Source organism: Megalobrama amblycephala, linkage group LG16 (genome assembly GCF_018812025.1).
Source record: "Megalobrama amblycephala isolate DHTTF-2021 linkage group LG16, ASM1881202v1, whole genome shotgun sequence".
NCBI classification, from domain to species: domain Eukaryota; kingdom Metazoa; phylum Chordata; class Actinopteri; order Cypriniformes; family Xenocyprididae; genus Megalobrama; species Megalobrama amblycephala.
In genome coordinates this window covers 3016453-3117667 of record NC_063059.1, presented here as the reverse complement: position 1 = coordinate 3117667, position 101215 = coordinate 3016453, and the positions used below count along the sequence as shown (strand labels likewise).

The following is a 101215-nucleotide window of genomic DNA, read 5'->3' as shown; positions in this document are numbered from 1 at the left end:
TACCAAACTTTCATTTGAAAACCACATTTCTAGCATTTGTAAAACCCCATTCTTCCATCTTAAAAATATATCTAAACTATGACATATGCTCTCAATGAAGAATGCAGAACAGTTAGTTCATGCGTTTATGACCTCAAGGCTAGATTACTGTAACGCTCTACTGGGTGGTTATTCTGCTCGCTTGATAAATAAACTCCACCCTTAGATCATTCCCCGTGAAGGCCTCATCGATACGACAGCCAGTGGCACAGATCCTCAACAAACCGCCCCATACCAGTGTGATGAATCCGATATACAACTAGATGGAACTGGATTAAATATTTTGACTGTTGCGATCCCAATCTGACTTATGACCCATAACGCTGCCTCAATAATCAATAATCATGCACTGTTTGTTTGTTGTCCAGAGGAGAACTGACCCCCTGTTTCTCCCAAGGTTTTTTTCTCCATTCTGTCACCTGATGGAGTATGGGTTCCTTGCCGCTGTCGCCTCTGGCTTGCTTAGTTGGGGACACTTGATATTTAACAATATTATTGATCTGTCTGGATTGACACCATTGTATGAGAACTGAACTGAGCTGGACGATGACCTTACTGTTTTCTCCAGAGCTGCTGTATAGATAAATGAACTAAATTAATAACTAATCAAAAATGTTAATAACTAATAATAATAAATTAATAATTTTTTCATTGGAATGAATCAATACTGAACTTACTTAAAGGGTTAGTTCACCCAAAAATGAAAATACTGTCATTTATTACTCACCCTCATGTCGTTCCACACCCGTAAGACCTTCGTTAATCTTCAGAACACAAATTAAGATATTTTAGTTGAAATCCGATGGCTCAGTGAGGCCTCCATTGCCAGCAATGACATTTCCTCTCTCAAGATCCATTAATGTACTAAAAACATATTTAAATCAGTTCATGTGAGTACAGTGGTTCAATATTAATATTATAAAGTGACGAGAATATTTTTGGTGCACCAAAAAAACAAAATAATGACTTATTTAGTGATGGCCGATTTCAAGACACTGCTTCATGAAGATTCGGATTACAATGAATCAGTGTATGAAATCATGATTCAGATCGCGTGTCAAACTGCCAACGGCTGAAATCATGTGACTTTGGCGCTCCGAACAGCAGATTCGATACACTGATCCATTGTGCTCCGATGCTTCCTGAAGCAGTGTTTTGAAATCGGCCATCACTATATAAGTCGTTTTTTTTTTTGGGCGCACCAAAAATATTCTCGTCGTTTTATAATATTAATATTGAACCACTGTACTCACATGAACTGATTTAAATATGTTTTTAGTACATTAATGGATCTTGAGAGAGGAAAGGTCATTGTTGGCTATGGCAGGCCTCACTGAGCCATCGGATTTCATCAAAAATATCTTAATTTGTGTTCCAAAGATGAACGAAGGTCTTACGGGTGTGGAACAGCATGAGGGTGAGTAATAATGACATTATTTTCATTTTTGGGTGAACTAACTCTTTAAGCTGGACAATGACACTGTTTTCTTCTAGAGCTGCTGTGCAACCAAAATGATGTTCCTGTTTTTACTGTTAAGCTGCTTTAACACAATCTGCATTGTAAAAAGTGCTATATAAATAAAGGTGACTTGACGACATTTCATCAAATTATTGATTTTTATGTTAGTACAAAAGACACGTAATATAAAGTGGGTCCAATTTGTTTTATACAAAAGCAGGTAATACAGCAACTAGAAACTGAATAAACTAGTTGTACTGTTAAAAAAAAAATAAAGTAGATTAATTCATAGACAAAAAGAATATCACATATGGCATATCACATCTAAAAGTATGCATGCATATTAAATGTGTGTATGAATTAATAATGACCCTGAGTAATCATATGTAGATTTTATATAAATACTGCATTGGTGGGTGCATTTCATAAAAGCCAAAAGCATTTATTGTAAATTAATTTTTAATTAAATGGAATGCATTATGTATAAATATACTGCAGGAAAATGTAGTTGTTTGTTCTCTGACAGCAATATAAAAATACCTTTACATATGACATAAAAAAAAACCAAACACTGGTTTATAATATTTATTATAATAAAGTTTATAATATTCACTCAACAAACTTCTACTTAAAACTTTATTTAAGGAATACAGGGAGCAGTAGTTTAATAAAAACCTGAATGTTTTGTAGCAGTTTTTTATTTCATTTATTTATTTATTTATTTTTTACTCTTGATAAAACTTGAACACATGGGATAAGTACTGTTAAGTAACTGTTTGTCTTCATCTGTCATGTAAATTTCTGTTCAGCTGTCATCTATTTTTAAAATATTTTTATTAACCTTATTATTAAAATAATTATATAAAACTATGTTGTCAGTGCACTACAAATGAACTGTTTCTATGTCTTTATTTTGTCATTAAAACTGATAGAAACAGATCCTAAGTCAGGGAATGGCAATGTCGGTCCTGGAGTTTGGCTCTAACCCTAATCAAACATACCTGAACACGCTAATCATTGTCTTCAGCTTTACTAAGGCCAGAGATTGTCTTATTATTGGGAGATGAGAGGGAAAAAAGCGTTTACCATTGGAAAAAGCATAACGGCTAACTTGGATCAGGTGAGGCACCTCAGCCTATCATATAATGGCAGTGCTGTCCGTTTTATGACAGTCAGTTACAGTTTAGGTTACACACAGTTTCTTGTGGATTAGTGCATTCGTCTTGTGAATCTATATTTGGTGTTATAACTCTAATACACATACAGTAGGACTGCAATGTTTGTGGAATGTGCTTTACTGAACGGCAAAAAGAGCATTGACTGCTCTAATAGCTGCAGACTATGGTCACTACAGAGCGCATAAAACCACTTTTATTAGATTTGGATCCGTTCATTGAAAAGCAGCTTCATTGGGCATAGCAGTGATAGTCACTAAAAAAGTAATTGTAATTTAATTGTTAAAAACCTAAAAGCCATAGAAAAAACAAATTCATTTATTTAAATCTTTATATGTTGTTTACCTTCATTCATTAAAAAGCGTTATCATTATTGGGCATACACAGCAGTCATAAATCATTGCAATTCAAGTCTAATTCATTTGTTGAAACCTGGAAGCCATAGAATGAACACATTATTATTTTATTTTTTTCATTAAACAACAATATAATAGAATATTTATAATTAAATCATTAATTTTCTCTTTATCCATTAAAATACATTATATCAGCATCATAGTACATGACAGTCATAATCATTCAAGTCTTATTTTAACTGGTAAAACCTGAAAGCCAAAGAAAGAAAACATTAAAAGCTGTAAATAAATCCTACCTGTCGCAACATTCCCTACTCTGCCTTCTCTTAAAAATTAAATAATTTTTTATCAAGGTAAAATCTACATATAATTCCCAACGAAATAACTGTTTAGTGTAAAACATTTTGAAGACTAGTGAACAGGCTGTCGATTGCCTTCCAGTGACTTTGCTAAGGGAGGTGAGATTTTGTTTTAGGGTTGGAGCTAAACTCTGCAGGACAGCAGGACTGACATTGCCTATCCCTGTCCTAAGTCCTAATAGATTTCTAATCTTGTAATGCAGGCAAAACCTCACAGCAATGAAAGGGTTAAACTCTAAACCATGAAGAGTGTAAGTGAAACTCACACACATTACTTTAATTCCTCACCATGGCAACACCGTTCAAGATATCCAATACCCGTTCGCAATTTAGCATCTTCAATATATTGGCATCATGTTGAGAAAATTTGGTGTGAATAATATGAAGCCCTTTGGAGCAGTAGTTTCAGAGCTTGATTCAAAAAATACACATTCAAACAAAAATGGCTGACTTCCTGTTGGCCGGAGCTAATGACTGTAAATTAGAAAGTTGTCTGACTCGATGTGAACAATATATGTAGTGAGTTTGGTGACTGTAGGCAAAACTAACCCTCCACTTTAGTCAAAAGGTGGCGCTGCTGAGCCCCTCCACCATGCCCATTTCTACGGGTTTTTCTATGTCTACTGGCTGACAACTCTGATGTGAGTGTCGAGTTTCATGCAATCTGAATCATGCTAAGAGCCTCAAAAACACCCAAAAAGAATATTAAAGTTTGACGCGTTGCTACGACAACAGTATTCAAGATATCAAGAATGCTTTCACAGGTGTATATTTGCGGTGTCTTTACATTATTCAGACGAAGTCTGAAGCTAATTGTGTAAAAATAAGAGGGTGATTTCAAAGCATTTTGAAAGTGAAACACTTCTCGCTGCCAGTTATTGGCACTATAACTTTGACTCACAATAGTCACATCCCTCCTACAACGAACACACAGCTGAAGTTTCATCAAAATCAGTCAATGTATGCAGAAGTTATAACACAATTCCCTTTGTCGCCATACTTTTTGGCCATGGCAAAACCGTTTGAGATATCAAAAATCCGTTCACAATTTAGCATCCTCAATATCTTGTCTTTATGCTGACAGAGTTTGGTGGAGATCAGATGAATCCCCTAGGTGGAGTATATCAAATTCCAGAGCATGCGTTTTTCAAACAACCCATAATAGCCGACTTCCTGTTGGTCGGAGCTAATGACATAGAGCGCGAAAGTTCTTTGGCCCAATGAAGTCTATAAGTGTATGAAGTTTGGTTACTGTAGGTGAAAAAAGGTGCGCTACAGAGCCCCTCAAATACAACCACATAAAAAGGTGCGCAACAGAACCCCCCCCCCCCCCCATGTCAACATGTGCCCTGTCCCGACGATTCCTACCTGTGTGCAAAGTTTCAAGAGTTATTTTTAACATGTTAAGGGCCCAAATGTGCCCGAAAGTTTGAAGCTTTACCCTTAGGGCTTGGGCCCTATAGCTATAGAAAATTAGCAAGGAAACGAGAAAGCATCAGCACCTTTTTATATGAGTATTGAGAAGCACCCAAAGACTTCACAAGTTACTTTCAAAAGGTAGACATCAGTATTTATATGCTAAGTATAAACTTGTATCCCAGTACTTCTGTGATAATATGAATATTTGTAAACACAGACATAACAGCTCAAGACATCAAAAAATAAATTATACTAGCCACAATAACTTGCTATTTAAACTTTGTTAATTACTTATTATTCAGATTCAGATGTGCCTTTCAGCACTGCATAAAAGCCAAATTTCGAGAGTTTTTCACTTGACTGCAGATGAAACTGGTGTTTATTGTAGGTATTGGACAGCATTCATCTGTCTAGTCATTGGCTCTGAGTTTCTGGAACACAGCACCACCTCTTGATCAGCTCCTCTACCCCTTAGTTACAGCAGTCAACGTGAAGAGCATTTGACAATACTAGAACAGTTTGGGATAAATCATTGATAACACATGACCATCATGAACTCTTCAGTAATGGTGGTGATAGCCTTGATTTTTGTCAGGATTGGTTGCCACCCCTGGAATCTCTATTTTTGAGCTACTGTCAGCCCATGTGCACTCAACTTGCAAAATACCATATCCATCCTCTTGTCATTTGTCATTTGGAGCTACCACTAACAGTTTGGTGACCAAATATATTCATCCAAAGCCTCAGAAGCTTCTTGGCTATATTTCATAGCCTCTATGCTGGTTGAATTTGTATAGACCTAGGGGTGTTGTACATGAAGTAGACTTTTTATCCTACTCACACATAGGGATGTTATAAAATATAGATATGAAGTCCATTTAACTAAATATCAGGTTTGTTATTGAGAACCCAAGTGTTGAACTGAAAAACAGAAACAATTTGAAAAATTTAGGGAAATAGCTGACTGGTTGCATAATCCCAGGACTAACTCCAACCAGCAAGGCAAAGGCATAGAGATAAGTAATATCCAGGCATAGGTCAGAGCCAGGTAGTCAGACGAGGGAAACAGACAGGCTGGAGGGCAAACACAAGGGCAAAGTCAGAGCCAGGCAGGGGGAGGGTCAGAGCCAGATGGTCAGATCAAGGAAGCAGACAGCCGGTAGGACAACCACAAAGGAAAGTCAGAGCCTGTCCGTGTTTGGGAATGAACCAGCATGAAGGAAAACCTCGGGCAGGACAAGGCAAAGGACTGAAGCTAACACAGAACAAAAACATAACAAGACAGGGCAAGACACTACAACGATTAGAAAAACAACTGGCGGATGCACAAAAACCTCTGGAATATGACAAAGTAGCACAAGACTTAAAGCACAAAAGAATCCACACATAATAACTAGGGATGCACCAATATGCAGTGCTATTTTACATTTGTTTACTTTTATTTTTGTACCTGAAAACTATTAAACCTACCTAAAAAGCACTGTTTATTTCATATGTATCTTTGTTCTGTTGTCTTTATGTAGGCCTGCTGAATGATGAATGGATCCGATCCATGCTCATTAAAAATTATTTGATGATGCAGTAGTAAACCTGCTAGTATATTTTAATGCAGGTGTTTTTGAACTTTGCTTATTTAAAACATGATCAAAATACTATCTATTTTGATGACAAAATTTCAAATAAGAGAGGAAGTGACAAATATTGGTATCGGCCAATAATTGTTTGTTAATATCGGTATCGGTATCGGCCCCAAAAAATCATATCGGTGCATCCCTAATAATAACCTAGAATACTGTCTAACACTTGATGGCTGCTCTGTCAAGTCTTTGCCGTCAGTTAGGAACCTGGGTGTGCTATTTGATGCCAATCTTTCATTTGAATGCCACATTTCTAACAATTTTAAAGCCGAATTTTTCCATCTTAAAAATATATCTAAATTACAACACCATGTTTGTTCGTTTGTCTGGCCAGAGAAGAACTGGCCCCCGGACTGAGACTGGTTTCTTCCAAAGTTTTTGTCACCAGATGGAGTTTGGGTTCCTTGCCGAATAGCTGAATAATGACTGTTTACTATTGTATTTTTAGAGCTGCTTTACAAGAGAATTCAATTCTGTTTGATTCATTGAATCATTATTTTCCTGTTTATCACTGTAAAGCTGCTTTAAAACAATCTGTATTGTATAAAGCACTATTTAAAAAAGGTGACTTGTATTGACCAGTACAAACAGGAATGCTATAATAAAAACTGAAACATTATAATAAATTATTCTTTTGTTTTGTATTTGTGTGAGACATTGAAAATACTTAGAAATGTGTTTGTGTGTTTGAGGAGGAAGGGGACTGGACTAATGAAGAAAGCTGCCTCTTCAGGTATATATGCTGAAAACACACATGTGCAGGCCTGTGCTGTTAGCAAAGGGTCACCTGAAGACTCCAGGGCTGCTGAAGGTCACTGGAAGACAATGGGCCAAATGAGGGTCACCTGAAGACTCCAGGGCTGCTGAAGGTCACTGGAAGACACTAGGCCTAATGAGGGTCAACCGGAAGACTCCAGGGCTGGTGAAGGTCACTGGAAGACACTGGGCCAAATGAGGGTCACCTGAAGACTCCAGGACTGCTGAAGGTCACTGGAAGACACTGGGCCTGATGAAGGTCACTGGAAGACAATAGGCCTAATGAGGGTCACCTGAAGACTCTAGGACTGCTGAAGGTCACTGGAAGACAATAGGCCTAATGAGGGTCACCTGAAGACTCTAGGACTGCTGAAAGTCACTGGAAGACACTGGGCCTGGTGAAGGTCACTGGAAGACACTGGGCCAAATGAAGGTCACCTGAAGACTCCAGGACTGCTGAAGGTCACTGGAAGACACTGGGCCTGGTGAAGGTCACTGGAAGACACTGGGCCTAATGAGGGTCAACCGGAAGACTCCAGGGCTGGTGAGGGTCACTGGAAGACACTGGGCCTGATGAGGGTCACCTGAAGACTCCAGGACTGCTGAAGGTCACTGGAAGACACTGGGCCTGATGTGGGTCACCTGAAGACACCAGGGCTGGTGAAGGTCACTGGAAGACACTGGGCCTGATGAGGGTCACTGGAAGACACTAGGCCTAATGAGGGTCAAGCGGAAGACTCCAGGGCTGGTGAGGGTCATTGGAAGACACTGGGCCTGATGATGGTCACCTGAAGACACTAGGCCTAATGAGGGTCAACCGGAAGACTCCAGGGCTGGTGAGGGTCACTGGAAGACACTGGGCCAAATGAGGGTCACCTGAAGACTCCAGGACTGCTGAAGGTCACTGGAAGACACTGGGCCTGATGAGGGTCACTGGAAGACACTAGGCCTAATGAGGGTCAACCGGAAGACTCCAGGGCTGGTGAGGGTCACTGGAAGACACCAGGGCTGGTGAAGGTCACTGGAAGACACTGGGCCTGATGAGGGACACCTGAAGACTCCAGGACTGCCGAAGCTCACTGGAAGACACTGGGCCTGATGAGGGTCACTGGAAGACACTAGGCCTAATGAGGGTCACCTGAAGACACCAGGGCTGGTGAAGGTCACTGGAAGACACTGGGCCTGATGAGGGACACCTGAAGACTCCAGGACTGCCGAAGGTCACTGGAAGACACTGGGCCTGATGAGGGTCACTGGAAGACACTAGGCCTAATGAGGGTCACCTGAAGACACCAGGGCTGGTGAAGGTCACTGGAAGACACTGGGCCTGATGAGGGTCACCTGAAGACACCAGGGCTGGTGAAGGTCACTGGAAGACACTGGGCCTAATGAGGGACACCTGAAGACTCCAGGACTGCCGAAGGTCACTGGAAGACACTGGGCCTAATGAGGGACACCTGAAGACTCCAGGACTGCCGAAGGTCACTGGAAGACACTGGGCCTGATGAGGGTCACCTGAAGACACTAGGCCTAATGAGGGTCAAGCGGAAGACTCCAGGGCTGGTGAGGGTCACTGGAAGACACTGGGCCTGATGATGGTCACCTGAAGACACCAGGGCTGGTGAGGGTCACTGGAAGACACTGGGCCTGATGATGGTCACCTGAAGACACCAGGGCTGGTGAGGGTCACTGGAAGACACTGGGCCAGATGAGGGTCACCTGAAGATACCTGATACTGATTTTCTGGAGCTCAGCCATAGAAACTGTAATTGGTTTCTTACCAATCATTTCTCTTTTTAGAACATGTGTGACCAGCTCTGTTCAGTGAAGGATATTCATTTTCTCTTCTCCACAAAGTAATAGAAATATTTTTTATTATTTCATAATGCTTAAACATACTTAGTCACGAAAAAAACACATTAAAGCTACCCCATGACTTTATATCACTTTTTTTCTTCATAAACATAATTTTTTTTACATAAACAAATGGAAGAGACAAACTGTAACTCTAAACTCAAGTGTGTATTTCAGATGCTGTCGCATCCAACAACTTCATCATCTGCAGAGAGAAACTGCCACTCAAAATACACACATAATGATGGATGTAAAGACGTCACAGAAGATTGTTAATAACTGCTGTTAAAACTGCTGTCATTTTTGCTACAATTTGCCATGCAATAAAAATAAAAAAAAATAGAGGAAACAAGATACTATAAGACTAGGCTAGATTGAGGAGTAAAAAAACAATATTAATTAATAATATATAAAAAGGTACAAATGTACTAATATTAATGAAAATAAACAATTATTAAGAAGGTAATTTCTAACACCATTAAGGTCCTATATAACACTTCCAAAGCATGGTTCTTTGTGGAACCTTAGGGTTCTATTTAGCACCAAAAATAGTTCTGCTATTATTACAAGCCGAACCCTAATTTGGTTCTGTTTAGAACCATTTTTCTAAAGATTATTATTATTATATGAATGTGAACATATTGTTTCCTGATTAAGTTTGATGATGCAAGAAGCCACTTGCTGAGGACTTTACTAAATCATCGCTGAATTAGCTAATGAAGAGGAAAGACTGCTTTTCATAAGGTCTTGGCTGTGAACTGCTTTAGCATCTATGGTTACAAGAAGAATCTTTAACATCTGTTTACAAATATTATAGGTATAAAGTTTGTTAACCTATTTTTATGAGGATTTTTTAGCAGCCATTATTGACTGTTGTAGTCTTAATTCTATGTGTAGCCTATGACTATTTCACTAAACCATTTCACAATTGTAAAATAACCTGTAACGTAATATTTGTCAGTGGATTTTCAATAAAATGATCTTCAGTGGATTGCTTTGTTTTAGTTGCACTGAAGTTGTGCTCACAGCAGATTAGTCTTAGCCTGGTAATACCAGACTCTGCTACTTCACTTTGCTTCGTAGACAGAGTCTGGAATGGCATAATAGAGAAGTGTTTTCTCTCTCGCTAGGGGACGCTTGTCTGAAGTTTAAAATCATTGGTTACCCGTAAGCCAATCAGATACGTTTAGTTATGACGTATGTTATCCGCCTGTACAGCCGCATCGAAGCACAGACATCATGCATCGAACTCAAATCTATGATTGAACTTCCACTGTAAACCTGTTGTAAACACATGATGATGTGAGCGAAATACCGGAGTGAACATGGCTGTAAACGACTTTTGCAGATTATGCGAAGTTAATGCATCCCGAAGTTTGCATCCCGTGTCTCGTTTCCCATTTCCGCGGTTTTCGATTTCTCTCACCTACAATGTAAAACTCGGCGCTTAGCATCTACGTCACGGCTCTCAGCCCGCCCTCTGTTCGTTGATTGGCCCGGCTGTTTCCAGACCGGTGGCAAACACAAAGCTCTGACGCTGTATCAGACTGAGTACAGAAGCGAAATGAAATTGAGCGGAAGTAGGAAGTCTGACGTAGTCAGGCTAGATTAGTCTGTCTGTGGTTATCACTTTCTGAGGTGATGTGCAGCTTAGATGTTGTTATGTGTCAAAAGATCAATGCAAATTTGATTTCTCATGTCAATAACTTTACCATCATATAATTTTTGCCACAGTAGTTATAAACCCCGGCAAATATAACTGTAGTTGCTGTAGTGCTCCAAAGACAAACCTTTTGGAGGTGTGAAGCTCTTTGTTTTCATCCTACTCAGGCTATATGCCTTCAGCATTAGGAAAAAACTAATTTTGGATTTCCACAACAAATCTTGCATCAGTTGGTATGACCACAGAGATCACCATCATCAGTCATGAAGAGACTGAAGCAACTTCCCCAAGTAAACGGAGCTTTCCGAAACTCTGAATCAATTGAACCAATTGCTTCGCAAAAATGATTCACTGTTTCAAAGCGCTCAAAATACCACACGATGGCGACATCTGCTGGTCAAAACATGTAAATGCAACGAAATCTCAAACATGCAAACTGAAAACAGACAGACACATTAACAATTTATTTAATCATGACACCTTTCACAAACAAATTGCATTTTTTATTTATTTATTTTTTAAGTCCTCAGATGCCATTAAATATGAAGTTCCAGTATAATATGCATTTATTTTTTGCCTTCTTGTTTTGTTAGTTTTATGGAAGGCTTTACTAATCAGGTTAATAATAGACAATTAACTACTACTTTTCCTTTTTATTACACAAATATGCCAATGAAATGTCTACTACGTTATAAAACTGATCCTAAATCAGTTAAAAACACGATGTAGAGGGTTCATGGGTTGACTGAGATCGCCCCCTAACGCCAAACCATTGAAGTTATAGAAGAGAAAACAAACATGGCAGCCTCCTTGCTGGTGAGTTCAGCTGTCCTGCGTGCACACATTCAGTTTACTGATGAAATTGTTGTTGTTTTTCTCCCCATAACACACGATGAAGTTTACATTACGATCGGTTCATTTTATAGTCGAGCACAAGTCACGTGTGTGTAGTTCTATACTAGCAAAAAAAAAAAAAAAGTAGCAAAATGTATCATGTTATGCCATGCTAATATAATGTTTTGTTGTTGTTTTGTACCTTAAATGCTTGAATTTGATTGATTACAGCAAACATAATGCAGAATTACAATTTGGATTTATGCAGGCAGAATTAAAATTGCTCCAATCATGACTGTCATTTTCAGTACCAATTACCCATAAACATATTATGCAGCACCACATGTGGTATTTTCAGAAATATTAGATGCTGTTAATAATCAATGTTTGAAATGCCACGGTTAGAAATCAATTAATTTCATGTTCAAGATCATGAATTGAAAGAAGGCTGATTTTAACCCTTATAAATGTCATGGAGCATGAATATGATAATCATAAATAACCATTATATATCACAGTACCATGATAATGACATCTGATCTCTCATGCACGTGCCACAGTACTTCTGTGAGGGCTGACGGAGAAATGCAGGCTACAGTTTCACATATTCATAGTCTACATGTAGTATTATCATGTAGTAAAAGCTCTTTATGGCTCATGTATTGCCCACCCGTGTCTTTGTAAAGTCTCAATGCGTGAGGAGATGTTCAGCGCACACCTGTGCTGCTGCTGCTGTCAGGAGGGGTTTGAGTTCAGCTGCTCCTCCGTCCGTCTCCAGCAGGGTCTTACTGAAACTCAGTCACTACTTCTATGATGTGGAGAGCATTGTAGGTTGGAACGACTGGGCAAGGACAAAACTGGTCAGACGCAAGAACAAGTAAGTGCCAGTGTGTGTGCTCAGATGTGCTGTAAATGAAGACAGTAGTGGCTGTGAGAAGTGCCTGTTCTCTGTGTATTGTCATTTTTATTTATTTACTTGTTCATTTCTACTGAAATTTTGACTTTTTTTGCATTTTTCGTAGGTTCTTTGGTTATGCACAGCAGAAGTTTGGTGATAATATTGGAGCGGCCTATTATATTTTGACTCTCAGAGGGAGCTTCAGGTGAGATCAGTGATGGGACTAGGGTTGCAAACGGGCGGACAGTTTCCATGGGAACTTAAAGGGTTAGTTCACCCAAAAATGAAAATAATGTCATTAATTACTCACCCTCATGTCGTTCCACACCCGTAAGACCTTCGTTAATCTTCAGAACACAAATTAAGATATTTTAGTTGAAATCCAATGGCTCAGTGAGGCCTGCATCACCAGCAATGACATTTCCTCTCTCAAGATCCATTAATGTACTAAAAACATATTTAAATCAGTTCATATGAGTACAGTGGTTCAATATTAATATTATAAAGGGACGAGAATATTTTTGGTGCGCCAAAAAAACAAAATAACGTCTTATTTAGTGATGGTCGATTTCAAAACACTGCTTCAGGAAGCTTCAGAGCACAAATGAATCAGTGTATCGAATCATGATTCGGATCACGTGTCAAACTGCCAACGACTGAAATCACGTGACTTTGGCGCTCTGAACCGCTGATTTGATTCATAAAGCTTCATGAAGCAGTGTTTTGAAATCGGCCATCACTTTATAAGTCGTTATTTTGTTTTTTTGCCACACCAAAAATATTCTCGTGGCTTTATAATATTAATATTGAACCACTGTACTCACATGAACTGATTTAAATATGTTTTTAGTACATTAATGGATCTTGAGAGAGGAAATGTCATTGCTCCCTATGCAGGCCTCACTGAGCCATCGGATTTCAACTAAAATATCTTAATTTGTGTTCTGAAGATGAACGAAGGTCTTACGGGTGTGGAACGGCATGAGGGTGAGTAATAAATTACATTATTTTCATTTTTGGGTGAACTAACCCTTTAACAAAGGTTAATAAATACTGTAAGAATATATTACTCATTTTAAGTAAATGCATTAACTAATACTAACAAATGAGACCTTTTTGTAAAGTGTTACCCATAAAAATAAATCCTTTTAAGTAGTTTGGCTTAATATTTCATAATTATTTCTTAGAAAAAACAAACAAAACTGCTTAATTAATATTTGTCTGCCAAATGTGCACCAAAACCATGTGGTGCAACTAACATGCAGGAAATGATGTCATAGAGAGGACCTGCAGAATTTGTTATGGTCAATAATGATATAAAAGTTCTTTCAAAACAATATGAAACCAACCAAGAAGTACATTTATAAGAATTTTTTTTTGAGTGTATGTTTGGACACTTTTATATGTCATTCATTGTAAAACGTTTATGAATCCATCCAGCTTCTTGATTGGTTAAGAGCTGCCAGTAGACGTGCTCAAATGCTCTTCATCGCTCAACCTCTGTGTCTCTCTAGATTTGCCGGTCAGTCTGAATGGTTTCGTCCAGACTCGAGAGGAAGATTCAGCTTTGAGTTCATCAACACACCTGACGCACAGATTGAGGAAGTGGACCTGAGCGGCACCCTGATAAACCATAATGGACTCGACAACCTTAGTAATCAACTTTTGTTTTATATAAATATACAGTCGTTGCATGAAGCACCGTGCTTCTCCTGATGTCTAAACCTTCGATCAGTCGAGTATGAAGTCAAATTATGTTCTCGTCAATGTCGTTTAGTGACATCAAACACAACTTGACTTTAAGAGTTTGTGTATAAAACAGACGATATCATCCACTGGCGTGAACGCTAATATAGTTATCGTTCTTGGTGTGAATGGGCCTTAAGCCCTTCCATTCCTATCAATAAATGCTGTTTAAATCTGGGAGTTGTCATGATTGAATTTAATTTCATTGAATCAACAATATAGACATAGCCCTCCCTGAATCAAAACAACAAAACATATGATCCACATGAAGAATAATTGTCCACTGAAGCACATTGTTGTGGTGTATTTTGTTCTGTGGCTCACAAAATCATTGTCTCTTCTCAGTGAAGCAGAATAAACTCCAGACGCTCTCTCTGCGAGGATGTCCTGAAGTGGACGACTGGTTCCTTGCACGTCTTCACGTCTTTGGAGAAAGTCTGGTGGAGTTAGACGTGTCCCACTGCTGTTGTGTCACTGTAGGAGGTCTCGCTGCCTTACAAAACCTCAGGTGATTTAAACAGTCTTCAGGTGTGACTTAAATGATGGCCAGCCTGAAAACACTGAAGGTGTGATGGCACCTATTGTGTCCGTTGATGTTCTTCTTATTATTATTCTTCCACTCTGGCGTGAAAATTATGAAATTTGGCACACTGATAGAGGACAGTCCCAACATTAACTACAGCAAATTTGGCGTCTCTAGATCAAACTCTCTAGCGCCACCACTTGTCCAAAGTTTCACTCATGTTTACGCTAATAACTTTTGAACCATAATAACAATAACAAAATTATTTCCTCTGATTCCTCGGCTCAATATGATTCAATTGTGACGGCATTTTCCATTTTGAAACTTCCCGACAAATTTTCCTGCAAAAAAAAAAAATACTTTTTCAAACTCCTAGATGGTTGCTAAAATTTTCATGAAAATCAAATCAGATCATCTTCAGTCTGTGCTGGCAGAAAGTTACGTTTTTTTGATAAACCCAACCATTCTCGAATAACATGCAAACAAATTCAAAGAAGAGCATGCCAAATTGGACGCTAGGCTGTATCTCCACAACACAGTATTCAGACCAAACTTGTTATGTCATCACAAGCATGACCTGAGGCTACATGCTGCGTTTCGGCACAGCGCCTCCTACTGGTCTGGAGATAGCAAAAATGGCTATTTTTGCTTATAACTATAGATTCAGGGCAGCATTCTGAGTCGAATGATATCCAGTTTTACCATATCGGCCATTTTGCATTTTGTAACAAAATGCTGTATTTTTTTTATGCATTTGCGTATCAATAATAAACTCGGCATGGGTCATCAGCACAATGCCCTGAAGGAGTCTGAGAAGTTTTGAGACAACGCCACCTAGTGGTGAAATCAAATATTTATATTTACATAACTTTTGATGTGGTTGACTTATTGTCATTGGAGTCATCAACTTAAATTCCTGAATCCTTGCCGAGTCCAACGATACCAAACATGCAACGTTGGGGTTTAGCGTTAAAACAACGTTCGAATATCTTCGAAACCGTTTGTCCGATCAAGATGAAACCACCGTAGGGACTTCGGAAACATAGTTCGCTGGCTATGTGTTGAAGCCCAAATGCCAAAATTTTGATAGTAAGTGGCAAAAAATTGCAGTAAAAGTCGTGCATGGGTCATTTTTTTGTATTCATATCAGGGGTGTTTCCTCCGAGGAGGCAAGGGAGGCAGTGCCTCCTCAAAAAAAAAATAGGATGAGAAATTAATCCATATTACATATAAAACAACACAAATATTACAAATGATAACATTAAAAAGCACAAGTCACTCGTATTTCTTAAGGAACACTGCCCAACAGCGACACCCGCAGGTAAAGTTACAGCAGGAGTCATGCCTCCCTTTGCTTTCATAGAAAACAATAGAAAATCATCAGACCCCTGGCGTGCGGTGGGTTTTGTGGGGGTAATTGAGAATGAATGGGGGAAAGTCACATGAGAGGAGGCAATGTCTCCATCGCACTGATTGGATGTATTTGCTTATGATTGGTTTGTGCGATAAATCCCGCCTCTTGTTGACGTTCGCGTTCCGCACATGGATGTACTTGCTGATTGAAAAGTAAGTAAACAGATATGATTGGTTTGTGCTTGAAATGGATAAATCGGGGTTTTTAGTGCCGCTTGGTGAAATTAAAATACTCGTGTGTGTGACAGACGGTGTACGGAGCATGACGTGCGCGTTCAAGTTGACAATTAAAAAGAAAAACATCAATACACAAATAAAATATATTGTTTAAACATCACTTTTTTGGTGTTAAAAATTTACAAAAATTTTGAATATACAAATGAACAAACCGTGTTTTTGATGGTGTACACTTATAATAAGTGTTTATAGTGGGAAGACTGATTGACTGCGTGAAAGACTTACATAAGTAAATGTTCCTCCGCAGATCACTGTTTATTAAGTAGAGGGCCCAGAATCGCGGACAGCAGATATCTTTAGTTATTAGAAATTAGAAATGCTTAAAACACTAACTTGATGAGATTGACTTGATTTTGATAAATAGAACATTATATTGTCAATGTAAAATTAAAAATAGAATTGTATTTGGTTTCTTTTTTTCTTTTTTGATGTAATGTAAAGTAATGTTCATTTAACAAGGAAGATGTGTCAACTTTAAGAGTAATGCATGAATTTACATTTGATTCATAAAAAAAAAAAAAGTGCCTCCTCATTTCAGAACACCACTGACTCATGTCTATGTCTATAACTATTAAACGAAATGAGAGATTTTCACCAAATTTGACTATTATGGGCAACGCTGAAGACACATAAAAAAATGATTGCGTCTGTTGGTGGCGCTTTAACTAAACAAAATATTAAATTGCCACTAACTACAATAAAGTATATGAATTAAAATGCTATATTTAATGATTTAATTGCTTCTTTGTGCTTGGCTGCTTATGGCTACTTGCAGCTATATTTATAATTTTTGCTTTGTTTTCTTTCATTTTACAGTAGTCCAAAAGTTTGGAACCACTAAGATTTTTATGTTTTTAAAAGAAGTTTCGTCTGCTCACAAGCTACATTTATTTAATTAAAAATACAGTAAAAACAGATTGTGAAATATTATTACAATTTAAAATAACTGTTTTCTATTTAAATATATTTGAAAAGTAAATTCCTGTGATGCAAAGCTGAATTTTGCATCATTACTCCAGTCTTCAGTGTGATCCTTCAGAAATCATTCTAATATGCTGATTTCTGCTCAATCATTTAATTGTACAATTGTACAAAATATTTGGTACAATATTTTTTTTCAGGATTATTTGATGAATAGAAAGTTCAAAAGAACAGTGTTTTCTGAAACTATCTTTTGTAACATGTCTTTACTGCCACTTTTGATATTAATGCATCCTTGCTGAATAAAAGTATTCATTTCTTTAATTTCTTTTCAAAAAAATAAAAATATTCTTACTGACCCCAAACTTTTGAACGGTAGTGTATAATGTACAGAAGCTTTGTATGATAAATGCTGTTCTTTTGAACTTTCTATTCATCAAGGAATCCTGAAAAAAAAAGTACACAACTGTTTTCAACATGAAAATTTATGTTTCTGATGATTTAGAATACTTGACAAATTTTTACTTATTTATGGGCACAAGCTGAGGACACAAAAAAAAAAGTGGTGGTATTGTGTCTGTTGGTGGCGCTATTAATAAGACAAACAGTTATTTTAAATTGCCACTAACTACAATAAAGTCATATGAATTAAAATGCTATATTTTACTGATGATTTTAACTTAAATAAATGCTTAGCCTTTGTGCTTGAGCTGACTTAATGGCTGCTTAAAAACAGCTAAAAATCTTAGTGGTTCCAAACTTTTGCTTTGTTTTGTCGTATGTCCCAACAATCTTTAGGGCAACAAATAACCAAATCATACCTTGAATGTTTTTTAAAACCTCATTTTCTGTGTTGTTTGATTCCCCCCCAGAAAGCTACAGCGTCTGGACATTTCCGGACTTCCGCGGCTGCAGAGTCCAGGCCTGGTCCGGATTCTGTTGGAGGAAATGCTGCCGGACTGTCAGGTCACTGGAGCCGAATACGAGCAGGGCCTGATCCAGCCAGACAGCCAGGATGATAATGAAGCTTCCACAAGCTCTGGAGTCAAACATTTATAAACACTGCTGACAATAGAGGCTTATTATAGTGTATTATTGTGTCGTATGTTCTGTGTATTTATATATAACTGTTGTAAAATATATTGTACTTGATCATTGTTTTGAGACAGACACAATAAAGTTTTACGTGTAAATGTTGAGAACTTATTAAAACATATTCCATATATTTCTAGTTGCACTTTATTTTACAGTATGAGTAGTTTCAAAGTACTTACAGTGTATTTACCCACGAGGTAAAGTGTCTATTTATTACCCAGTAGTGTTATTACTACAGTAAGTACATACTTGCGAAACAGTACTGTAACATGGTAATACTATGGTACCATTGGGGGAAAAAAAAGGTGTCAAGTCTAATTAGTCAAGTGGAGTAAATCCTGTAATCCCTTTTATGGAGGTGTGAGGATAGAGCTAAGTGTTAAAGACTGAGGCACATGCAATGGAAAGGTGGATGAAGAAATCTCACCATAGGTAATGTTTTTCTTTAGTGTAAATGTTTAAACAATCTACTTTCTATCAAAAAAGAAAAATATTAGTCTTCACTGTTTTTAAATTAATTTATAAAGCCACTGTAAACTTTATCGTTACATATTATATTGTTATATATTATAATGCTATAATATTTTGTGCAGGCAATTAGCTTAATTCGTTGTAAATAAAAAAGCCTGTCCCTGACAAATATTCCGCCATGTTTCTCACTGACACGCCCTGAACTCGGACAGATCGGGGCTTTTAAAGAAAATTCCGAGTTTCCAACTCGTATTTACGACATTGTGGTGGCGTTTATGAGCGTTCAACTCGTAATTTACGATTTTTTGACGTGACTTTGAACGCACCCGGAAGATCTGATAAAAAACTGCAGCGAAATATTACATAGAAACATTGTAAATAATCTTAATTTTAACGAATAGCCGAACTGGGCGTGCATTGGAGGCCCGGAAGTGTCTCTAACTGTTCGGACACGGTAAATAAAATATTAAATAGCTATTACATTTCAAAGTTTCATAATGCCGGTGTAAATTATTTATGATCGACACTAGCGTTTATACGGGATTGTCATGCGACACCTGTTACTTTTCTCACCACTGCCAGGGAGGACCAATCACAGTCGTTTGTGATGACTGGATGCGTGTTTTAATTATATAGACATTAGAGGGTTGGATTGTCATTTGTATGTCAGATACCAATCCTTTACATCAATACATTTAAATGATTATACTTTTAGCGTATATGTTTCTCCAGAAAGATCAAATCCGGGCTGAGATGTAAGTGCAGTTCAACGGAGGATTGGGCGATCTGAGCCTCCTCGCGCCCCCTCGAGGAACAACCGTTAAACTTTACTGTATCAACATTAACATTAACTCACCGAGAGAAATATCAGCGACGCACACAAGCTTTGTCCCTTTAATAAAAACAGTGCTGTCATCTCTTAACTCTATGTGTTTTTGAGTTTTATAGTAGTGTTTGAAAGCGGATAGATGTCTGAAGGTAATCTAATGAATATGTCTCTGTATATTTGGGTGTAGTCAGATCCATTAGCCTTTAGCAATAGAGGAAGCTAGGAGTGTTTGGAAGTTTTTCGCTGTGTGTGTGATTAGTATTGGTTATTATGACAGATATATCAGTGTGATATGATTTATTGTGTCCTGCAGAGGTTTCTAAGAGGGCAGAAGAGGAGGCTGAGACACCAGATCTCGAGGTACAGATGTAAACATCACACGACACTCATGTACCATAGTAATACCATGTTATTTGAGCTTGTACAATGCTTTTTTTTTTTAACTTAGAGCTTGGAAATGACATGCTATTCTTTATCAAAATAACATGGTATTACCATTTGTGCCATTACTTTACCATGGTAGTGCTACATTATTATTGCTATAAATATTAACATTATTATTAGATTATATTTTTCAGTGGTTAAAGTAAAAATAGAATAATAAAAACATGTAATAATTAATTAAATGAATAAAAATGCTTGTTTTACACAATATTTTACATTAAAAAATCACTAAATATTTTAAAAATAGAAATTGAAAATTTAAAAGCTACCAATAGAATGTGAAACTGACACGAATCAAACTAATACTTCTGTTAATGAAGCAGGCTTATTTATCAACTGATGCCAATCATTTAAAAAAGAAGCCAAATTTCAACCGATATATCAGCCTTTTTCTGGTGATTTTTTTGCCCCACAAAACATGTATATATGGGCCGTTCTACGGAATTGGTTCAAAGTCAGAGTTGGAAATGTCTTGAAAGAAAACTGTCTTTTTCCAAACATTTTGTATGTATGTAAATTGTATAATATCCAAGCTACACATTTCTAGTAACTGTACAGTTAATTCTCATATTGTATTTTCAGAAAGTTTTGGAATATTTTTCCTCTCCCCAAATTTGTCACTACCAAAACATAACAATAAATAATTTAATAAGAAGAGTTACATTGAGATATTAAGATTTTGTTTACATCTACCTTCTATATATATAAATATATATTTGATATTTGGGTCAATGACGTGACCATTTTTTTTGTGTAATTATAGTTTTAGTTAAATTTAAAAGGGTAAAAATTGCAAAATAAATTAGCAAATTACTTACATACATTCTCTTTTTTGAGGACCAAGTCTAAAATTTCTGGTTTTAATCAATTTTGAGAGAATATTTGGGGATTGATTGCAAAATGTCAATGTGGTGTAACCGTAAAAACTTAGTACCAAATAATTGATCTTGTTTAAAAAAGGTGAAATTCTCAATAAAACACCATATTATCTAGTTTGGCATAATCTTACATTAGAACAATTTAATAGTAAATAAAAATAAATTTAACACCATTGTTCTGAATATTATAAATAATTTGGGGAATCATAGGAGTCAAGTCAAATTCCTGAAGTGTCAAGGTGGTGTAACCACCATTCAAGGAGCCATTTTGTTAATATTGTGCAAGAAAACCATGTGACAGGAAATTATATCACAAAGAGGGACCCCTGGTGACACTAAATGCTGCATGCAAAGGTTAGTAACTGTCTTTAAAATATGAGATATTTTGACATTTTTAGGGTATGGTTAGGTATTCTTAGGTATACATGTCAAATGGTATGACCCCATGAATACATTGATAATTCATCATTATTATAAAAATGTGTATTGACTTTAAAAATTACATTTGAAATATTTCCAACAAGGCCATGTGCTTACATAGGTGTCCATGATAAAACCTGTCAAATTTGATTTTAAATTGAAATGTCAAATGGTGTAACCGGTTACACCATTTGACTTCTATTACAAGCCTTTCTGTTAGGGGCAAATTTAGTCAAAATCACTAGTTTATATTGCTGATTAAAGATGTAATATAAACTAAACTACTATTTGGAACTATTTTCAAATGTTCAATGTTTTATTTTTTTGAGAAAGTGGTGCTTTATCCACAACTTTATTATTAAAGCTCTGTAATTCAGTAAAATAATATATAATTATGTTGCACAACATTAATGTTTAGAACATTAATGTTTAACATTGAAATGTTTAGCTTCAATATTTCTATTCCATTCACTTAAAAATGTAAGCAATATAAAATCATGGAGTGATTGCTAATGAAAGACAAGTGCGTCAAACGTATCGACAACAGCTTTTATTATGCCGCAGTCGCTGCTTCTGCTTCTTCAGGTCAAGCGTATGTGATGTAAAGCAGCTCTGTTTTAAAATATTACACACATTTGTGTGTTCAAATTTGTTATAATGCTACTCTGTGCGTTCGCTCGGCAGCTGCCATGATACACTTGTTGCACACTGCAGTCAACTAGATCCATATTAGGCATGGTAAAACATGGTACTCACAGTAAATCAAAAAAACAAGATTTAAACAATAAGACTAAACGTGTTTAGCTATATAATATGATTAGATTTCTGTCGACAAATGTATCCAAACAGTTGCTCATCTGTCTAATAAAACACATAATATATTAAAGCGTCTTTGGTGTTTCTGTGGTTTCGACAAAATAAAACCGGAAACCGAGATTAGCGCGGGTATCATGTCATTGATAGGCGACGCACGGACATGGCTCGTGTCCTGGTTATTATTTCTCTAGGTTTAAACATTCTTGGAAACATCTGGCATAATATAAGTACACAAGTCAACAAAATATATAAAATTGTCCAAGTGGTTTTTTGATATTTTAATCCAAAAGTCTTACATATTGTGCATTTAACCAAAGACTACAATTTACATCTATAAAATACAATTCATTAAATTTCTAAGATTTTATAATTAAAACGACATAACAGAGCCCCTCTTGCCCCAATAGATAAATCGATATAGTTTCAAGCAAGGAAACAGTGGCTCGAATTCTGATCCTGCTATCAGATATTTTTTTTTTAAGAAATCATCACTTTGATGATTTCTTGTTATCAGATATTGTTCCTTAAAGGGTTAGTTCACCCAAAAATGAAATTTCTGTCATTTATTACTCAATCTCATGTCGTTCCACACGTTAGACCTTCGTTCATCTTCAGAACACAAATTAAGGTATTTTTTGATGAAATCTGGGAGCTTTTTTTTTAATCTCCCATAGAAAGCAACAAAATTACCACATTCAAGGTCCAGAAAGGTTGTAGAGCCATTGTTAAAACAGTCAACGTGACTGCAGTGTTTCAACCTTAATGTTATGAAGAGATGAGAATCCTTTTTGTGCGCAAAAACAAAATGAAAATTATGACTTTATTCAACAATCTCTTCTCTTCCTGTCATTATCCTCACACAGGTGACAAAGTAACACAGTGAAGCCTTCCTTCTTTATGTCTGAATGCCAGCTCAGTATTGGCCAAAGCTGATCACGTGATCAGCACAGCGCATGCGTGTGAGACTGACGCAAGGCCCGGCCAATAATGAGCCGGTGTTCTGACGTAAAACCTGAAGTTTCTGCACTGTGTTTACCATGTCAACAGCATAGGAGAATGACAGGGAAGAGACAAAATAGTTTAATAAAGATGCTATTTTGTTTTGTTTTTGCACAAAAAATGTATTCTTGTCTCTTCATAATAAGGTTGAACCATTAAGATTAAGGTTGATCCTTTGCAGTCACGTCGACTGTTTTAACGATGTCTTTAGTACCTTTCTGGACCTTGAAAGGGGTAATTTCGTTGCTTTCTATGGGAGATAAAATGATCTTAATTTGTGTTCTGAAGATGAACGAAGGTCTTGTGGGTGTGAAATGACAAGAGGGTGAGTAATTAATAACAGAAATTTCATTTTTGGGTGAACTAACCCTTTAACTGTAAAATATATGAGACAAGATTTCACTGTTCATTACTATGATTATTTCTTGTTGTCAGATGTTGTTTTTCATCACTGAAACCACTTAACTTAACTTGCTGACTGTCATGCTTGATTTTCAGTGTCAATTTGTTCAACAAACAATGGCCTTTGGCTGTAGAAGTAACATGGTCAGGTGGTGTAACTGGTTTGTGTCAATTGGCGTAACTAGTATTTTTCATAAAAAATATAATTATTTACAGAAAAATTAATGTGGAATAAAATGTAATCATCTAGTTTAGTGTAATAACATGATTTTAAACAATTTTAAAATAATTTGTCAAAGATTATTTAGAAAACAAATGTGTTTTCAGCATGTGTCCCACCAAATATTGCAAAAACACGTTAAAATTTACATTTAGAGATAACTCTAATAAAATAATTTTTCATTTGATATTTTAAATTGAAGTATATATTTCTATAAGTGAGCTTACATGCCATCTATGTGGATAACATATTTAATATTTCTCATTCTTTGGCGGTTACACCATTTGACATTTTTAGGTACATTCATTCTTAACTTTAGTAAAAAATTGTGCAAATGTCATTTTTATCAACATAAAATCAACTTAGACACAATATATACATTTTAACGTACCTGATGCATGCTTTTAAAACAGGTTTTTAAAAGATTTTTTAATTTCTCATCTTGCCGCACCATATTTGTCACTGACCCATTTATTAAAAATGTTTTCATGGGTAAATCAATAACAATTGATTTGCATTTAAATTAATGTAATTTATGAGATTTGTTGTATTTTGAATCCAGTCTTTCTTTGTAAAAGGTGTAAAGTTTATCAAACTGATTTCAAAGTGAAGGATTTATTTGTTTGAATAAACATTGAACCAACCACTAGTGACGTTTGTTAAAGTTGCACACAGATTTTCAGACTTTTGAACACATTTAACTCAAAATGATGGACTCTGTCTATTGTGAAAGAGAGGCTGTGAGAGGAATATTTCCTGATCAGAAATGTAGAAGTGTGTTAAAATCAGTCTCAGACAGTGGACTCAAACACACACTGTTTCGGTAGTGACATGAACATGCAGGACACAAAGTTTCATGATTTAAAAATAAAATATAAAATAAATATTTTTTTACTTCACTTCTTTAAAAAAAAAAAATCAAATATATTTTTAAAAACAACAATGGAAAAAAATGCAAAAATTATTTCAATATCATTTTCACTAGTTGAAATTTAGAGGTTAGGGTTCAGGACAGACACCTCCCAATTGAAAGTACCCAATAAATGATGATTTTATATACATACTAAGCTAACTGATGTTAAATATTATTGTGGGATTCAATAGATGATAGAAGGATCTTAGTAAACATCTAAAACTGGAATACTTAAATGCTTTTTAAATGTGTTTTTGTTGTTGTGGGACAGCAGTTTGCACCAGTTCTGTAGAATGGACCATATAGGAGATGAACGTGTGAATAATATTTATTGAACATCCACCATCTGCAGTTCACCCTTTATTTTCGCTGCTAATATACTATAAAGACATTTTTTAGGAGTGAGTGTTGTTTTCTGTGATTGGGGTGGATTGGTCATCTCTGTAATTTGTTTGACTGTTTTCAGCAGGGTCAGTCTGACGACAGCAGCGACGAGGGCGACGCTTCAGGAGACACTGAGAGTATGTGTCAAGGAATTTCTCCTTTCAGTGCATTTAAAGAGCTCATGTGATCTTAGCTAAAGTCAGATATTTTTCAGTGGATTTCCTGCGCAGTCTCTTCTCACGGACTCTTGGCCTGAGTCCTGGAGACAAAGTCTTGGATGAGCTGACCCTGGATGGGGTCGCCCGCTACATCCTGAGTGGCAAATGTGAGTTGACTTCTCAGATGAAGGTGGTATTTTCGATTTGTGGCAATTGTTTCGTTGTTAAAATACCATTCAATATGTACAGTCAACTAGTAAGCCAGTTGAACAGTGTGTAAACAGTAGAAATATGGCTCTGTTTGAGTGGTTATTTCGAGTCGGTTGTTCAGTAAGTTAGATGTGTCTGTCTGTGTCAACAGGCAAGAACATTATCTGTATGGTTGGAGCTGGAATATCTACATGTAAGTAAATATTTTATCATAAAATGCATTTTTCTTAAATTAAGTGTAGTCTTTTTTTTTTTTTTTAAATAGATCATATCTTGATCCTATTTTTTAAAGTCCCCCTGTGATGAAAATCAAGATTTTAATGTTGTTTATATGTCTGTGTGGTGTTTTTAATGTGCTTTAAGACAAACCATGTGCAAATTCATCAGTCAACACCATTGCTTTGTATTTTCTCCTTAAAACTGCAGTGAAAAAAGTCTCAAAAACGCGGTTTGAAATCGCTGGTGTTTCTGACGTCACAAACTACCTTGTAACCAATCATGTCAACGTGCCAGCGAGCATTAGAATATCATTAACTGACCGATCTGAAGCAAGGGAGTCGTGTAACATTAGCAACACAATATTAGCTGTTTGATAACATAGTCAAGCAAAAGGCTAATCATAATAATTACTGTTATGTGTCCGATGCTGTAAAGAGCGATACCATTGTGAGCGTTTACCTCAGTAAGTTGACCGAGTGGATCTCTGAGCTGGCGTGAGCGAGTGGAGGCGGGGCTAATTTGCATATTCATTGATCCGAGTATATTAAATGAGGCAATGGTGTAGTTACATTCAAGCTATTTTAATGCATGAAGAATTTTTCACAGGAAAAAACATTTAAATATGTCATTTTGCTGATTAAAGATGAGTTTTAAGGAATAAAATTATTGACTACAGGGAGATTTTAAAGGTGCCCTAGAATCAAAAATTGAATTTATCTTGGCATAGTTGAATAACAAGAGTTCAGTACATGGAAAAGACATACAGTGAGTTTCAAACTCCATTGCTTCCTCCTTCTTATGTAAATCTAATTTGTTTAAAAGACCTCTGAAAAACAGGCGAATCTCAACATAACACCGACCATTCAGAATCAAATGTAAACATCCAAATAAATACTATACTCACATGATCCGACGCATACATGCAGCATGAATGACGAACATCTTGTAAAGATCCATTTGAGGGGTTATATTAGCTGTGTGAACTTTGTTTATGCACTGTATAACTGCACTTATATTCGAGAGCTCGGGGGCGGGGAGCGTGCGATTTAAAGGGGCCGCAGCCTGAATCGGTGCATAGTTAATGATGCCCCAAAATAGGCACTTAAAAAAATTAATTAAAAAAAATCTATGGGGTATTTTGAGCTGAAACTTCAGACACATTCAGGGGACACCTTAGACTTATATTACATCTTTTGAAAACTGGTTCTAGGGCACCTTTAAGATCTTTTATAATGAGAGTCCCTTTAAGTATAACTTCTGGCCAAGGTCATAATTTAGGATTTTAGACCATTTCCTCTCTCTGATTCTTAGAATTAAACAGGCTGTATATATATATATATATATATATATATATATATATATATATATATATATATATATATATATATATATATATATATATATATATATATATATATTATTATATTAACTACTGATAACATTTATTCCAAATTTCAAATAAAAATATTGTAATTTAGAGCATTTATTTGAGAAAATGATCATTGATCAAAATAACAAAAAAAGATGCCATACCTCAAATAAAGAAAACAAGTCAAGTCATCTTTATCAAAGACTATAGATTTAGAAAGACGGTTCACTACTATATTACTAATGAATGGGAGAAACTGCAACACGCAATATGGCAGATTAAGTCCTGCCTTTTAAGTAAAAGAGCCAATCGCTGATTGATAAAGTCATTGCGTCACTGCAGCTGCCGTTAGAAGCTCCATATGGCAATTTATTTGTTCAATAAACCTTTCTCACTCATTGTGACAACTAACCTCTGCCACTCCCACACCAGACACACGTCAAAGCAGCCGGAGCAAATTTTCTCTATTTATGTAAATGACGAGAAACACATGGGCAAGTGATGCATGTACGCAATTTCCTACAAAAACCATCCCGTCAGGTCAAAAATATAAACATTATAATAGGCTTACCGTAGTGAATCAGGGTAAGAGAAAAACATTGATTGATGATGAAAAAAAAAAAAAATTGCATAGTGCACCTTTAATTAACCTGTATTCTCTTCATAATGTAGCTGCTGGAATCCCAGATTTCCGCTCTCCTGGCACTGGTCTGTATGCCAATCTGCAGAAGTACAACCTGCCTTACCCAGAGGCCATCTTTCAGATCGACTATTTCAAGGTCTGCTGCAGTCTTACTCTTATTGTTTGTCATCTGAGAGGACACAAGTCACATTTGAACGTCTTTTTTTCCAGAAACATCCGGAGCCCTTCTTTGCTCTGGCCAGAGAGCTTTACCCAGGCCAGTTTAAGGTAGTTTATGAATCTTCTCTGACATACATGGGTTGTAAATGAAATCAAATCAATATACTCTTTTGTCTTGAATTGCTTTTTTTTCGTTGTTCAAAAACCAATGAAAACGTGCCTCAAAACACTTTACAGTAAGGTTTCATTTGTTATCATTAGTTAACATGAAATAACAATGAACAATAACATTTATTAATCTTAGTTAAAGGTCCCGTTTTTCGTGTTTTTTTGAAGCTTTGATTGTGTTTATAGTGTGCAATATAACATGTGTTCATGTTTCGCGTGTAAAAAAACACAGTATTTTTCACATAATTTACTTATCTGTATACCGCTGTTTCCACTGTCATAAAAACGGGCTGATGACTTCCTTGTTCTATGAAGTCCCTCCTTCAGAAATACGTAACGAGTTCTGATTGTGCCAGCGGTTCCTGTGTTGTGATTCGACAGCTCTGAGCGCTCCTTGCCCGGAAAGGTCACGCCTCTTACCATAACGTGGAGATGCACGCGCGCAGTGTTATTGTAAACATGTCTTTAATTTTACCCTATCAATTTGAGCCGGAATCAGACCCGGTGATTGGACTGCGGGATGAAAATAACAGCGTTTCGGCGACATGGCGACAAACACACTCTACAAACGCAACTCTTGTGTATTCCTGTGGGCGGAGGTTAGTCAAAAAACTGTTTTAGTGACGTCATTAAAGAAGGAAGTAGAGGGATGTAGTCCAAACTGGCCGTTCGATGTAGGCGACTTCTGTTAAATAAAATATCTCGCTTGGCATTGAACTTTGAGCTTTAAAATTTTACAGATTTTATTTATACTCTAACAACAACATTACACACTAACTAAAGTTTGAAACATGGGATCACGAAGAACGGGACCTTTAATTACTAATACATTACTGAAATCAAAAGTTGTATCTGTTAATATTAGTTAATGCACTATGAACTAACATGAACATGAACCTTTTTTTATAACAGATTAATAATTACTGTAAGGATATATTGCTCATTTTAAGTTAATGCACTAACTAATGTTAACAAATGAGACCTTATTGTAAAGTGTTACCAAAATCCATTGAGCCTTTAAATTTTAGACAGCAGTGTGGAAGAAGTATTTTTGTAATAGCATTCATTCATTTGCAAGCATAGAATAAACAAAATGGCGACAAATAATGTGTAATTTGAAAAAATGTTACTCCACATTTCATTATTTTTTATTTCACACATATTACATGGTCTTCTTTGTCATGTCATGAAGTCAAAAAGGCAGCACATGTATGATCACATCTACAGCAATGACCCATCTGATACTGTGATGAGTGTAGTTTTGACTGTTGTATGTGCTTCGGTTTCTCCAGCCCACAGTGTGTCACTATTTCATGAAGATGCTGAAGGACAAAGGCCTCCTGAGGCGCTGCTACTCTCAGGTAAGAGAGTGTTTGGCTGCATCCGATATCACATACTCTCTCATGAGGAGGTACTTATTTTGAATATTAGTATGTACTTTGTGAGCGCCATGTTGTCACAGTCATGTGACCTACTGCGTCATTTACATTGCTTCACTGCCATTCACAAATCCTCTCCCGTGGCCTCATGGGATAGTAAAGTGTCCAACGTATGCACACTTCAGAATCTCGCCGGAAGTAGCAAAGTCATCCGGGTACTTTTTGTAGACCTCTTTTGTCACATACTGTTTTTCGCCTACTATATAGTAGGGAAGTGTGCAATTTTGGACACAGCCTTTGTGATATTGTTTGTTTGTAATTTTATACTATTTTATACTAATTTTATATTATTTTTCATATTATACAATTATTGTTGCTTTTTTTTCCAGAATATTGATACTCTAGAGAGAGTTGCAGGTCTGGAAGGCGAGGACCTGATTGAAGCCCATGGTACATTTCACACGTCTCACTGCGTGAGCTGCTTCTGTCGTAAGGAGTACTCCATGGACTGGATGAAAAGTACAGTATTGAACACTGACATTTCTCTGTGGTTTCTGGTTTTGGTTTTAAATGAGATGTGGGAATGTAGTCCACTTCACTATTCATATTCCATGTTTCTGACTCACAGATAAAATTTTCTCTGAAGATATTCCAAAGTGTGATTCCTGTGGAAGCCTGGTAAAACCTGGTAAGAGCAACCATTTATAAGAACAATAATAATAATAATAGCTAGAGCTTTTTCTTTTTTGCATTAGCTATAGTTTTGAATTTGATTTGGATTTAAGACAGTTCACCCAAAAAATGATAATCCTGTCATCATTTATTCATTCTCATGTCGTTCCAAAGCTGTATGATTTTCTTTCATCCACTAAACACAAAAGATATATTTCAGAATCTCAGAGTTGCTCTTTAACATACAAATAAATTGAATAGGGAATGACACTAAATTTATGGCGTAAAAATGTTATAGAAATAGTCCATACAGGCTGTATGCTAATTAGGGCTATTTCTATAACATTTTTACGCCATAAACATTAAAACTAAGATTTTTAATGTTTTTAAAAGAAGTTTCGTCTGCTCACCAAGGCTACATTTATTTAATTAAAAATACAGTAAAAAACAGTAATATTGTGAAATATTATTACAATTTAAAATAACTGTGTACTATTTAATTATATTTGACAAAGTAATTTATTCCTGTGATGCAAAGCTGAATTTTCAGCATCGTTACTCCAGTCTTCAGTGTCACATGATCCTTCAGAAATCATTCTAATATGCTGATCTGCTGCTCAATAAACATTTATGATTATTTTCAATGTTGAAAACAGTTGTGTACTTTTTTTTTCAGGATTCCTTGATGAATAGAAAGTTCAAAAGAACAGCATTTATCTGAAATACAAAGCTTCTGTAGCATTATACACTACCGTTCAAAAGTTTGGGGTCAGTAAGAATTTTTATTTTTATTTTTTTGAAAAGAAATTAAAGAAATGAATACTTTTATTCAGCAAGGATGCATTAAATCAATCAAAAGTGGCAGTAAAGACATTTATAATGTTACAAAAGATTAGATTTCAGATAAACACTGTTCTTTTGAACTTTCTATTCATCAAATAATCCTGAAAAAAAATATTGTACACAAATATTTTGTACAATTGTACACATTAAATGTTTCTTGAGCAGCAGACCAGCATATTAGAATGATTTCTGAAGGATCATGTGACACTGAAGACTGGAGTAACGATGCTGAAAATTCAGCTTTGCATCACAGGAATAAATTACTTTGTGAAATATATTCAAATAGTACACAGTTATTTTAAATTGTAATAATATTTCACAATATTACTGTTTTTTACTGTATTTTTAATTAAATAAATGTAGCCTTGGTGAGCAGACGAAACTTCTTTTAAAAACATTAAAAATCTTAGTGGTTCCAAACTACATACATACACACACACACACAAACTATCGAGTTTATGGTCATTGAATGGCTTTCCTGAGGTAAATGTTACATTTTGTGTGATATATTTGTTTGCAAGTTTTATTGACTTCTTTCTGCGGTTAAAACTCCGATTAAGTGATTACAATAAAGATGGATTCATTTCAGTAAGTACTTTTTGATGTTCATTCATGTTTATTTCGCGCTGTAATAGAGAGGAATAGGTTCACATGCCGCTTGAACCGAGGTGTTACAGCGATCTGCCACACAACATTAAACAGCGTCACCACCACAAGTATTGTTTGAATTCCGTAGTAATATTGACTGAATTTAAAAGCTTAGACTTAGTTTTATATCAAAAGTAACCTGATCTGTCGGTGCGTTGCCGTTGTCTGTGTCCTCTTTGCTCTGCGATGCATCTTTTACTGTGTGAGAAAATGAACGTGTGGCGTGAGAACAGTGAGTTTGAATGAGAGTTGGTGGCCCTGCATGACAGTATTCTGTAGTTATGCTAAACGTTATGTTTGTTATGTTTATATGTTATGTTAATCTCCCACATTTCACGAGTTCGACTTCCTTTGCACTATGCTCTCCAAAGCGCTGACTTCTTTTATTGGATTGGATCCGGGAGGGCTGCATTACAGTATTGCGCTACAGCGCCCCACTGGTTACACCGCGTTATTGCAGGCCCTTCAAATATGAGATCAAGAGACTATTCGACAACAAAAATATTTGTCGACAATTTTTTATTGTCGACGTTGTCGATAATGTCGACTAATCGTTTCAGCCCTAATGCTAATTGATCCTTCGCAAAGACCCGCCCCCCTTAGTTACTGTTGCTTTGTCCGACAAGCCGTGGCGCTGTCACGCCACACACAGTGAAAAATACATCGCGGAGCAAAGAGGACACTGACAACACGTCGACAGACAAGACAGAGCAGGTAAATATGATATTAAACAAAGTCCCAGCTTTCAAACTGTGTAATTTTTTAAGAAATTCAAACAATAAAAACCTTTTTGTGGCTCTTTAATGTGTCGTGACAGATTGCTGTAGCGCATCAGCTCAAACGGCTCGTGAACCGATCATCTCTTCCTACTAGTTATTTATAGCATCAAATAAACATGAATGAACATCAGAAGGAATGTTGTTTCAAACACGGAAAGGAGTTAATATACACAATTTTTTGAGTTTAACTCCACTGAGGTTAATCTTCTAACTCCTGACTGCTTTGTCAGACAAAATGGCGGATTCGGCCTTCTGATTGGTTAGATCGCTTGTCAATCAACCTCCCGGTGAAAGGGTCAATTCCTAGTCTTGTGAAACCATACAAGCTTAGTGTGAGAAACAGTCCGATATTCATTCCATCTTTAAATTGCTTTCATTAGTGACTAGCCTCTCCTTATATTCTGATGGTTTTAGCCTCTTTGTGGATGTATTTCTTGTTCTTTTTTAGATATTGTGTTTTTTGGGGAGAATCTGCCTGCCCGATTCTTCACTTCCATGAAGATGGTGAGAATTCAGCTTATCTTTAAGGTCAAAGCCACTCATTGCACATGTTAGACTCTTACTGTCAATCCTCTGTGTACCACAGGACTTTCCTCGATGTGATCTTCTCATCATAATGGGCACATCCCTTCAGGTTCAGCCGTTCGCATCGCTAGTCAGTAGGTAAGCATGTCTCCACGTATCCCTTGAGCCCCACAAAATGTATGGATAATTGCTAGGGGTGTAACGCTACATGTATTCGTCCCAAACCGTACGGTATGGACGTCATGGTTCAGTTCATACATTCAGACAACGAATACAGTCAGTCACAGGCAATCCACACTCCAATCCAGAAGGGGGCGCCGCCGCAATGCAACACTGTTTGCTCTCCGCCACAACCGGAAAAAGAGCAGAAGAAGAACAGCGCATACGCAAATGACTTGAGCGCTTGAAAACAAAGTCCACTAGATTGAATGCGGCTTTCTGCGCTCATGGCCAGAGAAGAATACTTTGAGCACGAGGCATATATTATGCCCCCCCAGTATATAGCTAAGTAATTAAATTAATATAAATGTGCGATTAATCGACTAATGGCTTAAATGAACAGCTGCGTGTCGACTACAAACATCTTTAGTCAGGGGCAGCGCTGAACAACGCTCTGATCATTTGACAGGCCAGCCCTGTAATGTCACAAGAGTTTAAACCTTGGAAATTAAAACATTCAAGCGCAAGAAAACACAAAAGAGAACTCAATTAGTTACTTGGATGTGTTCGCACACATCCGAAGCACGCGCCCAGGAAGCTGTTTCTCAGACGGTGCTCAAATACTGAATTGAACTCTCCTTCACGTCTTCTTGTGCATGAACGGACAAATTCACAAAAAAGTAAAAAATGCCCGTATCGTTGAGTATGCTAGTAAACATAGTTGTTTATGGCTTAAGTGAATGCAAACAGTAGAGAAATATGTGCAGTATCAGTGTATTGGATCCGTGCATTCGGTCTTAAAGTGACAGCAGCCTAATATTCCTGCTGCTGTCTGTGTTTTTAATGTTAATCAAACAAAAAAAGACAAAGAAAAAAATCACTCACTGCTCTTGACTGAATAACTTTTGAAACTTTAATAAGGAATAAATTGTTTAATTTATACAGTGTAGACAATCCAGTGTTATCTTGCATTTGATTATTTTATTCAGTGTGTATACTTGCAGGGTTCCCACTCGTCCTGGAAAATTTTGAAAACCTGGAAAATTGATGACAAAGTTTCCAGTCCTGGAAAACACATGGAAAATTAGAGAAAATGAAAAATGTCCTGAAAAATCTTGTTGTTGTCCTTGAAAATTATAATTTTTTTAAAGTTCTTAGGTTTTTCTTTAGTTGAGAACAAAAAGTTTATTACTGGCCAAAAACAATTACCGTTAGTTGCAGAAAGTGTGATGTTCAGGAATGCTGAGTTTTGACGTAGTATTTTCAATGATGATGTTTAGTCTTGCCACTTGCAGCAGTTGGCTAATGCTATTAACTGCTCAAATGTATGCAGAAGAAGTTAATTAGTAAGCAGCTACCTAATTCAGTAATAATTTTGATGCAATATAAGGTCAATAAGAGATTGATTGTGCAGTGTAGCCAGCTTCATTGATTATAACAGGAGTTTTCACAACAGTGATTGACAGCTGCAGTGATTTAAAAAGGAAAATGTGTTTATAACCCATTCGCAATTTGAAAGATTTTCATGCTGCTAAGTTTACACACTGCAAAGTTTTGGGAATGACTAACTTATTTAAATGCAGGATTGAATCCAAAATTATATTGATTGACATGGTGATAACCAGCATTGGATGGGACAGAAATAACTAATAGACCTGCCACATATTCTATTACGTGTTATGGGTTTCTTTGTTGTTCATTGATTTTGTCTTTGACTAATATTTTTATTTTCAAATAGTTAAAAAAAACATTAAAATAGTTCCACTATTTTTTGCTATGATATGGACACTGGTAATGAGAACAATTTGTCATAATGTATGATTAAGAGCTCATAATAAAAACTGATTTTATAGTTAAGTTATGGACGTGTCTGCTGCTAAATAAAAAATTAAAAAGGTAATTGCAACTTTTTATCTCAAAATTCTAAAAAATTCTGAGCTTACATAATTGTGATATAAACTCGAAATTGCGAGGGAAAAGAAGTCAGAATAGTGAGATACAAAAAAGGTAATTGCGACTTTTTTTTTTAATTCTGTGGCGGAAACAAGCTTCCATAGTCATAATGTATGATTAAGAGCTCATATTAAAAACTGATTTTATATATTTAAGTCAGGGCAATAAACTGTACACCTTTTAAAGACTTAGAGAGCAATATATTACTTTAGGGCATGATCCTTGTCTTTTATTCCTGCCATAGTAAAATTGAAAATGTCCTGGAAAATGATCGCTGAAAAAGAATGGGAACCCTGTAACTTGTCTTTAATAATATATTAAATTTATATTAGTTAGGCTTGTAGTTTTAGCTGTGGTATCGAAATTGGAATAGAGGATTGTGAATTTTTCACTGGTCTCTAAAATGTTGGTATCATAACTGACTGTTTTTGCAAAAACAGTAAAAAATATTAATTGCTGGTAAATTTTCTTAAGTCACCGGCCATTGGCAGGTGTGGAAAAAAGTTAGTTTTAGGCCCTGACTATCAGTCTGCTCTTATAATCTAATCAGAATGATAGAGTGATTTACCCGACTAGAACTTGTTCACACTTTACCATGTGCTGATGATATGATTAGTCAAATTATGCTGGCCATTTTGTACCAGGGCCAAAAAACAGTAAAATTTGGGTTTTTATGATATTTATTTATATATATTGTGATTTTATATATATATATATATATATATATATATAGATTATACAAGTTATTTATTTTATTTTTTTGCTATTAAAGCTCTTTGCAATTATTTAAAATGCATTTTATGCAAATTATGTGAATCAACACCACAACAAACTAAAGCAGCAAACTTTGCGAAACATGTCATATGTCACTGCCTAAAACTTTTGGTCATGGCTGTACTGACACTGTCTGAAAATGAATAATGTTGGTTAATTTTATTTTCCCAAAAATAATATTGAATGATGCGAATGTTAGACTTCTGTGCTCTGACTTCATTGTCTCGTCTGCAGAGTGTCCAACAGCTGCCCTAGACTGCTCATCAATATGGAGAAAACCGGACAGGTCGGTAATTGCTCATCTAATTATGATAAACATTTGAATGAAACAGATTTGTTTTATGATTACATTTTTGCATTACATTACATTTCTCCGACAGTCGGAATTTGGCATGGGGTTATTCGCTTTTGGAGGAGGAATGGATTTTGACTCGGATAAAGCCTACAGGTGAGGCCTCCAAGTGTTTTCATGTTAAACAGCGTGCCTTCTTCAGGTCTGTTCACACAAAGATATTGAATTTAACCCTCTGGTGTTGTTTGGTCCTATTAGACTAAATGTGTTTTTTGTTTTGTTTTGTTTTTAATCGAAATTTGGTGACTTTTATGGTAGTTGCTATGTGACCACAAAAAAAATCTGTAGACTTGATTCGAAAAAGCTAAGTGGTCGTAAAAAAAAAAGAAAAGAGTCACACGTTTAGTTCATGATCAAAAATGGAAATGAATGGGAAATACACAAAAATACAGAGAATATTTTTGTGTACACAATCTACAAATCATCCATGATGTAGAAAAACGTGCACAGCAATGAAGGGGTGACACTCAAAAATAAACTGCAAAATAAACACATTACACCCCTCGAGACAGACACATATGAACTAGTGTGACTGTAACACAAAGGAAGTTTTTGCAAATGTGTGAAATAAAATTAACAGTTCAGCCACAATGCAGTAAAAACACAGATACCAAGGAAGGGGTTACACTATAAGACGTTGAAAGTACAAAACAGACACACACACTATCATACACAAATCAACTGGTGTGGCTGTAACAATCTGGTAACATTGAGCCAGAAGACTCAAGTAAGAGGTTGAAACTGAAATGACTAACCTCTGATAAAGCATTCCTATTCATTTTTGTTACATTTTTTGTTGAATTTTGATGTTATGTGTAACAAAATGTCTTTCTGTGTTCAGGTTTGACTGTAGTAAAATGAATGCAAAAAGTGACACTTCAAATCAAAAGTTCATACAAAGAAAATCTAAACCTTGACAAAAGCCCTATTCGGACGGGACTAGTTTCACAGGGGGACGTTAGAGAAATTTCTGTTTCACAGACGTACTTTGAGATTTTAATCCCGTCCGAATCTGCCATGTCTGTCTTTTTCTCACACGACCTCTGTAAAAATTCCAGAGCAAATTACCTACTGTTTTTCGTCAAACTCGGCGGTCCTCAGAGAAATCTAATCCCGTCCGGATGCGAATGTATGTGATTTCCGAAAATGTTTTTTCCAAAACGCTTTTTCTTGTGTGTTTTGGTCAACGTGAACTACCGTACAATCTCTCGCTATCGCGCCGGTATTCAAGTTTCTGCTTTTTGCGCACCGATAATGATGTAGATGTGTTTGGTACACTGAGAAAAATCAACAAGAAGAGCCAAATCACGTAAACTGTTAAGACTGGCTGTAATATCAGTTTCAGGTAAGAGTACTTTCATTTCTGCACTTAATTACATAACGTGTAAATTATATAAGTTAAAACTTTTTATTCCAGTGGGTTTATTATAAGAACCCAGTTCTATTAAATCATGATGATAAATGTAGCCTATGTTTAGTTCATATGACCATACGCAATCCACGCATTCTGAACACGTGATCTTCTGAAATGCCCACATGTAAAACACAGACACTCCTACCTCGGTAATAAACACGGAGATGTTAGTCCCGTCCGAACCCGTAAATAAAATCACAGACGTAGGTTGATAAGAATTGTTACTCAAACGTCGTTTGGAAAACTAGTCCCGTCCGAATAGGGCTAAAGAGTGTCTAAATATATATCCAAATTCACAACTTAATAAAAATAAGTATTTTTGTCTAAAAAATAATGGATTTAACCAGATCATACTCATTAATATTAATTTGGTAACACTTTACAATAAGGTTCATTAGTCAACATTAGTTAACTACATTAGTTAACATGAACTTATAATGAACTGCACTTATACAGCATTAATTAATCTTTGTTCATGTTAATTTCAACATTTACTAATACATTATCAAAATAATGTTGTATTTGTTAACAGCTAATGCTGGTTTTGTATTAATTAACATTAACAAAGATTAATTAATACAGTAACAAATGTATTGCTCATTGTTAGTTAATACATTAACTAATGTTAACAAATTAACCTTATTGTAAAGTGTTACCATTAATTTTGAATATAGACAAACCTTATATTACTGTAATTGTCTAGATTGCCAATATGTTTAATCTGCCCTATATTAAACCATTCCCTTTTTTGTTGTTGTTTTCTATTTAAAAGAAAAACAAAAACAGAACATGAATCTATCAATTTGACACTTAAGTGACATCAAAAACCACAAATCCCTCTAAGGCTATAAATGTCACAATCAGCTGTTTAGTTTTAATTCATTGTTTAGTAGAACAAATAAGCACATGATGTTTCTCTGTCTGTCATTCACTCATCAGTGCATTGACTGAGTGCTGTCTGACCCTGTACTTTTACTGAGTAGAAAAAGGGCCTAGTGACGCCTCTGGTACCGGCAACATGTGAGAAGTGAGGGTACGCTACAGCTTAAAATATAGAAGTGCCGGTTTGAGCTCTGTATGTAGAGCTATACAGGCATCTCATGGCTACTACAGCATGGCTTTACAGATGTTTTTCTTTTTTACTCCCACCAGATGGCATTAATCTGCCTTCAGAAATTGGATTTTAATGGCATTGTGTCTATTTCAACATGAAATACTGCTTTAATTGAAAAGTAATTAAAAATATTGGGGAAAAAATGATAATAATTAGTATCATGAAATTCTCTAAAAAAAATATTGAACAAAATATATTACATTAATTTTACTGAAAATAAAAAAAGTTACATTTCTGGTGTTCACGAACATGAACAACGCCAGTGTGACCCCCAAATGAACAATACCAGAGGGTTAAGTAGGTATAATATATGGTTCATGTCCCCATGATTTACTATTGATATGATAGGATATTGAACTTAGTTATGATATTTTATACATTTAGCTCTGTTAATGCAAATCATTTTCAAATGATTTATTATTCATTTAATTTTGGGGGGAAAAATCAACAATGTAGAATTAGCCATTGAAAATTGACCAGAAAATTTGTGAAATTCAGGAATAAATGGCATGTGACAAATGACTTATATGTATATCAGTACATCATTACTACTGAATATAGCAAAAACATAAAACGTCTCTAGTTTTTCCAAACGTTTAAAAAGGCAGGTTGTGTGTATAAGCATTTAGACACGTACAATTCAAGACTGAATTTCTTGATCGTTCGCAGAGACGTGGCTCACCTGAGCACCTGTGATGACGGCTGCATGGCTCTCGCCGAACTGCTGGGCTGGAAAGTAAATACAAGCATATTCACATGCAGATCTGACGTTTCATTTAAATCAGTAACTTTTTTCCCTTCTTAAACTATGCTTGTTGCATGAGATGTCACCCTTTTTGCTTTCAGGCAGAGCTGGAGGAGATGGTGAAGCGTGAACATGCTTTGATTGACAGCAAAGATGCCAAAAAGAAAGACAAGGAAGTCAATCAGAGCTCCAGAAGCACTGGGGCGGAGCCTGGGAAGACTGACAAGACAGAATAACCAATCAGAGCATGCAGAGGGTTCACATGTCAGCCCTAATAGATCAATGTAACTCTGGCCTTCTCGCATCTATCATGTTTTTCTGTTTCTCTGAGCTCTTGTGTCTGTAATAGCAATATAGATATGATACAGAAACACACAGAGCTGAGACAGGAACAGAGAGACGGATGGACAGCAAACACTTCAGCAGAATCCTGGAATTTTGAAACACAATTATGAAAAACATAATGCTTTAAATGTAATTTTTTAAAGTTGATAAGCTTGGCTTTATCACATAAGGTCTCGTTTAATCCTGCGAAAACAAATGTGTCTGAAACAACATGGCTGTTTGATGGCTTGAAAAGTTCCTTATGTGTGAAACACTGGAAAACATGTTGAGATCACATTTAACTCCACCTCATTTTTTTTATTCTACATAAAGAAAATGAAGCGTACTTTAAGGACCATGAAGATTTTTTTGCACTGTGACATTATTTTAATTTAAGCAATGAGTGTTACTTTTAACCCCTTTTAATATTGTTTTAAATTATCAAATAAAATTTAACTTAAATTACTTTGGCTTTATAGAATTTATAAAAATATACAAAAGTTGTACAACAAATGATAAATTCTTTACCATTTAAATGCAATTTTTTTTTTTTTTTTGCACTACAGTAACAAGAATTACATATCTTTGCATTATCAATCTGAGGTAAATTAACAAGTTTCATAATATTCATCACCATAGTTCTAATGATGGTGTGTGATTTTCTGTCTCTGACCTTGTTTTTTTGTGCAATCATTTAATAGCCTATAATGTTATATTTTAAAAGGGTTAATTAATCATATAATTAAAGAATCATATCTGCAGTATATTAACTATTCTAATACATTTTGCTGTTTTATTTTCTGTTGCTTATCTTTGGTTTGGAACGATAGCCACCCCCATGCTTCAGTTGTGTAAGAGGAAGTTGGCCCAGTCGTGTTTTACAACATTACTATGATATCTGATTGAGCCCTGAGCAACCTTGTATGAGGAAACAAGTTTTATATGTATGCATGTGGTGTAATGTTGTCAAACGGCATTAAAAATAATCCATAAATGGATAGTTATTGTCCTGGAAGCTAACTGGTCAATCATGCTAAAATACCTATATTAACAGCTATGACACAAAACATATGACTGCATAACACCCACAGGCCAACCTTATTTTATGTGTCATATCTTTTAGCGCAAAGATGACACCTTTTTAATTTGATTACTACTTGATGATTTGAAAAATTGTGTCCCAAGTTTGTAAGCAGTAAGCAATAATATTTTCATAATGGCACAACCTCTAATTCCTTAATGTTTAATAATCAAGAACATAACAGTGTTCCTGATTATTAAACAGTAAGGAATGATAATATTGTGATAAGCAATAATATATTCATGCACGGCCCCTCGTTCTTAATTGCTTAATAAGGTAACACTTTATTTTGATAATGCACTTTCAACAACCAGTCATTACAGTATTAGTAAACTGTCTCTACTTTATATCTAACATTTTTTGAACACAAATTTGCACATATATGTCAACTAGTGTGAGTCTTGTGAGTCCTCCTCCCTCATGGGTTCAGGGGTGTCCAAAGTCCAGTTCCTCTGCCTTTCTATTAAAATACATTATATGTAGCCCGCCACACATAATTCACTAATCATGCAGTTTCAGTGTCAACACAAGATGACGGCACTAGATTTTAGGACAGGTGTAGCAATAAACCATGAGTGAAACAAAGTTTGATAAATGGCACTGCCATTTCTGTTGCTTAGGTATGAGAATCATTAAACGTACCAAAAGCGAAACGAAACTGTGTGCAATTTATTAGCTCTGGTCAAAAGACAATGCAGCGCAGGCTCAGAATTGATGTGTTTTACTCGCGGACTGGTCTTCATCATGCGACCACTAAACAGTGCGCTGAGATCAAGTGAGAACTAAGCGTTCGAGTTTTGCTCAGAGGTCTCCAGTTCAAACACAAATATCTTAGTGATTTAAACTAGTTTAAAGGGATAGTAAAGTCAAGTCACCTTTATTTATATAGCACTTTTTACAATGTAGATTGTGTCAAAGCAGCTTTACATTGATAACTGGTGCATTATTTTGGCTGCACAGCAGCTCTTAAAGAATAGTGTCAGTGCAGGCAGATCAAAGCACTGTTGAATATCAAATGTCAAGTCAAATATCAAGTGTCCCCAACTAAGCAAGCCAAAGGCGACAGTGGCAAGCAACCCAAACTCCATGGATATGGATAGTTCACCCAAAAATGAAAATTCTGTCATCATTTACTCACCTTCAAGTTGTTCCAAACCCGTAAGAATTTCTTTGTTCTGTTGAACACAAAGGAAGATATTTTGAAGAATGTGAGAAACTGAACAGTTCTGGGGCACCATTGACTTCCATATAATTTTTTTTTCCCTACTATGGAAGTCAATGGTGCCTCAAGGCGGTCTGGTTACAAACTTTCTTCAAAATATCTTCCTTTGTGTTCAACAGAACAAAGAAATTTATACGAGTTTGGAACAACTTGAAGGTGAGTAAATGATGACAGAATTTTCATTTTTGGGTGAACTATCCATATCCATGGAGTTTGGGTTCCTTGCCGCTGTCGCCTTTGGCTTGCTTAGTTGGGGACACTTGATATTTGACTTGACATTTGATATTCAACAGTGCTTTGATCTGCCTGAATTGACACTATTCTTTAAGAGCTGCTGTGCTCTTAAAAAGTCAGATGAAACCAGCGCTGACATTCTCAACAACACTGACATGGAAATCAGGAGAAACATTGTGCCACAACAGTCCAGTTAGAATACTTTTCAATCCACAAATCAGAAACATTTATAATGGATTTACTGTAGTAACACTAAGTGTAATGGTATTGTGGCAAAAATGTATTGATATTCATATTAAATTTTTATATTATTATTAATGTAGGGTAGGCACGACGTCACCATCGGCCGGAGTGACTGTGGTTACACCCACTGAGTGGCCGCGAAAAAAACACATCTCTAACGGGAAAGAGCTGTGCGATTGACTGTACAGATAGATTTGACAAGAAATCTGAGGTTTTTACAGACTTGCCAAAAGCTACAGAAAGAGAAGCAAATGGATCGCTGCAATTCACAGAAACAATTTTGAAGTCAAATCATACCCTATATGTTGTATTGTTATATATTGTATTGACAACTCATTAATTAAATATTTATCATCTAATATTCTGCATAACTGGATGTTTTTAAATAAACACTGACAAAAACTATACAAGTTGTAGGGCTGCGATATGATGATGTATATAACATTAAGTGATCACATTACAACAACACTGCAAGGAGCTGGCGGTGATGATTTGGGCTGGAATATTGGGAAGTGAATTGGAAGGTCAATTTAGGGTCTCTGAGGGTGTAAAAATGACTTCTGCAGTTCACAACTGACCATTTTTTGCCGGAAAAAGATCCCACACTATCCCACACTGCAAAAACACCACAGCAAAAAAAAAAAAAAAAAAAATGTTGAAGATGTATTTCTACACCCACAGTAAATGTTCCTCTGGTTAGAGGTGGCTGAAGAGGTGGCTTTGGTTAGAGGTGTCATGCTTTTCATCTTCAGAAAGATCTTTCTTCCTGCCCATAGTGCATGAGATCTGTGACTTGCTTAACACTGAAACAACCTGTTTAAGTAGGGTTTCCATTGACCTACAGTATGTAGACCTGGCGAACTATTTAACAAACCTGTCTGAGACTGATACCAGTTATTGAAAAAGATATAAAACATGCAAACACTTTCTTTGAAAAACCAAAACCTGAATGTTTATTGTACTGAAATCCTACTGATATGTCACTTGCATAATAATTTGGAACACAGTGTATACTAAATGTGATGATAGACTAAATATAAAGCCATCCTAGATAGGCCTACCATAGAAACCATATTGCCAATTTAAATAAGAGTTTAATAACTCAGTAAGAATATTTAAATGTTACCCTTTAAGAATGAGGGTTTAACATTTTACAGCAGTTATTGAAATGAAAATTAATAAATAAATTTTTATTTAATTAGGACTGTGAAGTGATTAAAAGTTTTAATCTAATTAATTACATGATGTGGCGATTAATTAATCTATAATTAATCACAAATTGATTGCACATCAAATTTGACTAAAAGTCATTATTGTGTAAAGCATCAAATAGACATTACAAAAAGTTCCTTCCGCGAGAAATATTTTATTCGATTCAACATATAATTTATTACACATACTGGGTGAGTAAATGATTACTGAATTTTCATTTTTGGGTGAAATATACCTTTATTGTTTTGTTTTTTGTTTGTTTGTTTTTTTATTATTACAATGAAAATATAAAATTATTTTTAATGAAATTATACTCTAAATTACTAAAATAAAACTTCCAGTAGGTGGTGGTAAATGTCTTAATTATTGAAGTCATTGAGTTATTCTTTCATTCATTCATCAGATTCATTCAGGAGTGAAGTGAATGGCTCTCTTTATGAATGGTCCATTGAATCATTAGGCTTGTTGGACTTGACGCGGCGCTGCACAGACCGATCGGTGTATGACATCAAAGTACCGCAAGAGCAAATTAGAGAGCAGACGCTCCGTTTGTTTTTGAATCGCTCTTGTGGTATTTTAATGTCATACACCAATCGATCTGTGCAGTGCCGCTTCAAGTCCAACAAGCCTAACGGTTCACCTGATTCTTTTAAAACGCGGATTCAGAAATGAAATGTCTCTGTGTGTTGCTCAGAGACGAACAATTCTTCTTTGTATTTATAATTCCGTGGGCATGCTCCCCTGGAAGAAAATTTTGTACATTTTAAAGATAAATTCATTAATCTGTTGCACTGAGTTCAAAATTAAGAGCTCCAACCCATGTTCATTGTGCAAACTGAACAAAGAAAAAGTCTTGTACCTGAACTTTAAAGGGGACTCTATAGGACTTGTGCACTAGAGATGTGTGGATCAGCTCTAACATCACTCAAATCCATGAGATTGATGAGTTGTCATTACAATATTTAATAATACAATATATAGGGTATGATTTTACCTCAAAATTGTTTATTTGAATTGCAGCGATCCATTTGCTTCTCTTTCTGCAGCTTTCATCATTCTGTAAAAATATACCTCAGATTTCTTGTCAAATCTCTGTACAGTCAATCGCTCAGCTCTTTCCCATTTTAGATGTGTTTTTGTGTGTGGCATTCACACTGAAAATCAATGCTGCTCTCTTTTTTGCCACTCAGTGGGTGTAGCTGCAATCACTCCAGCCGACGATATCCCACATTTTTGACACAATACCATGTTTAGACTTAGTGTCAGTGTTGTTGAGAATGTCAGCACTGGTTTCATCTGACTTTAAATTAGTATATATATATATATATATATATATATATATATATATATATATATATATATATATATATATATATATATATATATATTTATTCAAGTTACAACTCCCTATATCACCCACTTTTTAACCCTCTGGGGTCTGAGGATTTTTGGGGCCCTGGAGAAGTTTTGACATGCCCTGACATTTGTGCTTTTTTCAGTTGTTCATAAACATATAAATGACAAAAGTGTCATTACACTATATTCAGCACAAAGTAGGCTACCATAATATGTGAGGAACATGTATGTACATGTTTGTGTTTTTGAAGGAATAACGTTTATGTGTGGTTATTGAAAAAACAAAAAAACTTAAGTCACTGAAATAAAGCCAAAAAATATATATTAAATCTGTGTTCACAAGACTTCTGGGTATTAGAGATTGTAGACTAGAGTTTTTGCTTCAGAATGATGTAAAAATTGTGCTGCCTACTCGTTCATGTAAAACAATATAGAGATTTAAATTTTGTAAGACACTTTTTGTCAAGAAACACAGTATGCATGGAGGCGTGAATCATCATGAATAATGGGTGATTCTCACCTGAGAAGAAAAAAGAATCGCATAATAATGACCTGAAATGACTTGCATAATAATGAGCTCTTTCAGTCAGGTAGGCTGTGAACATGTCTCAAGCTCATCATGGTGTATATCAAACATACAGAAAAAAACAGCATACTGTAAAAAATATTATTACAATTTAAAATAACAGTATTCTATTATATACTTTAAAATATAATGTATTTCTGTGTTGCAGAGTGTCTGAACAATTATGCTACCTCTATGGCATTTCATATAGCCTTTTAGCTTAAAAGCATGCACATTTGGAGAAAAATTGATGGATTCCCATATGTTTATGTCAATTTGCTATAACAGAGGAGTAATATTTATTCAATATTTATTGTCATCACTATGAACGCTGGATACTGTGTTTTCAATTCATACTTGCAGCCAGAGGGCGCTCTGTGCACCTTTAGTCCACAAATTAATTTAAAGAAGAATAACCATGTGACTCTCCAGGAACTAACAGAGGCTTCCAGATATCGCTATAACATCCAGATAAACACTTTTCAAGACAATAAATACATGATTGAGACGATGTATACATGTATTTAGCGATGGCTCCGTGGGCGTGGCCACATTAGCGGATAATGAGCTGAATCACGGACTTCTGACATGGCTCTCTTTTCATACAGATTACATAAACACAGATTTTTTGTTTTCGATTTGACTTACACGATTTAAAACCTGACATTTCAACGTTTTTTTAGACATAAGTCTAATTTTTGTGTCATTAGTATTCACTCAGTTACAGTTCATTTTCTGAGAACTATCAGATTGGAGTTCGTTCAGAGGGAGACGAGAGATCACGCATCATGTTAGTTTTCTTTATTTTGCAAAAGCAACAACATTTTGTTTTTACTCTGAGTTTACACAAATAAAAGAAGATATTTCACAGATTAAAATGGTGTATAGCTCTTAATTGTATGTGCAACATTGACAGAGTATTTTGAGTCTCTTTCACACTGGTAAGAAAAAAACGCGGTGGTACCGCCGACCCGAGGGAGTTAAGCAGAGAAAAGTGGGTGATATATGGAGTTGTAACTTGAAAGATACAGGATTAATTTGACAACACAACATAATTTGACAAATCAACATACCTGGGACTTTCTTGCAAGGAAGCCGCAGATGGAGATCTCTTGTTGACAGCCACACCTACTGGTCTGGAGAGTAGTTAGGACCTGGTCGATGATGGTGGTCCGCTTGCTCCCTCTGTCAACAGATGGTACTTTACAAATGGACGTGGGCTTGGGCCCACGCGGTTTCACTGTGTTGCATCCAATCATTGACTGCAGGGACATCTGATGGCCCTTTGGACCATGGGAAGAGTGGAGGTTGAAAGCTCAGTATGTATTTGAAGGGGTTGGTCTCAGTAGCAGGTTTGTACAGGGAATTCTGAGTGTATTCCATCCAAGGAAGGAAGTGACTCCAGTTCAGATGGCAACAGAGGAATTTTCCCAGATCTTGATTTAGGTGCTCAGTTTGTCCACTGGATTGAGGATGACACCCAAATATTAGGCTTACATTGACATTGAGCAATTTGAAGAATGTGGACCCTACTCAGGTAGTGAATTGGGGCCCTTTATCCGAAACAATGTCTTCTGGCAGCCCATAGAAGTGGAAGACAAACTGGAACAGACATTCTGTGCATTCTAAGGATGATTTGTGCTTGGGAAGGGGGATGACTCGATGGGCCTTGGACAAAATCCACTACATTATGAGACCAAGAACGACATGGATTAAGAAGAGTACGAAGGATTCCAGAGGGAAGTTGTCTGGAATATTTTGATGTGGAACAGTCATCGCAATTCCTAACATAGGTGGAAATGTCAGTGGCAAAGAAAAAGTGGTTCTGAACTAGCCTGCTTGTAGCTTGGATTCCTGGATGTCCAGAGCTGATTGAACAGTGAACCCATTGGGGAATTCTCTGGTGCAAAGGGCTGGGTACTGCCAACAGCTTCCAAGAGAAAACAAGTCTTGCGGGTGAACCATGACGTTGTGAGAGAACGGACCTGATGCCGGAATTAGAATCATCGACCTTGAGCACTAAGGACGGAGCAGGGTTAGGGTGGTGAAGAATGGGAGCACTTTTAAAATGTAGTTTGAGATTCTTGAAAACTTGACGAGTAGCTGGCATCCAAGACAACTTCTTACACCTGCCTGGAAGCAGACTGAACTAAAACTCCGGATGAAGCTTTTATAGAAGTTTACGAAGCCAAGGAAAAGCTACAATTCTTTGACTGATGCAGGCACTGGCCAGTCCAGGATGGCTGGTATCTTAGATTAATCCATGGCTACACCCCCAGAAGAGATGATCTAGCCCAGAAAGGAGATTCTGGTCTTGTAAAACTCACCACAGAGTCCCCCTTCCCACAGGACGAATTGGGCAGGCAGCCAGCCTGATTATCCACAGTAAAGGCACAGATGGGCTCTTATGTGTTGTGTATGCTCCTCAACCAACAGAGGAGACCAACCCACCTGCATGGGTTTGGGATCGCAGATGTCTGGGTTGCAAGTTATGAAGGCCTGCAGGTGTCTGGAAGGTCAACGTGCTCTGATCAAAATGTCCAACCAGATGGCTACATTAATGATCACTTTGAGAGATTTGCCTCAATGAGTTCATTTCAAATTTGATGCCTGCTACAGGTCTCAAAAAAGTTGGCATGGGGGCAACAAATGGCTGAAAAAGCAAGACATTTTGAAAAGATTCAGCTGGGAGAACATCTAGCAACTAATTAAGTTAATTGATATGAGGGGTGTAACATGATTAGCTATAAAAGGGATGTCTTAGAGAGGCAGTGTCTCTCAGAAGTAAAGATGGGCAGAGCTGTGAAAGAGTGCATAAAGAGATTGTGGAATACTTTAAAAACAATGTTCCTCAACGTCAAATTGCAAAGGCTTTGCAAATCTCATCATCTACAGTGCATAACATCATCAAAAGATTCAGAGAAACTGGAGAAATCTCTGGACAAGGCCGAAGACCTTTATTGGATGCCCGTGATCTTCGGGCCCTCAGACGACACTGCATCACTCATCGGCATGATTGTGTCAATGACATTACTAAATGGGCCTAGGAATACTTCTAGAAACCATTGTCAGTAAACACAATCCGCCGTGCCATCTGCAGATGCCAACTAAAGCGCTATCATGCAAAAAGGAAGCCACATGGTCCAGAAGCGTCGTCATGTCCTATGGGCCAAGGCTCATTTAAAATGGACTGTTTCAAAGTGAAAAAGTGTTCTATGGTCAGACGAGTCCAAATTTGACATTCTTGTTGGAAATCACAGACGGAACAATATCTTATTATCATTTTCGCATAAGTATTTCCATAGATAGTTTTATCACACTGTACATATTGCATGATATGTTTACAGTGTGACTAAACCGTCTCTGGTTAAAACAACATTTGTGCTCATTAATACGGCAGATTTATTATTGACAGCATGTAGTTTCACGTTTTTAAGATGTTTGTCTGACTGCTGAAGATAGGATGTTATCTCATAAATTTGTTAAACATTTTAAAATTATTAGGGCTTAAAGTCAACTGGTTTTAGAGTAAACTTTGAGTTTGACCTTATTGTAGGTTAATATGTCCTCATTTATTATAAGAGGAAATTCAAAGAGGAAGATGGGTAACTGTCTACTCTTAAGCTCAATTACTAGCAGAACTTATGCTCATCATAAAAGGAAACGGGTTTATTTTTTGACATGTAACTGCTGGCTAGACTAAAATGGAACTGATCTGATCTACATGGTACAGTAACACTCATTCAGCTATAATCATTTTGCTGTATCTGACTTTCACTTGTAAGTTTTTCACTGTGAGGTTTACCACAGTCATGAATGTAGGTGGAGCTTTATGGTGTGAGAGACACAAAGAGCATCATCAAGAGTTCTGTCACACTTGTCAAAGCTGATACTGATCTTTAGAGTGACAGAAATCGAACATTTATATGTCACAGACCAAAAGTGAATCACACTGTAGGTGACGTGACTAAGTGCAGGAAAGATTAGTAATGTGGAGTCTTGGTTACTCCACGCGCAAGCTTGCAGTGGGTGGAGGTGTTTGGAGCAGCTTTCAGAGATGTTCAGTCTTTTCTTCAGGTAGGAGGACATTTTGAAGACACCACATGTGAGTTCAGCAAAGATTTTTGTTTGCATCATGTTACTCTTTATTGCATATTTCTCAACTTATTCTTGCGACATGGGACAAAACAGGGTACAGAAGTGAAAAGTTTATGTACTGTAGTCTACCAAGAAATTATGTTCAGAATTATTTACTGTTGCTTACACTTTCGGGAGCAATCACATGCTTCTTCCATTTTCGATAGAAATGTAAAAAACTGACATTTGCACCATAAGTGCATATTAAATAATACACACTGCAATGAGAACTATTTATTATAAATATTGATATTAAACATGGATTAAGAATAAACTGAAAAGACTGTCAAACTGTCAGTTCTTATTGATGACAGCTGAAAGGGCTGACAAAAAGTTATAGCCTATTAAATAAAGCACAAATTTCTGAACAACGTAAAGATGACTAAATACTAAAAGTTGTACATGGAAAAAGCAATCACACCACTAATTACTCGACATTCATTATGTTTTTTAAAACCCTGTAAAAATGTTCACTTCAAAGCCATTTAAATGATTCATTTATGTGTATGTGTGTATATGCCATGCTTGTATTATATGGTTATGTGTGTTAACGTGTGTGTGTGTGTGTGTGTGTACTCAGGAGGTCAGTGTGTAAGATTATGAAGTTTACAGCAGTGAAAAGTAATTTCATGGTAAGTTTCTGTTTCACAGAATGATATTTTTTTTCACCCAATGAATTCAAAATAATTTGTGCTCATTTTTATATTGTCAGAGGAAACCCAGCAATGTATCTCCCAGCTGTCAAAGTGAAAAAAACGGAAGAAGGCCTACATGCAAGCGTAATTAACATTTATCCATTCATCATCCATCCAAAGTGTGACCTACTGTGCCAGTTTTTTATAAAGACAAATTTAAGATGTGTAGTTTAACCCTGAACCTAATTCTAAACCACTCAACCTTAACCCATGTAGTTACCTTATATTCTTTCTTGGGTGAGTACACTGTAAGTGCATGTACTGTAAAATAAAGTGCATGTTTTAATGACTTTACTATTGTTTTAAAATGTGATAAATTGCAATAATGAGTAGCAATGAGCTTGTGTGTCCACATAGTGTGTTTCATCAGGCTGGAAGTGGCTGTTTTTGTCACAGCACATGGCCCTGTGTTTTCACAGTTGCACATCACAGGAGAAACTCCACCCCTAAATATGAAAAAAAAGAGAGAGAGAGACAATCTCTTTTGACTTTAGATTTTACTGCTGATAAAACACGTTCAACAACTGTTAACAAGGAACTACTGTATGACAAAGAAAGAGAGAACGAAAAGGCATACAAATGAAAATACAAATGATGTGGGCTTGGAGAGAAACAACATTTCACCATTTTCTTTTGTTTCTCTGTTTCTAAATATCAACAGGGTTACATCAACATAGTTAAAATGGAAGATCTTTTGCTGGAACAGATTTTCTGAACAGGTCCAGGGCTCTTCTGTTGGACCAATTATGATAAAAGAGTCAAAAGATGAATTCACAACCAGTGGGAACAGGTGAGAGATAGCACTGATACAATCCTCAGAATCACCATTTTGTTCCATATGCATTTTTTAAATATTTAATGCTTACTTAAACACCTTTTTTATTTCTCATAAAGAAAATGCTTCAAACACAGTACCCAACGGGGTCTCCAGGGATCAGACAAAAGTCCTGAGTCTACTGCAAGGTTTACGCTTGTGTCAGGATGCCTGGGCTCCCAAGAGCCCCTGGGACAAACATGGGGCTCACGCCGCTCTCTGGGGCAGACCTTCTGGGGTGAGTGCCTTGACTTTCTTTTTAGCAATGAACTCTAAAAATGCTGGGTTAAAAACAACCCAGGTTGGGTTGTAAATGGATAAACCCAGCAATCAATCAGCGGTTGTTTTGACCCAGTGGTTGGGTTAAATGTTTGACTAACAGCTGGACAGTTTTATTTAACTCAACTATTGTTTAAAAATGACTATAGTCTGGCTTAAACTGAACCCAAAATAGGTTGGAAATTAAAAATCAAACACATAATTAATAGAGGCAACAATAATAATCAAAAGGTGAACATTTATTTAATAACTGTTTATTGTTTTTATATATTATTTATTAAACCTATTAATAAATGTTAAATAAATGGTAATTTCCAACATACTGTGGGTTCATTTTAAGCAAGTTAAATCAGTCAAGCACTTTTAGTATGACTTCAAATGTAACTCATAATTCAATTGTTTGCATTACTTGAATTATTTTAGTTTCAAATTCTATAAAAGCTAGAAATTAATAGCCCTTATTATTAATACGGGTCACTGTGAATTTGCCAAGTAAGACATATGTTCCTGGAACCATTTGTGGTTCTCCAAAGAACCTTTCAGTAAACAGTTCTTAAAAGAACCATTTATTTCTTAGTGTGAAGAACCTTTTTCCACTATAAAGAACCTTGTGTGGAATTCCAAAGGGGTCCTTGATTATGATTTGACTTTTTTAACTTTAGTTAGAGTGTAATGTTGCTGTTTGATTATAAACAACATCTGCAAAGTTACGACGCTCAAAGTTCAATGCAAAGGAGATAGGCTTCTTTTACAGAAATTGCTTTTTCAGGACTACAACAAATGCTGGTAGGGACTACAATGAGCTTCTTCCTGGGTTTGTGACATCACAAACCCTAAAATTTACATAAACCCCGCCCCCGAGAACACGCAACAAAGGGGGCGGGGCCATGTTGGCTGCTTTAGAGAAGAGGAAGAGTTGTTGTAGTAGAGTGTTGTTGACATGCCGTCAATTCACGTTGGACTGCTTCACAAACGAGGGTCAATTCAACACAAAAGATGAACATGACGGCACATGCTAGTGGATGAGTTGAATCAACTCCACAGCAACTACATAAATTTATCCACTAACCATTCAGAAACGTCCTAAAAGTTGTAACTTCTTCCAGAGTCTCTCCATCAGTGTCGACTCCGGTTTGAACAATGTAAGGCTGAACACCGTTACTGACAATCCTCATTTTGGCTGCGTGAGATTCTCCAGCTTTGTTGTTGTTGAGTTGTTAAAGCTCCGCCCTCTTCTGGAAAGGGGGCGGCAGCAGCAGCTCATTTGCATTTAAAGGGACACACACAAAAACGGCGTGTTTTTGCTCATACCCAAATAGAGGCAAATTTGACAAGCTATAATAAATGATCTGTGGGGTATTTTGAGCTGAAACTTCACAGACACATTCTGGAAACACCAGAGACTTATATTACATCTTGTAAATGGGGCATTATAGGTCCCCTTTAAAGATTTTACATGGAACCATCAATGCCAAAAAAGAACCTTTATTTTTTAAGAGTGTGGCTGTAAGCCTAAACTTGACATAAACTGTAAACTTGTCCTTCAAATCTGATTGGTTGATTAAAATGTTGTTCCAGGATCAACAAAACTGTACTTGGTGAAATCATGTTCACCTATTATAAGTTTATTGAACAGCCTTTATAAAGCCATTTAGGTTTAGTCCTGTGAATTTCTTGTGTTGCTGAGCACTGTGCCTTCAGTATTATTGATGCTATTTTGTAAATAGTTACTATGGGAAGTCACTGTTCCCTTTGGTGAACTTGGACCCTGTTTAATAAAAGCCATTTCTTTGTCTAAGTGCATAGTGGACGCGTAATGTGCACTTATTAGGGAGAAGTTTATTCAGTGATTACCTTAAGGTAGTGGCAGTCATAATTTCCTGTTTATACCTGTGCCATAAAACAATTATTTTAAAAAAATCATCTTGTTAAAGCTTTAGTAACCTAACCAGTGCTGAGTACATAAGTTCTTGGAATAAACGAACCGTTGTTATGTTGCAGACAATTGCAGAAGTAGAGTTAGATAAGAGTGCATGATTTCAAGTGAACTTAAGGAGAGGCAGAGAGAGAGAGAGTAGAGCACTGGTGTCGTAAAGGACCACAGTATTGTAAGGTAAGATAAAGGACCATAATATTGTAAGGTGAGATCTGTTCTACAGTTGGTGAAAGTGATTATTTACAGTGTGTTGATTCAGAATGGTGGTATAGAGCCTTATGCAGTTTTACTTTGTTCATTGCTTTTGCTGGTATAAATGCTCATTCAACATGTAATGATTCAAGATAATACAATATCTATGTAATATAAAAAGTTCAAAATCAAGTTTTCCAGTTACTTCTTCTTAATCTCAGTTTTATCCTGACCAGTATATCCAAGGTTCCAGTATCGTACTTTTTAGAAGCGTCTGCAAACACTAATAGTCTGTGCCGAGGCGATTAAATTAAATGTGTGTAAAATAGTTTTTTCAAAGCTGTGAAAGATACTTCTATCGCCCCACATACTCTTACTCTTTATAATTCGTGAGTGATGTCAAAATGATCAAATATCTACACAACTTCTAAACAAGGTTCTTGTTGTTTATATGTTTGGGGAATTAATTTAAATGAAATATAACCGATGTGAATAAGTTAGCAGCATATTCATGATTGGTTTCAATAAACTAAACAGATAAGTAGCTCTCTCTGTCATCTATTTTTGGATTTTTTTTGGCACCTAACTTGTGTGTGCACTGACTTCCTCTTGTGAGAGAGTGCTTACCCACAAAGTGAGCGCTTCCTTGATGTCAATGCTGGTTGTGTCACATACAGTGAGTACGGAAAGTATTCAGACCCCCTTGAATTTTTCACTCTTTGTTATATTGCAGCCATTTGCTAAAATCATTTAAGCTCATGTTTTTCCCTCATTAATGTACACACAGCACCCCTTATTGGCAGAAAAACACAGAATTGTTGACATTTTTGCAGATTTATTAAAAAAGAAAAACTGAAATATCACATGGTCCTAAGTATTCAGACCCTTTGCTCAGTATTTAGTAGAAGCACCCTTTTGATCTAATACAGCCATGAGTCTTTTTGGGAAAGATGCATCAAGTTTTTCACACCTGGATTTAGGGATCCTCTGCCATTCCTCCTTGCAGATCCTCTCCAGTTCTGTCAGGTTGGATGGTAAACATTGGTGGACAGCCATTTTTAGGTCTCTCCAGAGATGCTCAATTGGGTTTAAGTCAGGGCTCTGGCTGGGCCATTCAAGAACAGTCACGGAGTTGTTGTGAAGCCACTCCTTTGTTATTTTAGCTGTGTGCTTAGGGTCATTGTCTTGTTGGAAGGTAAACCTTCAGCCCAGTCTGAGGTCCTGAGCACTCTGGAGAAGGTTTTCGTCCAGGATATCCCTGTACTTGGCCGCATTCATCTTTCCCTCGATTGCAACCAGTCGTCCTGTCCCTGCAGCTGAAAAACACCCCCACAGCATGATGCTGCCACCACCATGCTTCACTGTTGGGACTGTATTGGACAGGTGATGAGCAGTGCCTGGTTTTCTCCACACATACCGCTTAGAATTAAGGCCAAAAAGTTCTATCTTGGTCTCATCAGACCAGAGAATCTTATTTCTCACCATCTTGGCAAACTCCATGTGGGCTTTCATGTGTCTTGCACTGAGGAGAAGCTTCCGTCGGGCCACTCTGCCATAAAGCCCCGACTGGTGGAGGGCTGCAGTGATGGTTGACTTTCTACAACTTTCTCCCATCTCCCGACTGCATCTCTGGAGCTCAGCCACAGTGATCATTGGGTTCTTCTTTACCTCTCTCACCAAGGCTCTTCTCCCCCGATAGCTCAGTTTGGCTGGACGGCCAGCTCTAGGAAGGGTTCTGGTCGTCCCAAACGTCTTCCATTTAAGGATTATGGAGGCCGCTGTGCTCTTAGGACCCTTAAGTGCAGCAGAAATTTTTTTTGTAACCTTGGCCAGATCTGTGCCTTGCCACAATTCTGTCTCTGAGTTCCTCAGGCAGTTCCTTTGACCTCATGATTCTCATTTTCTCTGACATGCACTGTGAGCTGTAAGGTCTTATATAGACAGGTGTGTGGCTTTCCTAATCAAGTCCAATCAGTATAATCAAACACAGCTGGACTCAAATGAAGGTGTAGAACCATCTCAAGGATGATCAGAAGAAATGGACAGCACCTGAGTTAAATATATGAGTGTCACAGCAAAGGGTCTGACTACTTAGGACCATGTGATATTTCAGTTTTTCTTTTTTAATCAATCTGCAAAAATGTCAACAATTCTGTGTTTTTCTGCCAATAAGGGGTGCTGTGTATACATTAATGAGGAAAAAAATTAACTTAAATGATTTTAGAAAATGGCTGCAATATAACAAAGAGTGAAAAATTTAAGGGGGTCTGAATACTTTCCGTACCCACTGTATCTTAGATAAGTTCTTATATGTTCTTATATATCTTATATTCTTATATATGTTGTGATACAACATTCTCCACATTTTATCAATCCTCAGTGCTCTCAATATAACCTTTTGGTTTAAGGGGTCATGAAATGGATTTTTTAATTATTTTATGTTTCCTGAGGTGCATTTATAATGTTAATATGATTTTTGCCTCAAATAATTGTCCTACCCAGCTTTTTGCCCTCTGATTTGAAATAACTGACTTCATTTGCTTCAAAGGAAAACATATTTAAACTGTCTGAGTCAATCCCTATTCTGTATATAGTGCACTATGTGCCATGCACCATGTAGAAACTAGTAAATATGTGAGCTCTGTAAGAGTGTAGGAGTGGGCCGGACTTCAGATTCTAGAGAACATTTGATTGGACAGAAGATTTGACAAGAAACTGAAGTGCGATGTGATGTCATGAAAATCCGTGATCCATTTTAGCGGAAATGAGAGACTGTAAGATTTGAATGCTTATACCTGCAAAATGTGAATTTTGTCATTGTTTTTACAATAACTAACTTATTCATACTAAAAGCTAAAAAATCTTGATTTTAGGGAGACATTAAAAATAAACCGAATCCATTTTTTTTCTGACATCGAGATCTGTCGGCAGCTTATGGAAAGATTATGTTTTTGCACAGTCAGGAACAGCACAACATCTTTGTGGCATCAGTCTTGTTATCATCACAGTCTTATCGTAAACAACTACTAGATCGACCCGCTGCTCAACACCTGTGGGTGGGGCCAACGATGCGATAATGTAAAAGAAGGCATTGTTTTCTTGCCCCAGAGTACGCAGTCGTGATGTCTGTTCCAAAGCTTATTTACAGCTTGATTATATAAATACTTTTTTTTATTGATGACGAGGACGTTTTAAATTATGGAACTTACATGATGTAAAGACCTCTTATATGCCAAAACACCAAGGAAAATTTTATTTCTCATGTCATGAAATAATCTAAATGTTTCTTTCCACAGAGTTTCCTGGTGGTCCAAGGGTCTTTGCCTCAAGACCAGCTTCTGTGCGTGTCTGTAGGGGGCAGTGGGGAGCCGGTCAAAGAATTCCCCATCATAACCACTGGAACAGGTACTTCATCCTTGATTGATACTCAGATTTCATCATGAACTCAAACATTGTCGCTATCAACGTCTTGTCAACACTTGAAACAGCTATGCTGTCCACATTTTATAGCTGTGTACTATTACTGTATCAACTACTGTCCCATTTAGTTTTTTCCTTTTTATATATGATTTTATATGGGAAACATCAGCTAAGTTTCCTGAGATATGAAAGAGCGAAAAAGAGCTTTTTTTATTTTGCACGAAAGGAAATGAATGAGCTGTCAGGCAAAGTCAGGCATGATACAGATGTAAAGCATGCAGGTTTTCTACATTTCCTGTTATAAACAGACATGGGAAGTACACTATGGGGATCCATCCAGTTTATGCAGTGTACATGAGAAGTTTGTGTAAACTCAGTAGTTTCTGAGTTTCACAGTAGTTTCTTCTCCATTTGCACATGCAGTTCTAATTGACATCATGAACACTGCAGCTATCCTATTTCCTCATTACATCCGTGTTCTTTTGAAGTTCATGACTAGTCTGTCCAGTTTCCCTTTATGAGTCATATTGCAAGTGCAAGTGCGAAGTGACATGTCTTTTTTCTTTCACAGCGCTTCAACTGACAACGTCACATCTGGCTTTCCCTGATCTCTTTCAGCTGCTGCACTTCTACACGCTGAGCAGGTGGGGATGAGTTTCTTTTATCTAGCAGCTGTTGATAAGGTAGCATGTCTGTTTTTCTTGATAACAGGACGTTGTAACAGGAAGCTCTATCTGTGTTAGATAGTAAATTATGCTAAAATCTCCTATAGGGCAAGCAGTTGCAGAGAAAGAGAATGAGAATCTGCTTGTTTCCCTTACACCAATGATTAGAAGTGCTAAACCATATAAATAATGTGTTTTTAATGTGTTTCTTTAATCTGGCATGTTCTTTCAGGGATGTTTTACCTGTCTGTTTGTTGGTTCCTTCATGGGTTTACACCCTTAACAATCTACCAGATCATCTTGTTCCTCTGCTTGGTCCAAGTTAGTGCTTGTCCTGTCATTCCCCATTCTCTGTGCTACACTATAAATCTGCTGTTGTGTCAGACTCTCTGAGCTTCAAGGGTTTTGTGTGTTTGACTTCCAGAGACCTGGCTGTGTCCCTCCTCAGATCTGCAGGCTAACAGTATGACTTCAGAAACACAAGACACTGCAGAAATGCCAGAAACAGTCCTGTGCACCATACAGGTGATACAGACCATCTCTGCTCTGCTTTACTTCTCTAATGTTTTCCATTTCACAATGTTTCCTCAGTAATAAATAAGTGATATACAGTGCCCTTCACAAATATTGGCACCCTTGTAAATATGAGCAAAGCTGGCTGTGAAAATAAATCTATATTTTTTATCTTTTTTGATCTTTCATTTAAACAAATTCACAAAATGCTAACCTGTCATTGAAGTAAAACAATCGAAAGTGGGGGGATAAATGTTTTTCTCTAGTTCATGTTGGCCACAATTATTGGCACCCAATTATTGCAACCTCCTTTCGTCAAGATAAAAGCTCTGAGTCTTCTTCTATAATGCCTGATGAGTTTGGAGAACACCTGACAAGAGATCAGAGACCATTCCTTCATGCAGAATCTCTCCAGATCCTTCAGATTCCAGCTCCATGTTGGTGCTTCTTCTCTTCAGTTCACTCCACTCATTTTCTTTAGGGTTCAGGTCAGGGGACTGGGACGGCCATAGCAGAAGCTTCATTTTGTGCTCAGTGACACATTTTTGTGTTGGTTTTAATGTTTGTTTTGGATCATTGTCCTGATGGAAGATCCAACCACAGCCCATTATTGGATTTCTAGCAGAAGCGGTCAGGTTAAGATTTTTTATCTGTTGGTATTTGATAGAATCCATGAGGCCATGTATCTGAACAAGATGTCCAGGACCTCCAGCAGAAAAATAGGCCCACAACATTAAAGATCCAGCAGTATATTTAACCATGGGCATGGGGTACATTTTATACATGTGTGCACCAAATCCATCTGGTGGGTTTGCTACCAAAAAGCTCATTTTTTTTTAGTTTCATCTGACCATTGAAGCTGGTCCCTTTTGAAGTTTCAGTCATGTCTGACTACTGAATATGCTGGAGATTGATTCTGGATGAGCGAGGAGGACTTTTCTTGAAACCCTCCCGAACAACTTGTGGGGATGTCGGTGCTGTTTGATCTTTTTTTAGGCTTTCTGAGGCTCAAGACTCAACTAATCTCTGCAATTCTCCAGCATCATCCAGTATGTTACTTTAGTTGATTGGAACTTAATTATTGCTCTGATAGTGGAAATGGGGATTTTCAATGCTTTAGCCATTTTCTTACAGCCACTTTCTATTTTGTGAAGCTCAACAATCTTGTGTTGCACATCAGAACTATACTCTTTGGTTTTTCTCATTGTGATTAATGATTAAGGGAATTTGGCCTTTGTGTTTCCTCATGTTTATACTCCTGGAGGAACAGGAAGCCATGGCTGGGCAATTTCATGCTCCTAGTCACCCTGGTGTGCAAAAAACAAAACAAAGAAAACAACGTAAATATGAATGGGAATATACTTCAGCGATATTTTACTTTCTCCCCCTTTTGATTTTACTTTATACTTTTGAAAGATCAAAAGGATAAACAATACAGATTTATTTTCACAGTCACCTTTGCACATATTTACCAAGGGAGCCAATATTAGTGGAGGGCACTGTAAGCTTGTGCTCAAATCAGAACTGAGAATGCTTTGAAATTATAATTCCAGATTCTCGTGTCCGAATCCTTTTGCTAGTTTAACGACGGGAAAAAAATGGACGGCACACCAGGTGCATGGTCCAAAAGGATTATACCTATTCTCTTAATGGTGGAAGACTGAACGATTCTCCATAGAGAGGAATCCTTTTATTTTTTATTGTTAAAAATGTGTGCTGCTGTACGTCCCTGTGTGTGTAACAAGCAGAGTGTACGCAAGTTGTGCACCCACCTATAGGTACATATTACTAACATATCCTTTAAATAACAAAATAAATATTGCACCATTGACTTTACATCAGGTTTCAGTTAGTCAATGGCGCAGTCATTTTCAGTTGCCTCAAAATAGCAACACGCCAACAATGCACCTGAACACACCTCGTTTTCAGACCATTTAAACAATGCTATTTAAACAATGTGGCGCTGGACGTGAAAATGATAACTGCATCGGGCTGAAACAAGCAAAAAAACACTGTTTTTGGTGTATGATAGGGCCCTTAATGTTACATGTTACATCTACTTTCTGAAGTATAAATTATGCGCAATTACAATCCATAGCATAAGCAACATGCGAATAACCATAAAGCTCTAACCCTTAAGTAAGTCCGTGCTATTAATTAATATTACTTAGTCCTTGTTTGTGTTATTACAAGGACATCTTAAAATAAAGACAATGACAAAAAGTTATCAAAACCATTATCATTCATCAAACCAAGACTTACTGAAGGGTATATTTTGTCCAAACATCAATTTATGATGCTAGCAGGTGCTTTAATGTAAGAAGATCCCCAAACCTCTTCAACTTCACAGTGCTGGGTAGTAACTGATTACATGTAATCTGGATTATGTAATCAGATTCCAAAAATTAAGTACTGGTAATTAGATTATATTGCATTTTAAAATACTCATAATCAGACTAAAGTTACTTTCTTATTGATTACATGATTAGACGTTATATATCAGTAACTGGCTACAATTTTTAAGTAATCCACCCAGCACTGACTATGGACAAAGAAGTTGAAATTTACCACCACAACAAATGTGTCCAACTGGATCTCTTCTTTTTAATTTGGCATTTGTGTTCATTTTTTTTCCCACTTCTCTAGTTGAACCACAATGATTAACACTTGTTATATTCTATAAAGTCATCACCAATGGGGATGTGATCTTCAAATTATTTCTGTTTGTTGGCAGGTTACAGCCGCCAGTGGTGCCCTGTGCTTCATCAATCCCTTGTACCTTCAAGAGCACGGGGATGATTGGCTTACTCGTTCTTCATCCAATCCAATCAATCGGTCCAATCAGGCGAGACAAGCGGTTGAGTACCACAAGAGTATGGGAAGGGAGAGGACTGAAACAGAGGTCACTTACACTAGCCGAGGACAACTCTAGCAGTTTTGACCATGACAGAGGTAGTGTTGGACTTTTTTTTTTATTTAGTTATATGATTTCAGGCAATTTAAGTATTATTTATATACTATTATGATATTTTCAATTAGCTTTTATTTTTATATTTTTAGTTTTCAATTATTGTTTTTTTTTTTTAAATTTCAGTTTAAAAAGTTTTTTTAAACCAAATATTTTATTTGAATTCAGCTTTATTTCAAATAACGAAAAAGACTTTTTAACGGAACCAAAAAAACAATAGCTGCTTTTCCACTAGGGCTGGGACAATACATTGATTCTCAATTCGCGATACAATGCATCTGGGTCGATTCTGATATTTTCCGAATGTATTGCGATCCTCTCTGGAATCGATTCTAAGCATAGTTTTTAACAGCAGATGGTACTGCGTGCTTTAGACACATGCATAACGTTACTCTGCTTGCTTTCCAGTTCCTTTACACATATCACCTAAATATAAAACAATCATGAATAAAGTTCGAAAAGGTTGAAGTGAATTACAAGGGTGTTCGTAGTGGGCTGTTTACATTAAAGGTGCCATAGAACATCTTTTTAAAATATGTAATATAAGTCTAAGGTGTCTCCTGAATGTGTCTGTGAAGTTTCAGCTCAAAATACCCCATAGATTTTTTTTATTAATTTTTTTAACTGCCTATATTGGGGCATCATTAAATATGAGCCGATTTAGGCTGCGGCCCCTTTAAATGCTCACGCTCCCTGCCCACGGAGCTCGCGCTTGCCTTTAACAGCATAAACAAAGTTCACACAGCTAATATAACCCTCAAATCGATCTTTACAAAGTGTTCGTCATGCAGCATGTCTAATCGTGTAAGTACAGTGTTTATTTGGATGTTTACATTTGATTCTGAATGAGTTTGATAGTACTCCGTGGCTAAAGCTAACATTACACACTGTTGGAGAGATTTATAAAGAATGAAGTTGTGTTTATGAATTATACAGACTGCAAGTGTTTAAAAAATGAAAATAACGACAGTCTTGTCTCTGTGAATATAGTAATAAACGATGGTAACTTTAACCACATTTAACAGTACATTAGCAACATGCTAACAAAACATTTAGAAAGACAGTTTACAAATATCACTAAAAATATCATGATATCATGGATCATGTCAGTTATTATTGCTCCAGCTGCCATTTTTCGCTATTGTTCTTGCTTGCTTACCTAGTCTGATGATTCAGCTGTGCACAGATCCAGACGTTAATACTGGCTGCCCTTGTCTAATGCCTTGAACATGAGCTGGCATATGCAAATATTGGGGGCGTACATATTAATGATCCCGACAGTTACATAACAGTCGATGTTATGTTGAGATTCGCCTGTTCTTCGGAGGTCTTTTAAACAAATGAGATTTATATTAGAAGGAGGAAACAATGGAGTTTGAGACTCACTGTATGTCATTTCCATGTACATGTATTTAACTATGCCAAGATAAATTCAATTTTTAATTCTGGGGCACCTTTAATCTCGCATCATAAAAGCATTCTGAGCCGAGGTGCAAGTGTATTTTAACCACTTACATGACTCAGCCAAATGCACATGCGCTCTCCAGCTCTCTTCTTCTTGAGCATTTGAGTGTGCGGTTAAAAACTAGCCTTTTTAACATCTGCTGTTAAAAACTAAGCTCAGAATCGATTAAAGAGACAAAATATCAGAATCAATACAGAATCATTGTATCGAGAATCAATGTATTGTCCCAGCCCTATTTTCCACTGTTGGGTCAAACGGTTCTTGTTGCTTAACTTTTCCATTTTGTGCCCAGTCGGTACAGATATGGTTACATTTTTGTTTTGGTTACTGTGGGATGGCTGAACCAAGTTCAAGTAGAAGTATAACTGGAACCGTTCCTTACTGTTCTTAGGCCCTGTTTACACCTGGTATTAAAATGTGTTTTGGTCAATCGGATCACAAGTGAACAACTCTAAATACAGGGCTAATCAGGGTGTAAAACGTTTTGACCTTGTCCACTTTCGACCACATCCAGAGGTAGGCGAAAACGCGAAAACGACCAGATTGGGCAGGGCCCAAGAAGCCTTCGGCCTGATGGTGGAAAAGCAGCTAATGTTTATATATTACAATAGGATGTGCTGATAAAAAGGAGGCTGTTAGAAAGTGTTATGTAAGTTCACGTCTTTGTTTCTTCTCAAAGGATCATTTGAGAAGAGTCCAGTCACCCCATCTACCCCAGGCGGAGTTGTGCTTCGAAGGGCGAGTAACGCCAGCACGGAAGACCCCCTAAAAAGAGCAAGCATAGACTCCATTCAGAGCCCTCTCCCTCAGTCGCCACACCGTGTGTCATGGATAGAGGACAAGATATGGCTGAATTCCTCTCTGCTTCAACCGCCCTGCTTAGAGCTGGACTCGCTGTCAGTCAGCAGTATAGAGGAAGAGTCTGAAGCAGCTTCAAGCCCGTCCCCATCCCTACATTCGCCCCGCTTCCATTTGGCAGATAAGATGAAGAACCGCCTCTCGGCAGTGGGTCAGGCTCTAGGTGGGCTTGTGTCGCCACAGCGAAGACTGAGTAAACGGGTTCAGGAGATGGCGGAACGGAAGGGTGGGGCTTTTGCAGATGCTGTCAGGGGATTTGTAGAGCAAACTCTCACAAGTGGAACCACTCCTGAAGTGACCTCCACCGAGATGCTGCAGGAAGTGCGTTCGGCTCTCACTGCCCTGAGGGAAATGCTGTTTGATTGTCCAGAGATCCAAAGCATCACAGACAGCTTTGGAGACACTTCAGATTTTGAGCTGGGTATGACCTGGAGATGAGTTATAGGCATTATAATTAAATTTCATTATAATACCTGAGTTCCTTTTTAAAATGCTTAACGCACATAACTTTTCAGCTTATCTGTATTCATTTATCAACAAATACAATTGATTTACAATTGAAGGTAACACTTTATTTTGATGGGCAACTTTAGATATCCTACTAACTATAAGTAACTTTGCAACTACATGCCAACTAGCAGTCAGAGTATTAGTAGACTGTCTGCTTAATATCTGCTGACACTTTATTTAGATGCGCCCCAACAGACATTCACTGATAAGTAACTACATGTCAACTTATTCTTCAAACCCCAACCAAACCTAACAGACTACTAATACTCAATGACTGCTAGTTGACATGTAGTTGCAAAGTTACTTAAAGGGGTCCTTGATTATGATTTCACTTTTTAACATAAACAACATCTGCAAAGTTACGACGGTCAAAGTTCAATGCAAAGGAGATATTTTCTTTTACAGAAATCGCTTTTTCAGGACTACAACAAACGACTGGTAGGGACTACAACGAGCTTCTTCCTGGGTTTGTGACATCACAAACCCTAAAATTTACATAAACCCCGCCCCCGAGAACACACAACAAAGGGGGTGGGGCCATGTTGAGCTGCTTTAGAGAAGAGGAAGAGTTGTCGTAGTAGAGTGTTGTTGTCATGCCGTCATTTTACGCCGGACTGCTTCACAAACGAGGGTCAATTCAACACAAAAGGTTAACATGACGGCACATGCTAGTGGATGAGTTGAATCAACTCCACAGCAACTACATAAATTTATCCACTAACCGTTCAGAAACATCCAGTTTCATTCTAAAAGTTGTAACTTCTTCCTGAGTCTCTCCATCAGTGTCGACTCCGGTTTGAACAATGTAAGGCTGAACACCGTTACTGACAATCCTCATTTTGGCTGCGTGAGATTCTCCAGCTTTGTTGTTGTTGAGTTGTTAAATCTCCGCCCTCTTCTGGAAAGAGGGCCGGCAGCAGCAGCTCATTTGCATTTAAAGGGACACACACAAAAACTGCATGTTTTTGCTCACACCCAAATAGGGGCAAATTTGACAAGCTATAATAAATGATCTGTGGGGTATTTTGAGCTGAAACTTCACAGACACATTCTGGAGACACCAGAGACTTATATTACATCTTGTGAAAAATGGCATAATAGGTCCCCTGTTTCCACCTGGCATTAAGATGTGTTTTGGTCAGTTGGATACAAGCAGATACCAGGTGGAAACAGGGCCATAGTTAGTAGAATGTCTAAAGTGGACCATCGAAATAAAGTGTTACCCAACTGAATTTCTCTATTGGACATAATAGGTATGCCTACACAATGAATGTGAGCTTCATTGTGGGGGGGAGGGGGTATGTCTTTAATAATAATAATAATAATAATAATAATAAACATATATATGGTGCTTCAGTACATACAGTAACTATCTAGCAAGAATTACATATACAGTAGTAACAATTCTTTTATTCGCCTCTACTAAAACCAAATGTATTCACAAATCTGTTTTTTTTTTCTGCCTTTAGATGCTATGCTGGAGCTTGCCTTACATAAAGTAGCTTTGAAGCCAGTTTACGCTCATCTTTACGTGTGTCTAAAGACAGCCCGCAGGGATGACGGCACTCTGCAGCGTTTAGAAAACAACAAGAGCACACTGGAGAACCGCAGCCCGGAGGAGCTGGAGGGCGCAGCCGGGGCCGGGGTACCTGATTCCAGCATGATGGAAAAGATCCAGCAACGCTGGACTGCAATGCATGAGGCCTACTCACCTAGTAAAAAAGTTAACACCCTGCTCAAAGTCTGCAAGAATATCTACCATAGCATGAATGCTAATGCTAAGCCCGGTGAGTGAAGTAGACTACTGTAGAAATGCAATGCAGACTTTCTGGATTCTCATGGTCAGTGTCAGTCTGTGGGTCATTCCACATTCCACTTCCTCTGAACTGTTTACATACTCCCAATGACTCCCCGTTCCATATAACCAACAATTCCATAGTCAGTGCTGGGTAGATTACTTCAGTTACTGATTCCAAATTACACGGCAAAATTGTAGTTAGTAACATAATCCATTTCATTACACATTTAGTTAATGTTAATGTAATCGGACTACTTTTGGATTTCTTTTGACCTAACTCATTTATCACATTGACTTGAATACGATAATCTTGTATCATATTGATATAAAAATGCACTTCATCAACATGAAGTGCATTAAATATTACATTATATCTGGGTTTCCCAGATTGGGGTTTGTGAGTTTAATGAAAAGCTATTAAATAATTAATAAAAAAAAAAAATAATAAAATAAAATAAAGAATTTTAAAATAAAAATAATCAAAATACAACACTAAGTAGAAGGGAACTGCTTGTAGTAGGGAGAATCAATGAATTATGAATAATTTACTGCCATTGTGAGAAAATTATGTAATCAATAAAAAACTAACTGTAGTTTATATTGTAATATAAGTTTTATTTTTTCCAAATTCTGTTTTTTCCATTTTAATTTTTTTTGGACTCCATATTAATGGTTAAATTAAATTTTAATAATCAAAAAGCAAGTCTAATTAATTGAAATCATTAAACTTATACAAAGTTTAACAAAAATTAAATTTTTGGGGCCTATGAAATACGTATTTTATTTATTTATTTTTTTTTTTTTTCAAATTATGTTTTATTTTTAACAACTCTGTGTTTTCTGTTTTAAGCTTTCTGGATTCCATTTTATTTGTTTAATAACATTTTAATAATCAAAAAGCATGTCTAATTAATTGAATTCATAAAAACAACTAAATTTATTAATCTTTTAGGGCCCTACAATAATAGGGCCTTAGGATTTTTTTTTTTTTTTTCCCCAGAAATTCTGTTGTGTATTTTAATTTTTCTGGCAATCAAATTAAGGCATAAAACAATTTAATTTATCTTTTAATCATATGAAATAAAAAAAAAAGTTGCACAACAGCGCTTTACTGTTAAAATTTAAAACATGGAAGAAAAATTGTGATTATTCCTTAAAAAATAATGTTTTAATAATAATTTATTATTATTATTAGTGTATTATTATTACATTGAGATGTAGCTGCTTTCTACTGTACATTATATTTCTGTCACAATTTCTTCAAGTTAAACCAGATTTTTTATTTGCTGTGAAGACCTTTGAGTTTCTGTGTGTTTATGATATGAAGATAGTTTTTTTTTCTGCAATGAAATGGTAAAATGTTCATGAAGTGACTCTGGAGATGAAGTTCATGCATTCATGTCCTCATATAGTGAAGTGGCAGAGGCTGAAAACACTGCGAGCGTCACGCGTGCCTCAGTGTGTGTGGGAAATGAAACCATGCGCCATTCATTCACACAGAGACAGAACACGCAGTATTCACGTTTAAATAGTCTATTTGCGGTTTAATATTCACAGACACTAGTCAATATCATGATTTAAGTGTACTGAACTACTTTTTGTTTATTCATAAAATATTGACAAATTCTGTGACATTCTGCGTTATACAGTAAATTCCGTTTTTATGACTGGATTACATCTGCGTTTTCTGCAGCACGGAAATCATAGGCACTAGATTATGAATATTTTAAAATGCAATGTAATCTAATTACAAGTATTCAATTTTTGCAATCTGATTACATGTAATATTTACTACCCAGCACTGTCCATACATACCCATATAGCTATGATTACCGCAAGGCACTTAAAAACATTTGAATACCTGTGTCATTATCAGGTAGAAGATTTGAATATGTTGATTGTTTTGTGTCAGGAACGGTTTTCGGGGCAGATGACTTCCTGCCGTGCCTGACATGGGTGTTGCTGCGTAGTGATGTAGCTATACTACAGGTTGACACTGACTACATGATGGAGCTGCTGGACCCCATGCAACTACAAGGAGAGGGTAGGGGATACACACACATTCACACTCATAAACAGTATTTACTGTACAATACTAGTTTAATGTGCAGTGACATCTAGAAGTAAGTCATTGGTTGGTTGGCTTCTTGATGAGGGCAAACACTGTGACGCTGTGACTGTCCAACATATCAGCTTCTGACTCAATCAATGGCTGTTTGTCTGAAACAAGAGGGTCTATATTACCTGTAGAGATCTATCCATTGGCATTCTTATTCATCTCAATGGAAGGACAATCCCAATCCTTTTATTAGCGACTATCCTGAACTGTGTCATCAAAGGCACTTTACACTTTTCTCATGCTTATTTTTCTGTTTGAATTGATGGATGGCGAATCATACCATAGACCATCACTATGGACTATACTGTTCCTGTAAAGGGTCAGTTCACTCAAAAATGAAGATGATCCCATAATTTACTCACCCTCAAGCCATCCTAGGTGTATATGACTATCTTCTTTTGGTCAAACAAGCTTTATAATGGGAGAGAATAGCAACTGAGATTTTGAAGCCCAAAAAAGTGCATCCATCCATCATAAAAGTAATCCATACGGCTCCAGGGGGTTAATAAAGGTCTTCTGAAGTGAAGTGATGGGTTTTTTGTAAGAAAAATATCCATATTTAAACCTTTATAAACTATAAATATAATTTATAAAATTATATAAAATATAATTATAAACAACCCCCAACTTTTTCTAATTCTTCACATCACGTCATTTCAAAATGGCAAAATATATTGAGAGCAGCATGAATAATAAAAACATGAATAATATTTTATAGAAAACTATTATGGCAGTCTTCATCTCATGTAAGCGTACAGCATGCAGGTGACTGTTCAAAAAAAAAAAAACACATTTGGCACCAAATTTCCGAATGCACATAAGTCATAGGGATTTGAAAAACATGAGGATAAAAGCTTTAAAGAATTAAAACATATACTAAAATATGTAATGAATTTTTTTGTAATGAAAGATAATTTATGCTGCCTTCACATGCTAATTGGAATTATCATAAATATGAGTTACAAACTGGACATGAGCGTCCTCTCAAGTCGTATTTAACACTGGGACAGTGTTGCCAAGTCCATGGTTTTCCACTACTTTGACACTGTTGCCACGGGTTATTATTCATGTTCGCGGGTTGAAGCGAACCCAAATAACAAGATATATACTGTAGCCCTTGGAATGCGAATATTACCAGGGGATCCCCCTGAAATGCAATTTTTGCTAGTTTTGGGATAGTTTTGAGTAGTGATTGGGTGGGTTTTGTTGTGAAAACCTTGTAACCGTGCACTGAGAAGCTCTGGGATAATTTTGATACCTAAGTTCCCGAGTTGGGTGGGACCAGTCTTGCCAATTGGGCTACTTTAACACTGTTGCCGTGAGTTGTTTTTCATGTCCGCAGGTTGAAGCGACCCCAATTAACATGATATTTAGCCCCTGGAATGCTAATTTAATCAGGAGAACCCTGCCAAAATGCAGATGTTACCCCCCTGAATGCAATTTTTACCGAGGGACCCCCGAAACGTGATTGGGCTAGTTTTGGTTAGTAATTGGGTGGGTTTTGTTGTGGCAACCCTGGACTGGGAAGCTCTGGGATCATTTTGATATCCAAGTTCCCAAGTTGGGTGGGACTTATTTTACGCGATCATCTCGTAAACGATTGGCCCTCTGGCTTGTCAATCACTGCCATGACGTTCCTTGTGCGAGACGTGCGCGGCTGCGCTCTCCAGTAACTTTCCACACTATACAGGCGCCGCATGCAATGTTTTTGTCAGGAGACAGGAGTAACAACTGCAGATTATGAGTTACCTGCGGTGAGTCCGACATAATGAATCCACTAACACGACACAGCGAATGTCGGTGGTAAACACTCGTGTTCCAATACTCGTGCACGAGTTTTGGGAGGCGTTCCTTCGAAGGAGGGGGTTGTTCTTACGCATGCGCTCATTTCAAAAACTCACTAACAGTCTTTGGTTTCTCAGTCAACGAAAAGATCCTCTTTAGCACCTTTAATTGGGTCCCCGATTGGGCTAGTTTTGAGTAGCAATTAGGTGGGTTTTGTTGTGAAAACCTGGCAACCCTGGGTGGGACATAAACTTTAAACATGGCTGAGGGGAGAACGATTGTTGCTGTGACTGCTATTCTTCATTAGTTTTTTCCACAACAGCTACATCACCTTGTCTTGTCGTTGAAGTAGAGCATATTTACAAACCCGATTCCAAAAAAGTTGGGACACTGTACAAATTGTGAATAAAAACAGAATGCAATGAGTGGAAGTTTCAAATTTCAATATTTTATTCAGAATACAACATAGATGACATATCAAATGTTTAAACTGAGAAAATGTATCATTTTAAGGGAAAAATAAGTTGATTTTAAATTTCATGGCATCAACACATCTCAAAAAAGTTGGGACAAGGCCATGTTTTCCACTGTGTCGCATCCCCTCTTCTTTTTATAACAGTCTGCAAACGTCTGGGGACTGAGGAGACAAGTTGCTCAAGTTTAGGAATAGGAATGTTGTCCCATTCTTGTCTAATACAGGCTTCTAGTTGCTCAACTGTCTTAGGTCTTCTTTGTCGCATCTTCCTCTTTATGATGCACCAAATGTTTTCTATGGGTGAAAGATCTGGACTGCAGGCTGGCCATTTCAGTACCCGGATCCTTCTTCTACACAGCCATGATGTTGTAATTGATGCAGTATGTGGTCTGGCATTGTCATGTTGGAAAATGCAAGGTCTTCCCTGAAAGAGACGATGTCTGGATGGGAGCATATGTTGTTCTACAACTTGGATATACCTTTCAGCATTGATGGTGCCTTTCCAGATGTGTAAGCTGCTAATGCCACACGCACTCATGCAACCCCATACCATTAGAGATACAGGCTTCTGAACTGAGCGCTGATAACAACTTGGGTTGTCCTTGTCCTCTTTAGTCCAGATGACATGGTGTCCCAGTTTTCCAAAAAGAACTTCAAATTTTGATTCGTCTGACCACAGAACAGTTTTCCACTTTGCCACAGTCCATTTTAAATGAGCCTTGGCCCAGAGAAAACGCCTGCGCTTCTGGATCATGTTTAGATATGGCTTCTTTTTTGACCTGTAGAGTTTTAGCCGGCAACGGCGAATGGCACGGTGGATTGTGTTCACCGACAATGTTTTCTGGAAGTATTCCTGAGCCCATGTTGTGATTTCCATTAAAGTAGCATTCCTGTATGTGATGCAGTGCTGTCAAAGGGCCCGAAGATCACAGGCATCCAGTATGGTTTTCCGGCCTTGACCCTTACGCACAGAGATTGTTCCAGATTCTCTGAATCTTTGGATGATATTATGCATTGTTGATGATGATAACTTCAAACTCTTTGCAATTTTTCTCTGAGAAACTCCTTTCTGATATTGCTCCACTATTTTTATAGAGACACTGCCACTCTGAGAGGCTCTTTTTATACCCAATCATGTTGCCAATTGACCTAATAAGTTGCAGATTGGTCCTCCAGCTGTTCCTTATATGTACATTTAACTTTTCCGGCCTCTTATTGCTACCTGTCCCAACTTTTTTGGAATGTGTAGCTCTCATGAAACCCAAAATGAGCCAATATTTGGCATGACATTTCAAAATGTCTCACTTTCAACATTTGATATGTTATCTATATTCTATTGTGAATAAAATATAAGTTTATGAGATTTGTAAATTATTGCATTCCTTTTTTATTCACAATTTGTACAGTGTCCCAACTTTTTTGGAATCGGGTTTGTACATGTATGGATAATCATTTGAAGCATAATATATGTTTTATACACAACAAAAATAGCCTGTATTTGATCGAAATTCCAGAATTGTCAGCAAGGTGACTAACTAGATAATGCAGTGAATGTTTATAGCCTTTGGTTGTATATGAATGGGATGCTAAATATAATAATGGTTTTAAATTATATTTTCCCAATAAATATGCAAGAATAAAACTGATGTCCTTCATGATTCCCATTCCTTCCAAAAACAAAGCGCTTGAGTGCAACAAGCTCATAATCACAGCTTCAGAAGTGGAAAATAGGAAACTTCAGATAGCACATGAAGGCATTATAGCATTAGAATACTCAAACGAATGACCGTCAATGAAAGTTTGGCCAAGGAGGCGTGTAGTAGTTTAGTAGTTTCATTAAAGAACTGCTTTCTCTGTCTTTCTCTCAGGTGGCTACTACCTTACGTCTCTCTACGCTGCCCTTTATTACATTAGCAGCTTCCAGCCTCGTCTAGCGAAGCGGCAACTCAGTGCAGAAGCACACAAGTCTCTCAGCCAGTGGCACCGCAGACGCACACTGCACGGCAACCAGTCACGCCACAGCCGAAACCGCAGGACCATACGGAGGCACGGACCGGCAGAGGGAAGCCGTAGAACAACGGAGGACGTGAACTGTTTAAATGAGAGCAAAGAGTCCAGCAGTCTGACTGACGTCGAGCCAGCCATCCATAGCATTCAAGAAGCAGTGCAGGGTTTGGATGAAGAATTAGAGGCTGTGACAGAAGAAGAGGAGGGAAGTGCAGATCCAGAACAAATACAGTTAACAGAGACATTGGACCTCACCAGTCCTGAAAGAGGGGATGGAGAGTAAGCTGGAAAGAAGACAACTGAATTTCACAGGATCCTAAATTAATACACACGTGGTATTACAGAACTTAACATTGGACTGATGCTTCTAAAAGGCAAAGCCATTTACTCAGATGATACCTCAAATCATGCAACTTAATGCGAAGAGTTCATGCTATTGCTTTTCTAAGCAATCAGGATTATGATTTTCACTTGTTAGATCATAAAATGGGTTAAAAATTCCCATAGACTTACTTTGAAGAAGGGACTATAGCAATAGCAAGAGTCCTAGAGTAATGCATTTCCTTTTTCAGTACAAATTACTCATGAACCTGTTATCACAAAACAAATTGTATATAAAGCCATATATATATATATATATATATATATATTACTGTTCAAAAGTTTGGGATCAGTTTTGTTTTGTTTTTTTTTAAAACACTTTTCTTTTTTTTTTAGAATTCTTTGATGAATAGAAAGTTCAAAAGAACAGTATTTATTTGAAATAGAATCTTTTGTAACATTATAAATGGCTTTACTGTCACTTTTGATCGATTTAATGCATCCTTGGTAGTGTATAATGTTACAAAAGATGCTGTTCTTTTGACCTTTATATTCATCAAAGAATCCTGAAAAGAAATTGTGCACAACTGTTTTCAGCATTGATAATAATCATAAATGTTTCTTGATCATCAAATCATCATATTAGAATGATTTCTGAAGGATCATGTGACACTGAAGACTGGAGTAATGATGCTGAAAATTCAGCTTTGGATCACAGGAATAAATTATTTTTTACAATATATTCACATAGAAAACTATGGAAGAGGATTAGGGCCAAGCAATAATAAAAAAATAAAACCATTTAGAGATTAAAGTTGTTAAATTTCGAGAAAAAACTCGTTAAATTTCGAGAAAAAAGTCAAAATGAAATGTTGAGAATAAACTCATTAAATTACGAGAAAACAGTCGTTAAATTATGAGAATTTAACGACATTTTTCTTATAATTTAACGAATTTGTTCTCGTAATTTAATGACTTTTTTCCTCGTAATTTAACGAGTTTATTCTCAACATTTTATCTTGACTTTTTTCTCGAAATTTAATGACATTTTTCTCATAATTTAATGAATTTGTTCTCATAATTTAACGACTTTTGTCTTGTAATTTAACAAGTTTTTTCTCGTAATTTAACAAGTTTATTCTCAATATTTTATCTCGACTTTTTTCTCGAAATTTAACGAGTTTTTTCTCGTAATTTAACGAGTTTATTCTCAACATTTTATCTCGACTTTTTTCTTGAAATTTAATGAGTTTTTTCTCGTAATTTAACGAGTTTATTCTCAACATTTTATCTCGACTTTTTTCTCGAAATTTAATGACATTTTTCTCATAATTTAACGAATTTGTTCTCATAATTTAACGACTTTTGTCTTGTAATTTAACAAGTTTATTCTCAACATTTTATCTCGACTTTTTTCTCGAAATTTAACGAGTTTTTTTCTCGTAATTTAACGAGATTATTCTCAACATTTTATCTCGACTTTTTTCTCGAAATTTAACGAGTTTTTTTCTCGTAATTTAACGAGATTATTCTCAACATTTTATCTCGACTTTTTTCTCGAAATTTAACGAGTTTTTTTCTCGTAATTTAACGAGTTTATTCTCAACATTTTATCTCGACTTTTTTCTCGAAATTTAACGAGTTTTTTTCTCGTAATTTAACAAGTTTATTCTCAACATTTTATCTCGACTTTTTTCTTGAAATTTAACAAGTTTTTTCTTGTAATTTAACGAGTTTATTCTCAACATTTTATCTTGACTTTTTTCTCGCAATTTAACAAGTTTTTTCTCGTAATTTAACAAGTTTATTCTCAACATTTTATCTTGACTTTTTTTTCTCGAAATTTAACGAGTTTTTTTCTCGTAATTTAACGAGATTATTCTCAACATTTTATCTCGACTTTTTTCTCGAAATTTAACGAGTTTTTTTCTCGTAATTTAACGAGATTATTCTCAACATTTTATCTCGACTTTTTTCTCGAAATTTAACGAGTTTTTTTCTCGTAATTTAACGAGATTATTCTCAACATTTTATCTCGACTTTTTTCTCGAAATTTAACGAGTTTTTTTCTCGTAATTTAACGAGATTATTCTCAACATTTTATCTCGACTTTTTTCTCGAAATTTAACGAGTTTTTTTCTCGTAATTTAACGAGTTTATTCTCAACATTTTATCTCGACTTTTTTCTTGAAATTTAACAAGTTTTTTCTTGTAATTTAACGAGTTTATTCTCAACATTTTATCTTGACTTTTTTCTCGCAATTTAACAAGTTTTTTCTCGTAATTTAACAAGTTTATTCTCAACATTTTATCTTGACTTTTTTCTTGTAATTTAACGAGTTTTTTCTCGTAATTTAACGAGTTTATTCTCAACATTTTATCTCGACTTTTTTCTCGAAATTTAATGACATTTTTCTCATAATTTAACGAATTTGTTTTTGTAATTTAATGACTTTTTTTCTCGTAATTTAACGAGTTTATTCTCAACATTTTATCTTGACTTTTTTCTTGAAATTTAATGACATTTTTCTCATAATTTAACGAATTTGTTCTCATAATTTAACGACTTTTGTCTTGTAAATTAACAAGTTTTTTCTCATAATTTAATGAGTTTATTCTCAACATTTTATCTCGACTTTTTTCTCGAAATTTATCAAGTTTTTTTCTCGAAATTTAGCAACTTTAATCTCGAGATGGTTTGATTTTTTTATTATTGCTTGGCCCTAATCCTCTTCCGTAGAAAACAGTTATTTTAAATTGTAATAATATTTCCCAATATTGCTGTATTTTTAATTAAATAAATGCAGCCTTGGTAAGCAGAAGAGATTTCTATCAAAAATATTAGAAAATCTTACCGATCCCAAACTTTTGAAAGTCAATGTGTGTTTGTGTGTGTGTGTATATATAGCTTTATATTTAATAAATTACTTAAAATGACCATTTTAATACCACAATTTTCAGTTACCCAGAATGCTTTAATTTATTCCAGAGTCTTCAAAATAGAGCCAAACAGGAATCAGGTTTACAAAAGGAAAATCTTAACTAGCACACCTTACGTTATCTGTTTTGTCCATCTTGTTAGACTAATGAATTTCCTCTCTTGTGTGACCTTGCTGAATTTATTTGAATTCAGACATTTCCTCTTCCTGTCATCCATACACTTTCAGAATTAGGGCACGTACCAGTACCCACTTTGCGGTCTTTGCACTTGACCACTTTTCTACTTGCATGACGTATTTCCTGTATTTGGCCCAAGTGTTGAAGACCACAAGTGTGTGTAGAACTTTTGATTACCCGAAGGGACGCTCTTACAACATAGTGTTGTAAAAATGCTACGATTTTCAATACTCTTTATAATAAACTTCATAAATTGTGTTTGTTACAGGGACTGAACAGACATTGTAAAGGTTTTTCAACTCACACTCATCTCTGCAACAATAACATTTCCAACACTTTACATTTTAATACCAATGTGAAATCTAATTAATTTAAAGTTTTCCTAGAGATGTGAAATACATATGTTGGGATAGATATGCTTAGCTCCCAGATTTAGGGTGCGTTAACTGTACTGTGCTTTGGCATTTGTCAGACCTGGGACAGTCTTGCGCGCACACTTCCTGTTGCGTGTACGCGCTCTCAAGTGGCCAAGACCGCAAGTGTGGGTATTGGAACAGCTGTTAGTATGTAGGCCTACTATGAATTATCTGCTGTTGATTGTGACCACTAGGGGGAACTATTGTACATGTTTTCCCATTCATTTGTTACCAAAAACATCAAAGATTTTGAGTTCTTATTGTGTTGTTCAAACATTGTTTTGGAAAATGTATGTCGGCTATTTGTGATTTATGTCAATAGGGTTGTAATTTAAATGCAGTATTTTTGTTTTGTGGACTGCAGCATATTTTGATTTCCTTGTATGAATTGTCATGTTTCTTGGACAGCACATAATCAGCCTAGACGTGATCATCATATACCATATGATTTGAAAGAGCAAGACTCTAATAATTCACATCCTCTTGACATGTTCATATCACTTTGCAGTTAATTGTGAATGGTGCACACTAACACATAACTGTTACATTCTTAAAATTGCTTGTTTATAGAATAAACAGGAACCAGATTACAAGCCCTATTATGTGGCGTTCAGTCTAAATGTAAATGTTACATTATATTTAACCTGTTTCCCATCTGTAGCAAAATCCAGAACTTTTTAGTCATAAATAAAACAAATTTTAGCAGTTCAATATGGCTCATCATGCACTTTTTTTCACTGATGCGTCCAGCACAGTATATGGCCTTTTCTTGTGCGTCACTGAATACACAGATGGTTAACGCCTGAGGTATTTAAAGGCTAAACATAGCAACAAAGAGGAACTGGCTTTCATACACACGTTCTGAAGTTGTGATGCTTTGATTGACAGCTGTGTAAGGAGTGTGAGCTCTAATGAAGCTGCAGTTAATGGAGATAAATAGAGAAGTGCCAGTGGCAAAATGCACACCAGCACTTTCAAACCAATTATTCTCTACATTAAACCAACGGATGGATCATTAACAACCTGCCTGGATTTTTCCTCTGTCTCACACACACTTTCACACTTCTCTTCTGTCGCAGGCCCACGTGCGTGTATCATTTCAGGAGCTCGTTCACGACAATTTTGCTGAGATTGTGCTGTGAACAACAGTGACGTATAATTATAAAGTGGAGCTGCTTGACTGTGCACCATACATAAATACCACGGTATATGACTATAGTAATCATTCATTCATTGACTGATACAATGTAAGATATACTTTTGTTAATCACTGTTGTGTTTATTTCCCATAAAATTCCCAAAAAACATCCCTAAAACAAGATATGAGATATATAAAACTAAAACAAGATATATAAACAAGACAGTAAGTGGAAGCCATGGAATAAAATAATTTTTAATTTTGAGTTTATATCTAACAATTCTGACTTTTTTCCCGCAAATCCAAGTTTATATCTCACAATTCTTAGGAGAAACAGAATTGTGAGATATACTCGTAATTTGTCTTTTTTTCCTCAGAATTGTGATATAGACTCACAATAGTGAGTTATACAGTCAGAAATAAGGAGATATAAACTCGCAAATGCAAGAAAAAAGAAAAAAAATATTTTTAAAAGTTATCCATGTAAAATGTTATAGGTTTAAGTATTATTTCATGCTGTAACTGTATGTCCCCTATGAACTGCATATGTGAATATTATGTAGACTTACTGTTTACATCAAATTCATGCTTTAATAGTAGAATAATCATTGCAGGTTTCATCAGTCCAGTCTGTGTTGAGCTTCAATGACAGTATTCTATAAAAATGAACACTATATTTTTTTGCATTTCGGTTCTGACATCCAAAGGCACAACAAAACATTTTTCTCTTATTCTGTGGATTTTGCCCATTTTCCTCCACTTGTTACCAATATTATTCTGCCAACATTCATGCGCACACAGCTGCAAGTGACGTAACTGTGACGTCTGCTCCAAATTGGTCCATTGGTCTAATAGTAAGGTAAGGGTTACACTCACAAAACAAGAAAACTAATTTGCCAATGGGACAGACAGACATACAGATAGATAGATAGATAGATAGATAGATAGATAGATAGATAGATAGATAGATAGATAGATAGATAGATAGATAGATAGATAGATAGAAATAGATCAGGCATAATAATAGATGAAGAAAGCCAGTGTTTCTTATCAAGCCAGTGCTAAAATCAGTGTCTACTTGAGGGACAAAGATTAAAAAATAATAAAAATTAAAAAATGTAATAAAAAATATAGCTGCAAGCAGCAAATATCAGGGTACAAGAGCTTTAAGGCCTTTATGCACATGCAAAAAAGGCCATATATTTTAATTAGCAAGCCTGTAACCATCTTCGATCATAGATGGAAAAGACCATTTACAGCCAATACATACAATTTACCAGAAATATATAGTTTTTAAAGCTTTTTTTACAGTTATCGAGGTTGAACCAAATAACTGAGGACTAGTTCACCCAAAGTTGTTTTTTTAAATAATCTCCAATATTTAAAGGTGCAGTATGTAATAATTCTGTCCGCTAGAGGTCGCTAGAGGTCTATTCAAAACAAAGGCGTAGCTTTATGACGCCAAGTTTGAGCGCAGAATCTTGAGACGTGGTCTCCATCTCAACGGACGGTGCAAAAGAATAGGGATTGGAGTCGGGAAGAAATCATGTTCATGGATGTGATTATTAATGTTACTGTAGTATGAAGCAGAGCAGGACCGAGTGTTGTGGAGCTGAACGAGGAGCTGGAGCGATTGATCAACACACGCCTCACGAGCAGCGGGACTTTTATTATGACACAGTCGCCGGCGCCGCTTCCGCTTTTCCGGTCATGAGTATGAGGTAACGCAGATCTGTTTATCATATTAGATACATTTGAGTGTGTTGAAAATGATGTTATAACGTTACTCTGTGCATTCACTCGGCGGCTGCTGTGAGACACTGTTACACACTGCAGTAAGATAGATCGATTTTATAATATCATATTAAATGCTGGATGTCTTGTGTTGATAAATGGCATGCAATTAATTTTAAAACATATTATATGATGGGGAAAATGCTGTATTACTGTTACTAAAAATAAAGCTGAATCTGATTATGCTATGTTAGCTACTTCACAAAACAGTGTTTTTCTCTGAGGCATGGTAAAGCATGGTACTTGCAAAAAAATCAAGAAAATTAGATTTAAACAATAAGACTAAACGTGTGTCAAGTGAACAAAATATATAACACTAGCCTAGTGGTTTTAGGATATTTTACTGCAAAAATATTACATATTGCACATTTAACGAACGATTCAGTGGACAGAGACGGTCCTAGAGGCAAAGTTGCTCAGAAAGAGGAGTTCTACCATGTGGTACGAATGTTTTGGGCGTGTGCAAAAAATCATGCCATACACAATCCTTTACGCACATGAAAAACGCGAAGGCTAACAAAGATGGTTATAGTAAAAGAGGCGTGAATCGAAATGTAAACTTTTTTTTTTTTGGATAAGTCTTGACAATCAGACTCCACCAAATCTCGCTGCACTGATTTGGTTCTGATTGGACCAAAAACCTAGGACTTTCTCAGTTTGTGTAAATTGTCTTGGGGTTCAGAGTATTTATTTTTTCCCACATTAATTTCACACATGTCCAGGACAATTATGTGGTTTTGTTTCAGTAATACAGATTATACTTTTTTCTTGATTTCCCCCGAAAGACTGGAATGTGAAATGTGACAACATTTGTACATTGTAATGACCATACAACAGCATAAAAATGTTATCTGATCTAATAAAAATATACAAGACAAACTAAAATATTTTGTCAATAAAAAAAAACAATTATTAACTTTTTCATATAAAATAATGGCATTTTTAATAATTAAAAATAAAATGTGTTTGACAACAAACACACCGCAAAACACAGCTAATTCATAAAAGCGAATTCATAAAAGTATAGAATAGAATAGAATAGAATAGAATAGAATAGAATAGAATAGAATAGTTCTAATAGGGGCACATTGTAACACAGTGTTACAACATGCCCCACCTGAGCAACTTTAACCCAGCTCGTGTCTTCGGCTGGTTAGATCAGCGTTGAAGAACTACCTCAACTGTTAAATGACAGATATAAGATTAAAATAATATCAGATTTGTCTCATTTTAAATAAACACAAAAAATAGAGATGAAAAATTAACTAAAGAAATTTACTTTTGCTATGGTTAAATAAATGTTCAGTGATATCTTCCAAAGATTTTTTAATTTTGGCACAATTTGTTCTCGATATAATGTTGATATGGCAGCTAGTAAATACACTAAGTTTCGTCATGCTGGCATGTGTGGAAAGTTTTAAACCGCGTGTTACAGCTAGCCCAGCGTTACTTTGTGCCCCGCTCTCCCCTAGTTCACAAAAGCAGGTTTTTCAAAAAATCCAAAAGGAACAATTCCTTACTGGCTCACTCACCTCCTGAGGGTGTGACGTCTTCACACTGTAAAAATCACAGATCACAAGATCACGGGCTGATGTGAAGATGATGCTGAGCTAGAAGTCCCCCTAAGGACCCCTAAGCTTGTGCCAGGCTGCTGCTTTGTCTTTCCTTTCACCAAAGATCCTCTACTGGTTCTTTCAGAGGAGCTTCAACAAATTGCATCAGGACAGATTTATTCAATCTTAGTCTCATTACCTGACACATTAAGTATCCCTACCCCTTTTAAAGAAGGGCGTGTTAGAACTGAACTGATGGTTTGCTCAAGGCTGTTGATCTGCTGAATTTCAAACAATGCTGTAACTTCTTGCTTTCCTGTATTCTGTTTCAGCTCTCTTTCCATTACTAAACTATATGCATGTATGTTACATTAGTCTGTTTAGCAGTTAATAAAGTCTTGTTCATGTCACACGTAAAGTTGTTTGTGGTTCATGCTCATTTCCTGGAGTCCCTTATCATGCAGATTTTGCAATAGTACTGTACAGTTAGAAAGTTATTTTCCATACCTCAGAAATGAACATTTATTAGAAATAATAATTTTTAACGAGTGTTCTCTGGACAGGTCTTAATTCTTCTACACTGTAAATGATTTCTGTTGTTTTTATATGAACTAATTCCCTACTGTAGAATCTGAGTAGCCAACAGTATGTTACTGTAGATTTTGTGGTTTTGCACAGCATTATTGCTGTATTCTTAACACTTTCCTACTGTATAAGATGTTTACAGTATGTTGCTGTAGATTTTGTGGTTTTTCACAGCATTATTGCTGTATTCTTAACACTTCCCTACTGTATAAGATGTTTACAGTATGTTGCTGTAGATTTTGTGTTTTTTCACAGCATTATTACTGTATTCTTAACACTTTCCTACTGTATAAGATGTTTACAGTATGTTACTGTAGATTTTGTCATTTTTTACAGCATTATTGCTGTATTCTTAACACTTTCCTACTGTATAAGATGTTTACAGTATGTTGCTGTAGATTTGGTTGTTTTTCACAGCATTATTGCTGTATTCTTAACACTTTCCTACTGTATAAGATGTTTACAGTATGTTGCTGTAGATTTTGTGGTTTTTCCACAGCATTATTGCTGTATTCTTAACACTTTCCTACTGTATAAGATGTTTACAGTATGTTACTGTAGATTTTGTTGTTTTTTACAGCATTATTGCTGTATTCTTAACACTTTCCTACTGTATAAGATGTTTACAGTATGTTGCTGTAGATTTGGTTGTTTTTCACAGCATTATTGCTGTATTCTTAACACTTTCCTACTGTATAAGATGTTTACAGTATGTTGCTGTAGATTTGGTTGTTTTTCACAGCATTATTGCTGTATTCTTAACACTTTCCTACTGTATAAGATGTTTACAGTATGTTGCTGTAGATTTTGTGGTTTTTCCACAGCATTATTGCTGTATTCTTAACACTTTCCTACTGTATAAGATGTTTACAGTATGTTACTGTAGATTTTGTTGTTTTTTTACAGCATTATTGCTGTATTCTTAACACTTTCCTACTGTATAAGATGTTTACAGTATGTTGCTGTAGATTTGGTTGTTTTTCACAGCATTATTGCTGTATTCTTAACACTTTCCTACTGTATAAGATGTTTACAGTATGTTGCTGTAGATTTGGTTGTTTTCACAGCATTATTGCTGTATTCTTAACACTTCCCTACTGTATAAGATGTTTACAGTATGTTGCTGTAGATTTTGTGGTTTTTCACAGCATTATTACTGTATTCTTAACACTTTCCTACTGTATAAGATGTTTACAGTATGTTGCTGTAGATTTTGTGGTTTTTCCACAGCATTATTGCTGTATTCTTAACACTTTCCTACTGTATAAGATGTTTACAGTATGTTACTGTAGATTTTGTGGTTTTTCACAGCATTATTGCTGTATTCTTAACACTTTCCTACTGTATAAGATGTTTACAGTATGTTGCTGTAGATTTTGTGGTTTTTCACAGCATTATTGCTGTATTCTTAACACTTCCCTACTGTATAAGATGTTTACAGTATGTTGCTGTAGATTTTGTGGTTTTTCCACAGCATTTTTGCTGTATTCTTAACACTTTCCTACTGTATAAGATGTTTACAGTATGTTGCTGTAGATTTTGTGGTTTTTCACAGCATTATTGCTGTATTCTTAACACTTCCCTACTGTATAAGATGTTTACAGTATGTTGCTGTAGATTTTGTGGTTTTTCCACAGCATTTTTGCTGTATTCTTAACACTTCCCTACTGTATAAGATGTTTACAGTATGTTGCTGTAGATTTTGTGTTTTTTCACAGCATTATTGCTGTATTCTTAACACTTCCCTACTGTATAAGATGTTTACAGTATGTTGCTGTAGATTTTGTGGTTTTTCCACAGCATTATTGCTGTATTCTTAACACTTTCCTACTGTTATAAGATGTTTACAGTATGTTACTGTAGATTTTGTGGTTTTTCACAGCATTATTGCTGTATTCTTAACACTTCCCTACTGTATAAGATGTTTACAGTATGTTGCTGTAGATTTTGTGGTTTTTTCCACAGCATTATTGCTGTATTCTTAACACTTTCCTACTGTTATAAGATGTTTACAGTATGTTGCTGTAGATTTTGTGGTTTTTCACAGCATTATTGCTGTATTCTTAACACTTTCCTACTGTATAAGATGTTTACAGTATGTTACTGTAGATTTTGTGGTTTTTCCACAGCATTATTGCTGTATTCTTAACACTTTCCTACTGTATAAGATGTTTACGGTATGTTACTGTAGATTTTGTGGTTTTTCACAGCATTATTGCTGTATTCTTAACACTTTCCTACTGTATAAGATGTTTACGGTATGTTGCTGTAGATTTTGTGGTTTTTCACAGCATTATTACTGTATTCTTAACACTTTCCTACTGTTATAAGATGTTTACAGTATGTTACTGTAGATTTTGTGGTTTTTCACAGCATTATTACTGTATTCTTAACACTTTCCTACTGTATAAGATGTTTACAGTATGTTGCTGTAGATTTTCAATTGCATTCCAGGAAAATATTAGCCTACCGTAAATCTAAATACAGTACTAAATGACCCCGAAAATCACCACACACCTCCTCATGCAATGGCTCTGTGACAACAAGAGTATGGTAGGTTAACTATCATTTTTAAATCATTTTATATGTGTTTCTCTGATGTTATTTGCAAGACATAAAGCTATGTTTTATTTAATATGTTTCTGTAAGAATACAATGAAAGTACATTAAATTAGTAGGTATACTTCAAAACACATGTAACGTTAAAGGTCCCGTTTTTCGTGGTTTTTTGAAGCTTTGATTGTGTTTATAGTGTGCAATATAACATGTGTTCATGTTTCGCGTGTAAAAAAACACAGTATTTTTCACATCATTTACTTATCTGTATACCGCTGTTTCCACTGTCATAAAAACGGGCTGATGACTTCCTTGTTCTATGAAGTCCCTCCTTCAGAAATACGTAACGAGTTCTGATTGTGCCAGCGGTTCCTGTGTTGTGATTCGACAGCAGCTTAGCGAACCTTGCCCGGAAAGGTCACGCCTCTTACATAACGTGGAGATGCACGTTCTCAGTGTTATTGTAAACATGTCTTTAATTTTACCCTATCAATTTGAGCCGGAATCAGACCCGGTGATTGGACTGCGGGATGAAAATAACAGCGTTTCGACGACATGGCGACAAACACACTCTACAAACGCAACTCTTGTATATTCCTGTGGGCGGAGGTTAGTCAAAAAACTGTTTTAGTGACGTCATTAAAGAAGGAAGTAGAGGGATGTAGTCCAAACTGGCCGTTCGATGTAGGCGACTTCTGTTAAATAAAATATCTCGCTTGGCATTGAACTTTGAGCTTTAAAATTTTACTGATTTTATTTATACTCTAACAACAACATTACACACTAACTAAAGTTTGAAACATCGGATCACGAAGAACGGGACCTTTAATCGCCTTGTTTATACCTTGCAAATAACATTTGTTATAAGTTGTCCGTAAGAACATCGGAGCGGGTGCTCATTTCTTATTTAAGCCACACTGACTAGCATTTTCCTCCCGCAGCACTGAACCATCAGGCGGGAAGAGTCGTCGCAATAAAGAAGACCTTTTTCTTTACAGCAGGTGGTTTCAAACGTTTTAAGACGATATGTATTCACTGTTATTGTTGTATACTAATTTATTTCTACTCTTCAGACTTTTATTTTTATAATTACAACATTTATTTTGTCACAATGTGTTACTGTGATTTTACTGGTATGGATATAATTGTATTTTTTTCATTGATGAAATATGGCAAAGCCACTGGTAAATCTGTATATTCAATTGAAGTTCAGCTATGAAATGTAAAAGATGAAACCTGAATAAAGCTATTGATGTGAAGCAATAACTGATGTTGTTGAATATATAACATATATAACATTAATATGTAAAATTAATTAAATAATAATAAAAATAAAAGTATAATGCACTGTAAAACATTTTCAGCTGGTTAAACTTAGAAATGAAAGTTCATCTGCTGCCTTAAAAATGTGAGTTACCTTAACTAAACATAAGTTAACTCAACTTGAATATAACCTTTGTTTCAACTTACAAATAGTCAAGACAATGCATTACTTGTAAGTTTAAATTTTAACTTAAAGTAATGCGTTGTCTTGACTATTTTTGAGTCAAGACAACGTATTTAGATTTGCAGTAATTTTACTGTGGTATAAAATACAGAAGCTTGCTGGCTATTTGTTGCCAGTAAGTTACTGTTGATTTTACATAAAAATTTAACAGTGTACATCAAGTTAATTCTATTAACTGCTCCAAATATTTATAATTAATTATAACTGTCACAGGTTGGTGAGGTGCTGGTTAGCCTGATGAAGATGATCAATCTTTATCAGTCTTTATCTACAAACTCAGATAACTCAGAATACAGCAACAGGCAGAAGATTAAATTAACCAAACTTCACTTACACGTTGACGAAAACCGGCAAATGAGCAGAGAACAAAGAGGAACTTAAGGTGATTGATACACTGGGCAACTTTTTGAGCAGTGTTGCCGAGTGATGTTGCTTGCACACTTTCCTATTGAGAATGGGCAACAAATTTCAATCTAAAGTATCCAGATAGAAATTTGCCATTCTCAATTGGGAAAGTGCCTCAAACAACATTACTCAGCAATATTGCTCAAAAAATTGTCCCGCTTATCATCACCTTTAGGGTACGTTTACATGACAACGATGCACTAAAAACAGAAACATTTTCTTTGTACAGATGACAATGTTATCAAAACTATCCCCGTTCACACGGATCAGTGAAAACGACTAAAAACGCAGTATTACACATGCCAGACAAGTAGTTGGCGATGCCACTTTGTAAAGAAAGATTACGCGCCTGCGCACATATGCATTCTTATACAGCACTCATCTCGCGCATGTCTATCCACCTTATTAGTTTACTGCTCGTTATTTCCCTATAACGGCTAATAAATCGGAAGTCTCGCACATTCACAGAAAACATCTTACCTTACCTGTTGAAAAATAAGGTGGAAAAACTAAACATGTAATACACATGTGCATGCCATTTTCACAGATTTGCATTTTTGCAGTTTACACAGAGATGACAATAGTATCATTTTCAAAAACTTGCTATTTGAACCCCATTTTCAAAGGTTTACGTTTTCAGGCAATTAAAACATACAAATAACCGGCCAAAACGCATAAAAAGTTTTGAGTTGAAAGCGGTATTGTGAAAACAGCCCCTTAAATACACAATGATTATGAACTAAATGCAGACAGGTGAGCTTGTTGATGAATGTCCATGACAACTAATGACTGGCGGGTAACTGGAACAAAAGAAACAGGTAACTGAAGCAAAACAAACTAAAAGTCCATGAAAATGAAACTTAACACAGATCAATAGATCAATCAAGACAAAGATGTTATTTCTGTTTTATTTCTCAGTAAAAAATTAGAACACAATATATTAAATGTGATAAATATCTTATTCAAGAAAGACCTGCTAAGCACACAGTTCATCCTGACAGAAAATGAAAAACACAACAACTTTATTACACTGTAAGAATTGTTGACAACTCCAGTGCCAGTACCTGGTTGAGCTCTCAGGTGGCACTATTGCACCTTAACGCTGACACCTGTCAAACAAGAAGATGTGGCGCACTGCTATTCCGAGAGTGAGAGGCTCTATCCACACCCGGCCGAAAAAAGTAAAGTAAGCTCGACAGTATGGGAGTTTTTCGGCTTCCAAGAAAACAGCTCCTGTTCTGCAGGATTTGCCTAGCTACAGTCAGTGCGAAGGGTAGAAACACCACCAACCTTTTTACCCACCTCCGTGTCCATTACCCTGCAGATTACGCCATTTTACAGAGAGTAAGTTGCGATTATTTTACTAGTCATGGAATGGGAAATATTATATTAACCTGTTAACAGTGACTTTCTCTGTTCATATATTTAAATAAAGGGTGATTATTTTAAAGGTGCCGTAGAACGTGTTTTCAAAAGATGTAATATAAGTCTAAGGTGTCCCCTGAATGTGTCTGTGAAGTTTCAGCTCAAAATACCCCATAGATTTTTTTTATTCTTTTTGTTAACTGTCTATTTTGGGGCATCATTAAATATGCGCCAATTCAGGCTGCGGCCCCTTAAAATCTTGTGCTCCCTGCCCCCGAGCTTGCGACTGCCTTAAACAGCATAAACAAAGTTCACACAGCTAATATAACCCTCAAAATGGATCTTTACAAACTGTTCATCATGCAGCATGTCTAATCGTGTAAGTATGGTATTTATTTGGATGTTTACATTTGATTCTGAATGAGTTTGATAGTGCTCCGTGGCTAAAGCTAACATTACACACTGTTGGAGAGATTTATAAAGAATGAAGTTGTGTTTATGAATTATACAGGCTGCAAGAGTCTGGTCTCCGTGAATACAGTAAGAAACGATGGTAACTTTAACCACATTTAACAGTATATTAGCAACATGCTAACGAAACATTTAGAAAGACAATTTACAAATATCACTAAAAATATCATGATATCATGGATCATGTCAGTTATTATTGCTCCATCTGCCATTTTTCACTATTGTTCTTGCTTGCTTACCTAGTCTGATGATTCAGCTGTGCACAGATCCAGACGTTAATACTGGCTGCCCTTGTGTAATGCCTTGAACATGAGCTGGCATATGCAAATATTGGGGGCGTACATATTAATGATCCCGACTGTTACGTAACAGTCGGTGTTATGTTGAGATTCGCCTGTTCTTCAGAGGTCTTTTTTAAACAAATGAGATTTATATAAGAAGGAGGAAACAATGGAGTTTGAGACTCACTGTATGTCTTTTCCATGTACTGAACTCGTGTTATTGAACTATGCCAAGGTAAATTTAATTTTTGATTCTAGGACACCTTTAATAAGTAGCCTGCCGCATTTTTTTTACTCGTCTTATTCAGCGTGATGTAGCTATGCATGCAGTTTTATGCCCTCAAAATTCAAGATACACGGGCATTTTTTGCCCCAACGAGTTTTTGTCATTATATCATATTATAAGATGTAGTTGTTTTACAATATCACACAAGCAAGAGTGCTGTTTTCTCCAAATCAGCACAAATGCAATGTTCCTTCAAATTATTGTTAAATGAACTGTGTGTTTAGACACATTTTAGACACAGTATTGTTAATATTGTTTTTTTCTTTATTTCGGCAACAAAAATTTCAAAATTATGAACAGCAGAACAGCCCCCGTGCAACAGAAATGTTTTTGTTATACTGACTGAATCCATGTTTAGAACGAATCTTGCTTTGTTCCTGAATGAATCAGTAATTTGAACAAATCGGTTGAATGAATGACTCACTCACTCATTAAGACAGTGACTTGCTGCTACCTACTGGCAGTTTAGTTTAGTTTCATATTTAAAGTACATTTTAAGTTAAAATTAGAAACAAATCCATATTTAAATATTGAATTAAATTCATGTAGACAAATTATAAATGATAAATATATTAATGCCACTTCTCATTCTGTGTCACCTCTGTATTGCAAAGATGGATTTTGTTGATAATGATTTAATTTGATTGGTAACAGCCATAATGTATAGGCTACTAGGCTAGTATTCATTTTTATTTCTGCAGGGGCCAGTTGCATAAACCACTTAGACTATTCTTAAAAGTTAAGACACTAATGTTTTTCTTGAAGAGTGGTCCTAATTTTTTAAAGTCTGTTACATAAAAAGGTAGACTGGTGTAATTTGAATTGGAAAAATAACATTGATTACCCCTTGGTTAACTGCAAGTTGGTCAAACTAGTTCTTAAGACACAGTCTTAATAGTTTATGCAACTGGCCCTAGGTCTTAAATAGCCTTACATTTGACTTTAAAAAATGTGCAGCAACCCTGAAAGAAAAAAACTAAATAAACAAAGTTAAAATTATTTAGACTGATCAATTTTTCCCCCTAGGATTCTATAGATATCGCGATATATATCGATCTCGTGAATTCTTTTGGCCACAATAACCGTGGTGTGAAAAATCTAATATCGTGACAGCCCTAGTTGAAAGGTGAACTCTTTAGTCTTTCACTTTTCACCAAATTAAAAAAATTAATCTATATCATATTGTGCTTTTAGGAAAAACTCCATATTTTATCTCACAGTTTACTTGTGTATTTGTAAATGAAATGAATGTTGCTCACATGCAATTTTTTATTCATTTAAGTGAGAAGGCTTTCTAAATGTTTTAAACTCTTACAGCTTCGCTCTAATATGGACTTGTTCGTGTGATTCCAGGTATGCAGACAGAGCGAAACTCTTGTCACAGTACGAGCACTTGTAAGGTCTTTCTCCAATATGACGTTTTTGGTGCCGTTTCAGATTGTTAGCTTGTGTAAAGCTCTTCCCACTCTCTGAACACACATGATCTCTCACTTCATCATGTGTTTTTATGTGGTTTTTACAATTGTCCAGCCATGAAAAACTCTTTCCACAGAAAGGACACACATAAGGCTTCTCACCTGAGTGAACTCTCAGGTGTCGTTTTAGCAGTGATGACACATGAAAGCCTTTACCACACTGATCACAGTTAAATGGCTTTTCTCTGCGATGAATGTGCAGATGAGCCCTGAGGCCTGATGTTTGAGAAAAACTCTTTCCACACTCGGTGCATGTATACGGTTTCTCTCCTGTGTGAATTCTTGTGTGTACATCAAGGTTTTCTTTACGTTGGAAACTCTTTCCACACTCAGTGCATGCATATGGTTTCTCTCCTGTGTGAATTCTTGTGTGTCTTTTAAGGGATCTTATATCTCGGAAACTCTTTCCACACTGAGTGCATGCATACGGTTTCTCTCCAGTGTGAATTCTTGTGTGTATGTTAAGGTTTTCTGTACGTTGGAATCTCTTTCCACACTGTGAGCAGGTGTGCAGCTTTTTGGCTTTTGTGTCCTGAGTTTTGAAGTCACAATGTTGCTTTATGTCATTTAGTTTGTGTCTTGGCTCCTTCATTTCCATCTGATCTAAAATGAACAAGTTAAGAACACAGAATCAGTTTAAGGAAGATAAATGTGAAAATAATAAATATAGCTGCAAGCAGCAATTACGGGGCCAAGCACAAAAATGGCACAAGAAGCCAGCCAACATGGCTGTGAGCATCAGACCAACTGCAACAGTGAGCAATTAAAGACCTATTAAGATCATTTTAGGCAAAAGAGATGAAAAAATGATCAAGAAATAGGATTTACTGGTTCATCACTTTCGACCAATAGGTGGTGCTGTGACCTAATTAATGTGGTATGGTCAGAATGAGGTGACAATGACACTTGCAAAATTTGGTGTCAATATGTCAAAGCATTGCAGAGAGCATTACAGACTCAACAGTGATTTTGGCATCATGCCTCAAATTCGTTGCTGCAGTATAGGAAAAAGGTTTTGTCTATCAACATGAAATCCATAAGTTTTTGTCGGCATGGTCTGAAGATGATACGATTCGATTTTGGTGAAAATTGTACCAATGGTCTAGGAGGAGTTTAAAAAAGTGTGATTTTAAAGAAAATCAAAGTAGTGGAGACTTAGTTATGCTGACTATGGCAAAATTGCCATCAATGTTCTCAGCATGACCCACAGAATCTAATTAGACCAGTCTTATTACAATAGGCCACATTTATATAAAGCTATTAGCATTTTTTAAATATTTTGTTATAAAATTTGACCACAAGGAGGCGCTGTCTCAAAACCTATCGTGTACCTTCAGAGCATGATGCCGATGGCACATCCTGAGTTTCGTAATGGTACATCAATGCATTGGTATAATGAAGCATTTTGTATCATAATACTGTATTGTAGTTAATGAAAATTTCATGTTTTGTTCAAAATGACCCATGAAAAACTTTGTTTTGATCTTTTTGCCACTTCCTATCAAAATTTTGACATTTTGGCTTTGACATGTAGTTAACCAGCTTAGGTTTCGTGTTTCCTACGCTGGTTTCGTCTCGATCAGACTAACGTTTTTGAAGATATTCGCAATCGTTTTTTAAGCGCTAAATCACCACGCCGCACAAACCATAAGTCGAAATCTAGCATGTTTGGTATCGTTGGACTCGGCAAGGTTTCAGGAGTCTTAGAATGTGAGTCCCGTGAAAATAAGTCAACGAGATAAAAAGTTATAAGCATATGAAAAAAAAATCTCCACTAGGTGGCGCTGGTCCGAAACTTCTCAGGCTCCTTCAGGGCAATGTGCTGATGACCCATACCGAGTTTTGTAATGATACGCTAATGCATTTGTAAAATACAGCATTTTAGCACAAAATTCAAAATGGCTGAAGGTCAAAATGTCCGATATGGTAAAATTGGACATCATTCGACTCAGCATGATGCCCTGAATCTAACGAGACCAAATTTATGATTTTTGGACAAACCCATCAGAAGTTATAAGCAAAAATATCCATTTTTCATATCTCCGCACCAGTATGTGGTGCTGCACCGAAACATATTTTTGCAAGCACTACATGCAATTTGTTCGTGTGTTTTATGAAAACGGCTTAAGGAATCAACTTGAATTCCATAACTTCTTGTCGGCATGGTCTGAAGATGATCTGGTTCAATTTTCATGAAAATCGGAGTGACGGCCTAGGAGGAGTTCGAAAAAGTACGTTTTTCAGAAAATTCAAAATGGCGGAAAATTTTCATGACGGAAAATGATGTCATAGGGTGCATTCGAATCGGCTTGACCCAAGGAATCAGAGGAAAAATTAAATTAGTGCAAATTTGGACAGCTGGTGGCGCTAGAGGGATTGAGTTAGAGACTCCAAATTTGCTATGGACAAAGGTCAGACTGTCCTCTAACTGTGTGCCAAATTTCACAAGAAGAAGAAGAAGAAAAAAAAAAAAAAGAACGGCAACAGATACAATAGGTGCCTCCGCAGCTTCGGTGCTTGGCCCCTAATTATAAACACTTAGCAGAAAACAAGACATCAGGACCCATATTCAGAAAATTCTTAGAAATGTGGGTGTTTCCTCTTAAAATTAACTAAAAAGTAATTCAGAAAGCATCTTAACCCTTAAAAGAGGTCTTAAGGTCTAAAATTGTTAGGAGTACAGACAAGGACTTGTAAGAGGCTTAAAGGGATAGTTGACCCAAAAATGAAAATTATCCCACTGATTATCTTACGTCACACATCTTACGTACGTCCAAAAAGTGTTAATTTCTTCGATGTAGTACACAATGACATGACGTTCTACACTACGCCATGACGTATATGTAGTTAACCAGCTTAGGTTTCGTGTTTCCTACGCTGGTTTCGTCTCGATCAGACTAACGTTTTTGAAGATATTCGCAATCGTTTTTTAAGCGCTAAATCACCACGCCGCACAAACCATAAGTCGAAATCTAGCATGTTTGGTATCGTTGGACTCGGCAAGGTTTCAGGAGTCTTAGAATGTGAGTCCCGTGAAAATATTAATTTATTAATTACTCAAACCCCTTTATCTATTAACCGTCAGTCTTGCCCATCCGTTATGATTGTAGTTTTTTAACACTTTTTGTTTGTGTTTGTAGTTCTCATCGAATCCTCGTCCACAGCGCAATGGGTTGTGGGCAATATTAGCCGTTAGAAGTGTTCACAGATCTGCACTTCGGGTTCTAACCGGAAAAAGTATCTTTGGAATACTCATTTCAACATAATACAATTTGAGACACACTAATTCTAATTTCGAATACTATTTAGGAAGGCTAGTATGCAAATTGGGATGCAGCATTTGTGTTTTCCTCACTCAAAGTTGCTCTCAGATCGGTCCTGAATCGCTCTTAAGCTAACGATGCGTCCGAAATCGAATACTTCTCTACTATATAGTACATGGAAAACAGTACGCCAACAGAGTAGTATGCCTGAATTCATAGTATTCGAAACAGTAGGTGAAAAGTACCCGGATGACTTGGAGTTGAAGGGACGTAACTGATGCTGGGAGGTCATGTGACAGTAACTACATGGCGGATGTAGTACGTCCGGATTTCATTCATACTACACGCATTCCTACTAATATCAAAGTCCCTTTAAGACAAGTCATTTCACTCGACGGCCATCTTTAAAACGCCTCTCAGGCGTCCAAATGCAGCTCCTATCTCTTTGAATGGGGAAACATCAAATTCTCCAAAGCTGTTTACCAAGCTTTCGATTCAATTTCATATTTGAAATCACCAATGAAATGTGACAACAACTGTCTCATCAATTTTGTTTCTGAATGCTCGAATCATGACAAAAAACTGTATTTTTCAGGCTGGATCAAGCTAATGCGCATGCGCAGTCTCTTCGGAGGCGCGCGTCTGACTGTTTCTATAGGAACAGAAGTTTCTAACAGCCGCTGCAGTGACGCGATGACTTCACCAATCGGCTCTTATTTAGAAGGCGGGATTTTTTTTATTGCGCGTTTCACTTTCTCCCATTCAAAACAATAGGAGTGACCCCTCTTGTGTTATTCTATAGTCTTTGATAGAATGGACTTTTACAACGGTCGTGAAGTAAATTTAACTTAAAATGTAGTACCTACTCAGTCAGTACGCGATTTCGGACGCAGCTTAAGATTCCTACGTAGTTTTTAATTAAAATTAGGAGCTTTCTGAGAGGATTCCTCAAAGCTTTAAGAATACGGGCCCAGGTATCTGTCTGTGTGAGTATCAAGTATCTTTGATGTAAAAAGGTCAGTTCTGACATTTAACGTACTTGAATCACTTGTTAATATGATTAAAGGGTTAGTTCACCCAAAAATGAAAATAATGTCATTTATTACTCACCCTCATGCTGTTCCACACCCGTAAGACCTTCGTTCATCTTCGGAACACAAATTAAGATATTTTAGTTGAAATCCGATTGCTCAGTGAGGCCTGCATAGGGAGCAATGACATTTCCTCTCTCAAGATCCATTTATGTACTAAAAACATATTTAAATCAGTTCATGTGAGTACAGTGGTTCAACATTAATATTATAAAGCGACAAGAATATTTTCGGTGTGCCAAAAAAACAAAATAACGACTTATATAGTGATGACCGATTTCAAAACACTGCTTCAGGAAGCTTTGGAGCGTTATGAATCTTTTGTGTCGAATCATGATTCAGATCGCGTGTCAAACTGCCAAACTGCTGAAATCACGTGACTTTGGCGCTCCGAACAGCTGATTCGACACATGATTCATTTATGCTCCGAAGCTTCATGAAGCAGTGTTTTAAAATCGGCCATCACTAAATAAGTCGTTAAAAATATTCTCGTGGCTTTATAATATTAATATTGAACCACTGTACTCACATGAACTGATTTAAATATGTTTTTTGTACATTAATGGATCTTGAGAGAGGAAATGTCATTGCTTCCTGTGCAGGCCTCACTGAGCCATCGAATTTCAACAAAAATATCTTAATTTGTGTTCTGAAGATTAACAAAGGTCTTACGGGTGTGGAACGACATGAAGGTGAGTAATAAATGACATTATTTTCATTTTTGGGTAAACTAACCCTTTAAAACGGTTATATTATAATGATGTTCTCTGCATATACTGACAATGTTATGATAATTTACATGCATTTCTCTATCATTTATCATCCATATACTGCTCATTAATTCACAGAATTATTGAAGAATCGAGAACGGACACCAACCTGTTTGTTTCTCAGCCTCGTCATGTTTTAATCCGGATGGTCCTTGATCACTCAAGTCTTCGATCTCCTCTTCAGCAAACTCCATCTTTAACAGATTTCTCCACTCTCTTGTAGGATGAGCTGAATATTATTGATGAATTGTTGTGGGATGGGCTTCACTGCTGGTGGGAACTGGACCAGATCTGGAAAAATCAAAAATAACTTACTAAATATGTACTGGATTACTTTAACAGCAAACATAAATGGTGTTTGTAAATTGTAGACTTGAAATGAAGCTCTTATCACAGGACAGAACACCAGTTATTTTGTCAAGAGATCTCTCATTTATTATTAATTGTCAAGACAGTGGCATTCAAAGCTATATACATATATAAATAGATAAACAAATACATAAATAAATCCTAACAGCATGTACTCAAACTCTTTAGGTAAGTATAACACATATCATCTGCAATCACACACTGACTGTTAACCTGTTGCACTATTACAGAAATGTCAATAAATGCGTTAAAATATGTTTTTTAAAACAGCTAACTTTTTATAAACTTGACCACTTTGCTCAGTTTACTGTCATTGACCACTAGCAAACTCTTCCATCCATTTAAAAACAGTAATAAGATAATTATTCAATTAAAAACACATTTGTCCCACATCAAAGCATTTGAATTACAGGTTTTCTCTGAAATGTAATCATTTTAACTAACCTTTTTGTGATAGACGAGTGAAAGCGGTCCTCTGCGTTGTCTGAAGATGCTCCAGGGTTGTCACGACAACTCAAGCTCCCAACTGCCACTCAAAACTTAGAAAATGCAGCTCTATTCACTACACTCATTATAATAAAAACTATATAAATACACGTACATGATAAATAAAATATATACAATTAATTTAATATTTCCGTGACCTTAGCTCTATGTAGGGAGGTCACACTCTCCCAGACAAAGAAGATAATACTTCCTAATTTTCTTAAAACATGATTACTCTTTCCTCAGTATGCATATACCTCACTTAATAATGCTGGGATACAAATAACCCACCTATGGGTTGGTATCACCTTCCCAACTGTGGGTTATTTTAACCCAATGAATTGGGTTAAATGCCAGTTGGGTTAAAAATAACCCAACAGTTGAGTTAACTATTTACTTTTTATTTATTATTTGAATTAAAAATATACTTTGTTTTCAAATTCAGATTATTTAGTGAATAAAACAATACATATGTTTTAACAAATATATTTTTAAATATTGGGGAGTCTAGCATTTAATGTAAATACACATATAATTGTATACATATTAAACTCAAAATAATAAATTAAAAACCTATACAAATCTGTACCAACAATACACATACAAAACCTGTATTTAACAACTACACAAAAATGTACAGAGTAAACATACATAAAATGTGTACATATAGCACACAAACATTCAAAATGAACACAAATTTAAAACAATGGAAGTCTTAAGTTCAAAACCTATACAAATATGAACAGAAAACACATGAATTCATAACATAAAATCCTCCAAGATATAAACAAAGTCTACCATGTACATTGTATGCATTGATGTGTTGGACTACAGTGGAGAGCTAATTCAAAAGTATTTTCTTGCATAAGCATGGGTATTGATGGCATAGCTGCAGATCAACCTCTACAGTGCATCATCCTAAACACTGACACCAAGTGGCAAGCTGTTGAATGTCAATTTGTTTCCCTCCAAACTAAGATGAACTTGGCATAATGATCTCATTGTTAATCTTCTCAACATTTATAACGAGGGTATGACTGATTGTTTTCCATATATCCATTTTCTTTAAAGTATTCTTGAAAGGGGGTTTGACTTGTCAAACAGTGGTGTTTTTTTCTGGACCTCGGCGATTAAGTTCCCTGCAATGCCATTTTAAATGCGTGAGCCCTTAAATTAGAACAGATTCTGATTGTCTGTCAGTGTTTTATTGTTCAATAGCTGGAAAAAAAAATTTTTTTTTTATTGCTGTGGTGTGTTGCTGCATCCTTTTTCACACGACCAGAGAATGATCTCTTACATAGGTGTGCTGAGTTTGGTGAAAATATCTCATTTCGTTCTTGAGTTATAGCCATTTTAGTAAAAGTGGCCCACTTTGAACGTTTTGGCAGCCCTTAGAGACCGTGAATAAAAAATTTCACCTTTTTTTTTTTTTTTTGGATAATTATTGACAATCAGACTCTATCAAATGTTGCTGCACTGGTTTGGTTCCAATTGGGCCGATAACCTAGGACTAGTTCGCAAAAGTAGGTTTTTAGAGGATTAGTTCACTTTCAAATGAAAGTTTTACTCACCCTCAAGCCATCCTAGGTGTATATGACTTTCTTCTTTCTGATGAACACAATCTGAGAAATATTAATACAAATCCTGATGTATCTGAGCTTTATAATGGCAGTGAACGGGATCAACGAGTATAAGCTGAATAAAGTGCATCCATCCACATCCATCCACATCCATCCATCATAAACATACTCCAAACGGCTTATTAAAGGCCTTCTGAAGTGAAGCGATGCGTTTGTGTAAGAAAAATATATAAATATTTAAAGGTGCCATAGAATGTCTTTTTAAAAGATGTAATATAAGTCTAAGGTGTCCCCTGAATGTGTCTATGAAGTTTCAGCTCAAAATACGCCATAGATTTTTTTTTAACTGCCTATTTTGGGGGCATCATTAAATATGAGCCGATTTAGACTGTGCGGCCCCTTTAAATGCTCACACTCTCCGCCCCCGAGTTCGCGACTGCCTTAAACAGCATAAACAAAGTTCACACAGCTAATATAACCCTCAAAATGGATCTTTACAAAGTGTTTGTCATGCATGCTGCATGCATGCATCAGATCATGTAAGTACAGTATTTATTGGGATGTTTACATTTGATTCTGAATGAGTTTGATAGTGCTCCGTGGCTAAAGCTAACATTACACACTGTTGGAGAGATTTATAAAGAATGAAGTTGTGTTTATGAATTATACAGACTGCAAGTGGTTATTGCTCCATCTGCCATTTTTCACTATTGTCCTTGCTTGCTTACCTAGTCTGATGATTCAGCTGTGCACAGATCCAGACGTTAATACTGGCTGCCCTTGTCTAATGCCTTGATCATGGGCTGGCATATGCAAATATTGGGGAAGTACATATTAATGATCCCGACTGTTACGTAACAGTCGGTGTTATGTTGAGATTCACCTGTTCTTCGGAGGTCGTATAAACAAATGAGATTTATATAAGAAGGAGGAAACAATGGTGTTTGAGACTCACTGTATGTCATTTCCATGTACTGAACTCTTGTTATTCAACTATGCCAAGATTTTTAATTTTTAATTCTAGGGCACCTTTAAGTTATGAAGTAAAATATCTAGCTTCCGCACGAGCCGCCTTCCGTATTCAACATACGCAGAAAGTGTAAAACTCTCACAGTTCACAAAGCTTACACTACGTCCAACGCCTTCCCTATTCAACTGACGCGACGCCTGTTTTCTTAACTTCAATACAGAAGACAGTCTAGTGGAAGCTAGATATTTTACTTCATAACTTGTTTAAATATGGATATTTTTTTACACAAATGCATTGCTTCACTTCAGAAGGCCTTTAATAAGCCGTGTGGAGAACATTTATGATGGATGGATGTGGATGGAGACACTTTCTTCAGCTCATACTCATCGGTCCCGTTCACTGTCATTATAAAGCTCAGATGCATCAGGATATTTATTAATATTTATCAGATTGTGTTCATCAAAAAGGAAGAGAGTCATATACACCTAGGATGGCTTGAGGGTGAGTAAAGCTTGGGCTAATTTTCATTTGAAAGTGAACTAATCCTTAAAAAAAATCCAAAATATCGTCTTGAGCCAATGATTTATAGATTTTATAACTATAGAAGACACTTGAGGCTACGCCTAACGGTTCAGGAGCGATTTCGTACTTCTGATCGCTGTAGCGCCCCCGGCAGGCCGATTGGGGCGAGCTTTGGTGACGTTGTAGCTGGTGTGAGTATTACCAGCCCTCAAAGTTTCAAGTCTCTACGACTTACGGTTTGCTCTGCCTGGTCAATTTTATGGGAGAACGCTGATCCTTGGAAATTTTAACAATTACAATAGGGTTTCAGTGCTACACGCTTCAACCACTAATGAATAGGAGAAGAAAAGCTAATGGATGGTCAAGAAAATCAGGAAAAGAAATTAAAGCGAAGGGACTGGGATGACCTTAAGGGGTCAGAGAGATAGGCCTCTTCCTGTTAACCCTTGAGTGAACTCTGACCCCTGCTGAGGGCTGAATCTATCACACAAGGCATCTGTGGGGGTGGACGTGGAGCCGGAAAACCAGCGATGCGTGTAAAACACTTTGGAGGAGATTTGTGATGACAAGGAAAGTAAAAGCCAACCCACGGGTAGAAACTTTGATTTATTTTTATATTTTGCCTGCAGGTAATTTCAGTTGTTTGATAGCATTTAAATAAAGAGATACAAACTTCCCCCAAAAAGAAATTAAAAAACAGCAGTGATTTTATTGAATTAGTGCAAATGTCCTCTTTTTTCAGTCTTCAATTGTTTTGTATTTTATGTCAGACAATTAAATGGGTGTAGAATTAATGTAATACTTTTCCATTTTGGTCTGTGCTCTTTAAATATGTCTGGGTTAAAAAAAGTATCTAATTAAATATGCATTATCCATGAGTTAAACTGCCTTTAAATTCCTCTTTAAACTTTGAGATGGCCAAATGTAATGTTTTGTTGATATAATGATATAAACACCTCATGCCATATCATCATAAACACATCAGCAACAGTCACATAATATGTTTTAATGCAGACAAGAGAATGACAAAAAAGGTTTCCAAGATCCATTGCTTTCCAACAAATCTCCAAAAAGTATAGTCAGAAATTCTTTTATCCATATGTATTGTGTGATAAAAGGGACAAAATCTTGATGGCGGTCCTTTAGAGCAAACCAAAAACGTGCCTGTCAGGACCTCAGCAGGTAAACATTCACATAAACTTCAAATAACTGAAGAACATATTCACTTCTTTATCAAATCCAGATATTCCAAAAAACGTGGCACTCGGATTATTGTAACTTTAATGGATTGGAGTAGCCGTGTTTCTGACAAGGATAAATACAAACAAACAAACAAAATTAACATAAATTTTAAATTAAATAATGTGTAATACTGGAAGTGAGACTGACTTGTTAAGAGAAGAACTGAGATAAGTGTATATGAAGGCCCTCAGCTAGGAAGACAAAGACTCTTGGCTGACTTTTTACAGGTAAATCTGACACAACCTCTCAAGAACATGTCAAAATCTGTTACTACGGAGGCCCTAAAGGGACGTACTGTCGTCATGGGAAAAATATGAGAAAATATGCTTTTGCATTCACTTTTAAATCTTTTGTGGTCTTTGCGAGAAGATGCAAAAACATTGACAAAGACTTTTTCCTTCCATCTCATATTTTTTTTCCCCTTCATGTCCATTTAGGGGGTCCATAAGTTTCACCCCTCAAATCAAAAGACATAAAGTCCAATAATTCCAAGAAAATCATGATTATTTGTTTTGATAATAATATCAATATGCAAAATGATTCTTAATCATTTGAAAAAGTAATCTTCGTTTTGTCTAAATAGGGTTTTTTGTGCAAAATCTTTTTTTCTTTTCTTTTGATTTTGGGGTGAAATGAGACCCTGGTCATGTTTCATGAGCTTCACCCTTTCATTTTATTAAAAGAATTTCCTGATAATTCACTCTCCTCCATGTCATCCAAGATGTTCATGTCTTTCTTTCTTCAGTGGAAAAGAAATGAAGGTTTTTGAGGAAATTATTCCAGGATTTTTCTCCATATAGTGGACTTCACTGGGGTTCAACGGGTTGAAGGTCCAAATGTCAGTTTCAGTGCAGCTTCAAAGAGCTCTACATGATCCCAGACGAGGAATAAGAGTCTCATCTAGAGAAACCATCGCTCATTTTCTAAAAAAATAAAAATTATATACGTTTTAACCACAAATGCTCATCTTGCACTGCTCTGTGATGCGCCACACATTACATAATCACGTTGGAAAGGTCACACGTGACGTAGGCGGAAGTACTGCGGTAGGCGAAAAACTCAAATTTTCTCCTCCAACTTCAAAATTGTCCGACATCGTTGCTTTACGTCACGTGTGACCTTTCCAACATGATGACGTCATGCGTGGCGCATCACAGAGCAGTGCAAGATGAGCATTTGTGGTTAAAAAGTATATAATTTTTATTTTTTTTAAGAAAATGGCCGATGGTTTCTCTAGATAAGACTCTTATTCCTCGTCTGGGATCATGTATAGCTCTTTCTGAAACTGACATTTGGACCTTCAACCCGTTGAACCCCAGTGAAGTCCACTATATGG

At 36.3% G+C, this 101215-nt stretch overlaps 4 protein-coding genes across 7 annotated transcripts; 3 read left to right on the top strand and 1 right to left on the bottom strand.

The window, feature by feature from the left end:
* Window positions 1-11407: 11407 nt before the first annotated feature.
* On the top strand, window positions 11408-18514 carry dmac2 (distal membrane arm assembly component 2). Its single transcript, XM_048160370.1, has 6 exons — window positions 11408-11533; window positions 12238-12428; window positions 12574-12654; window positions 13964-14103; window positions 14541-14703; window positions 18162-18514. Exons 1-6 carry the CDS (start codon window positions 11516-11518, stop codon window positions 18346-18348), a joined length of 780 nt encoding a protein of 259 aa, XP_048016327.1. The 5' UTR covers window positions 11408-11515; the 3' UTR covers window positions 18349-18514.
* A 664-nt stretch (window positions 18515-19178) lies between these two features.
* sirt2 (sirtuin 2 (silent mating type information regulation 2, homolog) 2 (S. cerevisiae)) lies at window positions 19179-40765 on the top strand. Of its 4 annotated transcripts, none has more exons than XM_048160369.1 (16): window positions 19179-19309; window positions 19998-20044; window positions 25246-25297; window positions 25375-25485; window positions 25680-25721; window positions 27789-27895; window positions 27970-28026; window positions 29379-29447; window positions 29855-29984; window positions 30094-30153; window positions 32856-32911; window positions 32994-33070; window positions 36053-36104; window positions 36199-36266; window positions 39368-39434; window positions 39545-40765. In XM_048160369.1, coding segments are annotated over exons 3-16 (1032 nt in total). In that variant the 5' UTR covers window positions 19179-19309; window positions 19998-20044; window positions 25246-25296; the 3' UTR covers window positions 39680-40765. The 4 variants fall into 4 exon arrangements, with proteins under 4 accessions (XP_048016326.1, XP_048016325.1, XP_048016324.1 ...); XM_048160368.1 differs by having other exon boundaries at window positions 25243-25297; XM_048160367.1 differs by lacking the exon at window positions 19179-19309 and adding an exon at window positions 19674-19833.
* Window positions 40766-48927: 8162 nt separating this feature from the next.
* On the top strand, window positions 48928-73008 carry rinl (Ras and Rab interactor-like). Its single transcript, XM_048161897.1, is given in 15 exon segments — window positions 48928-49785; window positions 50398-50449; window positions 50530-50596; window positions 51174-51302; window positions 51407-51564; window positions 57030-57138; window positions 57725-57797; window positions 58051-58139; window positions 58243-58343; window positions 61066-61136; window positions 61138-61283; window positions 63444-64043; window positions 65602-65919; window positions 67843-67974; window positions 72178-73008. Coding segments are annotated over 12 exon segments (2244 nt in total). The 5' UTR covers window positions 48928-49785; window positions 50398-50449; window positions 50530-50596; window positions 51174-51277; the 3' UTR covers window positions 72600-73008.
* Window positions 73009-89366: 16358 nt separating this feature from the next.
* On the bottom strand, window positions 89367-95648 carry LOC125249386 (gastrula zinc finger protein XlCGF7.1-like). The gene is made up of 3 exons (XM_048161676.1): window positions 95524-95648; window positions 94820-95001; window positions 89367-90189 (listed from the first exon to the last, which is right to left on the bottom strand). The coding sequence occupies exons 2-3, from the start codon at window positions 94902-94904 to the stop codon at window positions 89423-89425; spliced, it is 852 nt and encodes a 283-aa protein (XP_048017633.1). The 5' UTR covers window positions 94905-95001; window positions 95524-95648; the 3' UTR covers window positions 89367-89422.
* Between the last annotated feature and the right edge of the window lie 5567 nt (window positions 95649-101215).

Coding starts and splice junctions, on each gene's coding strand:
- dmac2 (XM_048160370.1), top strand. Junction 12,655..13,963: donor ACTCTCAGAGGGAGCTTCAG/GTGAGATCAGTG, acceptor GTGTCTCTCTAG/ATTTGCCGGTCAGTCTGAAT. Junction 14,704..18,161: donor GCTGCCTTACAAAACCTCAG/GTGATTTAAACA, acceptor ATTCCCCCCCAG/AAAGCTACAGCGTCTGGACA.
- sirt2 (XM_048160366.1), top strand. Junction 25,298..25,374: donor CGCTTCAGGAGACACTGAGA/GTATGTGTCAAG, acceptor GATATTTTTCAG/TGGATTTCCTGCGCAGTCTC. Junction 39,435..39,544: donor CCGAACTGCTGGGCTGGAAA/GTAAATACAAGC, acceptor TTTTGCTTTCAG/GCAGAGCTGGAGGAGATGGT.
- LOC125249386 (XM_048161676.1), bottom strand. CDS start 94,904: ATGGAGTTTGCTGAAGAGGAGATCGAAGACTTGAGTGATCAAGGACCA. Junction 90,190..94,819: donor CGAGGCTGAGAAACAAACAG/GTTGGTGTCCGT, acceptor TGTTCATTTTAG/ATCAGATGGAAATGAAGGAG.